The following is a 139,142-nucleotide window of genomic DNA, read 5'->3' on the forward strand; positions in this document are numbered from 1 at the left end:
TGCAGCGTTTACAAAGGCTGTGCTGTGGAAAAGCTTATTAACGATGAAGTGCACTGTGGTAAGAAAGCGTTCTTGTTTGCTTCCCAATACTCCTGCTGCTATTCACCACTATTTGATTTAGCACAGTGTTTTAAAGCGTAGGCGTGCCCATATCGAGCACAAAATTTGGACAGCACAGCTATACTAATAATCGATTAGCATTCGCCCTGTTTTGAGTGCGGAACAAAATTGTTTTGCAATCTAAATTATTTTCTTATGGAAACAATTTCATTTCGCTAATGGCCACGTGATCGTAGTTGCCGTAGTAAATGACTAGTTTAAAGCCGAGTTAGCTGCTCGCTGCGCTAATATACTCATGGCAATAGCTGCTCCCAGCTTAAGCAGCTTTTTTTATATTTACGTTACAGCTTTGTGACCAGCACTTCCGTGAAAGCGACCTCGTATTCCCGACAAGTTACACCGAGTGTCTTCAAGGTCACCGTTCTGAGTAATATCTCTGCCCACCGATCTCATCTTTATCTATCCATCTAACAATAAATGTGCTCTCAGATTAATTTTGTGCTTGTTTTAATGTTTATTCAAGTAACTCTGAATGAAGGTGAAAATTTCATCGCAACTTCATTTCTGCCATTGAAACAAATGCGAGGTGGATTAGTGTCAAACTTCTCATATACTTCAAAAGACTGGCAATATTAGATAACACAGGTAACACAAGTATAATCCTCTTCATCGCTAGCACTAAACATTTCAAGAAGTAGCTCCAGAGAAGCGTTGAATAAATAAAAAAAAAAACGCACCCGTGTAGGGTGAAGCAGACTTTTAGTATGATCTCACTACGATGACGTCACATAAGCTTGCACAGGCCTTGTAGTAGTCTAGGTGGCGTTGCTTTAACGCGGCGGCCCCAGTCTTCAAGGCCTACGTGTGGGGCCGGGAGTTATCGCCTTCTCTTGGTGGAAAATCAAATCCCCTGCACTGCAAAAAAATTCAGACTGCGAGGGTTACTGTGTGCACATTCTGGGTGCGAGAAATATTATCGGGCGCGGAAGATGAAAAGTAGATAGATATCGAAGGTCTCGAACATTATCGCAGCAGGTAATTACGTGTGTGTCAGTTCTAGATTGCTTTTCTTGTTGGAAAAAGAATGCAAGTTCCTCGGTATCTGATAGCAGGTTTTGTAGCACTTTCATACAGTTTTGCGGCACTTGCGGTAGCATTGTAAATGGCTAATGAAAATTGCACCACTGTGTTTTATTGTTGTAACAGAAGATGGGTTCATTGCGGATAACTCACAAAACTTTGGGCCCGAGAATTGTTTCGAAACTTGAACTCTAACAAGAGCAGCAAAAAAATAAAAAAGAACGTTGTTTACAAACAAGGCGGCGGTTGCTGGTTTGAAAACTTTGCTTCTTAATCAAACTACGTCAATAAAGATACGGTTTGGAACGACAAGAAATACTTTAAAATGGGGTTCCTTTATTTTAACGAATTATGAAAAAAATCTTCAATGGTGAACGGGAGTTCATCTATCTCCGAAACGTTACTGTGCGTCCTGGTCACCGGAACGGAATGTTGCGTTGAGTTTTCCGAGACATATCTGTTGTCCTTTGGATTCACCGGTGTCTTGAATTCAAACACGTCTTCTGGTCTTATGTCAATAGTAACGCTGTCGCTGTCAAGCGTGCTGTTCCCACTTGAGATGTGAATGGCAGAGCTGTTAGCCAGTACCGTGCCAGGGGACATGACAGTAGTTCTGTTAACGCTCTCGCTTGTGTCTGTGACGTTCCTACTCTGGGTTGCGGTGCTACTGTCCGCTACGCTTGCACTTTGTGTCTCGTGAGGGGTTTCAGTGGCGTTGTCAGTGTAGTTTGCCTGTTCAGCTAGGCTTGCATTACGTGCCTCGTAAGTGGTCTCCGTGGCGTTATCAGTGTAGTTTGCCTGTTCAGCGATTGTAGTGTGGGTGGCGTTGGCTGATATATGAGAGGCGGTTGGATGGCGCTTTGTACGATGCCAGTCTTTCCGCGACTTGGAGGTACTGTGTGTCTTCGTGGGCGCCCGTTTTTTCTTCCTCGATGACGTCTCGGAAAACGGGGGAGGAGGATCCGCTGGAGGAAAAGCACGTTCGCTATCTGAAATCACAACATAGAAAACGTCCACTGGCAGCAATGCAGGGTAGATATGGTCTTCACAACTGTGATACACTGCTACGCCACAGAGATGCTTGTAGTCGAAAGCAATGAAATTTGCTGGAACTATTACTAAAAACGAAACGGGGACAGGGTTGATACGTCATGGCTAACCTCACCACGCGTTGTGACTGCAGCAGCTATCATGCGTACGTTAGCCAGTCTGAAAATTTACTCCGCGGCAAATCTGAGCTAATATGACCGTAATCATCATCAACCGGACTACACCCCCTGCAGGGCAGATGTTTTATTATCCCTCCAAAAAACCCTCTTCTTTACCCGCTATACATCCAACTCATCGCCGCAAACGTTGTGACCCCATAAGCCCAATTACAATTATACCGCCGCCTATTTCTCTTGACTTCTTTTCAAATCCAGTTTTTGTTTGCCAATAACAATCGCTTATCTTGTCTTCGATCGCCTCGCGAGCCCTGTCAACGTCCATTTCTTTATGATTTCGGCTACACTTTACTCTTCTGATTCTGATACACTTTACTTTTGAGGTATACACGCAGTGTGATAATAATGACCTGAGAGTGTACTTTAAAACGTGCCCCCAGCCCATTCTGATTCTTCTCTTATTAATGCGAAAGCCCTTCTCGGCTCATGAATGACGTCACCAGAGCAGGTCGGTAGAGTGTGTGGGCAAAGCCTGCCATCAAAGCATGTCCGCACGAACTGCACCGTAATTGCGTGGGTAATCAATAAGCGCCAGATTCGGTACCCAATCTATTTAGAGTATGACCAACTCGATGCGGCCTCCAAATTTGGCCTTCTGGTCCCCTCAAATTTGACCTTTTTAGAATTTGACCAAAGTTGATGTTGAACCTAGTACGAGCATATGGCCATCTATAGTGGTGACTTCCAAGCTTAAGTGGGTAACTCCACTAATTTGACTTCATCCGAATTTGACCAAATCAAAGTTTCTATAACCTAATTTGAACATGGCTAATTAATTAAGGACTTCCGAATTCGGGTTGGCCACCCCCAAAATTTGGTCCGTTGATTCCCAAAAATTTAACTTTGCATTTGACCACCAAAAAACTGCAACTAAGCAACGGTTCTGAGAAATGCAGAACTCACAACAGAGCTAAGCACGGAACTCGCAATGCTCCCGTATTTCTGCACGCAAACAGGTTTAATTGCGTGCTTGTAAATTTTTTTCACTTTCGTGGCCCGTATGTGCGATAACGAACCGCCCTAAGTAGATGTATTTCTTCTCCGATGTATTAAATGCCTCACTACCTATGCCAAATTGCTTTTCTTTAAAGAGATGAATGAAAGGTAGTTTAATTTTCGGAATGTTAATTTCTAGGCCGATCATCGTGAATTACCTGCCTGTCATTTACTTAGCAAGGTAATGCCATTACCATTAATTCGTGTCCTCGGGTGTTTCCAATCGAGTACTATACGTTCCGTAAATGCTGTGTGACAGCTGATCAGGGTGTCGAACTGAAATTCTTTTGTGTTCGGTTCGGGTTTGGGTCCACGTCTTTCGGGTTCGGGTTCGGCTCCAAAGACACATTCAGTTCCGGTTCGAACCGGTTCGACCCCGCCCGAACCAATTTAAACGGGTGAAGTAAAAAAAAAAAAAAAAAAACTTCGATAACAGAGACAATTTCAGGGACCCTGTGTTTTGTAAGTGGTCTCATTCCACGAGTGGCATTGGAATGAAGATTCCATTTACCCTTTTCCTGTTCTGACTTTTTTTTACATCCTGCATTGCTTCTTCAAGCTCGCCTCTTCCCGCCACCTCACCGGCTTTTCTTTCAGTTTCTCATGCTGCTGTTCACCGAATGCACGATTACTGTCATTTCCTCCTCTGTTTCTTTTCCTCCTGGGGCCTAGTCGCAGGTTCCTTCTGTTCGCTTGACGTCACCCCTCTTCCTGCTTTTCAAAATTGTTTCGACTTCCCTCGTCACCGTGCAACCCATAGACCAGGTTACTCATTAGTTACGTTTTCTCTCAATGGTGGGCTTTTTAGCTTTCAGTGCCACCTTTCTAGACTGTCTTAGGTGTTCGCATCAGTGGTGGAGGATAAAACGATGAAATGCAGGCACCGTAGTTGTACGAGCCGAAAAGATAGCACACCAAATATAGCTTGCAAATTAATACTCCTACCAGTAATTCCAATCAGTTATTTGCTCCACCCAGTCTTCACATTTGGACATCGGAGCTTCACTCGTGACATTGTTTCACTTGACAATTGAACAAAAACAAGCAGACATTGCTAGGAACAAATGGACGAGAATACAAAAGGACAAATCGACTTATGGGAGCACCTCTGTCCTATGGTGCGATAGAACTCAAGAACAGACCGGTGAATTGCTGCTCAAGGTGGCCTTCCCACCATCAGCATGGGCTTATTATGCTGAAATCTCAGTCAACCAATTTGCATCTGCTGGAGTTGCATCGCATACGGCTGCTATACACGTGCCCTGTGACTCATTGCGACGTCGTCGAACGACGGGAAAATGAAGTGATTTGTAATACATTTTTTTAACAGATTCGTCATTTCGTTTTTGAGTTGCACATGGTTATATACTTATTTATCTAAATATGTAACTCAACTTACGAATTATATGAATTATTCCACGAATGGGGCAACTTTTTCCATGAGCAGCGCCACTGCGCAGCGCAGCGGCTACCCGTGTTCGGGGTGAAACCATAGCCTGACATCAGAGATTGGTGCTATGCATGTGGCGATATAGTTTCCTTTGTGCTTCTCATCTTTTTGCAAGGTACGATTTTTCAGTATGGTTGTGATGTTAGCGGTGTGCAGTGGCGTTTTTGTAAACAAGAAGAGCGCTTTACAAGCAGCGGTAAAAGAAAAAAAGTAATGAAGGTATTGCCTGCAAAGTGGGTCAGAACATACCATGAACCGGCTCGGAGCGGTTCCTCCGATTTGTTCCGGTTCGGGTTGAGTTCCGAGATGGCGAAAAAAAAATCGGGTTCAGTTCGGTTCCGGTTCAGGAAAAAAATTTGGTTTGATTCCGTTTTTGATTTGACACCCAGCTGCTGAGGTTTAGAGCGAGTTAACAGTTTTCTTGTAATATATGAAGGCTATACATATGGGTCGGTATAATTTGCTCCTTTCTCTACCACTTTGTTGCTTTGTGTAGCAAGGTCTACGGTTAAGTACTCTTTCCGAAAGCTTTCCTTCTCCTTTAGACGGTTTCAGTCAAATGTTTTCCTGATTCAATTGTCACTTACTTTAGTAAACACTGCGTAGGCAACGGACAGTAAGCTGATCGTTCTGCGTAATTTTCCAAGCCCTGGACGTCCCTTTTGTGCTATTAGTGTTCATCTAAAAACACGATTTTCTGGAGGTCATGAGACCTTGTCAGCTTTTCTAGCATGATACTTTCATCGTCCTTCTACAGATTTACTGTAGGTCTTATGTGGACCAGATCCTCCCCAGCCGGTTTCACCCTTCGCATTTTGTCGAAAGCTTTCATTACTTCCCTTTTCGTTACCTGTTTACCATTTGTCTTTCTAACTATTTTTTATTATTTAGGCTAATCTATACATATCAATGAATACCCTCGGCCACATTAACCCAAATATCCACATAAGAATCTTGCCTCTGCGTACACATCGTATTTTTATGTTGCCTGTGAAGCATTCTATAGCTGCGATGTATACACCCATGCGATGTCCACCGGGAAGTATGGCCAGGAGAATAACTGTCATGAAGACGCCTACTCCATCTGATGTCTATGCGCCTCATTCGAAATGCGAAGAAAAAAAATATCAACTCGCCTCAAGTGGGCGCATGGCGGGATCAGCATTGCCGTGTTGCGTTCTCACCTGCGTATTCATCCTGCTTTCTAAGCGCTGCACCGGTGGTCACCTCCGGAGCCTGGGGTATTAGCGTGAACAGCACTGGAAAGCAAAAACGCGATGAAGAGCAGCGAATTGTCCGAATTCTGTGAAGGCTATCAAAATAATATAAAAATATGGGCCTGCCTCGGATTCGTCTCTCTATTTAGGTCTTGTTTCGCAATCTACCACTATGTTATTAGCATAAATGATGATTTTACTCTTGGTAATGTGAATAAATATCGTTGGCGTGCACATACAATGCTTCTGAATTGTTCTTTTGCTTCGCATATTGATGCCATGCATGACTGGGCGAAGATTGCATGGTTTTGCTAGGGCTACGAACTGTGCTTAATGGTGTGAGAAATGTGTTTCTACCGATACAAGTACCGCTTGCAGCTCACCTCGAGTCATTTGATCGTTGGAAACACCGGAACCAGAAGTGGTAGCCACTTCCGGTTCTGGCGGTTTCATCAGATGGTCCGAGGACAGGGAGATACTGCTCAAAAAACGACGCAAACTCGGAATACGGACTCATTCTATGCTTGGATCGGCGCATGTTGCGTCTCTTGCCTTCCGGATACATGCAGCATTCAGAGCATGACGCCAGCCTCAGCTACGCCCTTCCGCCTCCAACAGCGCAAATCATGTGTCACGTGGTCACGCGTAGGCGCACGCACCCATGATGCCGCGCAATTCTGTCTACCTAGGAAGCTAGCATCGCCATAAAAAAAGGCATCGCGGTGGCTCACTGCTTACAGCCCCTGGCTGCTTAGCACGAAGCCATGACCGTATAGCGGGTGCGGCGGCACGCGTTTTGATCAAAGATAAGCGACAAAGATTCCTGTGTGCTGTGCAATATGCCAGCGTACGTGTAATAACCCAATGTGACCCATATTATAACCGAGCTTGTCTCTACGATGACTCTTTGTTTTTCCTTTTTGGTTCCTTTTCCTTTCCTTATGCCGTAGTTTCAGTATCCACCAATAATTGAGCCAGATTTGAGCCTCTCCTTTGCAGGTAAGAAAATTTTAATACCGGGTGGCGTTTTGGAGTGTTTGGTGTCGTCTCATGCCCTTTGCTGCTTAGCTTTGTCTTGTTAGCGCGCCCCGCTAATAACGATGCAGTCAATGCAAGGCGCATGACCTAACACTGTGCACCAGGTGGTCACGTGATTGAGGACGCTGTTTGCCGACTAATGCGACAAACATTACTACGCGTTTGACAGACAGTAACCTTCGCCTTAGCGTCGGAAGAGAGGGTCATATATATGAATGAATTTATGATTGCAGGAGGGCTTGAAGCTCAGCGTGCTGATAAAGACGGTGGGGGTAGAGAGAAGGATCAGTATAGTGGGCGGCCTACGAAGTATGGCACGTCGCTGCATTTATAAGGCGGAGCTTGTATTCTCGGACGAAGTTCAACTGCTTGCGAGAGTTTCGGTAGGACCTTGTCTCGATCGAATTCACTCATCGTAGCGTTGGGCATTTAAGGCTATGTGACGAGACGAAGGCTGGTCTTTGAGGTGCTCAGCGTCGGGCATCTGTTGAGAGCTACAGGCGCGAAATGAGCTGGGTTGAGGTATTGGGTTTTGTACTGTTCATTGGGATTTCTTTGAGAACGTGATGGTGCCATTCCATTTACTGAGCACTTACTCGGTGATCGCGCTACGCGCGCGCACCATGTTAAGAAAGACCTTGGCCGTACGACCGGGAGATGTCGAGGTGTAGAGCCTGAAGCTTGGGTTTGCCAGTTATATTATGGCCTGCTTTTGAGCTATTTACATATGATGCTCGGCTCCGCATGGTGCATTTTCGCATCACATGCCAGCAAATAGTTAACTCTGCTTTTCGTTTTTGAATAAAAAAGGGTGTAGCTTGTACCTGTCACACTGTACCGTAGTGACGGCCACATACCTTGCATCCATCTCTGATGGTGCAAGGGGGTGTGATATAGATAAGGAAACGCACATTTAAGGGTGCAGTTTTTTGTTCGCAGTGCACCAGGACAGGCCTCCTCTTAGGCGCTGGCCAGGAAGGCGACTTGCAATTGGTGTATTTTGGTCAGCTCGTTGTTAGTTTCTTTTTGTCTGAAGTTTCTTCTGTCACACTGTACCGTAGTGACGGCCACATACCTTGCACCCATCTCTGATGGTGCAAGGGGGTGATATATAGATAAGGAAACGCACATTTAAGGGTGCAGTTTTTTGTTTGCAGTGCACCAGGACAGGCCTCCTCTTAGGCGCTGGCCACGAAGGCGACTTGCAATTGGTGTATTTTGGTCAGCTCGTTGTTAGTTTCTTTTTGTCTGAAGTTTCTTGCTATATATTTTCACTACACAAAGCAATGTTTTCGGAAAACCTATCCAATGTTAAAGACATGGTTTTAACGGGCAGCTTCCAAATAACGGCTGTGTACTGTAAGACCGGACATAATAATTACTCGATCGGTGGACCACGAAAATACGTCGCTGCATTCGTAGCGCTTTTGCGGCCAACCAAATAAACAACGACACTTCACTCAGCAGATTAGCAGGACCTTCTCGTAGTCAGTTAACAGGAAAGGTCTTGTTCTTTTGTTCGTAACTTACTAATCAGAATTCTGCAGGGACTTCTTCGCTACTTACTAATGAGTAGAATTTCGCAAGGAGTTTGCATGTGTACAGTTACGAATAAACTAGTACGGACACATAAAGCCATCAGGTGCAGTACGCAGAATTTAAACCACCTCATGGTGGCCGGCTGTGTATATTCTATCTGTAATGCTGTATATTCTTCCGATTTTTCTCCTCAAAGATGCTCACGAACATTTTAAACTGAAAAGTGTAGCAAGAATGCTGGTATAATTGTATCATATAAACTAATTCTACTCAATATATTACAGGCAATACTTTTTCAAAGCATTGAAGGACTCTGCTTTTACTGTACGACAGCGTCTTTGTAACAAAATGCTCACCGAGTCCAACAAGCACAACTCCCATCGCCAGCAGCGTGAACACTATGGGCAGTGGGTTGCTTTTGCTGGCTTCCCTGCGTTGTAAAAATAAACATAGAGTGAGGAAGTTTTTCCAAGCTAAACTGATGTGCGCTATGCGTTTCGAAAAATTCTAGATAAATTGATTTTTTTTTCGTTTTTTTCATGACGTCGACACAAGAGTAACGCGGAAAGCACTGCGTACAATGCATCAACATGGAAACAGATCTCTTAGGCATCAGCTCAGTTTTCTGTGTGTAGACACGAGAGAGAAAAGACACAACGCTGTGTTTATGTGCAGCTGTATTTATAAGCAGAAAATTATGGATACGTTGCCGTAAGATAACAAATCTGCTCCTCGGCATCATGTACTCGATGATACGCGTAACAAATTTTCTCCAGTTTAAACCTCTGGAAATGTGGGTTATTTTGTACACACAGACTTCGGAGTCCGGACAGGTGTGAAAACAAAGAGCTAAACATATGCGTGCTTATATAAGCTACGGTCTGCTGAAAACTTTACAGCCCACCATCTCATTTATTCGGAAAGCGTGGTTAAATGTAAAGTCCTGCGACAGAATGTACTCAAGAGGCAGAACAATCTAATCTACAGCATAAAATCATCTTAGTACTTCTTTTTCCAACTTGATAGTCAAATACCTATCACACGGTTAGAGAGTAGAGAGTGCAATAAAGCGGCCAAAAGACTTGAATTATAGCATCGAATTTTGGGCGCACTGAAGTGCTGGAGTTACACCATCGACATCATGGACTCGCAGCACATCACACCTAGTGTGTCCTTGCCAGCACATATAAGCGTAGCAAAGAAGGAGCTCTCGATATTCGAAGCTTCAACTTATCCGGAAATATTGCGTTCCCATAAAAGAACGAACGCTGTCCTTATCTGATTAACGCACTGTTGTGGCGGTAGAGGTACCCGTAGACATTCACGGCAGTCTCTTTATTCCACGGAGGCTATCTCTTATGCCTCAGGTAACAATCTCACACGATGTATATGTTATAGCTGATATGACAAATTTATTGCAACAAGGGATCTAGCAGTCCCATGATGTCAACGGGTAACGTAATGTGTTATATACACGGTTAGGTAGTGTGTTTTATGAACAATAAATGAACGATCACTGTAATTTGAATATGCAATGTTTAATAAACGGCACATGCAATGGATGTGTTTAGTTCGGCGCGGGAGGTTGGAGAACGGCACCAAATCACGCCTTGACCGCGAGCGCATACATAATGCACTGTGCTGACAGCAAGGTAGCGCTGTTCTCCCGCATTGGACTGAAAACAGCACCATCGTTAGATTATTTAATGTGAAATCGCGCTCCAAGTGGTTAAATGTTCTGTTAATTTGCTTACTTCGACCAGTGCTCTAATATAAGCGATACTATCTGCAGCATTTGAGATAATTTGCAGATTTTCGGTCCGTTGAACCTAACTATTCGCGGTGTACAATTTCCTGAAGACAACAACATTCGGCGAGTTCCTTCGTGTCGGCTTCGACGTTATACTTTAAGCTATTCTTCCTGAAAACCAAAAGCCAGTATATAAACGAGAAATACCACCGATAATAGCATAAAAATGCTTTTTTTCTTATACTAATAAGAATGCGCTTTTGGATTTTTTTTTTTATCAGACAGCGCCACATCGCGGTTATATGTTTATGACTTCGCTTTACTTGAGGGAATGTGCGGCCTGGCGAATGGAAAGCGGTAACGCAGTGAGCCTTGGCTAAAAGTGTCAGAAAAAGAGCGGAAGCACACTAATAGAGTAGAGGCGCCAGGCTGCAGCAACTAGCTGTACAACTACTCCGATCGCAAAATAATGGCAACAGATTCCGTGTAAGATTTCACTGGAACCTAAGAGGGGCCGCTTCTCCGCACTGTTTAGAGCTGTACTGTTCTGTACTGTTTAGTTCGGGTCCTAACCAATCCGCCAACCTGGAGTCATCCTCCCGGCCGCGGAAGGCACGCCACCGGCACCGCGGCCTTGTTCCTACGAGTTCGGATGCCACATCTTAAAAGAGCCGCCGCTTGTGCAGATCTTGTGGGCAAACCCGTGCCAAGCTGCCCTTCGACAATGGGCGACCTCTCTGACTCTCAACCGCAGTTACATCAAGTTGACATCCGATCATGCGTGTAACGTGGGAGACATGGGGAAGATTTGCTTTATCTATACAGATGTCGATCAACATGTGTGAGCTCCATTGCCCCTAATGCAGGGCAAAAAAAAAAAAAGTGTCGACTCAAAACCACTGCGGTGGCTCAGCGGACAGGGCGCTCCAGTGCTGAGCCCGAGGATAAGAGTTCGATCCCGGCCATGGCGTCCGCGTTTCGATGAATGTGGACCGTACGGCGTCCGTGTGCTCTGTGAGGTGAGTGCACGTTAAGGAACACAGTGTTGTGGAAATTACCGTTTTTTTTTTAATATGCATCGGCTTCGCACGGTGCACAGACGCCTGACATTTTGTCAAATGTAAACGCACCCATCGCGGCCGGGATTCAACCCGGGCCTTCCGGTAAGAATTGGTTGTGGCGGTCAGTATAGTTCGTTCCACACATATGTACAGTGCTTCTAGTATCGTGTAAAGGAAATAAAACAAAATTGTTGCGTAGACAGTGAGTTTTACTGGCGATACATACTTACTTTTCGCGCGTAGTCCAGTAACACGCGAAACGCACAGGTGTGAACGCCTTGTTCTTGGAAAAAGTCTGATATTTCATTTGTTCTACAATACACCACTAGTAACTAGTGGGTTCTTTACGAGTGTAATCTGGTCTGTGCATCCCGTACATAAGGTGTCCAACGGTGAGGGAATATGTTGTCTTGCCAAATATCATTGGCATACCTGTTTTACCTGGGTTCATTACCTTTCCGTAAATACTTTGAGTTTTGTTTCCTCAGGCCGGATGACCTGCTGATCACTCTTTTATCCGAGAAACATTCATTCAGTCATATTGAACGTGCGTTTGCTTTCCATGTTTCCATGAGTATGGGGCCTCCTTCCTGGCAGCTCCTCCATGCGTGATGCGTGCCGGAACTAGAAGAAGTCGCGTGTGTTTAGTGTGTGTATCATGTATCTCGAGCGAAGCGAAATAAACAAGGGAGTCTCCTTTCTACGCTCGTCTGGCCGTTCCGCTGAGCGTCGGATGGATGGTGCAGTGTTGCGTCGTCGGACCGGCTCCTGAGGTATATCTAGATACTTTTAGACTCACCTAGCTACCAAAAAGAAGGTCTTAGCTCCGGCTAGAAGTTACAGCTTTTCCACTAAAGTGTCTATGAGACCTTGTAACAAAGAAATCTAAAATCGTAAGGGCAGTACTATGTCTAAGATCATACTTGGTCTAAATGGAGGACGGCGTCATAATCCGGCTATTATTGGAATCAGAAATTATTGAAATAAGAAATCTGAATTACGTACGAAGGGAGGACCCCAACCTTGGGCTCTTCATTTTGACCATCAACGAAAGAAAATATGATCAGGCCGAATCGGTTTATTGTAATGAGAGCTCCTCCGCAGAGACTACAAGAGGGAACGAAGCAACGGTGATGCCTCTGTGTCAAACTGTATGACAAGGTCCCGGCGAATAACGACGAAACTGGTGAGGTTTGACATGGATGAGGAAATGTGAGTTTTTCTGTTATTTTGTGGTCGACAGTGTTGTTCTAGTAGCCCCTCCATGCGTGCTGTGCGCCGGAGCCAGGATGAGTTGCGTGCGTTTATTTTGCGTATCATATATTCTGAGCGAAGCGATAAAAACAAGGGAGTCTTCTTCCTACGCTCACCGAGAGCAGTCTGGCCGCTCCCCTGAGCAACGGATGCACGGTGTTGAGTACCGTCGTGGGACCGGCTCCTGAACAGCGCCGCGAATACGACACAACGGTAGGTGTATGCACTACATCCCGTAAAACTCCACTGTACTATTTTCACCTGCAGTCCTAAGAAGATCGCGTCCTGGGTTATTAAAAGTGGTTCATACTTTGAGAAATGCGATCACCCGTCTTTAGAACAGTTTCTACACCAAGATAATGTTAACTGGCAGTCAGTTGCATTCAAACCTTCAAACTTCTGAGTCAGTGTCAAGATTCAGTAATATTTTCGGCCCAGGGAGAAGCTTCAGTGTGTGCTCCAGCACACCTAGCAGTGTCATGCGCAGGAGCATTACATGCCAGTGACAGCGGGGCCAGGTGAAGGTTTTTGAAGTTTCGCGAGAACCTCGTGTAAGCAATATTAACCTCAACACGAATACCTCCTGCGCAAATAATTTCAGAATAACACGATTACTTAGCAGAGCCAGCGACTGCTCCCGTTCTGTCAAATGCAGCCACGACTGGTCGCCCAAGCCAGCATGCCTATAGTGGCCACACCAGGCGTTAGATGGCAACACTCCTCGAATATGGCAGCTCCCATGAGACAGTAGTCTAGTAGCAGAATCGCGTCTGAAGCGTTAATTTATACTTACTCAAATACAGGCTCTAAAAAAGAACAATGTAAAGAGAGCAAAAGTCATAACCTGAAGTGCTCTGACCTCTGCATGAAAGAGAGCGTTCACGTAAGGGAAGTTAAGGAACAACATAAGGTGGGAAACTGAGATCTGCGTTGTTGCAGCAAAGATAGTACACTCAGTTTAAGTGTATTTTGCCGTTGATAACTGAAAAAGAAATACAGAAGCGCACTTGATCACTTACCCCTTCTCGGAGCCAACGCCATGATTGAGACTGCTCTCTTGGCTGAAAGCAAGAACTGCATTAGTCAGAGTTCTATTGTGACAAAAGTATAATAATATTCGTTATCACTGAGGGGACGGTCCTGTATTAAAAGCAGAAAGCGAAAAAAGTATGTTTCAAAGTAGGAGTAAGCACACCTCCACTATGATAACGACTACGCTTTTCAAAAGTCGTACTTTGCAGTAACGTTTGGCGCCGCGGCAGATTGTGTTGCCTTCCTTGTAACAGGTAATGCGCTATCGATCTGGCCTTTTCTCTGACTGCTCAGTAAAATATATATAGTAACACCTTCGCTTTACATATTGGAACAAATGGGGCACTGTTGAGCACACGCTTGACTCAGTCTGTGGGCAGGAAGTTGCGGGAAATGTTGCAATCAAGTGTATGCGCTTGGACGGCCACCTGAATTAGCATTTCAGCACCTCAATTAAGAAAAGGGCATATCAATGCACTAGCCTCACCATGTGCGCACCGTCTAGCAGGCGCGGCCAATTAAGAGCCACTTCTCACACACCTGACGTGAAATAGATAACAGAGACCAAATAGAACCTGTCACATCATAGACTTGTGCCATTAGTCGCTGCTCAATCATTCCTTTCTGTATCGGTGTAGCTCTGTCGTCGATTGCTTGACATAAACGATCGTTCATTAGTATTGCGTGTACGGATGCATTGCTGGGTGCACAGAAACGTGTCAAGCTTCTTCAGCAGGGAAATTATTTTAGCTGTACATATTAATAAGCGTAAACAAATGGCGCACTTACCTGCCATCTTTTTCGCAGAGGTGGGCAATAATCAGCAAAGATAGACGGCCGCTAGCATTCGAGAACACCTTCTTCTTTCTCATGCGTGCTAACAAAGAGCGCTGAGAAAGAAAAATAAATATAAAGTGATGTCCTTGGACATCAAAAATGCGAGGAAGTAAAATAGTGTTTTATCTTATTGCCTATGGCCTGCAAAAAGTGCATAATTAACCTTCATGCATGTTCGCAGAAGCAGGGAAACATACTGTGCACAGGTATTATCGCTGCTTTTCACTGGATTTACCAATCAGTTCTAATACTTTCTTCACTCTGCAAATACTTTCCTTATTGTTGCGATGTCAATATAAAGTTTAAAAATAAGGGGGACACTTAAGCTCCACTGTTAAGAGTATGCATGACGCGATAGCGCCTCATACAGAAAAACGATGTTTTGTCACTTTTTATTTTTTAATGGTTTTGTTTTTCACTCATCATAGTTTTTTAAATTCTTATTTTCTTTAATATTGTTTCGCTTTTTGAATTTTATTTATTTGTGTTCATTTTTATTTTATTTTTAACATTTAGATTTTTTGTTTTCTTACTTTTTGTACACCAATTGTTAGCATCAGCAAACATTGGCTTTCATTCTGAGCAGTTTGGCACCCTTGAATTCATTTTCCCGAATTTAGATATTTTCAATTAAAGAATTGATCAATGATACACTCTAAATTTTCTTTTCAGACGTTGAATCCTCCCTTTTCCAAAATTTTCATTTTTAATTCATCAGTTATCAATTAATTACAATGATTTTATTAACTCGTCATGGCCTATCATACATCAATTTATCATCGATCACTAGAGCCACAAACTATCATAATACGCTTTTCTTTTACGCAGCCCCGCTTATTTCCGATACGCGGTGCCAACTACTGCTATTACTACTATGACGAAGACTACAGATTTTCGGCCGAACCAGCTCTACAAGCTATCACTTAATAAATCTTAATCGTGAAAGCGATGATAACTGACATTACGTACGCGAGCGTGAGGCAAGGATTCATCCTTTCTGAGCGCTGAAGCTTAGCGTTCTTCCGATAGCGTTCTTACCACATAGCGTTCTTACCACATAATGACATAATGCCCTTGGGGAATAATTCGCTCGGTATTGAGTGCCAAGGCCTGCGCTGATCACGCTTTTTAAGCGATAGCACTTAATAATGGCAGCTAAAAAACTACTTTGTGGAAGTTAAATTTTTTTTCACACTTTCGAAGTAAGCACTATCTATAAATGCGCCCAATTCGCTCGAGCTTTGTCGATTCGACCGGAATATGCTGCCTAATTTTTGCAGAGCGCTGGCGTCAAATAAGTATAGACTGGACCCAAAATTCTGTCGGAATTTACCACCGTTAGCAATTGGTGTAAACGCCGCAGGATCAGCCCTCATTTTTGTACACTAGCTTCTTCTTAAAAAGAAAAAGAACTTATCGCAGGCAGGAAAGTCCAACAGATCTGCCTTCTTTGCCGCATCGTACTTTTCTGAAACACTTGTCACTTAAATTAATATTAACGTTGAATGCCACCATAATGCCACTGAATAATAACTGCATGCATATTTAAAAAGAAACAAAATTGATTTTCTAGCACAATTAGTGAAAATACCGCAGCTATTCCACAATCATACTCAGAAACGGTGGGAGAATGCTAGTGGCGCGGGTGCGTGGCTATTATTGGGAATTCCTTAGAACGTGTCCCGGCAGAACATCTCATCCCAGCCACGTCTTTAAAAGTTTTGCAACCAAAGGCGATGAAAAACAACGTATTTTGAATTGTAGACGCACAGGTGAAAAAAAACTGTGTGCGTGCTCTGATGATGGTGCTTTGCTGAGTGACTGCGGTGTTCCAGAAGTCTGCTTTGCAAAAATGAACATCGTCTCACAGCTGCTGCCATTTGCGGCCGCTAGTTCTGCGAGTTATAAATTTTAAAATTTTTTTGTGCAACTTGAAGTGGGCATTAATAGGTAGTGTGCGTGATTCCTAAAAATAGAGCAAAACTTGCGTGCTTCAACTTTCAAACAATGAGAGCATGAAAGCTTCGGCCAAACTGGCATGGATTCATTCAAGGAAACTTCCACAGTAGTAACGCTTTAGAAAAACGGAATAAAAATAAGAGGTGTACTTGTATTCCTACGAGCAGGAATGCGAAAGTATCGCGATTACACCGCCTAGTTCATTATGAGTTGTGCGTTTGGTTGCTCAGTACTGTTGCTTAGTTGCCGTTTATGATGGTCTGATTAGAAAGAAGTCAAATTGTTGTGGTCAAGGAACCAAATCTTGGCAGTTGCCCACTGAAATTTGGAAGTCACAATTGAGTTGGTTATATTCAAATGAGGTTACCCCCCCACGCACACACTCACACACACGCTCACACAAAACAGCAGCAGTTCAAAACCGTTGGCCCGAGAGGCCATTAGCATCGGATCGTAAAAATCAGGAAGGAGGCAAAACCGTAGTGCCGGCTATTCTTTTTTTTTTTTTTTTTGCTTTGGCGTCGACGGGATGGGCTGCGCGTGGCTACTTTTTGTTTCTAACGATGTCCCACCAACTGGCCTACTACCACGCTCTATCATGCTTTTATTAGCCGTTTCCTGTCGGAACATGCCCACAAGAGCGAAGACAATAATTTATTTACTATTTCTTTTTTTGTTTTCAAGCCATTCGTTTGCTGGCTCCTCTTGCTCCTCGCTTCTGTATTAGGACGAGTCTCACGGGGTCGCCAGCGTCACGTGACCTTTTTGTTTGGGGTGCAAGATAACTTCTTGCCTATTCATTCGACGATCATTGGTACTTTTAGAGCACACATGCATTCATTTAGCCTTTAGCCGATATGCGTGCGCTATAGGATGCTGCTTCTCACCTGGTCGCGCATATTATCTTTAGAATTTTTGTCCTATTCTAATTAGTTACCGGAGGCCTGTGCACTGCTCCACTTCTATATTTAGAGGTGAACTGCTCTCCTTGTTTGCCGGGCCCTTCGGGTAATTATCTTAACTTTGCTGCATTCTAATGGCTGAATAATGTGGCACAGGATGCCATAATTGTTTGTGCCCAGTTCTTCATCGATACCATAACTCTAACTCACGCCTGCTGCGGTGCTTTGGTGTGGTGGCGGTGTGGTGCTGATGGGGCGTCCACAGTTTTCTAGACGTAGAGCAGCGGTTATTTTGTTATTTTTGAAGCTTGAAATTCTTTCACGAGGGTAAAGGCCACTGCAGACTTGAGCTTTGCTACTAATATCTATATGAGACACGTGCGCGCTACGCCTGCACGGGAATGCGTGGCGTGCTTCTGTCTACACTCAATGACGAGACAGACTGTCACTGTTTTATAAGCAAGTCTTCTACTTTCCGAGGGGTTAATCTTCGTTTCCAGAATTGGTGGACAGGAAAGGCATGCTGACCTTAAGGTGACAGCGAGGTCAGCATCCGCCGCTTTATGCCACTTACAGACACGAGCCTTGAAGGCTCCTTTCCCGGGTGACTTTCCGTTTATTGAGTCCCTGACAGTCATTCGTCGCTAATTTAACGCCAGCAGATTTCTTTAGGACTTAGTAGAATCGGAAGTGGAAGGTTCTAATGCGTGCACTGGCAGTGGCATTAGTTACGGACAAAAGTTGGTCAAGGTTCTAGCTTCCACGAACCAGTGAAACGTTCCGTTGTTTCCAAATACCTATCGGTACATGTATTAGATGCTACCACATTTTCAGCCCGTGGATGAAAAACGAAATGTTTAAACATGTTCATATTCTGTTCATATAATTCGAGATAAGTTAAAACGCTAGATTTCTGTGCTATTGGTGGGATCCGAAGCGATGGTTGAGTGTTTATGGCATCCGACTTCTTAGCCGAAGGGATCGTGTTCTGTCCTAGCAGCAGCGGGTGTGTCTGAATAGGGCCGAAGCACAAAGATGGTCCGAGCGCTTTGCGATGCCGGTGCAAGTTAATGATTACTGGGTGCTTTGTATTAATCTGAAGTCACCCACTACGGCCTCCGTCGAAGCCGGCATGTGGCCTTGGGACATTAAACCCTCCATTCGGCATTGGACGATCGCACTTGTGGGTGGGTGTCAACTCGCCGATCGTGCAAGAGAAATGCTACGGCGGCAGCATCACATCATCGCAGTGTTATATACCTGGTCTTATTAAGAAAAAGATTTTTATTTAAATATAGGCTGCAGCATCAAGTCCCAACTGCATAGGGATGAGAGGCCTCGTCATACACTAACTGCCTTTAGCTTTTGTTCCTACATCAGGCATTGTATTTGTCTGCAGTCAAAAAGTGAAATAAATAGATAAATAAATAAATAAATAAATAAATAAATAAATAAATAAATAAATAAATAAATAAATAAATAAATAAATAAATAAATATAATGAACGCTAGCCGTCAATAGAGCCCCGTCTAAGTTCGTGCGACATTAAAAAGTGTAAATAGCAGACCAAGCAGCACAATATAAACACAAAGCGTCGGTTCTCAGTCACATTGGGTCAGAATATACATCGGGAGACTGGTAGTGCTTGGTTGTTGCTTTGTCTTTTTCATTGCCGCCACATCGATCCCCCGCAGGTCGAAGTGGCAGTCATAATAGGTTGGCATCGTCGCAGCGACAGGCACTCGCGGTTGCACGAGGCTGTCAGCACGAGCTGCGCGCGACGCTGCATGGCCGGATGACGACGAGGACGAATACCGAGAAGATTCGCTCTGCCTTGGAGTTCGTGTCGCTGATTCGCCTCAAGCCTTAGCCACGCTGCGAAATCACATTGCTGCGACTCGGGTTCATCTTCTTCGAGGCCTGGAACGGATATCGAGTGGGCTGACTTCTTCCCCGAGGGCCAGCGGACTGCAGCTATCCGCGTCACTTGCGCGGCTGCCGGTGGAGAGGAGACGCCATGGAGGACGATCAGCTGGCTTGCGACGCCAAGTCGGAAACCGAGGTACGGGCGCAGACCTTGTTTTAATGCGATAGCGGTAAATGCCTCGTTCACCGAAAATCGGTCGTTGGCAGCCGGCGTCGGCGACCTTACACCGGCCTTGGTGTTGTGATCGAAAATTACGAGCATGGCGCTGGCAGGCGGTGGATGGCAGGTGACATGGCCTAACATCAATTCCTTATTATCTTAGCCAAAAGGCCGAATTTATTTTCGGGAAACCGTGGACAGGTTTCTGGCAATTCAGAAATCTGCCTCGGAACCTCCCAAGTTGCTCTCAAGACTAGAGCCTTTGTTGTGTATGCGTGAATTTTAGTGCGACGAAGCCCGTCCCATGCTGCCTGGTCACGAGGTGTCATGTGTAAATAGCGTTTTGTGTGATTTTTGTTGATTTTGGTTGGGTGAAATGTGATGTGTCAAAGCCAGACAGTAAAGAAAAAAAAAGGCCTAACATTAAACGGACCTAGGCTTGCCTGACATTACGTTTGACAGGAGCTGCCAACTCGGACCTATCCTTTCATATTGGAGGGTGATGTCAGAATCAGCTTGCCAAGATCCTTGCATTAACGTTACTCCTACGCCACGTATGTACGTTGATACTGCTTGTTTACGGTGGGGCTTCTATATGTGAGCTAGTGGCCTGGGCTATTGCGTCATACTCTTCAAGGCGGAGCTTAAGTGTTCCCTATACTTTTTTTTTTTATTTAAGCACAGTCTATGGCAGTTTTGATTTCCCTGATAGAGAGACGTAATGACGAGTCCAGGACTTACATGTCGATGAGGAAAGTTTTACTGCTTATCGAAGAAAACATTTCATTTATTTTAGTAGGCAAGCGTGCTGTGCTAAGATTGATTGTAGCAGCGTGCCGACGAAAAGGAAATAACATTTGGGATGTGCAAAAGAGGAACTGAACCAAGGTGCAATGTGGAAATAATGTTGGAAGGATTTTCAGGTATGCTTGTAAGCTGCTGACTGGATAGCAGCCAAGTATCACGCACTAGAACATTGAGGCCGCAATAGTGTTTTCGTTGTTTGTAACACGCGAATACCGTGAACCACTGAGGAGCTTTTCAACACGAATAAGACATCTGCTGGCCAACTGGGCTGGGCTAATGTACGTGCAATGCGTGAAGCAGTTATCAGAAATATTCGAGGTGGGCTGCGGAAGCTGCTGCGACAACCGACTGTAAACCGAGCTGTAAGCTGCAAGATATATGTCGGCCGTATCGCTTTGCGCGAGACCTAGATGGGTGTTATATGCCATACCGGGTTTCCCGTCCGCATAAGCACGGCTGTTCGGCTAATGCTTGGATCCAAGCTTGGAGAAGAAGGCAAGTAAGGTGGAGGTCTCCGTGGCTGCATAGCTGCCCAACTGGAAACATTTAGTTGACATTCGATTCAAGCCCATTCATTATAACACGACATTAACGGAAAGTGATACGTCACTGGATGCTCGTTTAAGCATTTACGAACTACGCATTTTGTCACCCGTTTCGTTTGTTTTTGTCACATATGTCTTAGCTGTTCAGCATTCATGCCTCTTTGAAAAATGAAGCTTCTCTTTGTAACATCTTAGTAGCCCACTCAAATTTACCAGGCCCATTTATTCTGTTTCGGCCGTGGATTGTCTGAAAATGCACACGCCAGGAATTCACCAGCTGTCTTTTTCACAAAGAACTGCGCGGTAACCTTGACGATAACTGACAGCTACAACCTGCATCTAGACCCGGTATATTCGCATAGTCCGAGAGGTTCTGATCCTCCTTACATTGGCGATGCCAGAGCTACTTCTCAGAATACGCTTTTTTATCAGTGTTTGCAGTATATGTTTTAGAAAGGAAAGGGCGCGGGCAGGTATAACAAATTACAGTCGCTTAGCTTTGTAGGGTAGGACGAGGGATCAGAGCTAGCTTATTTACCGAATGATAAACACAAAGATGACGCCACGCCTGACTTCTACCGTCCCCGAACTACCATCGAACAAACATATTAATCGCACTCGCCTGCTGACGATTAGGTGCATAACAGGTTGAGGATTTAGCGTATTTTATCTTTACGTAATGGTCTCGGTTGTCGTCATGTTAGGATTGAGCTGGCGAAGTTGGATTTCTCCGGAGAACAAAGTCCTGAGTGTGGTTCTAAATGGCGATGTGTTGAGCCAGCAACTCAACGCATGTACAGCCTTGGTCAAAAGTCCTGAAGGCAAAGAATTTTTATCTCAGCTGGGAAATGGTGCCGTCACGCCATCATCAAGGGCCAAATGGCATTTAAAATGCTATGAAATGGTGTTTTATTACAGCAAGAAACTACCTCATAGCATTTCACGGCTCTTTAATTTTTTATGGCTCAACGACGGCTTCATTTTTCTGCTGAGACAAAAATCCTTTGACTTCAGGACTTTTGACCAAGACTGTACATTTACAGTGGTCTATTTTTTGTTGCGGAATGGAAGAAGCGAACGGAATGACAACTACAACGACTATTACGACCTCACAACGCGAAATTGAGAGAAGTAGGCTGACTAGGCTGCTGCAATATAATGGGCACGCGCGGTATTATTCTGGGCGGACACCTGACCCGCGGTGTCAGTGAAGGACTCACTCACATTAATGGAACGTACAGTCCACGCTACAGTGCATGCATGCCCTGTTCCAGCACAGCTGTACTAGATACCTCGGCGTTATAGCATACTCCACTATACTGAACGTTTCTCGCAGAATAGTTGAGTTAATATTGTGTAGTTCTAATCAATATACGTTTTAGTCGTATGGCAGCGACACACTGTGGAATCCAGAAGTTTTGAGAGCCTGCTAGATTACCTGCTCTCGCTTCCGTTCATGCAGCATGGGGAGGAAGTGACTTCTGGGATGCCAGACCACGTACTCGCCGACGTTCTGTCTGCGGGACCCGAGCGCATCGATTGGCAGCTTGGCATGACCAAGGTGAGTGTCTGCTGTATAATGAAGTAACTGCGACCAGCCCTTGTTTGAAGCAGCGCCCTTCGGACGGTGCAGGTTCTAATAAGCACTATTTGCATAAAGAACAGCCTAATCTTACTATGCGTTTACCCACTCTTACTCAACCATTAAAAATGTTTGGTTTGGTTTTGGGGTTTAACATCCCAAAGCGACTGAGGCTATGAGATACGCCGTAGTGGAGGGCTTCGGTAATTTCGACCACCTGGGGTTCTATAACGTGCCCTGACTCGCACAGCACACTGGCGCGTAGCTGTGCGATGTCAGTGCACGTTAAAGAACCCCAGGTGGTCGAAATTTCCGGAGTCCTCCACTACGGCGTCTCTCATAGCCTGAGTCGCTTTGGGACGTTAAACCCCACAAACCAAACCAAACCTTTCCGCCTCCACCGAAAACGGGACGCCGAGGATGGGATTCGATCCCACATCCTTGGGCACATTAGTCGAGCGCCCTAACCACTGCGCCAACCCAGCAGGGTCCACTGAAAAGGCTGACGACCAAAGCAGTAACCGCATGAAGTGGTGTTATCTAAACGCGATGTACGATGGTGGCAACGATCGGCTGCCGCTACTCCTTATACACCGGCAAGAAGCGACGGGACTTGGTGAAAAAGAGCTCGTTAGAAAACCCTTCGTTACCAGATGAGTAGACTTGCACTTGCACGTACCTTCGAAGACTCTAAATAGCATTAGGCACAATAAGCTTAAGGCTGATAACACCCTTTTCTGTGTCAAAGCTCCTACTAGGCCTTCAGAGAACTGTTTAGGTTCTTGGTTAAATCGAAGTTCGTGCGCTGGAAGAATGTTTCATAACAGTACTAGAAACCAACTAGCCCAGCTTTCCACGCTTCGGATGCTTCTTTGCCAAAACTCGCCTGAAAAACAACTTCGCTTGATCGGAAGCCACATATGTACTCGCAACTTGTTTTCGATTATCTGATGTAGCGTTTTATATCAAGAGAAATTAATGACACGTAACCTGAGCGACATGATGAGCACATCCGTTCAGTGGAACTCCGTTCATCGTGCGGAGGCGACAAGCGGCGCGACGCCATGAATTATCGCCGCGCGGGAGTAGCCTTCATCAATAACATTCGAATAGATAAAAAATTGTGAGAATTCCAATGCAAGGCTATAGCAGTCGTTTTGCAGTAAAGCATTTATTCCCGAAGCTTTAGATATGTTGGACCGCTCTGCTCGAACGAGGCGCCTACAATTTTTACCTGCTCTGCGGCAGTCAAATTGGTTGGCATACATCGAAATCATTGCTAGGAATATAGTTACTGTCGAGAACTAATTAAGGTACATATATAGGTCGCAACGAGTAAAATATAAATTAAACATGTAAGTGGATGTAGCGCTATAGAATACTTATGAGAACATTTTTGTTTTATAACAGGAAACATGGCTGCATGAGTTTACTGTTGGCGTTGTAAATCGAAAAAAAAAAAATGTTATCGAGTGGGTCACTTTTCCAGTGGAAATAGTTCCGGCTATTATTAATCTGAGTTCGTTCAGGCCGGTGGTTTATCTTCATGAAGTCGAAACGACTGGCGCTTTATAATCTTCATGAAGTCGAAACGACTGGCGCTTTATAATAAAACCCGAGGATGCGCCTCACTCTATTTCTTTAACTTTAGCTCGAAAACTTTTGTGACCAGCCAAAAGGTTGAGAAGCGCAGTGTGCACGTGTGGACGTCGTAAAGAGATACATGGACGCAGAGCTATCACGGAGGCCTGCCTGATGTGCCGAGTGCTCAGTGACCTGATACATTTGCGGATGGGCCCCAACCAAACTACTGTATATTGTTCTCTAGTCTCTTTGTATTTTTACCTACCCTTTTCTTTCTCCCTATCGATCACCTCTTTGATTTCCTCTACCCCTTCCTCGCTATCCCTTTACTTGCACAGCCGCAGTTCAGGCTATCCCTTTACTTGCGCCGCCGCAGTTCAGGTGCTTCAGATATCAGGTAGCAGATACTAGGGCTGGCAAACATCTTTTCCTTCCTTTTGTATATATAATAAAATGACCACTACAACAACAACCAGCTGGTGCAATTAGTCAGATGAAAATAGGTAATACAGTACGTGTTACTCTGAAACCGTTGTTACGAATCAAACCTTATTGAAAGCGACGAGTAGTAAGAGTGAAAAACTGATGTGGAGGGGTAGCGTGATTGCCAGGGCCCCTTTCTTGCTGCCGCGAAGGGTAGTTGCATCGAAATAACCTCATTGACAAAATATACATATTGCACATTTGTGTCCACGGCAAGCTCATAGAGATAGGTAGCGCCCTGTCAAGAAGAATGTGCATGATTGCTGATTTCGTCCCTTAGCCACAGCTGAGCTAGGAGGATCGCAGTGTCAGTACACCTTGGCGCGGGCTTGTTTGCATGATTGAGGTCACATCCGAATCCTTACTAGCAAACCGCAGCGCAAGCAGCATTCGTTGCTTGATTTGCTGAAAGGATGACCTTCTCTTGTTTCTTGAGTTTTCGACGTGCGGCAAATAGGTAGACGAGAATGGCCCGAATGCACGGCTCAAGTAAAGGTCATCAGTGATCTTCGTCCACTCCCGGTACCTTGTAAACATCGCGCAGGTGCCCACAAAAGAAAAAAAGAGATGCCGTCGGGAGTACGCTTGAGTATAAAATGCATTGCACTAAAAGTGCCACTACTTAGGACGGCGCATACATCGTGGGGGCCGCATTCTGGCGTTATAATTAACCTTCAGTACCACACGTGCGCCGTAGGGGCCTCCTTCGTTTTGACATGAAGAGGGCACATGGTTTCATGCCTACTTTAGTGGCTTGTCGTCATCAAGCGCTCCTCTTCTTGCTTTTTTTTTTTTTGCTTTACGGTTGGCGCGCTAGCAGCCGCTATTATATTTGGTGGTGTGCTCTGCGCTCGCGTACTTTTCTGCTTTATGCGCTATAAAATCTATCCTGCTGTTCAACGGTCGTAGCGACGCTCTAGTCCTCTGAGACAGCTTTTTCGCCTTCTTGTGCAGTTGCATAGGACTGTACTGGGAGACAGTCGATCGAGTATTTCTACCCTTTAACTTGCCTGGCTCTATTGCACAGCGACAAATCTATTGTCGCCGAGTGTTTAAAAGCGGAATTGTCGGATGAAAAATGAATAATTCGTCTTTGAGCCGTAGTCTAGGCTCAAACGGGTGCAAAATATAATTGATTCTCGTTAAACTTCGCGGAAAATTATTTAGGGATTTAGAAACTTCTGCGCAGCGCATTGCACAATTACTGGCGCGCTGTGGAATGCTTCTCCCAGCTAAACTGCGTAATCGTCGCAAGGTCAAGTTTCGCGCAGAAATTGCATTTTGTTGTTAGTGTTTTTTATCACCAAACTTGTTTGGGGACCCCGCTGGGGTGGCGCAGTGGTAAGACGCCCGACCACTGTGCCGGAGTTCCCGGGTTCGAACCCGACCTCGGCGGCTGCGTTTCGATGGAGGCGAAACGAAGTGGCGTCCGTGTGCTGTGCGATGTCAGCGCACGTTAAAGATCCCCAGGTGGTCGAAATTACCCCGTAGCCCTCCACTACGGCTCCCCTTTCTCTCTTTCCACTTTCACTCCCACCCTCATCCCTTCCTTTACGGCGCGGTTCAGGTGTCCACAGAGCAAGTGTGACAGATACTGCGCCTTTCCCTTCCTGTGAGCCAACCAACCAACCAACCAACCAAACCAAACCGAACCGAACCGAACCGAACCGAACCGAACCGAACCGAACCGAACCGAACCGAACCCAACCAAACCAAACCAAACCAAACCAAACCAAACCAAACCAAACCAAACCAAACCAAACCAAACCAAACCAAACCAAACCAAAAACCAAACCAAAAACCAAACCAAACTTGTTCGGGGTACTTGTCTGATTTCATCAGCAGAAGCCTACAGGATTTACACTGCGCTTTCCTTTACCTTAGTGCGATGGGAATGATTTCTTTTTAGCTACATGGGGGAGGGGGGGTAATGTGAAGGATGCTGGTTTGTGGGGTTTAGCGTCCCAGTGCGACTCGGGCTATGAGAGACGCAAAATATAAAGGATGTGAAAGGCTGCAGACTGCGTATTTTCGCATGTTCGCTGCCAATGGTGACTCCTGACAATCGTTACGTTTGAAAGGCCGCGAACCTTAGTGTGCGTAAACGATGAAAATGGCGAACTAGAATTTCTTGCCCAATTACTCTCGATAAGTAGCTCTTCACGCTGTAGATTTTTTTCAAGCAACTAGCTCAGCCCCACTTCCTCAAGGAGTGTTCCAATGAACGCACTGGAAAAGTTTGAAATATTTAATTATTCTGACTGGGAGACCTCACTATTCGATTCTTTCCTTTCAGTGATCAGCCTTTTTAAAATTTGGAACCGGTGGGGGGGGGGGGGGGGTTTGCTTGGAGCCCATGCCATATGGATCGCAGTGTATCCTAAGTGCCAGTGTTCCAGATGTTATAATAACAATAATATTGTTTAACAGGAGAGGTGCAGTATCTGTCACACTTTTACTGTGGACACCTGAACCGCGCGGTAAGAGAAGCAAGGAAGATAGGAGAGAAAGCGGAGAGAGAGATATTGCCTTTTTTCCTGCCACCTCCTGGGAAAACTATTTGAGCACATTATCCTTACTAGGCTCCAGAACTACGTTGAGGACAACGGTCTCCTCCCGGACACAATGATTGGTTTCAGGGCAAACTTATCTACCTAGGATGTTACGATTCGTCTCAAAAGGGATATAATCGACAGGGACAGAAACAAACATACCAGAGCCGTCCTGGGCCTTGACTTAAACAAGGCCTTTTACAACGTCTCACACAGAATCATCCTTGATAATCTAAGTAGTATTAATCCAGGCATCAGAACATACAATTATATCAAATCATTTTTGTTTAAACGTACAGCCATCATAACACTAGGAAACATAACATCCGCCCCAATAACGTTAGGAACACAAGGCACACCGCAAGGCTCGGTCCTTTCCCCATTTCTCTTCAATTTGGCACTCATCCGCCTCCCAAGTATGCTAGCCGAAATTCCAAATTTGCACCACACCTTCTATGCTGATGATATCACCCTCTGGACCAATAAAGGTAACGAGGGCGAAATCGAGGAAACTCTTCAATTGGCAGTTGACCAGGTAGAAAATTACGCCGCACAAGCAGGACTCACTTGCTCACAGCCTAAATCTGAACTCCTCGTCATTCGAGGTAAGGGGAGAGGTAGGCGAGCACATCAAGATTATATTCCCATTACTGTTAAGGTTAACGGACAACCCATACCAGAAGTCCAGACACTGAGGGTGTTGGGCCTCTTCATCCAGAGTAATGGCAACAATGCGGAGACGATTAACAGGCTTTCTGCCACTACCCATCAGACAATCCGTCTGATTAAACGAATCGCCAACAGGAGAAGGGGCATGAAAGAGAAACACCTGCGCAGATTAGTGCAGGCATTTGTTATCAGTCGCTTCACCTACTCAGTGCCCTACCTACAGCTTTATGCCGCAGAGAAGACCAAGCTGGAGTGCCTCATCAGACAAGCATTCAAAGCGGCACTAGGGCTTCCTCATTACACATCTACAGAAAAATTTCTTCAATTCGGCATTCACAACACACTCGAGGAACTTTGCGCGGCCCACATCACCACACAGATGGCGCGGCTGACAAAAACTAAAACAGGCAGGAGCATCTTCGGCGCACTGGACGGAAATTCAGAGCCAGAAATAGATGAACCGAGAGATCTACCCACACCAATCAGGAAGCGGCTCACCATTAAGCCTCTGCCCCAAAACATGCATCCTATACACCACGAGGGTAGGAGGATGGCCAGGGCCCTGGCTCTTCATAAGACTCATAAGCACCAACCGGGTGTTATCTACGTTGATGCGGCTGAGTATGCAGTTCCAAGAAGAGCATTTGCAGTGGCAGGGGTTACGGGAACACACGCTACATTCTCGGCCTCCCTGCGTGCACGCTCATCCGCAATGGCTGAGGAGGCAGCCATCGCTTTAGCCATTACAAATTCAGAGGCAGATGTTATCATCAGCGACTCCAAGACTGCCATACACAATTTCGCCCGAGGTAGAATTGCACAATCTACTCTAAATATTCTTAATAAGATTCCCTTCCCAGATAGGGACATTGAATTGATTTGGATACCGGCACATTCTGGCAACCCTGGAAGCGAGGCGGCTCACCAGACAGCCCGAGGTTTAGTCGGCCGGGCGGTGACCACCTCCGCTCTTGGGACAGCCAAGGATAATCTTATATCATTTCACGATTTAACAAACCACTTCCGCCTTGAACGAAGGAAGTTTCCGCCCCCGCACAAGCGTCTAAGCAAAAAACACGAAATTACCTGGATGAGACTCCAAACAAACTCCTTTCCAAACCCGGTAGTTCTCTCACATATTTTCCCCAGCCAATTTTCTCCCGACTGCACACTCTGCGATGAAAGAGCTACCCTCAACCATATACTCTGGGGATGCAAGGAGGACCCCCACCTCCAGAATTAGGAGAAATCCTGCATCCAGATGACTGGGAGACCCTGCTGCGCAGCTCAGACCCGTGTATACAAGACCGGATCCTCAAGTGCGCCTACGAGGTCGCTAACAGGCTTGACCTGCTGGCCATCTAGTAGGGCAATATAACTCGGCCCGGCCCTATATAACTATCCGGCTAAATAAAGGTTTCTTCTCTCTCTCTCTCTGCCACCTCCAATGGATATGACTTGCAGATTAATTACACAAAGGAGGGATGATTTTTATTGCATACTGGTATTATGCCACTGTCACTAAAAAGGAAACGTGCCTCGTCGCAGTGGCTCAGTGGCTACGGCGCTTGACTTCGACGCCAGATCGAATCCCAGTCGCGGCGACCGCTTTTCAGTGGAGACGGAAAGCAAGACACCCGTGCGTTGTTTCAGTGCAAGTTAGCCAATGTGGTCTAAATTTCCGGAGAACTTCACTACGGCGTCCCTCATAGCTTGAGTGACTTTGTGACGCTAAACCCACAAAACTAAGCTAAAATTAAAGGGTCTCTGAAGGTGTCTTAAGAAAAGAATGGCAAAAGCCTACCCTTCCTTTCCTATCATTTGCTTCTCATCGTTTTCCTCTTATCGGTGTTCGTTGCTGTGCTACATATAATTATAATTGGTTTACAGGAAAAGAAAAGCGCAGTATTTGTTACACTTTCTCTGGCAAGTGGGAGTTTGGACGGAACGCCATCGCTCCTTTCGCGTGGCGTTTCTTGGCGTGCGTTCAAGTGTGTGACTGCAGATGGCAGGAACGCTAGACAAGAACACATCCCGCGGAATCTCGCGGAATACGACAGATCTCGCGCACAGATCTCGCGCGCAACTCTCGCGCACGGGATTTCTTTCCATAAGCCTAGAAGGGCTTTCGCCTTTAAAAGACATTTTGCTTGACCTTCCTGAGCTTGCACTATAGGTATATTCCGACCTTTTTCTTTCAGTCGACATTGTCCAGTTCGCCGGACAGCAAGCGGTCTGACTCGGTAAAAGAGGTGCGTACAGCCGTAAACCAAGCGTCACCTTTACAATGAGATACGAGTAGCCTTATGCTTCCGTTGAATGTAGCTACGAATTCCCATAGCGCATGCTCAGTGGCTCGTATTTTTCAAGGCAGAGGTCTGATCTTTAAGTCAACCAAGCTGTAATAAAACCTGATTGAGAAGTCTACAAATGACCTTTTTTGCTCCAACTCGTACACCCTGAAGCTGCTATGAAAACCACGAGTGAACCAAAAGGTTAAAATAAAATTGTTAACTTGAAAGGAGCTTTTTTTTTTTTGCGAAGTTTATAGCCTCAGGGCATAAAAGGAATGTTATGAGGGATGAAGGGTGTGGTCAAATAAATGAAAAAAGGTTGGCTGATGCAAGAAATCGAGGAGTGAATGATGATGCGGTCCCAGTGCCCAAACAGCATATGACTGCGGGTTATGGGGGGAGAGGCCAGCTGCCACCAGGTGCCTGATCCGCGTTGGCTTCAACGCTGGACAATACCACAGTAGGTGATGGATGTCAGCTTCTATATTTCTAGACTTGCAGATGGGGCACCCAGGGTGTGGATATAGATACCGAAATTGTGGCTGCTGGTGTTAGGGCCACCCAACTCTAATCCTCCGAAGCGCCACCTCCTCTGCACGGGTTAGACCGCGGGGGAGGCTTATCGTACACGGAGGTATAAGAGCACGTGTACGGCGCCGGAGGTGCTCCTTTCTTGTTAAAAGCAGGGTGGCATTGTCCAATTTTATGAGGTTTGGCGATGTCGAGGTTGAGTTTGAAAGGCGGGTCGCAGAATCCACTTGGCTTTGAGCACTTAAAAGGTCACGCGGGGTCCATTCAATACGAATTGGATTTGGTATGCGAGCCGCTAGACTGTGTATGTTCTGGCAGATTTCCGGGCTACTACTAACGCGTCTAAGTAGCTTTGTCACCTGGAGGGCATCTGTACGTATGATAATACGGGCCGTGGGAAGCATGGGAATGGCGGTCCCAGAGCGAAGCGCCTCTTGCACTGCAAGCAGTTCCGCACAAAAAGAAGATGAAGGTTCCGGTAATTGAAATGTTGACGTCTTGTTCAATAAAGATTTGCTAGGACAGTAAACTGCTGTTATCACTTCACAGGCTTTGATGCTTGCGTCGACGTAAATTATAATGGAACCATGTGGCAAGCGGGCGTCTTGTTCCATAATTCGGTCGCGAAGTGACAACGCCGTTTCCTGTGTTCTTGGTCGGCGTAAATTAGTTGGCTTGTTATCGCTCAGCTGTACAAAACGCCAAGGAGGAAGAACTGGCAGTGGCGGTGGTAGTAGTGAATGTGTCGAAGCCTAAGCCTTCAGAGCGCACGTTGCGTGAGAGAGTGTGGCCTTAAGCTTGCGTGCATCACGTCGTTGCTGCACCAGTTCATCTATTGTGTTTAGTTGTGCGTTTTCTTGGAGCGCCACGATTGGTGTAATGCGAGGGAGGCAGAGGACCCTCATTGCTTCTCGATTTATAGCCTCAAGTCGATCCCATTGTGCCCTTGTCAAATGCTGAAATTGGGCTTGATAAACAAGGCGCGGTTGCACAACTGCCCTCACCAACTGTCTCGCAACATCTGAGCGAGCGCCGCCTATTTTTGGAGCAATGCGTCTAATCAGACCCAGTGTAGTTCCAGTTCCTGACTCATGAATTGTTAAGCCCAATATTTTTACTGTTGAACTTTCCTGAAAGGGGGTTCCGGATAGATGTAGACGAATAGGTGTTGCCGATAGTTTACGGCGGCCCCAGGGGTTGGCAACTGATATGAACGTAGTTTTACTGGCGGAAAGTTCAAGGCCAATGGAATATGCATATGTGCACGTAATATCTAAAGCTGATTGCAGGGCCGATGATTGAGTCAGTAGGTCGTTGTGTGTGCTCCACACCGTGATGTCATCAGCGTATATTAGGAATTTAACATAAGAAATTTCATGTAACCGCCATGCAAGTGAGATAAACGCAATATTAAATAATGTTGGTGACAACACAGATCCCTGGGGTACGCCGCGAAGAGGGACAAATGATCCTATGGCCTCGCTACTGAGGCGTATTGCAAATTGTCTACTTTCAAGGAAAGATTTTACAAAATTGCGTACTCTAAGTGGTAAATGGAGCATGTCAATTGAATCCAGAATGGCAGCATGACTGATATTATCGTAAGCCTTTTCTACATCCATGGCGAGGACGGTGCGTACATTGTGGCTGCGTGTTGATGATACTGAGGACGCCAAGACAGCCAATCCGTCTTCTGTGCCTATAGATGGTCGAAAGCCAATCTGGGCCGGGTGGTAGAAACCGTGATGTTCAAGCCATCACGAGATTCGTGTGGCGAGCATTTTCTCAGCAAGCTTGCAAATTGTTGCCGTTAAGGAAATAGGTCGAAAGTTGCTTATGTCTGTTGGTGCTTTCCCCGGCTTTGGAATAGGGATCACAATAGCCGATTTCCAGCTGTCTGGTACATCGCCGTCTAGCCATACCTTGTTAACGGTGTCAAGAAGTTGAGGAAGTGCATCACCACTGAGGTTCTTGTAAACCTCGTACGTGGGCGCTGTCTTTCGGTTGGCTTCATCTATAGCTGCAAGCGATTCGGGCATGGAGAATGGGTTCGCGATTCCCTCGGTGTCGGCAGCTGATGGCAGCTTATCGACATGGGCTGGCATGCCCCACAAGTAAGTTCTTGTAACTGGTGCAGGCAACACGTCGTACTTGGGGAAAAACTTGCGTGCTGCTTGTCTTGCGAAATCATTCGGAGACAAGTTTGCTGCAAAACATGCTGTGGCCGCTGCATCAGGACGACGACAACCGTGCTCCATGGCATGGAAAGTTCGCCAAAGATGAGCATTCGATGACTGTGTGGAGAACTGCTCGCACCACAGGTGCCATTGTTGTCGTGAGAGATCACGCTCATACCTTCGAGCCTTAGCAGTAATGTAATTTAGTTTTGTACGTGCATGCGCAGAAGTTGGGTCTCTGGTTGCAGTCGATTCCGCTTGTCGACGAGCAGCCCACAAGTTGAGCAGAGGCACATCCGGTGTTGGTCGACCAACCTCCACCCAGGTAATGGTTGTAGCCTCATTTAGTGCGCTTTTTATGCGGTCTAGAAGCGGTGGTGCCGACTCCACAGAGTGATTTTGAAGAATGGCGCGGAAATTGTCCCAATGGACAACTGTACACTTGCGGCGTAATCGTCGGACATGTGATGGATAGAGACCGATGACAATAGGATGATGGTCACTGCCCCAGGAGTCCGGCTCTAAGTGCCACGAGGGGGTGCCAGTTCCTGACCACCACGTAAGATCTGGAGCGTATGTTCCACTCCTAGTATGAAGCACAGTCCTTGTTGGTGTATCTGGATGGTTCAGGAGAATAAACAGCGCATCCGTAAAGGCGTCTCGCACTCGCCTGCCGCGAGGACTTAAGGTGGGGTATCCCCAGTCCGGGCGAGGCGCATTGAAGTCACCACCAACTAAAACTGGACATCCCGGGTATTGTTGCCTAACATTCAGTAACCATCCCCGGTTTATGCGGGAGGGAGAGCCACCACCAGGTCTTACATAGACTGACACAACTACAACAATTGCCTTACCAAATTTGACTGCCACTGCAACAACCTCCTGATATGAAGTACACCAATTTTCCAGAGCAAGGCGTACCTGAGGAAACCGTGTGTCAACATACACAGCCACCTTTCTCGGAGAAGTATCCGCGTGCACACGTCGGTTGCCCATGGAAGGAGACACGTATCCACTGAAACCAGGAATGGGTGGCAATGCGTTGGTCTCCTGCAGTAGCATGGCCCATACATGAAGCTTGTTCATGCGAAGACGGGATTTGAGCTCTCCAAGCTTTGTGGAGAGCCCTCTACAGTTCCACTGAAGCACACCGCGATATCTTGTAGTCGCCATCTTGATTATGAGTCCAGATGTCGCAAAAGCACAAATGTCAGGTTAGATAACTGAATGAACATAAACCTCAGTAACGATTTCGAAGAGTTATCAGGCAGGGCAGCAGAAGACTTTTGGGAATTAGTGAATGGCATGGTAGTATGGGACATAATCGTTGGCGAGGCAGCTTTGATATTCGCGGTCTGGGATTCCGTTGCACGCCTACGACGAGCAAGCAGTTCACGATGTTTGCGGAGCTTATAGACCTCCGCTAAAAAGTCTTTCAATTTGGTCGTCAACTGCTGTCACATCATCCTGCGGAGGTTCCGGCATGTCCTTCACGTTTGTACTCTGTTTGTGACGACGTTGTGCACTCACATTAGCGCTGTAAGCATGTGGTGTACAGATTGCCGATGGCTCTGTCTCAGATAGCTGTGGCCATTCATCGTCGTCCAACTGGAGAGCCTCGAATCTGTTGAATGTCTGAATCGGTGGTGAAGTAACATGTTGAGACCATTGCCTTTGTATCCCACGACGCAACTTTTAAGTTGCTTTCTGCTTTGTTGGGCAAGTTGGAGAGGTGATATCATGCTCATTAGCTTTGCAAGTCCGCATCGGTAAGATACTGTTTCTTCTGGCATAGCGTCATCTGGTGTTGTAAAAGGACAGGACCTATGCATATGTCCAGGTCAGAAACAGGTATAACAGAAGACGGCACTTGGTTTATATGGTCGAGGGCGTAGAATGCAGCCATAATAGTATAGGCGAGTTGGAGGAGTCATGGGGCCTTGCAAGGTGACGATGCAAGAGTGCCCCTTTCCCATGCGACGAGCTTGAATCACACGATGAGTAGGGCAGTAGAGCTCACGCTGAAGTGTAGCCTGGTCCTCGTCAACGTCTACGTTGTAGACAATGCAGCGTTGTAGATCGGAACCATCAACAAGATAAACCTGGACTGGAACCGAGACTTCGCTTGTTACTGAAATACACTTAAGTGTTTGAAGACACTCAACAGCAGCCAAACTCGGGAGCCACACAGCAATGGTATTCGACTTCTTCCTGGCCGTGAAACCACGGAAACCCTTGGTTCCAAGACATGCGTCCAGATTCGCCTGAATAACTCTGTTCGGTATCTCAGTAAGGCACTTTGTTGTCAGAGCCTTAATGATCACTTTATAGGATGGTGATCCGGGTGTTGAAAATACCGGGTGATCAGTCGTTGTACAGGAACGCTTGCCTTGTGAACTGTTGTTTGCGGAAGATTATCCCGGTGCAATATCTTCTGAAGGACGCTTCTGAGCACCGCGCTGTGCCGCCCGTCCAGATGGTAGCGCTGAAGACACGTCCATTGGCGTGCTCGGCTGCTCACTCACATTGGTGGAAACTCCATCACCAAGTGGAAGCTGGTTAGCCATTCCCGACCTCCGCCCTGGGGACAGATCACTCACGGACTGATGTGCATTTTGAGACGGCAGGATATGTGCTGCAGCCGATGGACCATGAGCAGGAACCAGGAGTTGGGACCCAGGCTCGGATGTCAATTGTGCGGTTGGTAATGCCGTCGAGACAGGCGGCGCCGACGAAGGTACCTCCGCCAGCGTTCCACGGAAGGCACTAGGCCTAGTCCCAGAGCGCAGTTCAGCTGCAGGAATTATGTGATGAATGCCACACTACCAGAGGATACATGAGCGGTCGGAACTTCCTCGGACTCTGAGAAGTCAATTCTCTTGATGTAAGGATCGTATTTACGCGAAAGGTAAGGTTTTCACTCAAGCGATGAGCAGCCACCTCAGCAGGGACACTTCTTCTTCCTTCGTCACCACGTTGAATGAGGTTTTAGTCGAAGCTGTCATAAGATGATTATTGTACAGAATATTTCTCACCTGAGACAAAAGTTCCGTATTGAAATAATTATAAGGAGGTTAGCAGGGTTTAGCATCTACATTTCGTACCAATCCCTTTATGCGAAAGTTTTTCAAATATATTATTTCGTTCATTCTTTAAAAGTATAGTTCCCAGGAAAATTAGTCGGCTAAGCTGTCTTGTGAACGTAGCTTCTGTAACAAGACAAAAGGAATATGTTAGTTTAAACCATATATATGCCACTTAAAACTCAAGATGACATGCAACTGGCGGGTCATCAATTAAATACGAATTTATGATGACGGGAATAGATAAAAAAGACTGCCAAAACTACAAGCGTTTTCCTGGTTAGAAATGATCATGAAAGAGTCGTGTTCTTTTACGATAATTATAGTTTTCGCCGCAGCTTAAAGCAATGTAGGATGAAAGTTAGCATCATACATGAGAATTTATGCTGCTACTGATTGAACTCAGGCCGCTGTGAAAAACATTGAAAATATAGACATTTTTTTAGTTCCTTATCTATCCGGACCACCGCATCATGTCGGTAGCATAGTTTTCGCTGTTCTTGCACATGTGTTTTCTAAATGAGCTGGAAATAAATAAAATAATAATTACACGCCCAACTTTTCCGTTCGCGCATACATTGGGGTGACTTTGAAGGTTTTTTTTCTTAACTTTTAGTTTTTTATCTGATCAAGAAAGCTGTATTTATGTGCACCCTACAATAGGCCAAGGGAGATGTGCGCATTAGTCCGGCATTAGTCAGACACCGTTAAATGTTGGCAGTATTGACGTAGAATCACACACATTTTATATACATTTCCCTAGCTATTCTTATTGGCTGACAGAGAAAAAAAAAGAGAATAAGTAACGGCGCAAAAAGTTGGCAACAGAATCTTGACGTTAAGCGATGACCATTGCGTTTGCAGGGACGACGCCGTGAAGAGGAGGACCACGGTGCCAGCAGCTCTGGGGCAAAGATATGCGTATGATGTGAATGCGCTCTTTTTTTAATGCACTAGCATTACTGGCCTTGGCGAGCCATTTCAGCGACGCGCCTTTGGACTTCGTGCAGCATAAACAAGCAAAAAGACATCACAGAAGAAAAAATTTAGTCTGAGTATATTAGGATAGAGAAATTATTCGAGAGAAGGTGGTATGGAACTTCATAGTCACGATAGTGCCATGTTACATGGAGCATGGAGGTGAATATAGTTTGTGTGTTAATAAAGATTTGCATATACTAAATAGATTACGTTACAAGGGGTTAAAGCTTAACTGGCTCGTTCTTCACAAGCTTGTCGTGGCTGCCACGCAAAATGTAGTAATTCATCAGTTGTTACTGAAACATTTGATGATAGCAGTTATGTTTTCCTGCTTTCATATTCTGCTTCATGTGCACAAATGCACGCTTTAAAAGCCGAATGTAAATGGTGTAGAACAATTCAGCAAGCTCTAAACGGTACTAAAAGGAACGCGTAGGAGTGAAACAAGATGTACAGTCTTTGTCAAAAGTGTAGAGCCCAGGGGGTCTGCTTCTGAGCCACTTCGTGCGACTTGCAATGCATTGCCAGGGTTCCGAATCCCTTGACGGAAAGATTTTTTGCCCTACCTTCTCCAATAGGAAGGACTTCCACTAACGCCAATTCAGCGCCACTACATGACTCAGAAGCAGACCCCCCGGGCTCTACACGTTTGACAAAGGCTGTACATACACAAATTGGTTCGGTTTATGGGGTTTAACGTCCCAAAGCGACTCTGGCTGGGAGACGTCATGGTTGAATGCTCCGGAAATTTTGACCACCTGGGGTTCTTTAGCGTGCACTGACGTCGCACTGCACATGGGCGCCCAGCTTTTCGCCTCCATCGAACAGCTGGACGCCGTGGCCGGTATTCGATCCCGCATCCTTGGGCACAGAAGTCGAGCGCCCTACATCATCGCGGCGGGGTTCAGATAGATTGCTGATTACTTCCAACTTAACCTTCTGAAAATTAGGCATGACCACTTTATGCAAGTAGGAATACATTTAATAACGTAAGAGTCGGACCAGCGCACGCATTCGCACCAAATCGTCAATCCAACCTTACCAAACCTAAAGACCAATACGAACCGTTTCCATGTGTATCGAATTTAAGACGGTTGGCGCTAGCAGACATGTATGCACGCGTATATATATATATATATATATATATATATATATATATATATATATATATATATATATATATATATATATATATATATATATATATATATATATATATATATATATATATATATACACACATATATATACACATATATAAATGCATATATATATAGAATACGTCGTGCACAATGCAAAGCTAGAGCTGGTGGCTAGACTAACTTCGGGCGCAAAACATATTTGATATACGATAAAAAATTCCGAAGCCTTACAACGCAATGTGTGTGTATATATATAGTCCTCGATAGTATATGCAATTTTTCTAGGGCATGTGGTTTGCTTGGTTATTTGTCTTAACTGTTAATAAATTATGTAATAGGTATATACTTTTAAGTTCGCTTAAGGAAGTAAGTTTTATCTCCGTATAATGTCATATATACATGTGTGACATTAGGCCACATTATATATATATATATATATATATATATATATATATATATATATATATATATATATATATATATATATATATATATATTATGAAGGAAAGAAGCCAACAGTCGGCGAGGCCAAGGAAAGCGTAGGGGATGTTCCTTTATGTTCTTTTTTTTTTAATGTTTACTTGGATAATCAAAGAAATTAGTAGTGTAGTCTTGTTTAGTGGAAGATAATTAAACACAAAGTAGCAGAAAAAACAACGTGCCGATGGTGGGAACCGAACCCACGACCTCCGAACATCGCGTCCGTTGCTCTTCCAACTGAGCTACATCGGCCGCTGTCCCCCCTGCTACTTGCTTAGGTATTTATGTTGTCTGTATACGAACCTTGAGAGTATATATATATATATATATATATGACATTATACGGAGATAAAACTTACTTCCTTAAGCAAACTTAAAAGTATATACCTATTACATAATTTATTAACAATTAAGACAAATAACCAAGGAAACCACATGCCCTAGAAAAATTGCATATACTATCGAGGACTGTGAATGCTTGAATGGAGGTTCACTATGTAGTTAGGAGTTTAATGGAGCTGGTTTTTCAAACGTTGGGAGTAATTTGATGCAACTAGGAAACAAAGAGGTAATTTCAGAAACCTTGAGGGGCGTTGACAATTCAGACCTGGAAACGATGTGCGCCACAACTTCCAAGCATTCTAAGTGCCGAAAGGTTGTACGGTGAATTGACTTCTTTAGCACTAGTGGTACTCTTCGTTTAGTGCAGCCGTTTAGAAGTGCATTCGGAGTAACCTGTTGCCGTTTTCTTTGAATTGGTTTATTGCGAACTGTGCAAGTGTCTGCCGTTCTTTTCTTGTAGACTTTGTAGCTACATCACGTCATCTCTGGTAACTTGCAGTGCCCCCACAGCTGCCGAAAATGCTACAACGACTGCCTTAACAGGCTAATGACTCTTTGCGACAGTGAGGACGTTCTGGATTTCAATCGAGCCTTAAAGTCATCGTGAGTCTCTTTGGCTCGGCCTTTTTATCTTTTGTTTTGTGTCATATACTTATCCTCTCTTCCCAAAACTTTGTCGCGGAGCAGGGGCAGCGCCCGGTGCCATGCAATGCATTAATTCGAATGCTGCTTCCCGGCAAGAACGCTTCACTATCGGTTGGTCGCTTTAAAGGGGACGCATACACAATAGAAAGGATAATAAGTAAATTAGGAGTAACTTGAGGTCCGCCTTTGTGGCTGCGGCGGGTTCCTTTGCGAGTTCTTGTTCTTGCACATGCATTTTGAACATGCTTAATCGCTAATCATACAATTTGTACTAATGTCTCACGCATAATATTTGGCATACATTTGTAAGTTATCGCAATTTGCCAAACACTATCTGACATGAATATAAAGTGTCGCTTGCACCAAGCGATACAAATGTGCATGCGTGGGTATACCAATAGCTCTGGAGCGTTCTATTCGCATTTATCCTTCCTATCTCCAGGAGTAGGCTTAATTGGGTCTGCGTTTTTCTGACGTGCGTGGCACAGTGCATTAACTAACTAGGCCACTCACCTTTCAACTACCACTTGCCAGAACCATGCGTGGGATTTTTCGCTCACAACGTCGGCGCCAAATACCCAACCCGATGTCGAAATTTGGATTAGAACAAAGACTTTAATGCTATCGCATTGAAAATAGGGGTAATATAAAGTGGCGCCTAATAATTAGGCCCTTTCAGAGGCGCAGATAGCCCTCTTCGCGTGTAGGTTCGCAGATACGAACAAAACGTGGAATGTTCTTCTCACACGATAACGTTAAAGACAACGTTTCTCAAAAATATGATGTCGGCGTTATCGGTGTTTTCGACGTTGTGAGCGAAAATTAGCTGTTGTGTAGTTCTGGCAGGTAGTGGCTGCTAGGCGACTTGGCCGGGCGCTATACTTTGTCGAATGTCTGTGGGACTTCGCGAGAACCTATCACATGGCTGAATTGGCGAGAGCGGCCAACTCGGCTATCTCCTTCGGGATAGGAGAGGTATAAATTTAACCCTTCGAAAGCCTTGGATGCTTAGTCAGGCCACACAGGCATGTCCGTGTGGCATGCTTAAAGAGCGTCTTTATGTCTATGCCAGGTAGGCCTCCACATAACCTGCTCGCGTAAGACTGCATGCTAATGAGCACGTGTCACAAATTAGAAACACAACATAAGGTCCAAAGTATAAGCGAGAAGCAAAATACACATACGCGAACGAGAATCCGCAAGGTTACCTGTTAACGGCAGCCATTCTGTCGTGCCATATCCCTAAAGGGAAATTTTCTTACCACAAAAAATATATGACTACCCCGTTAAACAAACAAAATGAACTTGCCTCGATAACCTAGTGGTAGCGTGTCTATCTGGAGACCCAACATATTCGACTGCCATCTTTATTTATTTTCTGTCCAACTTTCTTTTTAGGCGCAGTTAGCTTAGTTTACATTCTAGAGCGCGGTAAGGACGCTTTGCTGGAATCAAGATGCGACCTAGGATTCACAGTTTACAAGAAGTTCTAATAAATTTCGATTTCCTTGGACGTCACGGCCTTCTCGACAAATTCAGATTTTCTCCGCACAACGCCAACGTTTATGCACAGCCTTCCGTTAAACGGGGCTATAACTTCGTTGCTTTAAGATGCTTTTACTTGAGTGGTGTTACTTCAGCATCTGAACTCTTCTCTCAGAGAACAAAATCCGCTTTTCTCTGCTAAGGGTTTGCATGTGCACTGGGCGCATGATGTGTGGCAACCGCTGGTCATATGATAGTTTTCTTCATGGCCAGTAAATGCAGATGAGTAAATGCTAGCTTGGTGCGACCATTTCTGTCAACTGTTTTGCAAGGCGGTCTACAACTTTCGACCCGTCACATTCTCCTTCAGACCATAGATTAAAATCAGACCATTAGTTTTTACTAAACTGTTAATTTCATAAGCGAAAAATGTAAAGCGAAATACGCTACGCGACTTTCAACAGTCTTTTGTTGGCTTCACGGGGATAAGGTATTCCGGAATTTTTACAACTTGTATTTTGCTGGCACACATGATCTTTATTCACGCTAAAATATGTGGACAGCTGGTAGATGCTTGTAACCAACGAATGTTTTGTAAAATTCGTAATGATGGAAATGAAGCAAATAACACGCGATCATCTAAGTAAACTGAAAGCTACGAAACAAATTCACATTATCTTAGCGCAGTGCTCTATTCTTAGTCACTTTCTAACGCACTTGTTTATATCGTCCGTTAAGAAAACATTGGACAAATGTTCGACTTGTAAGGTGCACTTTATTTCAGTTACGGTGTTTCTGAGAAAGCTCTATAGCTTTCCCTCTGTGCCCGGATGGCCACGTTTCTCCGGATGCTGATAATTGCTTTTTTATTGCAAATACACTTAATACTGGGGGAATGCGCTGAAAACTGCTCTTCTTCTCTCTCCCTGTACCACATCGAGTTGATCATTTCCTTCCTGCCCAACCATCTGATCTGCTAGCAGTCCTGGTAGCGACTGTGTGCAATATAGCATATCAACAGAGACACAGCACCTTATCTGATGACTAACGTTATCGCTTCTGGAACGAGGTTGCAGCTGCCAAGCTAATTCTATCATTTAATGGGGGTGATACAGGGCTTTTTAAACGTCGGCTGAAGTTCCCTATTAGCAGATATAATATGTCTATGTTTTCGTGTACAGGTTCAAAGGCACCAAGCTGAAGAAAATTGCAGAAACCATCGACTCGGAGACATACGTCGTGTCGTCGGGCAGCAAGCCCCAGACGGCCTTGGACACAGCTGTTCAGCTGTACCCCATTGACACGCACACCGCCTCCAAGGTCTACTGCAACCTCTTCACCTGCAAGTACGGATACTGCTGATGCAATTATTTCCTGTAATTATTTCCAAAAAGGAGTGATCACGTTGCCCGCTTTGAGGGGTCCGTATGGGTTACTTTGACTCAATTCATATCTGTGCTGTTAGTGTATGCGTAGAGCATTTATTTATTCATGCCTTTCTGTTGCGTGTCGCAGGAAACTCAGCGATCTTCACATGGGCATCAACAATAAGTGCTTCGGGTTTAGGATATTACGGAGGTAAAAATGACATCTACTTGAAAGGTTAATTATGGTGTGTGTACCCATACCACTGCTTTTGCTTCGTTGATCAGGATCGTTTTCATTGACGACGCCCTTCCGGAAAACTTTGCTGAAGCCTATCAAGAGTTCGCCAAACCCCGCTCACGCCCCTATCATCCGCCACCTGGTAAGTGATCCCTGTAATCTTTTTTTTTTTTTCAGGGACCACGTGTGCACAGCGAATACGCCATACTTCGTTAAAGGAGAATAGAGTCCGGTCAACTAAGAGAAACCATGATTTTAATGATGATGTAAGGGCCCTTCGACCAATATCCCGCTTGTGTGGCAACCCTCTTTGCTAAAGGGCTCATTCTCGAATAATTTTCTTTCGTTTAACTATCACTATTCTATAACTAATTCCTTTCAATAAAGGATGCATCCTCTGTGGTAACTTCTCGTGATGTCTTTAGCACAAAATTAGCACAACGCCATCTCAGATTGGTGGTAGCTCGAATAAGGCCCATCTTCTATTTGAATGGATCGACGAAAATGGACACTTGATGGGAACAGGCAAAAGAAACGTATTTATTCCTCAATAATGAGCGGCAGTGCGTTTATATTTACTAGTTTCACCTCGCGTAGGTTTGCTGTGCGCAGTTGTATGAATAAAGGGCACCAGGCGCCTTCAGAAACGCAGTTGTAGCAAAACAATCTGAACCATGTATTTCGCGGCGGTGCGGTTTTGATGACGACCTGTTTACACGCTTAGTGCACCTGAATGTGTAATGTTAAAATTGCACATGCCCACATTCATCATCATCATTACAGCTGTCGTCGTGATTATACCCACTGCGGGTCATATCCCATACATCTCTCGAATCAACCCGGTTCTGTTCGTGTTGGGGTCGGTACACTCTGGAAGCTAACAGCAAATGTCATCCTGTGCAGAGTAATTAACCGCAGGTAGCTGGTCACCTTCACTCCCGTCCAGTGGCTTAGCCATAATTATTTTTTTTTTTGGAGAGTGCTATACGCCATTGGTCAAAAAACAATGGAAAAAAATGCCGAAAGGAGGGTTGGATGCAGCACTCAGAAAATATTGGGAAGTGTTCAGACAATGCAGAAAAAGGCAGCAGAAGCAACAGCAGCACCAAAAAGAGCAGCCTTCTTCTTAGGTTAGGTTCCTGGCGCTTCAGGCGTCTACATATTTCATCATCTAAAGAAAGGACGCAACAGGAAGGCCTCAATACACCCCTCCACAACGGCACCAGCTTCCACGAAATATTTTTTGTTTGATGCTTGATGACGCACAGGTGTCTCGAGATAGATTCTCAAGGTCGAGACATGCGTGCTATTATTTTAGTGCACACTGCATTGCGTGTAAGTTATTATGCGCTCGAGACGTGTACACTGAGCCTGGTTCTCTAGCATCATTACGGTAACCTGTCGCTGCACCGTTTTGTGAAAATTGTGAAAGCGCTTGTGTTTGGCAGCTCTGGCCATATTACATTAAAATACCGGAATAAAAAATTAGCTGTGGTTTAGCTTGTGGTTAAACCTGGAATTACGCGAAAACAATCTGCATGACTATGCTTAGGCTCGGCTTGAAAATAGAGACATGGCATTTGCACATAGTAGTTTACTCTATGGTTTCAGCTTCATTTATGCCATAGGGGGCACTTCTGACCACTAAAGTGTGATGAGGGGAAAGCCTCTATCGCGCAATGGTGAAGCCCTCCACTACGGCACCTCTTTCTCTCTGTTTTCTTTCCACCCTCGCGATAATGCGATAGCTTAACCTTCCAGCCAACATATAAAGTCCCGCTTAATCGAGCTGTATGAACGTTACTGCGTGGCCTAGGCATAATGTGAATGCAAGTGTTTGGTAGGCTGATTGTGATATCCGATATGAAAGGGGAGGCCTGAGTTGGCAGCTCCTGCCAAACGGATTGTCAGGAAGACCTACGTCCAGTTAGTGCCCGCGGCCATCTCAGCTGCCAGCTACCACCTCCCATGACTTCGTCGTCTTCTGCGTCTTCCACGGTGCCATGGTAACACGGTGTCACGGTGCTACGCTGAAGGCTTGAAAACAGTAGGCTTGCTTTCGCTACAAAACGGCTCAAAACTGAACCGCTGAGAACTCTTGGATGACCCACGTTTTTAAAGCGAGAGGGTTGATAACCCCTGCTCGGACAAATATGTGTAATGCTGTTGAACGGCATCGGAAGTCGACCGTTTGAATCCTCACGCCCTTGAAAAATCATGGTCAAGGCTCCGACAGGCGGTCGTTAACAGGTGACATGGCCGGATTCTGAATGGCTGGAGTTGCATTGGTTTGAGGTGCTCAGTTCGTTTTCGATCATGAACGTCACTGGACTACCATTCATGATTCAAAGAGGAACATTACTGTGCTTCTTTACACAGGCGATAACATACTCATGGAGCATGCTATAGAGAACTTATTACTCCCGTAATGAAAACATAACGGGCAAATTTAGCTGATCATCTGTGAATTTTTTCTGCAGATCTGCGTCCCAGGGAGCAGCGGTACATACTGGTGGAAAGCGACTTCAGCGGCATGAGTATCCTGCAATCCAAAGTAAGTTAAGAGCTTTTTAATATTGTCACGACTGAAGTCCGAGGGAGCCGTGAAAGTACCACGTAGCCAAGGACCCGAGAATGAGGTCGGCTTGTCGTTTCGAACACAGAGTCACAGCGTCCAGCCCCAGCGCGCCGCTCGTGCCAACCACCGCTTCGTTGTCGTCGGCCCCAAACACGGCTGTCGCGCGGCGCTAGGCACGTGGCATTATTCCCCCCCGTGAAAGAAAACATCGTCCCGATGACAAGGTGATAGGAGAAAAAAAATTAGGTGTGAGGTGAACTGTACAATAACGCAAGGTTTCACTTGCAGGGAACGCTCAGTCACGCGAAAAATACGGCTTTAAGCGCACCACATGCACATTTCAGGCCGCTGGCGTCGAACACCGACGGTCACAGTTCCATCTGGAACGACTTCATAATTAACGTTGTTTAAGCGGCGCAAGACTTTATAGGGTCCTAAATAGCGGTGGAGTAGTTTCTCGCTCAAGCCTTTGTGACGCACGGGGGTCCACACCCATACTTGGTCCCCTGGTTCGTAGTGGGCCTCCCTGTGCCGAAGGTTATAGTGTCGCGCGTCGGTGGCATGCTGCTCCTTGATGTGTAAGCGGGCCAGCTGACGGGCTTGCTCGGCCTGTTCCGCGAAATGGGCGGCGTCGGGTTCGACCGCTTCTTCCAAGCACGGGAGCATCGCGTCCAACATCGTGCGGGCCTCTCTGCCATATACGAGACGGAACGGCGTAAACTTCGTGGTTTCCTGCGGCGCGGTATTGTAGGCGAAGGTGACATACGGCAGGATCTCGTCCCACATTTTATGCTCAACGTCGATGTACATTGAGATCATGTCCGCCAAAGTTTTGTTTAGTCGTTCCGTTAATCCATTTGTCTGAGGGTGATACGCTGTTGTTGTGCGATGCTCGGTATGGCTGAGAGTTAAGGTGTCCCGCAGTAGCCGAGCTGTAAACGCCTTTCCTCGGTCAGTAATGATGGTCGACGGTGCACCGTGTCTGAGCACAATGTCGTTCATAAAGAATCGAGCAACTTCGCCGGCAGTACCTCGGGCAAGGGCCTTCGTTTCAGCGTAGCGTGTTAAGTAGTCTGTGGCGACTACAATCCACTTGTGTCCGTTCGAGGATAAAGGAAATGGGCCTAAAAGGTCCATGCCCACTTGTTCGAAGGGTGTGAGGGGCGGTTCTATAGATTGTAACATACCGGATGGCTTGAGCGTGGGTTTTTTTCGTCGCTGGCATTGTCGACAGGTCTGTACGTAACGTCTAACGCTCGGAGAAAGATGTGGCCAGTAGTAGTTCTGCCGGACTCGGTTTAGGGTGCGTGTAAAGCCAAGATGCCCTGAAGTTGGTTCGTCGTGGCAGGCCAGGAGGATTTCGTGCCTTAGATCAGCTGGTATGACTAGCAGGTATGTTTTCGCACTCGACGTAGAATTCTTCTTATAAAGCACCCCATTGCGGAGGCAATACGACGACAACCCCCGAGCAAGGTACCGGGGTATTGTAGGATGCCCACCTTCAAGATGGTCAATAATCAGTCGCAGCTCGCCGTCGGCACGCTGTCTGGAGGCGAGATCGGACGTAGTGACTGCTCCGAGGAAGCTATCGTCGTCGGTGGCATCTGACGAAGGAGGGCCGACGGGCGCGCGGGACAGGCTATTGGCATCGGTGTGCTTCCGGCCAGACTTATAAATAACATCGAAATCGAACTCCTGTAGGCGCAATGCCCAACGTGCTAAGCGGCCACAAGGATCCTTTAAGTTTTTCAGCCAACACAACGAGTGATGGTCAGTGATGACACGAAACGGTCGGCCATAAAGGTACGGGCGGAACTTGGCAGCGGCCCATACTACCGCCAAACATTCTTTTTCAGTGGTGGAATAGTTACACTCAGCACGGGAAAGTGCACGGCTGGCGTAGGCAATTACTTTCTCGACCCCGTCTTGGTGCTGAACTAGAACGGCACCAAGGCCGACGTTGCTCGCATCCGTGTGTAATTCTGTGTCGGCATCATCGTCGAAATGTGCCAGGATCGGGGGTGACTGGAGCCGGCGTCGTAACTCGTCGAAAGCCATCTGCTGCTCGGCGCCCCAGGAAAATGATGCGTCATCTCGAGTCAGGAGAGTCAGAGGGCTGGCCATCTGTGCAAAGTTTTTGATAAAGCGACGATAATAGGAGCACAGCCCCAAAAACCGTCGGACTGCTTTTTTATGGGCGGGGACGGGAAAGGCAGCAACGGCAGCAAGTTTCTCAGGGTCAGCTCGGATGCCATCAGCACTCACGATGTGCCCAAGAAACTTCAATTCGGTGAACCCGAAGTGGCATTTTTGAGGCTTGAGAGAAAGGTTGGCAGATCGGACAGCTTCGAGAACAGTTCTCAGGCGGCGTAGGTGTTCCGTGAACGTCGGTGAAAAAATTATTACGTCGTCGAGATAAACAAGGCATGTCTGCCACTTAAGACCTGTGAGCACAGTGTCCATCATCCGCTGGAAGGTGGCAGGAGCACAGCAGAGCCCGAATGGGAGGACGCGGAATTCATAGAGCCCATCTGGTGTTACGAAGGCAGTTTTTTCACGGTCCCTCTCATCAACTTCAATTTGCCAATAACCACTCCTGAGGTCAATGGAGGAGAAGTACTTGGCTCGGCGAAGTCGGTCGAGAGAGTCATCAATCCGTGGTAGCGGATAGACGTCCTTCTTTGTCATACTGTTCAGTTTCCGATAGTCAACGCAGAAACGAAGTGTTCCGTCTTTCTTTTTAACGAGGACTACAGGCGAGGACCATGGGCTGCTTGAAGGTTGAATGACGCCATCGGCGAGCATCTCCTTGACTTGCTGTTGGATAGCTTCTCTCTCCCGAGGAGACACACGATAGGGCTGCTGATGGATGGGTCGAGTGCCTTCATGCGTGATAATCCGGTGTTTAATGACCGACGTTTGCTGCACCTTAGATGAAGACGTGAAGCACACACGAAACTCCAGCAATAGATCTTGAAGTTGCCTCATTTCAACGGAGGAAAGGCTAGAATTGATGTCGACAGCGTGTACGGCATCATCCGGTTCAGTGCTAGGCGTAGCTTCCTCTGAAGCAAAACATTCGGCGACTTCGTGCAGATGGTCGACGTAAGCAATGACAGTGCCACGGAACAGGTGTCGATGTTCATTGGAGAAATTGGTGACAAGTACCTCCGTCTCTCTTCCACGAAGGAAACAAAGACCTCTTGCCACAGAAACTCCCAAGGCGAGTGAGAGGGAGACATTAGGCTCAACAACCCGGAGGCCGTGATGTGGCTCGTCACAAGTAACTCTGGCGAGGATGCTGGCGCGTGGTGGCACTGTGAGGCTATCATCGGCGACTCGCAGCGTGGAGTGGGACCCGCGGTACTCATGCTTTTCAGTGGCCAGTTTGGCGGAAAACGTCACCAAGCGGTTCGGTAGATCTATAGTGGCACCGTGCTCACGAAGGAAGTCGATGCCAAGAATAACATCACGAGAGCATTCGCGTAGAACGAGAAAAGTCGCAACAAAGGTGCAGCCTCTCACCGTAACCCGGGCTGTACACATACCCAGTGGTGCAACCACATGTCCGCCTGCCGTACGTATGTCTGGTCCGTTCCATGGCGTCATCACCTTTTTCAGTGTCCTTGTAAGCCGCCCACTAAGGATAGAATAATCGGCTCCCGTATCAACTAAAGCGCTGACCTCCTTCGTGTCGACGATAATAGGGATGTCCAGGGAGACCCGGCCAAGACCAGGGCCTGTCGACGTCGGTTCGGAGTGAAGTGAACGGTGTGGTGGCGGAAGCTGGACGGCGGTTGGGTGGTCGGCGTCGGGACAATTCAATGTCGACGGCAGGTCGGAGTGAAGGAAGCGGTGCGGCGACGGAAGCTGGGCGGCAGTTGTGTGGTCTGCGTCGGGGCGATTTAAGCGACACGGCGGTGATAACTGGTCGGCGATGCGGACGACGTCACGGCGATCTGGTCTGTGCGGTGAAAACTGGACAGGAATTCGGCGTTCGACGTCGGGGCGAATCGAGCGGTGCGGCGGTGGAAGCTTTACGGCGAATCGGTGTGCGGCGGCCTCGCCCCCAAAGGTCGCCGGAGCTAGTTTTCCCGATGAGGACTCGAGGAACCATGGCGTCCAGCGGTATACTGTGACCCAGAGGGTGAAGAGCGACGAGGCGAAGGCGAGCGCGACTCGCGACGAGGAGAATGTGGCAGACTGGCGGGTGACGTACGCTGGCGGGTTACGTACTCGGCGATGTCCTGAGGCCGCTGACCAGGCCGTGGACGAGGGCTGTCGGGGGAAAATCCCCTAAGGCCCATCTGACGATAAGGGCACTGCCGGTACAGGTGACCTGCCTCGCCACAGTGGTAGCAGAGAGGGCGGTTATCTGGAGCGCGCCAGAGATCAGTTTTCCGGGGCGCCTGGCGCCGATCTTCCCAAAGGGGCAGCGGTGCCGCAGCGTGCACAGCGACCTGAGGTTGCATGTAAGGCGAAGGGGTGGGTAGCAGGGCTGGGCGGCGTGTGACATCAGCATAAGTCATCCGCTCGGTGGGGCCCGGGGGTGGTGGTGGAACGACTGTACTTGTTGGTGGCGTGAGTGCATTCTGGACCTCTTCACGGATGATGCTGGCCAGGGAAGCTGCGCCAGGAGCTCCATGAACTTTCTGGAGCTCCTCGCGAACCACGGTGCGAATGAGGTCGCGAAGGGAGCTCATATCTGCCCCGGGATTGTAGTCGGTTCGGTCAGACGGCGGTAGTGTGGATATGGAATTTAGCGGCCGACCGTACTGGCTGCATCGCTGCTGTAACAGTTTCTCCATGGTCACAGCTTCAGCCAGAAACGCCGCGACGGTGGTGGGCGGGTTCCGCACGAGGCCGGAAAAAAGCTGTTCTTTGACGCCGTGCATCAGGTGCCGAACCTTCTTCTCCTCACTCATGGACGGGTCGGCGCGATGGCAAAGGCGCATGACGTCTTCAACGTACATTGCGACCCCCTCGTTCTGACGCTGAACTCGAGAGGTCAGGGCACGCTCGGCATTCTCTCGGCGGTCACTGTTGGCGTACGTACCGAGGAGCTGACTTCGGAAGGCCGGCCACGTAGAGAATGTGGCCTCGCGGTTCTCGAACCATGTCCGAGCAGCGTCTTCAAGGCTGAAGTAGACGTTCCGCATTTTCGCAGCGTCGTCCCAGCCGTTAAACGTCGCGACCCTTTCATAGTGAGCTAGCCAGTCCTCGGCGTCTTCAAACTGCTCACCGTGAAATGGTTTAGGGGTACGTGGGGTCTGAAGGATGAGACAGGACGAAGGGGTGGAAGGGACAGTCATGGTACGGGCGGGCGGTGTCGTTGCCACAGCCAGAGTCTCTTCGTCAAGAGGGAAGGCCTCGGGGGACAAGCCTCGGAGCCGTCGGCTGGTACGATGAACCGGAGTGGTCACGAGAGGCGGCCGCGTAGGGTCGTCCGCAGGAGAAGGGATCATCGATCGCACCTCCACCAGTGTCACGACTGAAGTCCGAGGGAGCCGTGAAAGTACCACGTAGCCAAGGACCCGAGAATGAGGTCGGCTTGTCGTTTCGAACACAGAGTCACAGCGTCCAGCCCCAGCGCGCCGCTCGTGCCAACCACCGCTTCGTTGTCGTCGGCCCCAAACACGGCTGTCGCGCGGCGCTAGGCACGTGGCAATATAATCGTGACACTTTATTTTACCACTCCATTGGAAGAAAATTTAAGGTACTTATGATGACTATTTTTCTTTCTATAACAGAGAAATTGTCAGATCCCTATCTCTGCAGGAATTCCTATTTTACGCATTGCGTTGTAAACACAAGGAAAGTATGTAACTGTCTTAGGCAATACTTATCACATTACAATAGCGTCTAAATTGGGGAATGACTACAGATATATTGGCGGATGAGTAGCGCTCGGTATCATAGAGCTTCCACATTTTTATGCTCATGATTTAAGTAATTTCGTCCCACTAGTGCTTATACAAATAATGGATATGTTCACGCACATGAAGATGGATGTGTAGTGAATGGACGCATAAATCTTCTATTCCTGCTTTTCTTCTGTGGAGCGGCCCATCGTGGCTCGAATAAAATGGAAGACATACTGCGTTTTCAGGTATAGGTAAATTTATTTATTTATTTATTTATTTATTTATTTATTTATTTATTTATTTATTTATTTATTTATTTATTTATTTATTTATTTATTTATTTATTTATTTATTTATTGTACACCTCAAATGCCCCAGTATGGGGTATTACATAAGGAGAATACATGGCAACACAGAACAAAGATTAAATAAAAAGATCTTCGACAGCTTTTTTAAAATTCGCGGTGCTGGTGTGCAGTGCGGCATCGGCAGGCAGGCCATTCCAGTCGACTGCAGTCTGTACAAAGAAGGAATGCAGATGTGCAGAGGTACGTGGGCGAGGCGGATAAACGGCTTTTGCGTGACTCGTTCGAACGGAGGTGCGATGAGCTGGTTCTAGATCAGCAAGTGACAAGTGATAGAATTTGTGAAAGAGGCTAAGTCTGTTGATTTTGCGTCGTGTCTAGAGGTTAGGCAGGTTAGCTTCAGATTTCATAGTGGTCACACTGGAACGATAAGAGTAATCGGAAAAGATGAATCTAATTGCGCGAATTTGGACGGATTCGAGGGTTTTAGTCAAATAAGAAATATGAGGGTCCCATACTGCGCATGCATACTCAAGCTTTGGACGAACTAGTGTTACCTAGGCCAGAGACTTGACAGAAGGAGCTAATGGTAAAGTACGTCGTAAATAAGACAGGACACGATTAGCTTCGTTAGCAATTGTTGTAATATGGGCGGACCAAGACAGATCATGAGATATGTGAATACCTAAGTACTTACATGCTGATGTGGAAGAAAGAACGGAGCCGCAGAGTACATAGGCGTTATGTATGAGTGTCGTCGATGGAAAGAAATTAACGAAGTTCTACTAACATTTAATGACATTAGGCACGTTTTGCACCAAGATTCAATTCGTGAAAGGTCAATTTGGAGGGCACATACATCGTTGGTATTGTTAATAGGGCGATAGATAACACAATCGTCCGCGAATAGGCGAATGGTAGATGAAATATTTGTTGTGATGTCATTAATGTATATTAAGAAGAGTAGTGGACCGAGGACTGTTCCTTGAGGCACACCTGAGAGTACGGGAGACCTGGAAGAAGCGGTATTATTAGCATACACAAATTGCTGTCGATTAGTTAAAAAGCCACAAATACAGTCATATACGTGCGGATGGAGATTAAGGGATGAAAGTTTTAAAAATAACCGCTTGCGAGGAACTTTGTCATAAGCTTTTTCGAAGTCTAAAAATAGGGCATCAAGAGGGACGTTATTATCTAAGCTACAACTAAGGTCATTGATGAATAATGCTAACTGTGCCTCACACGAGCGGCGTTTGCGAAACCCATGTTGGTTGGGATGAAAATTGTTTTGGAACATGAAAAATTCAGCAAAGGTAAGAAATAGCGACAATAAACTATATGTACACTCTCTTCCCCTCGCGTTAGAGGAAAGATTTAGGCATGAAAATATACTGGCGTAGCATTTTCTGGGGACTGAATTGCTAAGCAGGGTCCTGTATATGTCGCACAACCGTTCCTACGCATCTTTTCTCGCTCGTCAGAATTCAACGTCGAACAGGAGCGTTACTTTTCAATTGATTTATTGCCTCGAGCAGGTTCCACGCTGCACCGAAAGATGGCGCCATGTATCCGCAATAATTGATCCAATGCTCGCTGGCGCGCGCGTTATGTATTTCACGCTCTACGTAAGTTCCACATAAGGACATGAGCTTCTTCAGGTCGCTCAGTGTACTCACTCACCACGTTCAGAAGGTGTTTGCAGGCAGTGGTAACCCTGAATGACTGGGATTGCACTTATGAGTACATAACTATGCTCCTTTGTGCCTGTCGTCTCCATACCGAGCCAGTCAGGACAGCGCATATTACATAATCGTGTTCCTCCTTTGCTCCTGCCGAGCGTGGGTGTTTTTCTTCTGCATATAATGCGTTGTCTTGCAGCCTCAAATTACACGAATAACTTCACATCAATACCACAAGTCCCTGTGTGCGTTTCCTGGGGTCACTGACTGTTGGCTTCCTTCACATGTATTTCGTAACGAGCCCCTCGTTTCCTTACAATTGTTTGATCCGTATTAAATGATAGTGAGTATAATACATGTGCTTCACTGTTTCCGTTCTGGTGGTTTCTATAGTAGTTGTCTTAATATTTTTTTTTCTTTCCTCGCTGCGCCTTCCAGAATGAAGCAAGTGTAGTTGCAGTGTATTAGGTATACGCTGAAAAAAAAAAAAAAAGACACCTGTAGGTAAACACTTGTAAACACCGATAGAAAAGACGGACTCTGGTCCAAGTATTTGCTTCCAGCGCCATATTTTTCCGAGCACTTGCCACTAACTTGCCAAAACCTTTATAATTGGGTTTAGTATAATCTTTTTCCCAATTTCCGTGAGGTGCTGTAAGGAGCATGCGATTGGCTTAGAGGCGCAACTTAGCAAGCGGAGTATAAAGGCTTTTCGTCGTGACGCAGCTCAAGCCGTCACAGGCGATAAGTATCATCGGCCAAGTGGCTTGCACTCTGGCCGTCGCCGAGCGAGAGCTGCAGTTCGAGCACCGGAACCTGCACGAGGACAACATCAAAGTGCTTCCATCGACGAGTAAGAACCAGCACTTCCTCATAGACGGCCGCACCTGCTGTGTCAAAGGATCGGGCATCAAGGTCACCCTCTTTGACGACAACTTCAGCAGGATCACATACAGTAAGGCAAATTATTCCCCAACCAGCTGCGCCGACTTTGACTATCTCCCCTCCTGCTAATATAGCGTTGCTTAGTCACATAACTTTTTGCTCCGGACGTCATTTGTTCGATCCCTTTCAATTATAATCCCCATATCATATTCCTCTTAACCACTCCCAACGCTTCCCATTGTCCCCATCTTCGTGGTAGCCACCATCCTAATTTGGAGATGACTGCACGCTAATGGTGATATTCAGATTACATTGAGAAGGAAGGGATCATGAGATAATGTCGCCATGTCGCACGTGCAGTGCACTCTGTTGCATGTTTTCGATTTTGCGAGTTTTCGGCCTATGAGTCGCGTCCTCGCCAGCCTGCAGAGAGCCTTGGTTCGAACCCCAGTGACAAGTTTATTTTAACGAATTACTTTTATTTTCGGACATACACTCATAAGAGGAACCTCCTATCCAAATTGTGCTTAATTTATGACCTTTACACATCGTTATATTTATTTGAATGTCGGGTGTTTCCGGCATGAGGTCGTGGTTTTGATGTCACGACCATGTCGACGAATCAAGATTTTCCCCGACTTACGGCCACTGAGGCTTTTCGGCGGAGAGTTGTATACGCTGCTACGTAAAATTTCCGCAATAGAGCAATGCATTTGACGTTAACGGTGCGCGCCAAAAAGTAGAGCCCTACACTGCCGCAATATTGCGGGAAGCCAGAGAGCGTGCCAAAACTGCGTTCTGCTCTATTTACCGGCGCCCTTTTGCTCTATCTGTTATTGCAGCATGCCTACTATACACGCGCCGTATTAGAACAGAGCCGGCGGCAGGTGCAGCTTCGAAATCCGGCTAGCACGCGCCCCAGCTACTGTTGTGGGTAGAACAGATTGCGTGCTGCCTTTCGCTGCGTCGCGACTTTGCGTGGTTGGAAGGTGGCCTGCAATTCTATATTTGTTACTTTTTTATGTTTCGCTGGTGTTGTCTGGCATTTTCAATGCATTCATTCCGATTGAACATTTGCACAAGATTGAATACTAGGATGGCTAAGTGCCACGGGCCTATACTAATTTTTGAAATATTAATATTTGTAAGAAGTGTTAGTAATAATGGGCGCTCAATAATTAATGCCAGAAATATATTGTTTGTTTGCTCATGTCGAGAACAATTGCACAGCACTAATTATCTTTAATTGTTTACTAATAAATAGTTATTGTAATTAAACATTTTTCTTAACACTATACAGCATCATGTCATATAAATGTACAGCTTATATTGAATATGATTGCGCTACACTAATTGCAAGTCGTCATTAATAATTACCGCAAAGTTGTTATCTGTGTTAGAAAATTGAGCTTTACTCGACAACTTTCAGTAGACCTCGCTAAATTGAAATTGTTCTTCAGGTTTTTGGCTTTGTATCCTCTCTGTAATCTACAGGGTCATCCACTTCTAGCTATAACACGGTCACTGCTTTCAAAGCAACATTGCGCCCGACACAGGCACATATCTTTGCAATGCGATGCAAGCACAGAAGGACCCGGGCGTGTTGCTTCACATGGCCTGCCACTAACTCTATTGCGTGGCAAGGTCGGATGCAATGACGCTTTGAAAGCAGTGACTGTGTTATAACTAGAAGTGGACGAGGCTGTACGTCTGTACCCTGAGGTTATTTCAAACAAACAAACAAACAAACAAACAAACAAACAAACAAACAAACAAACAAACAAACAAACAAACAAACAAACAAACAAACAAACAAACAAGCAAGCAAGCAAGCAAGCAAGCAAGCAAGCAAGCAAACAAACAAACAAGCAAGCAAGCAAGCAAGCAAGCAAGGAAACAAACAAACAAACAAACAAACAAACAAACAAACAAACAAACAAACAAACAAACAAACAAACAAGCAAACAAGCAAACAAGCAAACAAGCAAACAAGCAAACAAACAAACAAACAAACAAATAAACAAACAAACAAGCAAGCAAGCAAGCAAGCAAGCAAGCAAGCAAGCAAGCAAGCAAGCAAGCAAGCAAGCAAGCAAGCAAGCAAATAAGCAAATAAGCAAACAAGCAAACTAAAAACAAACAAATACATCGTTGAAAAGGTTTCGACGAGTAGAATTCGAAGGGGAGTGTAGCAGTATCTAGACAAGGAGGTTGGGTGGTGCTTTGGAGCGTGATTCCGTTCTCTACACGGTAGGATCATCTGAGCAGCGTCACCTGACAACAAATAGCCAAAATATTGTCAAAATGATTAAGAGCGCATTTAAAGCTCGCCATTTCCGTCGCTTCTGGCAAAACATCTGTTCGAATCCTCTGAGTGTAATATTTTATAACGTTTTTTTTTTTTACAATTCACAACATTCAGAAAAATTAATAAAATCTTTCTTGGGGTGTGTTCCCCTTTAGGTTGCATTATGTGATGTTTTTTATTCTTAATAGCCGGAAAAGCAGCCTGGAACAGAGCCAAGAAGTGACGGTATGTCAACGGCTAGATTATGTAATTACCTTCAACGTAATCATTTCCTGCTTTCAGTGAGTGTATGTTACCTTTAGGTTGCGTTCAGAGACTCCTCTCAGCAACAATCGCCGTTTAAATAGCTGAGAGACAACCAGTGAGGAGAAAGAGGTTGCGGACCCTCCCACCTTTGAGAGAATGGATTTACGCCGCTTTAGAAGGTGTTTGACGGATATATAGCAGTAGGTAGAAGGGGACAGCGCCATATGTATTCGGCCCCCGCATGTGGGTAGCAGGAAACTACACCATATATAGTGGAATGATAAGGAGGGGTACTGACCCTTTTGAAAGTCGAATGCTTCATTCACCGAGACCCACACGCCGGGCGGTGGAAGCTTAAACGCTGCCTTTTTGGGAGAATGTCCAAGACAAAGAAAAACCTTCCCTGCACCCTCAATTTCGTATAGCCCCTGTGATGGCGGCACGCGATACGCTTTACCTATTGCAGAAGCATACGCTAGCCGGACATCGAAACGGCAACTGGCGTTGTTTCCGATCCGGTGGTGGGCGGGAACTGGGAGTGATGATACAGAGTTGGCTGCGATATGCAGTAGAACGGGCAGCTGCCGTTAGGTGATGCGGAAAGGAGGTTTTCCACGCTCTCCGACATCCCTCAATATTGCAGTCGCGACAGTATTTAGCTGTATACTTAGTGTCCTCACTCAGAGGTATAGCCTACCGAAAGCGTGAATGTTCATGTCGCACATTCTGACTGGGGATATTTTGTCAACCAGAGGAAGAGAGTGGGGTAGCAAGCTTACCTCAGCCAGAAAACTCCCGAAGCCGAACCGTAGCGCCGTTGCCCGGCCGCAAGCTTGTTTGAACCGTTGTCACGCCTACGTGGTTACGTTTGCCAAAGACTGCGCATAAAGAAAAGAGTGGCAAGGCGTTTTTCTTATCTTTGTGGATTCATGCTGCGACCTCTTCTCGATAGGGAAGCTAAAAGAAAAATTTTTCATAAATAATTGTTCTACGCGGTACAAGATGTCGTAATTTCGATTTTGCAATGCCGACATGAGCCTCGGTTGCTGAGAAGCGAACTACTAGATTCCCCTTCCTGCCTCCTATGTCTGAAAAAAAAAAAAAATCATCTTTCTCCCAATACCGCGCGCACACCCTAGATTCATGCTAGCCACCCGTGCTTAGCAACAATGACCTCAGTTGGGTGCTTGGATAGTATTTTCTATCCTGTATTGTATTTCCGACCCTTGATTTTATTGCCCACTTAGTGTATGAACTCCCAAAAACGCTGTCTGTTACATGCCTCTCGTACAAAATCTGTACACCGCCATTTATTTATTTATTTATTTATTTATTTATTTATTTATTTATTTATTTATTTATTTATTTATTTATTTATTTATTTATTTATTTATTTATTTATTTATTTATTTATTCAAATACCTCACGGGCTCCGATTGGAGTATTATGTGAGGGTGGTTACATAACTGGGGTGCGAAACAGAAGCAGGTAGAAGATGGTTATTTTAACATCGTTTAACATTGTATTCACCGCCGCTGTCATGATACCTGCTGCCTTTGGTGTGCGTCTCGTTATTAGGTGCACGTCTTTATCTTATAAAGACGTTCTTTCTCTTACTACAGATAACGAAATTATCATGCGGATGAGCAACTACAGCCGCATGTACAAGGACAAGACTGCCATTTATCTCACAATGGAAAGGATTATCAAGTAAGCAAATATTTTAGATAAAACGCATGTTACAATGGGGCCTAGGGTTGCGTTGGACTAGCTGTAAACCGACCTTGTAAAAATAACAGCTACTTAACCTCTCGCATGCAAACCGCTACTTGCTTCGTTTTTCGGGTTGTTGAAGCTTACAGAATAAGATCCAAGGAGAATAGACTTCTTGAAATCATGGCCTGATGACTTTCGATCCTGCGGCAGGGACCGGTGGGACGTGTTTCACCCGGAGACCAACGCCCTATGGCTCGCCTATCTGTGTAGCCACCTGAGCGACTACCTGACCGTGCCGAACCCGACCGGCGACTGGCAGAGAAAGCTCGAGCTGCTTTCCTGCATGCAGCGGGATCTGCACCGATTTCGGTCGGCCGACGAGTTTGTCTGGAACTACATCAACAAGCTCGGACACAGTGAGCATGGAGCTTCACCATACACCGCCTTCCACCTTGTATGGCTAAACGAAACGTCTGTGGTGAAATAATCGTGTTTGCACTGGAAAGGATTGCGGCGGAGAATGCATGGCCGTAGCCGTTACTACGGGCTCTTCGATACTATACTTCTTATAAGAAAACAAAACAACATGAGGGCGCTGGATAACGATATGTATTGCCCACATGCAATATTTTGTGCTATGAATAAGCTGGAAAGGGCTGACTGGAAGTTTTAGTAGGTTTAAGAAGGAGGACATTTCTCGTTAGACAGATGATGAGCCGGAAGAAAATACGAGACACCGAACTGGGAACAAACCGTTTGCCTTCTCTCATGCTATATGACTACACAGTTGTCTGCATTGAAGCCAACCCAACGAATTGATCAACCGGGCGTTCCTGAAGTCTGTCGGCTAAAACGTCGTTAATTGCAACTATTTTCTCATGCCTCTATTACCACGAAGGATTCCCGTGAACATGGGAACACAGTAGCTTCCGTTGTAGAAATATTAGACCGACTTCATCTGTGTCCTATATTTGCTAACTCAATTCTTTGTGACGTTTTCTCCACGTTTCAATGGAGGTGATGTGAAAGACACCCTTGTATGATTGGATGTAGATGCATGGTAAAGAACCCCTGATGGCCGAAATGAACGTAGGAGGCACTGCATTGTCTCATGATTAAGTAAGTAATCTGATTTTTGAATTCACCTCTGTGTTTCCTACAGCCCGGCATTTAAACCGCGTGAACTAAACCAAACCAGTGTCAACCGCTGCAAATGAGCCAAACCAAACCAAATAAAATTAAACCGAATCAAGCCAAACCAACCGATTCCTTCGGATTCAATCTCGCCGTTGACGATTACATAATTGTGGTCAAAGCTCTCGTGCGCTTGGTGAAATGTGACTACTTTTTGGTTGTCTTGGTTTCGTTTATAGGATTTAATGTCTCGATGCAACTCAGGCTACGATGGACACCGTAAAGAAGTGCTCTGGAAATTTCGACCACAGGAGGTTCTTCATCCACTGACATCTCGCAGTACATGAGCGCCTTGCTTTTCACTTCCACCGAAAAGCGGCCGCCGGGGCCAGGATTCGATCCCGTGTGCTTGGGTTGAGCAGCCGAGCGCAGTAACCACTTAGCCACTGCGGCGAATAGCGACTACCTGTTGTAAAAATTGTCTTTTATGTGTGGTAATATTGCAACGAAAACAGTGTTAATTGCAATTAATGCGACGTCGGAAGCAACTCTCCTTCACTTATACAGTGCCATTATAAACCACTGTATACAAGAGGATGCCCTGCTACCTCTACCTAAAAGCGACAAAGTTGTATGTAATTTTTAGCTCCTTCCATGTAGATTGCATTCGGAATGTCCCATTGCACATTCCGTGAAGTACTTGTGGTTGTCGCTTCCATTTTTCAGTGCTCTCGAAGCGTTCTCGCCGCTATCCCACTTGAAGAAGGGACAGTTCTCTAATGGCACATAATTAAGCCTCTTCCCATACTCTTAAATGCAACAGGTGCTTCTAAGCAAACCTTTACCAACTCGCCCCCCAGGCATAATTATTCTGAAGTACCTTTACTAGGAGTGTTTTGAGCGGGAGTGTAAACAGACGCATTGGCTGGAAAGCTTCCTTAGTCCAGAAAAAAAAAAAAAAAAAACTTGTTGGAGGCGCTTAATCTTTGTGAAGTGCGATAAGGTGAAAGCCTTTCCTGCTACTCTTTGGACACATTTGCGGCTTTTTTACTAATTTGCTTCTGTGTTCTATTTTTTCATATTTGCTCCTTTTTCTCTGCTTCCCGCGGTTTTTGCACAAAATTGACTTATTTAGCAGAATTTCGACTTCGACGGTTATTTTGACGTCTGCGTACTATACCGATGTCCTCGGCTATTTTGACGTCTGATTGACTTTGCGGCGATAGTTAATTACTCCACATCAAATAAATTTTACACACAGACAATCTTTCCAGCCTCTACCTCACACAACCGTTCGTTTACTCATCAATCAATTTATTTCTCGACAACGATGGCATGACACCATCCGCGGACGCACAAATCTTGTCCATATCATGCATGAGTAATATGACTTGGCCCGCCCCTCCCATCCCCGTTCCCTGTAGGCAACGAACAACAGCTGCCCAGTCGTGGCCGCGTTTGTCAGCTTCTCTTTTCGTATCAGAGCAACATCAACGCTGCTTATGGTGGTTTCGTTGACTAGTCGTATTTAAAGTACAAGAGCGCAGAAGCACAACACACATAGTGCAGAAGGAGGAAGTGCCATTATTATTCATCGTCGCCCTATATGTTGCGCCAGTTTCTCTTACGCCGAGACTGTGCAAGAAGAACGTTATAGACACGTGCATTGTTTCCTATATAGTTTAAAATCCTTCCCATACCTTACCCCGAGCTTGTTCAAAAAGAATTTGAAAGCCACGCGTATGCTTGCCTGTATAGTCTATAATCCTTCCCCGACTAGTGCCCCGTGCAGGTCGGAGCTCAGAGTCAACATGACCTATTATCTTGTGTCATTCGCAGTACACGTTGGCCACGACTACCAGCCGCACACATGGTTAAGCCCTCAGTCAGGCTCGTCCAAGACCTCCTCGGGCTTCTTCAGCTTCCTACGCTGGAAGGGTCGGAAGAAAAAGGACCCTGATTCCGGAGCAGCTCCCAGCGGTGGCGCGCCCATAAGGGGCAAATCCGCCGAGCAGAATCGACGCCGGAGTCAGCAATAGGGCCGCATCCACTGCTCCACCACTCTGTCTTTCAAAGACCCAACTGTATTGCGCGCTTAAGGCCCTGGGGCCACCAGGTGTCCCCGAAGGTCTTTCCCAAAAATACGCCACATGCATGAGGACGGCGGTTTGTGCATGTTCGTAAAGAAGGAAAAACAATGACTTTTCTTCGTGTGCACGTTTTACTTCTGCAGATCTGCATAGAGTAATCTGAGCGCCTTTTGGTTGATGTAAAAAAAAAAAAAAAAGGAAATATGTCGCCAGAGCAGTTCATCGCATATTCGGAAGATTAAAATAATCTATGCTTTGAGAAAGTGCACGCTAATGCCCGGCTAGAAAGGAAGTAGCCTCCTGCCTTAGGGCAAGCTCTCGAGATTATCATTTTAATAAATCTAGAAATTTGTACGTGTGCAAACCTGCAGCTTAATTTAAGAGTTAAGGCGAAAAGAAAAGTAATGCGGTTTACAGAATGTTTGCAGGTGCGTAGTAATCACTTTTTATTTTGCGTATATACAATATACGCATTCTACGCACTGATCACTTTCTCCATTCTGCTCAAGAATACGCTACATTCATCTTGGAGAAACAAAATGTTTATGTCCGAAGAAAACTCTCCTTATTCTAATATTGCAGTTTCCCACTGCCTCTACGAAGCGGATTTAATATTTCATGACGACTTGATTTTGTGTGCCGTATTGTATTGTCTACATGTCGATAGAGAATTTGACATTTCAATAGCAAATGTATATTGCATCAAATAGATTTTGCAATCCTGCCTTGATTTTCACGCGACCTTGATTCTACAAGTTCTCGCCTGGCTTCCTGGCTGAATAGTATATTCCTGCAACAGTAGGTATATTTTTCACATACCTTTGTTGGGAAATAACGGGATGCATTGATCATATTGTCAAAGCAGTTGCTGAGATTCTGTAGAGTATGCAAAGCGCCAGAGCACCGACTATGTAATAAAAATAATATTAGGTAAACATATTGTTTATAATGTGCTAAAGAACGAATGCCGACATCTTCTCTTTACACGTGACGAACCATTGGACTGAATTTCTTCAGGGCAGTAACAGGAGCGTGATGGCACAGAGCTTAAAGCTAGTGTTTTGCAGAAAGGGAAAATGACTGCCTGCTGATGCATAGCAATATTTAGAATGTTTTCTACACATTGGCGAATGAAAGCATGTTACGTAAACCTTAATTGCTCCATGGAGTTCCCTTTCGAGCATCATAGCGTTTCTCTGTTTCTTCAATGGTACTCATTAATTTCTAAGAGCCACGAGTCGACAAAACGCCTTCTCTGCGTGACCTTGTCTCAAAAGATTTCAGTTTATGTTACGCTCATCGGATAAAGGTCTCGCTCATGTTGCGAAATTTTCGTTTTGGAACCTAGCTAGACGCTGACAGTGGCTCTTATAGCACGGGATGAGTACCTGCCTGCGCCGTGTTACTGAAGACTGAGAGAGGAACTAAACTTTGCCACAAGGCTTGCTGCGCTGGGGTTATTTATAGTAATTTCTGTCTGACCGATAGGTGGTACTCCGCTCTAATTCGAGGGTTGGGGTTAAGCGTCCCAACTTAGGCATCCTGCAGGGTTCTCCGTAGTCGCCGCTGTTGTTGAATGTCATAGTGCGTAGCCTGCTCGATTAGCAAATGCCAGAGAGTGGTGCAGGCCTACGCGGATGACGTCATCCTTGTGCCTGCGCCCGGTAGAAAGGCGCTGCAGAATTTTGTAGAGAATGCTTTCGACCGAGTGGTGACGGGGGCGACAATGGCTTACCACTCTCGGGCAGAAGACTGTGTTCTGATTTCTCCCTCCTTGGGGGAAGGGGGGGGATGGAACGTATACGCCTCTCACCGTTCGCCTGGGCGGTGTGCGCCTGAAATTCAGGCCTTCCGTTAAGGTGCTCGATTCGACCTTCGACCGCACTCTCTTCTTCATCCCCCACTGCGACCTGCTCAAGGAGCGCGTCGAGATGCTTTCTGCGGGCCTCAGCACTTTCATGCTGCTAAGCGGCCCACCAGGGCCTGCAAAGCGCAGAACATTGTACAGACAGGTTGTTCTCCCAGCACTCCTATGCGTCACTCGTATGGTGGACATGCCCCTACTTGGGACTCAGTGCTCGGTTGCATTCATATTTCCATGATAACGCCATTGCCATTACCATCACCAAGCATCAATCCTCATGAGTCAGGAAACATCCATCAAGCATCAAACACTACAATTACAACAAAATATCTACCCTGACCTCCATCCTGTCCTCCAGTCCTTCAACCCAAACCAAAACTCCTCCTCCCCAGCCATGCTCTTTGGCTCATTACTTAATTCGTTTTTTATCTCAACCTTTTACATATTCTTTGCTTTTTTCTTATGGACCTCCATTGATTTTCATTAGAGAGAATACATCACCATTCCACCAGCTCTGCGAGGCATCATCACCCATCTGTGCTCGTTGAGCCCTCAGGACACCGATTGTTACCATGCCCACTTTTAAGATTGATGGTTTGGTTGGTTGGTTTGTGGGGTTTATCGTCCCAAGGCGACTCAGGCTATGAGAGACGCCGTAGTGGAGGACTCCGGAAATTTTGACCACCTGGGGTTCTTTAACGTGCACTGACATCGCACAGCACACGGGCGCCTTACTTTTCGCCTCCATCGAAAAGTGGCCGCCGGGGCTGGGATTCGATCCCGCACCCTTGGGAACAGTAGTCGAGCGCCCCAACCACTGCGCCATCCCGGCGGGGTACTTTTAAGATTGACTTTTTTTACTAAATTTAAAGCTTTAGCCGATTGGTCTCTAGTCTCTCATTTTTGATTGCTTTAAACCTGTTATTGCTCAGCAGGTGCAGGTTATTGTTCATTCTACTTTGTTTGCCTTTAATTTCTTGACTTAGCTCGAAATGAGACTTTCAATGGGGCGCTGCAAGGTGCCTATGAATGAATTCAGGGAGAAAATTACAGGACTGCGCTTAAGCCTGCATAAGTGCGTAATGGCGAAAGCTACTTTACAGGACTCTTTTCACTAACTATGTTGTCATTGTCATACCTATCAACATCATATCACTATTGTACTATCAACTCTATGAACTAAATTCACCGTCATTGTTATCGCTACTACCATCATTATCATTACCACCAACTGCAGCGTCAATATAATCGATGCTATAATAAATCATCATCGCTAACTGCATCGTCGTTTTCATTTTTGCTATCCTCGCAGTAGAGAAGGAGAACAACGATCGGTTTCTTTACCACACTGTAATTTTGATTGTGAACAAAAAATAACAAAAAAAAAAAATCTCCGGCTTGGTGTAGTAGTTTGCGTGATGGGCTTGGGATCGAAGGAATGATTCGATTCCCGGTGGAGGCAATTTTTTCCTTAAGTGCCGACCTATGCGGACATTTCAGTCGAACATTCCGCAGCCGACGAACCAAGAAAAGCTTTCGCCTTAATGTGCGTGCAAGCTGCATGCCTTTGTAATATACCTATAGTGGACAGGAGGCCTTGGAGTGTGATTGTGTCTTTACCTACGATGAGACGGTTCTATTTGTCATCGTAGGTAATGACACAACTGAAAAAATCTCTGAACAAATCTCTTCCCTGCAAAAACTTCTTCACTAATAACGTTCCGGTACCTAATTTAAAGAAAAAAGTCTTAGCTACTGGCGGCACCTGCATTTTCTTAGCTAGCTTTAAGGCATCTCTGCCTGAGCGTCCACAGTATTAAAATAAATAGCAGGGGTCTGGGCACAAAGATTCCGGGTAACAAAGATTCTGGGCAAAATAATGTTGCGTAGATCGCGCTACAGTTTTATCCCCTTTACACCGATTTAATATTTTATAGAGAAACACGCTGAAAGAAATCCAACACTTGGGACAAGCTCCTTGTAATAACCAAAAATTCCACACGCTACTTCTTCGGTGGAGACACTCAAGAGACAGGTGCCGCAGCCTAACTTTGCAGACGTTGCTCAAGAAAGGATCGGATACATCGCGAAAAAACAAATTGGTTGACCACCTCGTAATAAAAGATGCCCGAGCCCGAGACCTCTATCTCTAACCATAGGGAACAAGTTCGCTCTGCTGCAGTGCTCCTATTCTGAAGCCCGAACAGACGGCAAACACCACGTGGAGGTTTTGTTGTTTACACGCGAACAATGCAGTACTTTCATAATGTACCAAAGCTTGCTGATGAAAAAACGGTTACAGACAGTAGCTCTGGCAAAAATTGATAAGTTGCCGGCTTTTCATTTCTCTGTTCTTTTCCGTATCTCGTCAGTCTGCTCTTTCCAATATTGCTCATTCTGGTGGTAATGATCCAGTTCGACGCCTGAATTCTCGGTGGAGGTGTTCGCCCACGTCACATTGGCAAAACCATCAGGCTTCGACGGCCACCGTTCATATCAGAGCCCAAGGCACTTGGCTCAGTTCACTCACTGCTGGTAACACGCAAGAAGTTAAGGACACAATTGACAGACCTAATAAACAGTAAACTGTCGAACCCGGGATCTTGAGAAGCACATTGTAAATCTCCTTCTCTACCGAGAGGATAACAGTAGCGATGACAATGACGCTGCAATGACTGATATTGATAATGAAGGCGCATTTAGTTGATAATGATAATGAGACTAAATATGATGCACCGTGTGCTGCAGCGAAGCTCAGGATTCCACATTTATGCTGTGTAGAATCTACAGCACTCTGGTGATCTTCGAAGTTACAGACTTGGAAAGGGGTGATGAAAAGGACACCAAAGTTGCTCACTTGCCTGGAAGCGTACTCCTTAGCTAAATGATATCCGTAGCGAGGAGTAGACTAGGACGAGGGTGCACCGAGAAAAAAAAAAAAGTCCTCAAATGTTACGTTAACTGGAAACAATGTGAGATGAATTCATTTTTATTTGCAGACTGCAGCCTATTCTTTTGAGAAGTTATTAGAGTTCATGTTCAGACACAGAGACTTATCGAAACGATGGTGCAGCCTACAGGCCTCGTACACTAAATAATGAAATGAAGTTGGGAAGATGCGATGAGCAAAGAATTGCGCTAATTTCACAGTTTGGCAGGTGTAGGGACACGAAACTGGCCTGTGGTACTGTGACGGCGGATTGGGTAATAAAAAAGAACCCCGGAGAACTGCAGAGTAGTGGTGCTGGATAGTGGTGGTCTGCTGTGGTGTTGGTTTTTAGGGTCCTTTATTTGTTGCCGTTTTTTTCTTACTATTACCATGCCCACGGGGAAGGATACGCCGGGTTTAATGAGAAATTCTCGGAACTACGACACGTTTAGGGGGGAGTAAATGCATTTGAACGAGCGGTAAATGAGCAAAGAAGTGAAGAAATTTTAATAGTAATAACTTTGATTATGAACAAAAAAGAAGTACATTGAAAACTGAGAACAATTTATAGCCCACTTGACAACGGGGTCTATTGGTTGCAGTAACAAACTTTTGGAGAAAGTGAAAATATGGCAACGCAGAAAACGTGGCCCACGCAACATAGAGAAGAATGAGAACTGACAGAGAGGGAGTTTCAGATATGTCCTAATCAGAAGTACCAACCGCCGGTACCTGGAATGTAAACTTAAGCCATTATAAATATGTAAACAGAAATGAGTTGGTCTGTGCGGCGTGCCAGACGGTCGTCAACCCTTTTGGTTTGAGTCAAGTATAGGCGAATTCGATGGGAGCATCCTCGGGAGCATCCACCATGCAGCAAAATGTAATACGATGCTTGGAGCGTCTAAAGGAAGATGACACGCATCGCACCTTAAAACAAGCGAGGAACACGCAAAGGCATTCCTGAGGTTATGTCGGCCAAAGGCACGGCTGCCTGGTTACACCCCTCGTCACGGGCGGTGGGCACGAGCAGGCGGAAATGCGTATGGGGCGAATATAGCCGTGGGCGGGTTACCGATTTCAATTCGTGGGACCATCGAAGCTATTCATACCCTGCTTCAAAGCCTTCGAGCAGTGGAGCATCGTGAAGTAAGGCATTGCGTTCGCTGCTTATTTCTGTTTTGATCACATTGAAAGTGATCAGCAGCTCCCCTGCTCCGAGTGTTTGGCAATTATTTTTTTCTTTGGTTTGGTTGGTGATGTCCCATCCTTGTAACAGTACGAACAACAGGGAACAGGTTAGCGTACAGTAGATAAAAGGTCACAGTTATCAAATCACGGCGGCTTATGATACGAAATCAAAACCATTTTTGATGTGAATGGGCAGAAATGACTCGTTCAATATAAAAGCAAGAAAAGGACGGCGTAGCATAGGTATTGTTTGGGGGAAGTAGCAATGCTCAAACGTTTTGATTTTCAGCGCGACACACGGGACAAGAACGAGGAAAGCAGGGAAAGTGCCGTCTACTAGCACAATTTCGAATTAGCGCTGGTTTTGTTGTTCTCTATTGTCGTCGCCTTGCACGGCGTGCTCAAATTCATCGTGGCACCTGGCTTAGCGAGAAATGAGCTGCGACAGAATTGTGTTGATTGAGGTTTGCCAATAAAAAAAGAAAAATGCTGAACGTGATATTTAGTGCTATTTTGTTGTATGTGAACTTAAATCTGGTTGTTGAACTACTGCACGGGACCATAAAAAAATTACGTTCGTCGAGTGTGATTTCGTCTTGGCTCTCCCTCTGAGCCTCGGCATCAGCAAGAACGACAATATCACATATCTGACACATCACACGCAGGCCAGATTTTATTGAATAGCGATTGCTATGTTGTAATCTATTCCTCTTCTCAGATGTTCTCGTTCGGTTCAGCGGTCTGGAAGCGCTGAACAAAAGAAGAGAAATGAGCGCTGCAAACATATAACGACAACCCAATCCCAGCTACACGACTAGTGCGAAAAATCATATTTTATTTTATACTGCGTCCACTCAGGGCCAAGGCAGCGATCCTCGTGTTCCAGTAGGATTGCAGATACGACACCGTATACGCGCTTCCAAGGTCACTGTGCTCGCGACGTCGAGGCTACTGACAGGAGTGAATCTGAAACGTCGGAAAGATAAGGAAGATTGACGCATAAGTGTTGGGGAAAGCACCTCCCTGAAAGAACTATGCAGGAAGAAATAGTTCCCTGCAAAGCTAAAAAGCACAGCAGAGGCGTGTAATCATACACAAAGGATCCAAGAAAGGGCAGCTCACAGAGGGGAACGAAGTGGTTAACCGAATTACCCGGCGACGTCGGCAGAGCTACACAGCACACGAAGCAGCTCAGCGGTTGGCTCCACTTCGGCGAAACAGGCGGAGGCGGCGTCGGCCTCAAGGACATTTCCTGGTTTTTCATGCACCTCATGAGACGCCACAGATGTGGCGTGTATAGTAAAAAGAGTCATCAGCCGCCTTCATAATATCGCTGCTGTTTACCTCAGCGACTCTATGGAACATGGTCAAAACCGCTAGAGGCATCGTTTTGCTATGTCCAGCGCAAATGCCACGTGCACTTAGAAAGGGAAAACAATATGTTTGTTACTAATTACACCGACATCCACGTCTTCGAAGGATGCTCAACTTTGGTTACTCACTTTTACTCCTGCGTTTCTGTTAGCAGTCTTCTATATGTAGCGCGTGAACACCTACGCCGTTCAATGTGAGCGAAATTATCAGAATCGCCCACCTGAAACTATAGGGTAGAATGATGTGTAGAAGATGGATCCACAAAGTCAAAGGAATGCGAACGAGGGTTGAGGAGAACCTTCAGTGTTCTAGCCAGCGTTCCGCCAAGTGGACTTGGGTTCTTCTGAAGAAGCTATGCCTAGTTTTTGAATTTTTTTTATCGGCAATGCAGTTCAAAATATTTAACGTAAAAATATGTTAAGTTGGCTTCCCACAATGCATATTTTAAAATGCTGTCACTCGCATGTTTAATACAGCAAATACAAAAGCTGTCTATTTTACGCTGTAGAAGCAGTTATCGTGATTTCCGGGAGAATACTACAAGAGACACCATTTTAAAAATGTTTTGTGTACGAAGCCAGCTTTGCGAGATAAAAAGTGCGTATTTTTAACACTAATACCTCTAAATGCATGGACATTAAAAAAAAAATTAAAAGTGTGCACTCGACTTCTACTTGGGCAGCCTAGAATTTCTTAACATAAGGTTTGCCCTTGATATCAAAAGTAAAAAAAAAGTTGATTACTCATTTTAAATAAATTAATCGTTTCATCACTGAGATCTATCACGTACATAACGCCCGCCTAGCGGTTGTTGTGCCTCGCCAAAGCCGCCCAGAAATTCAGCCGGACGCCAAACTTCTTCGGCTAACGCCTCCTTCACAAAATACGGATACTTCTCTGCAATGTACTAATGCACTGGAGGCGAGCCGTGCCAAAGGGAGAGAAGCGACGTGTTTCAACATGAGCTGAGCATCCAGACAGCACGGCGCCGTGGCCCTGACGGTGAACCCCTTCTCGCCCCGCGGCATGTTTGAAGCGAGAGCGCAGCAAGCTCTCCCATTGGCCCTGCGAAAGTGCTGCCGTCGGATTGGACCATTGTGAGCGTCAACGGTTCTCGGCGACGGAGTCTCAAGTGCTTCCGTTCGAGACTCCGAGTGTGAGGTCGTCACTAGCGTCCATCGGGAGCAGTTCGCCCCCTGACAGTGCGGACGCGGCGGAATCTCCCCGGCCGTCGCTGCGCGAGAACAGTCGCGTATGGCTATGTTAGCTTTCGGCCCCAGAGCCGAACTCGTTGTTTAAATGCCTGTAAATAGTGTATAAAGCTTTTTCTTCATCCACCGACGCCGACTCGGGTTCATCGCTACCGCCCAGGGAGCTGACAGCCCTCGTTCACGAAACGGGTGACGAGCGCTGCGTTACCAACTCCTTGGCACAACCCTGTTGACGGTGGGCTACTGTGTGATAACCCCACCGGCACAACACGGTACAATCCACCTGCCCAAACCACACCAACGTATCCATAGCAGTGTTTAAAATAATAATCTACAAACAGCTAAAGAAAAAAAGCATTAGGAATAGTCCCGGGAGAAGCCGCAGAAACCTATGTTCGGACTACAAAATGGATGGTGCAGAAATAAAGTATACCAAATAGGTGAAGATAAACTATCATTTTACCACTCGCTGCTAAACACAATCATGTACCTGTGCCAGATACAGCTGGTCTTGATTTTAGCAGCCCCCCGCTAGCCGCGGGTCAGCAGCACGACCCATTTTACTTTATATATCTGCCAACGTCGCGCTCTGACCACATTATTAATCTTGAAGATAATACACGGGACATTAGCCGAGCGTAAGCTCTTGCACTGAGCCAACTAACTTCTGTTAAAATAATGCTCCCCTACGTAGACGTAAGAGGGATCTCTTCAGTATACTCACATTCGTCTGCAACAGATTGTCGATTTACCATGCTGTATGCGAATTCGCGTAATCTTCGGGCGATTCGTAAGCATATGCTACCTTTCGTATAGGTGCGTTGATTTTTATATATTGATATAACAAGATGGTAAGTGCAGCTGATATTTAGAAAACGATTATTGGACGACTTAAGCTGCGCCTTATGAGAACGGCACGATAGCCGCCTGCGGTTTTCTTAATAACGCACGTTGTCATTAGCAATGAGCCGCAAATAACCTACGATATGTATACAAGCCCCCGCTTGTTCCGAGAGCACAAACGTGCCTCTCGTAGCCTAGTCAATATACCATGCGTGGCCCGCAAGAAAAATGTGGAGGTCTAGAACCTAAAGTTTGTAAGTTTCCTTAAAGCGAAATCATTTATCTTTATTAGCGAAATTATTTACACACGTGGCCAGCTTTATTTCGCATTGCTGAAGCGTTTTATTCCCTTCTATTCCACACTTGACGTCAGGTTTTCTTGAGTGTTTTCAGATTATTGAAATTTGCGTCGAGGATATGTACTTGTGACGCGATGTGACGTCACAAGTACGTGTGACGTCAGTACTCCGATATGAACCCTTACGCTATCGCGCGAAAATTACACACAGCTGCACTAGGTGCAAAAAATGCGAAAGCACCGCGAGTTTCTTGCCTTGTTGCGTTATAAGCTCGTCTTAAGTTTTCTTGCTTTGCTGAAGTGTACGAATTTACGTTTTCTTCACTTACCTAACGTTTTTTTCAGTTTTCAATTGTTTGCCTATTCATTGCATCTATTTATGTACTGTTCTGGTTTTGTTTCAATTTTACTGTTTACTTGTCTTTCACTTCATTTTATTTTTTTGCCCTTTTTTTATTTACACTTTGTTTTGTGCTTTTTCCTTCGTTAATTCTTCACTTACTCATCTACTTTGCTAATATTGCTATTATTATTATTATTATTATTATTATTATTATTATTATTATTACTAATTTATTAGTCTTATAATTATTAATCGTTCCTTCAACGCCCTCCGGAATCATTAACGCAAAACAAGGGGAATTATGAATGTGTTCGCAGGGAGAGCGTTAGAGCGCTCGGATGGGACGCGGAGGGATGGTAGCTCGAGTCCTGGCGTGGTAGCGATATTTTTGTTATAATTAATTGACAGCTCGTGGTGACAAATTATGTCCACAGCCCGTGGTCACACCCCTCCTGAGGCAAGAAACGCGTTCGAATTATAATTTAGCGAAGCCTGATGTCACTGCGCGGCATTCAACGTTTTTATTACAGCAAATGGTGATCTGCAAACAAGCACTTTCGAGAAAGCTGACGCCGTTGTTGGTTGGTGCTATCTTGAAGCTTAGCGTGGCTGTGCATAGTTACTCGGAGTGAAAAAAAAAAATGTATTGAAAGCAGTTATTCGCTCATTCATTGATCAAACAACAATTTATGCCTCAGGCAGATGAATAACTACCCGGGCCAACCAGAATTGCTTCGCATCCTTGGATACATGCACTGGTTTTAATAAAGAGAACATCGCTGGCAGTGAAAGGAAGTGAACATTCTTCGAGAGGAAAGGACTACGTCTACACAGATCAAAAGCTACATTTCTTTAAGTAAACAGATACTTACACAAGAAAAACTTTGGCGAATGCTCACTCAATCAGGGTTTGAATAAGACGCTAAAAATGTGACTAGCAAAACACTTTCTGTCGTCCTAAGCTACACGGTGGAAACAGACAAGACGGCGTGCCGAGTAGCCGGTGGTCGGAAGCTCCGAATCCCGCAAAGAGGGCCGCCCGTCTAGACGCTAATTCGCATCTCGTGTACGCGGCTTCCAACGAGCTCACTTTACACTGGTGTGACGCGAACTTCGTGGAATTTGCCGTAATTACATTTTCCTCGTGGCGGCTTTTACACGAGCGGGCGCATTATACCTTGTTGTGCGGTGGTAGGGTAGATTTCCTCTTTGCGGACAGAATGCAATCCTGTAAGGCAGGTGTAGAGTTAAAGTACAAGGCTCGCATTAGTGTCTAGTGCACGTTCTCCTCGCGCTTTGTGCTCGGAGTGGCCACCAAATCAAGAAGGGTATTACAGTGATGCGGAGACGTCGTTACGAAAGTGGTAATCTTGCCTAATGCGTCCTTGCTTTTTCGGTTTCTTTCCTGGAGATCTGCTCATTGCCTTGTTAAATGGGAGAAAAGTTTTGTGTGGCATAAATTAATGGAGAGAAAGGAATAGCTTTATACCAGCCGAGCACAATATAAAAAAAGGAATTGTGGTTATGTAAGCGCGTTTAATACGAGACAGTCTACATCATTAGTTGCTATGAGCGCGCGGCGATGTTTGCAGATTTAAATACATTTGTAAAGCGCAAACCGACGGGATAGATGCTCTTGCATACCTCTAGTTAGGCGCTTAGATCTTTCATGTTTATGCGTAGGAAGCAAAATGGTACGAATGTAGCTGACATGAAACAATGTAAGACAATATGGTTGCTTTATACTAGCGCTTATGTACGCTGCATGCAAGTGTGGCTGAGTCCATACTTGTCTGGGTCATGTAGATATCAGCTGCAGCTCAACTCTTCCATTATAACGCTGACAAAGTTTTTTATAGAACTAGGGCTACATAAGCTCACAATTTCATTGGGAAAAACTTTGAAGGCCGGAAGATTATCACGCCAGCTTCGGAATTAATAGAATCTCTTCACCGCTGCCAAATGTAAAAAAAACTAACGCGGGAATAAAAGATATTCATCTATTTTAGCTCTATTTGATCATAGTTATTCTATGGAGCGTGATGATGGAGTTGATGATCCGCGCTTGGTGAATGCATGGTTTTCTTTTTTTTGTGTGACCTGCTTGGCGGTTGGAGATCTGTCTTAAGTAATGCATGACTCATTTTCTTCCGGAGGAGTTCCGCAATATTGGCTGCAGGATGTTTTCCTACAGATGAAGGTCAATTACTGTTAGTCATCAACTTCCTGCATTGGCATCCATTTCAGGCTTAGGCAAGGCTAGGGCTCCGATTCTGCCTTCTGGTGCCTTGTATTTTTTAAACCAACAGTTGGAACTTCTAGGCCGCCCAGCTAAACGCGCCGGAAGTTGCATAACTTTGAACCATGTCGAGTGGTTCTTCAACCACACACTGCATGTTCCTGTCTGATCCTTGCGTGACCATGTTGCCACACTGGCAACGTATAAAGCGTGCCAGGTCAAGTGTATGCGCCAGAGGACTGGGGTCAGCTTCGCTCTATCCAGAATAAACGGTTAAGAGAGATGAACTACCCGTGTGATGTGCAGTGGTCCGCTAGACTCACGACGTCCGAGCGGAGCCCCCCGAGGTCTGCAGTGACCAAATGATTTAACGGGAAAGCGCATATCTAGTTGTACGTGCACTGTCAGGAGTGGGACGATGCTAGATTGTTGAGAAGAAGGTCGCGTGCCATGTCTTGAAATGCTCCCATGAGATTAAATCTCAGGATTTCACTTGCTGAGGCCATGCTAAGTCTCTTTCTTTTATTGTAGCATAGCAACTAGCAAGGACAAGTTAGACCTTAATCAAAACATGGTTTCGACAAAAAATGTTCTGCGCATCGAGGTGCGGGTCGAACCGCTCGAGCGCGACGTGCAAATAGGTTATTGTTCTCGTCTAGTTGCTGGTAATCCGAATACTGCAGGTGGAGTCCCGTGCTGATTTAGCATCGTTCCAGTTGCGGGAAGAAGGGGAACTTAGTCCTGTTCTTCCTTGCGTAGGATTGTTCAAAATACTTAGCCCGTTTCGGACTTGCACTGTTCGGGGGCGAGCATGACCCTATGAAGGGACCAAGTCTTCACCACCTAGAGCGTCCCCGGCTGCTGATCGCAGAAGCTCCGTTTCCTAGGCCTCTGAATCTATTGTGGGTTGAGTAATACGTGCTTCCATCTTGAGTTCTGTCTTTTGTCTTCCATCTCAAGAAAAACAAAACACTTCTACAAGCCTCCCAGAGTTGAAATAGATAGTCGTTTACGTCTGATGCACAAGCCGTGGCTTGAACCTGGACAATGGTTTGACATAGGTCTCCCCGGATTTCCTGCACACATGCCAGAAGAGTGCACGTCTATGCATTTTATTCCTTAGGAGTGGACGGTATCTTATTTCCAGAATGTGCGCACGCTTTCGGAAGGTGTTCATGTCCATAAACATGATTTTGCACAAAGAAGTTTTGGATCCTACGCCTTCAATATGTGTCTTTAGATTGCAGTGTTAGTGCGCAGTGTTAGTGCGCAGTGTTCCTCTTGGTTTGGCCCACTTGCATGGGCTGGTGGCGTTCAGCAATGTGAGGTCTCGTCCTGTGTTCCTCATTACTCTGTTACCCTTACGGTTGGCATGACAGTTACCTTGAACTGTTATTTGCCGTCAGAAGCTTTGGATGACCACAAGGCTGTTATCCTGCTGCAATACGGTTGCCCACATCTAGGAAGGAAGCGAACAAGGCTGCTTTGCAGTCTCTATCCCGCTCTTTCTTACATGAGCGATGCAGCGCTTACCATAAAGCCTTAAGCGCCCACAACCATGGCACGGCTGCCAAAGCGACTCCGGTTACGGGTTCGGCCGACGGATTCCAAGTACCTGGTGAGACTTACTGCCTCCCCTACGGGACCCGCAAGGCAGGTGTTGCGTTCTCGCTCTTCGGCTGCTGCTCCGGTGGCCACAGGCCAGAAGTGAAGGCGCACTTCGCAACGCTGCAGAATGGTTGATGAGGGCGTGTTTGCATCTGGGTTTTAAGACGACAGCCATTCTTGGCTCATGAGTGGCGTGTAGCATTTCCGTGACCAGACAGTGTCCGCATGTAATAGTTAGCCACTAACTAAACGTAATTACTAATTAACATATAATAGGTTTAAAGGCGCTGAATGCCAATTAGGCGCCATTGCGCCTCAGTGGAGGGTATAAGAGGCGAGCGTTGCCATCGCAAAGAACGGTTCACCACTGCGGCTCGGCGGAGGAGATAAGAGAGGTGTGCTGGCTCTTCAGTCAGTCTCTCCTCGCACGGCTTACCAAGCGGATGCGACACGTACTTTCGCCGTATCGCACGTAAGGAGACAAGTGATTGCAGAATTTCTTTTCGAAAAAAGGAAAACCGGCGTGCCCCTCGTGGCATTTGCACAGAATACATATGCGTGTCGTCGTATAGCTATGCTTTGAAGGGTGTATTTTGCTTGGTCAGTTGCTTTCTGTCAGTAATGTATAATTATGGCGCTCTCTAGACGAAAACACAGAACGAGGACAGTAGTGCTCGGCGCAGATGTGTGTGTCCTCGTCCTGTGCCTTCGTCTACACAAGCTGCATGCGGTTCCTTCTGCCATAGTGTTTGAACGCTAGCCACAATGTAAATGTTGACTGAATGCTAGCGGCGGCCACGCAGCAGCTGCCACCATATACATCATAATGAATGCAGCCCACAATAAATACTCATCCAGAGTAAATAGTGACAGAAAAGCGATGACTCAATGTCCACATTGACAGGCCGTTCACCCCGAACGCTGGCGTGCTTTTGTGACGGGCTTTTTGAAACACTGCAAGGTACCGCGTTTACAACGGATGGATGATCCTGCTTGTATTGAGAGCAAAGAGACTTTCTCAAAAGAAGAGAAAGAAGAGCCACGAGTTCTGGGCTGCTCACTCGTGGCAATACGTTTTCTTCATCTGAGAAATTCTATTTGACCCGCGAGAAAGAAGAAACAGAGCTTTGTAACTGTGCGTACATGTATATGAACATGAGGGGCTGTATTCGCCTGAAAACAAGCAACCGTCGGAGGGCCTGCAGATTACCAATTCCGAACAGTGGGAGGCCGCATTGCTGAGCTCTGATCCAGGCCGGCAACACGCCATCACGGCCTGGGCCAAGGAGGTCGTTGAGCGCCATCGAGCGACGACCACCCTTGGGGCGGCTTGAGGAGAATCGTCCTCTCACGAAGAAAGAACACCTCAATTTCTCCCCAATAAAGTTTTCTCCTTCTCCTCCTGCATGCATATGAGCACCTCTCAAATTCTCTACCTCAATATATCGTGGCTTCCCGGCTTGCTTAACTCATGAGATGCAGCTTCACGCTGCAAAATGAGATGGCGCCACCGGTAGCTTTCTTGTCGCTGTGTCAAGTGGTGAGAGTATTAGAGCTTGTTACTGTATACCGATGGATGTGGTCACGAGACCTGCGATATAATATTGGCCCTCGTGGGAATTCTGTAATGGCAGCAAAAGACGGGACGTTCTCGCCTGGCTTATGAAATTCCGCCAAGAATGGGCACACGCTTCTCGAGCTGCAAGAAAGAGCATGATCTCCTTCACGGCGAGTTTTGGATTTGCCCAGCACTGAAGAAGGAGACAATTGGTGACTAACGCACAGCTTCAGGGACAGCGCAGCATGGAGGCACCAGGAAGGTCACCCACAACACTTTGTTAGGGTTTACGCCTTCTCCTTTCGGTTCTCCTTCGGGCTCTCCTTCGGTTCGACCTTGAGTCCTCCTTCCTCAGCGTCGAAAACGTGGCTGAAAGCATTTTGTGTCTAAAATCCCCCATTAGTAACCATTTTAAGCAAATATCTGCGAAGAGAGCAGTGTCCTTCGTGTTTGCCTGTGTAAATGGCATTATGAACTACCTAGTTTGAGAGAAGCTATAATATTCAGGTCTTCTGTGGTTTCTGCCTACCGGAAATTTATATGGCCACCTGCATGTGTATATATGCAGCAGTAAGCACGGCTTAGTTTAGAGAAAGTCAAGTTTGTATGCGTATATTACCTTGCAGGCAATTGTTTTTATTTTATTTTGTTAAATTCCTTGAGCTGCTGGCTGAGCTCTGTGATATGTGTAAAAAAGGAACAAGACTTTTTACTTTTGAGTTCTTTAACTACGCTTCCTTATTTGAGAAATTTTTTTGTAGTTCATTACTGCAATACCATTACTATTACTGCGTCCATGCACTCTTATTAGTGATGTTTGACACGAAGTACCAGCAACAGTGCTTGTAAAAGGTTTGGAGCGAGTAGCTTTTGTTTTCTGCACGATAATCAGAGCACTGCACTCCCCAGTCCCCGTTGACACACAGAAAAAAGGTTTCACTTACCTTTTAAGCTATTTCACATTAAATTTGATATATTCTACAGGATTATAACATTGCTGATGCGAGTTTCTAAGCTAAGATTAAGCTGGAAGAGTTAGGCGAACTTTTTTCGCTTATCCTACTATTCAGAAAGAAGTCCCAGTCATAAGACAGTGATCAATACCACAAAAACATCTCAATATCACAGCGTATACAGCCATAGCAGTGATTCGGAATGAATAGATCTTTTTTTGTACAGCAATACGTCGAGAATAAATTCGAGGAGAAAGTTAATGCGGGCAGACCAAAAGGCATGCCTGGCAAGAAAGGGGGCAGTCGTCACCTATCTAAATAAAGACATTTGCTTTGAATCCTAACAGCTGAGGTTCAAGCTGGACTGATATTATAGGCTTGCTGTGTCATCAACTCTGCCTAACGTGTAGTAGCGATATTTTTCCTCTTGTGAGAATGACCTAAGATAGTCACATTAAGAGGAATGCATTATTGGATATGCTGAAAAAAAATTTAGGTTTGTCATTTTTGTTCCAAGTAATCGGTACTTCTGAATATGGACACCTCGCTGGTATTTCCCTCTGTACGTTCCTCCGCGTTATGCTCTAGTGCGGATGAAACATCAGCATTTACGGATGATCTGAGAATGGAGCGAGTGATCGCCCTCATGCTTAAAACACGGAACAATAAGGGCTGCATTTAATATACAGTGCAAATAGGCCAGAGTTTTGTGTTCGGTGAACAGACGATGCGTCTTAGGCTGCGCATCATTCATGCGGGAAGTCAAGCAAAATGCCAAATAGGTCGGCGCCATGATTATCGCTGCAACGCTGATCAGGACTTCCAGCTGAAGCAAAACAGGTGATGCAGTCAAGATTGCGACCTACTTAGATTCTCCTAGATTATATTTACGCACAGGAGAGTTAAATGAATCTACAACGGAACAAGCACTGTTGGTTGCTACTCGTTATGCAGTTAAGGACGCCCCACTTGAGAACGAAACTCAGTGGCCGACGTTATGCGGCTCAGCGAAGCGTTAGGGACGGGCGTCTTTTGGAAAACGTATGATAATACGATGCAACTAAGAAAAGCTTCTGTCGAGAGAGCAACTGAAGTTTGGGACCTCAAGGAAAATTCATGCATGAATCGTCTCTAGCAGTTCTCAACGCAAAACCTCGGAGATGCTCAAGAATCACCACGAGAGATTCATCCATCCGAACGAAGATCTTCTTGGAGACCCCCAGGGAGACATGCACGAGCTGTGTTCGAAAAAACTGAGCACGAAGTCTGAGCACAAAGGATAATTATCGCAGGTTATACTAAGCGAATGCTAAAGTTACGAATGGAGAGATTTCTTGAAGAAGTACCGGCGGCAGCAGTAAGTGCAGATGCCGGTTACTTGAACAAATTACTAAACAAATATTAAAAATAATCATAGCATGCAGTAGTTACAGGGGAAGAAGCAGATAAAAAGAACGAATGTTGGCGATGCTTATGTCATTTGCCTGTATGTGCGTGCTGTATGCCGTCAGCACGCTTAATCTCTAACGTTTAACATCGTTGCCTCTACTAACGCCGGCGGCGCGAAGCTTTGGCCATCATAGGCGAGACAATTGTAGCTGACGATAGCTGGGGAGCAGTTTGATATAACTTGTCTGTCGCCGTTGTGTTAACCGCGAGCACACGTTTTGCTGTTGCAGCCGCCGATGACTTCTGTTTCAAGACGCCCAGTTTACCCCATAAACTATCTTAGCACTGCGTCATTCTTTGCTCTTTTGCAGTAAACAGATTAATAAGTATTTCAACCACAGGAGCAAAACTATACGTGAAATTAGAGTCTGCTGCTTCACCCATTATCAATCAGTTGCTTATCCAGACTTGCCCGTTACATCCAAATAAGCGCATCCAACACGACAGGATTGCTGGAAGCCGAATTTCGCTCTACAAAAGGCAGAATGATGGTAAACTAGCTTTAATGGGTTTGACCGTGCAAAGTTACGAAGCCCCGCGCAGTGGTTGCTCTTTTTGTGTTAACTGAAAGACGCGGTGAATCTCTGCAGACAGGAAGATTGTGTGGATCAAAATGAAGGTGTCCTTGATTAGCGTAGAGATTTTTCGCGTTGGGTTATTTCAGGGAAAAGAACTTAGCAACTAAAAAAATTCCTAGAGGCATTTAGGACTGCTTAGATGTGGTGATGTGAAATCGTGAGAACGACCGCCGAGGTCAGCCTCCTCACACTGCATCCTTCAGCGCCGGCACGGCCGCCACTCCGGTGCTTTAGCAAGCACACGATGGAATCCACTCGCAAAGCTCATTCGTCAGAGTGTAATACTCTGGTCACGTGTCGAGACAGGCTTCCAACCGGATTTCAGCGGTTGCAGTCGCATTTTTGACGGAATTGAGCTTAACTCTAACAAGGCCCCCCAAGTTTCTTCAAAACATCACATACATCAACCCTGCATTGCGGCGATAGGCGACGCGCCGCTGTGCGCGCAAAAACCGCCGCGGCCTACACAGAACGTGGGGAAGACACCAACCCGCAGAACTAGCCGATGGGAATTGTCCGCTTTCCACGCGTCTAGTGACGCTTGAATGCAGAGACGAACACAGAAGCAGGCGCGTAGATGGTGGTGAGATGGTGAGCAATGGACGAAGGCCTTACACCATATCACCACTACCTACACCGTAAGCATGCATGCTTCAAAGGGCCCAATCTCCCCTTTTCCACGTGCGCCAGCTACCTTGGTACTGCTGCTGACATTACCGTGAAAGTGGCAACGCCGCCGAAAGCTGTTTCCGTTAATGGGGCTGGTGAGAACAGCCCTCTTCCTTTATGCCTTAGCGTCTGTTATTGAAACACTGCTTCTCGCTAAGTGTTGAAGCATATATTATGGGTCTGGTAGCAACCCTTAAGCCATCTAAATAATACCACCTCATGACTGTTATCAGGGCGTAAATTTGTGGGCTTATTTTTCGCTCAGAGGTGATCATTTGTGACTAGTTTGTAGACATTGTGATCATTCTCAGCGTCCAGGAAGCTCAGCGGTGTCACCTAGCGGCTAGCTGGAACTCATCCGTATACATCTCTTTTCTAGTGCAACATATTCAAATTCTAGGCTGTACACCTAGTAGTAAGTAATTCGACTCAGGTGTTCCCCAGGGCACCATTTTGGGCCCTCTTTTGCTTTTATTTTCGGTAATGATCTGCCCGAGGTTTTAAGCGTTTAGTTGGACGACACAGAGATAAATTTACATTTGAAAAAAAAAAAAAATATTGTTTACCAACAGAGATGAGCCCAATCTAAATCTTAACCCCCCAAAAAATGGACAAATGGTGCAAGACTTGACAGACGGTGCTGAAATCGGCTAAATAAGTTTTTTGTTCTACAATCACAAGAAAAAAACATCGCTGATTACAATTTTAAAATCAGGGCATACCAGTAATCAGTGAGTAGTCACAAATATCTCGTTTTAGCTTCTGAATTTGATTGCAATTCGCAATTAAATAACAAACGCATTAAAGCCTCTAAATTCCCCTGGAACCACAGATGCAGTATGCACACCGCGGAAACAAAAACTCTGGTTTATAAAATCCTAGTAAGACCAATCCTCGAATAAGGGGAACTTATGTCCGACCCACGTGTTGCTTGCAATTCTTCTAAGTTGGAGTAAAATCAATGCCTCAGAGCACGCTCTATATTCATTAGGTACAGTATTCATCCACTACTTTAAGTAAACGTGCTGAATGGCAAACGATTGATTTCAGAGCAAAGCGTCACAGGCTGAAGTTTCTTTTTTTTTTTTTCGGAGTGGTAACGACAAACTGAAAATCATTCAATCGATATATTTTAAAATTAGGCGAAACGTCACGTCATCGTCACGGCTTGTCCGTTCTATTGTCCACTGCCTGTATTGATTGGCTTAAACGTAGTTTTCCTCCTAGAGCCATTAGAAACGAAACATGCTACAAAACTGCACTACCACTTAGCAATTAATAAATTTTTAGATAAGCTCTAGGTCATTGCTTTCATGTTTGTGCATAAGCAGCGAACACGGGATGGAATTTAGCATTGGTATCAATGTTTGTGATATTTAGCTCACGTTGCTCTGTTTGGTACCCCACGTCCAGTAAAAGCACTTGGTTGAGGCTGATAGCATGATTAAAAGAATAAATAAACAAAAAAGGGGCAACAAGTGCCTGTAAGGAAAAAAAGGCAGGACGAAAAACCAAAGATAGAGAGCACGCACTCCCGCATAATGTTTATTGCCTGATCTTGCTTGTGTAGTTTCAAGTCGGGTGCAGAAGTAAAGCAAGCATTCTTTTCGCCGCTTTCTAAACTCTGGGCTGCACTTCTACGCTTGCTTCCGCTTTATGCTTTGTAGTTACCTCTCTACAGCTTATTCAGTCTGCCTGACTCGTCAGCCCCCTGTCAGCCTCGTGCCTGGTCTTCTTCGTCACGAAAGTTTTGAGCCGCAGTCTTTCTCACTGAGATGAAAATTGGGGCGCACACCAAGCTTAAGATTCGGTTTCAGTTTCGTATGAGGCTCGGAAAGGTGATACTTTCGTTCGTCCCACTTTTGTCGGTCATGGCTCGCAAAAAAAAAACAAAAAACAAATATTCTTCACATTTAAGGCATATTTGCAAACAAGAAAGAAGCGAACCTTTCTCTACACCTTATTGTTTCGTATTACCATTCAGCTGCGCTTGAAACAACAGACGAAGAGAATCCTTGCCTTAAGGGTTGAATTTCAGACGCCCCATGCATGACCCAGAGCGTCAAATAGCCACTTGTGAAAATTTTGGTAGGAACCAAGAAAAACATTTGTGGAATGAGCGCGAAAACTAAAAAAAAAGCTAGCGCTGCTACGGATCCTGTTTTTCAGTAATTCTGCTGGCGCAATGCGGAGAGTGTGTTTCTTATCTGGGACGTGTTTGTGTTTGCCCGTCGTGCCGAATACGAATATGGGGCAGTGATAATACTCTTCCTGGCCCCTGCCCGGCAAGCAATACGGTAAGCGAATGTCTCGCTCTACTTTCTTAGCTGGCCGCATTGGAAGGACAAATATTTTGTATTCTATTGATAGCAAAAAAGATAACACGATGTTATTTCTGCACTGCTGGTCCTTATATTAAATTCTCGGCGTAGAAAAATCAGTCCTATGGCGTATTTTCTGAAAATTGCTTCACACTCAGTTTGCCTCATGTAGTTGTAACTAAGGGTTTAAGAAAAAGTGACGCACAGGCGAATATTTTCTGAACACTTCAAAATTCGCTATGATATACCAGTAATTCTTTAGCTGCTAGGACAATAACAAAATATTCCCCGCTAATTTATTTCTTTGGTGTTTTATACATTGTTGTACATCGCCTGTACTTTGGAATGTCTTGTAAGAATGCGCATTAGTTTGATCACGGGCCTGACTGGAAGCTACCATTGACCGCTGACACGGCGCACAGTCGCGATCACTATCTTATTTCCCGCCATGCTGTCATTACAGGCCTGACATTACAAGCCTGATATTGCTGTCATTACAGGCACGACAAGTGGTATATAAATGTCATGTCATCTGAGCCATTGTTTAGTAATGAGGCACTTGTCATTAGTCAGTCAGACCTGAGCCTTATTGCGCATGACTATGGAGCTCATGACTTTTCTCCAATTGAGATCCCTGTCATTCTAAGTTTTTCTATGTCGTCACTATTAGGAAGTAGTAGTTTTGGAAAGAAAGATCTCACGGGTGGTCACGGGTTTATTTGGCTCATGTGTTAGCTGTGGTGGCGCGAAAGCTGAATTTGGACTTTCCTGGGACTGTAGGGATATTAGTGAATTGCTTTTTGAACATCGATTATAGTGGCAGCTACCTGTACGTCTGTTGAGAGGCGCTGTTTAGAAAAATGAGAATTGAACTTACACTTCTGTGCAACACGCTAAGACTAACCGTCTATACAGGCTGGGTGTAAATATGCTGGGTGTTCGGAACTTGGTTACACCCTATAGGGTCTTGCTTACCGAGCACAACAGCAAAGCAACACAAACTAGCGCGCGACACCCAAGATGCAGAGTCAACTGGCCCGTGCGCCCTAGCACTGGCTTTAATGGTTCAACGGGAATTGTGAAGCCAATCGAGGCGCCAAACTCTGAGACAGCGTGGGGCCGAGCAGGGAATGCTTTTAGCCTCACTTCATTATCCGTCGGCGTGTTTAGAATCAACCATCTTCTACTACCAAGCCGGACGCCGAGGCTGCCAAACCACGCGTCATCTATAACTCTCCGTCCAATTTTCCTTTCCGACTTCGCTGTTTTATCCCACTTTAAGATTTGAAAGGGGCATTTTCCTTTGTCCAGATGCCCACCTGTCAACCTAAGCCAAGCGAATCAGTTAGGCTGCAGGCGTCAATGGCGCGAATCCGCGGAATTATCCAAGGGCTAGAAAGGACATGTCTGCTATTCTATTTGCTCGTATTTATGAATTTCTAGGTTTTCACTGAAACTACTGTGACCATTTAATCCAGAGAAAAGGTAAGAACTTTAATTAAGAGCGCAACAGCTCCTATAGCCATGACATATGTCAGTAGATGAGTTTTCGCGAACATCCAGATCACCTTCTCGCAATGCATGCCTACATCCGCGTTTAGGATAGTGAAGAAATAGCGTGGAAAGAGGAACGAGTCTCAGTTCGGCCGCCAAGAACGTGCGGTGCAGATGTTTGAAGTAACACCCAGTAAAATCAGCCCAGTTAGTTTTGGATTTTACTTGCTTTTTGGGGTCACCTTCCATATATATCTATATCTTGAAGTCGAGCTCTTTAAGGAATCGTTTAACCGTGAGGCAAGTGTGGAGGGTAAAATTCTAAAGTTAAAGCTCAGCTACTTTGGTCATCTGATCAGAAGAGAAGAGTCGCTGGAGAAAGATTTGATGTTGGGAAAGGTTGAAGGTTACCGGAGAAGGGGTATAGGCAGCGAACGTGATGGTTAGATGGCATCCTCGAGGCGCTGCAGATGAAGTTATGTGATGTTAGGAAGATAGTGAGAGACCGGAAAGCGTGGCGTGATATGGTCCATAGGGTCACGAAGAGTCGGACACGACTGAACGACTGAACTGAACAGAACTGAAGTGTGGAAGAACCTAAGATACTTTTATGGCGGGGGCTTAGCCAGAAATAATTTTCAGTGGGAGTTTCACGCCGCTGGTAAAAAAGTATCAATAAATACATCCTGTGCTTAAGTAATATCTTAATAACTTTATGGCTGTAATAATGCTTTAATAGAATTTTGTGAGAGTTCTGACACCAAAATATGCTCCTTGAATAGGCTCCTGTCTTCAAAACATGTTAAAAAAATTAACATCCCGACGTGTAGCAATACATTGCTTTAAAATTTTTTTCCTTGTGCATGCGCCTAGTAGTTACAATTGCTAGAGAAATGAACTGAAAACACCACAATTTCTTTCGGACAAAGAGTGCGGCTATAGTGATTGCTAATGTGTAATCTTACAATATATAAAAAATGTGTTCAATAATATCTCGCATTGGAAAAAGCCCACTTTAGGACAATTTCGAGGTATGTGTACCCCTTGGCAACACATTTTGTTTTGTTCCCTACTGCATGAGCCTGATGAATTCTTCTTTGAATTTGTCCGAGTTTAAGAAGTCACTACTCAGTATTTATGAAGTAAAAAGCTTTTATACCTTTTCGGTGCTATTAAAAAATCCTTGTTCTTTGCGATCCCCGCAATCTTCGTCCAAGCACTCCACGTCTCAAGACGGTTTTTGGTAAATGTCCAGATATAAGTATGTCGGGAGAACTTTCTGAATTTCACGAAATTTCACGAAATTTCCAAACTTCCAAGCTCCGCTGGAGAGTCGCTGCGTCAAGAACGCATTGTTTACCGATGTTAATGAGTATGGCGGGCTCTGCAGGCTCCCGCGCTCTTCCAATAGCACGGTCACGCGCACAATGGTTAGCTCTCAAGCCGAGTACTCGAGATCACCGTTCACCTGGCGCAGCCAAGCGGTAATTCCTTTCCGACGTCACTGACCCGTAGAATTAATCTTCGACATGCTTGAATGGTCGTTAACTGGAATGCGTTCGGTTTACACAATGTCTTATCCCGTTCCCAAACTCAGCAGCGATCTTGAAGCTGGACGTGTAATTTTTGTGCCTTGTTTTATACTGCGCAAAAGGAGTATTTCTTCAGCCGGTCCGGTCGGCATTCGTTGTCAGCGGCTGTGACTACGCAGCGTTTTGAATTTAAACGTGGTACTTGTTTCTTTTTTTTAAAGGCACCATGTGAGACGTACCTCTTTTTAGCTTACCCTTATAGCATGAAATATTATTACCTTTGTTTTTTCTTTGTTTACCGTCAAATAATTCAAGCACATTCATTCCTTCAGATAAGTGAGCACTTTGTTCGCAGGTCCCGTTCGTTGATTAATATCAGTAGAGGAGCAGAATAAGCTGGTGTCGTCAACGTAAATAATAATTTTTTTCTCGTTGCTTATATTAACAGTATCATTAATGTATACGTTAAAGAGTATAGTACCCAGAAGACTGTCCTGTGGCACGCCATTCGAAATGGAACGACAATTATTGATAACAACATATTGGGATCGTGAGCACATATATGACTTGAGAAGGTTGAGGGCATCGCCACGTATACCGCAATGTTCGAGTTAGATTTTATGATTTAGTGTATCAAACGCCTTACTGAAATCTGCAATAGTTCCAAGAGTAAGCTTCTGGGATTCTATATTGCCTAACATATATTCTTTTTGGCTAAGTGCATGCTCCGTAGTCCTATGTTTGGTAAACCCATATCGGCAGTCATTTATAATGGAGTGTTTTCGAAGGAAATTATGCGTTAGAGAATTAATTATGCCTTGTAGTCCCTTGTAGAAAAAAGGTAAGACAGATATTGGCCAGTAATTACCTAAACTATTTCTGTCTCCCTTTTTGAAGATTACTGTCACCCTAGCAAGTTTCATATCAGCAGGAAAGTTTGCTGTAATTAGCGCAGCGTTATATATGTGCGTTAAACATGGAACTATTAAAGGCAAGACATATTTATTGGGCAACTTTGGAGATCTCAAGAGTCTAAGCTTGTCGTAATTTTGAGGCTTTTTAAAATACAGTACACCTCATTTTCATCTGTCGGCTCAAAAAAAAAAAAAAAAAGAGAGAGAGAGAGATTGCAAAACTCTTTCGCAGTGCGCAGTCTATCACAGTACGCAATCATGAAAACTAGCAGATGAAGTTTTTAGGATACGTCTTAAATATCAACTGGTAATTTGGAGCAAAAACACTGCGACACTGACTGGTGTGAAAATGTCATTTAGCGTAACTACAAAAATACAAGCACTATAAAATGAGTGTTTGTCCTTCGGGAGAGTGCAGTTCAACACTCGATCGCTGCGGATATGGACGCAGTAACGCTTATTTGGGATTTTCACGTTTCAGAGGCGCTACGTACGATACTCCGAGTTGAACTCGGGACCTGATCAAGCTCTGGTCACGCCTTCAGATGAATGAGCTAATTATATCAAAACATGAAACCCAACCCTCGGCACGCCGTCCAGTGTTATTGGTTATCACCACTTGGGCGTCATTCCATGAACGTCGTAGTACAACCAAGTACAACTCTAGCGATTATACCTTTGGCGCGCTCTTTCACTTATTTGGCATTCTGCTGATTGCATGACTTGTGCAAGTAAATAGTAAAATAAATATATATATCCCACTTTCATTACGCTCAATATGAAATCTTGTAGGCATTTATATAATCTGCAAAATGTGCACTTAGTGCGTCTCTGAATAATGTGTAATATTTTACAATTCACTTTTTGCCGCTAGAGAACGTTACGCTCGAGTGATCAGCTGGGACGGCTTCTATTACACAGATCGGAAAATTTTAAGGGTCTGAGGCCTCTCTTTGCCACGTGGCCTGGCAGACTTCGGCGCGTTTTTTAAATGGAGCGATGGCTCTGAAGGGCAGGTCTTCGCAGTCATACACCAACAGCTCTGCCCCACCGTGTACGGCGCCAGCAGAGAATCGGTGAATGCTTGTCTTCTTCTTCACGTCCAGATGAAAGCTAGGAATGTTGGCTGCCTTAAACCAAGCATTGTTCAATGTGTGCCTACAGTCACATTCAGCGCTGAAAAGCTGTTTGTGTTTATAATGAGCTATCAGAGACCTTGTTAAGCGTTAACAGTGTATGTTTTCAATTTGAGTCTTTTATTAGCTATAATTGGAATACTCACAGCAGTTTTGTATTAGCGTCCTTAAAACAAAATTAATGCACCGATACCGAGGTTTTATACAATAGTATGTTCGGAGTAACAACAGCAAAGTATTTGTTGGGTACGCTAGAATATTCATCGCTAATGTGTGCCTTTCTCGTTGTAGGGTTGCATGCATAACAGTTAATGAGAAACGGGGGTTGTTTAGCACTACAACAGTGTAACAGATGACTTTACCCTCAGTGTTAGGAACTGTTGACCTGCCCGCTCCCTCACAGTCTTTCCTCCATTTCTTCGGTAGTCGACGCTTGCATGGTATTATTAAATTTCGCGAAGGCTGTACATGCTACTGTATAGAAAAACGATTTTGCAATTTCGTTTTTATTAGAGGTGTTGATTGCCTCAGGGCGTAAAGAAGGTACATGATGATGTGTAAAAGAAAACGATGGTTCCTTAAATAAAAATACTGGGAGACGCTTAGGCGCTACCGACGTGCGTGTTTTTTCCGACAAGTTTGGCGGCTGTCAGTTTGCTAATGAGAGGCACATGTTTTGGCGAACGTCTTTTGAAGCTTTGGCTTATATGAAAAGGAAGACGTGGCATGTCGCTCATTTTTCGATGAGCACTTACACTTATGGTACAGCTGGAGCAAGATATAATGTCTGTTCGAATCCCTATGTTAAAATAAAGGCCGACAGGAGTCAGAAATTGACAATAATTGGGAAACAAAATTGTATGACATAATTTTGATGTGAAATCACCTGCGTGATTTTCCTATCACGCTTGGAAGGCTAACAAGTTTTGCAGGTTAAGCCGACCCCTTTTTGACGCATTGAGCTGTATGCACGGTCTTGTATTTTGTTTTAAGTCAAAGAATAATGCTACATTTGGTTAGCAGTACTCGCTGCAAGAACCAAGCAAACGGTCGTATTCCTCTACCACGCTCCGCTGCCATTACGAACAGAACCCTTCACTTCTGTGCAAGTCACTTTCTTGCTAAGTTCGGTTTTGTAATAGCTTACGATTGACGCCTTCCTATACATTCTATGATGAACGTCTTCCAAAAATAGCGATATTAGCCGAAAGAACCTGGTACGCCAGACTTCGGCTGTTCGTGAAGCGCCGCGAAGTGGGAAGACCTCCCAGCCTCTTAGGAGCTCTCTCAGTGTATCGAGGAAAAACTTGTAGCCAGTACAGTTTTCTTTTACGTAGAATCCTAGCGAGGACAATCGTAAAATGTGAAATTACTCGCGATGATCAAGCCATCTAAAATGAAAATAGCGCAGACGAACAAATACACCTTTGTGCTGTGTTCACGAGAAAGCAACCCTCAAGGGAGCTCTACGTCGTGCCGTAAGGGTGTCTCGTGAAAGCTGTGCAGAATTTTATTGGTGGCTGACAGCAGTAAAACCTTTCGGCTCCAAAACGCATTGCTGTTACACCGAGCCATACACAGGGCTTTACAGCGTAAAAACTAGTCATCGCCTCGCTCGATGGAAAGCCACATTATGTCATAAATGTTGTTCCGCCTCGGCACTTTGCAGAGATAAAAATTCCTTTTATTCTTTTAACTACAACACAAGAAAACGCGCATCAACATGGCGAAAGAAAACAAACAGGTAAGAATGGTTACCACTGTTTAAACGTTTACGGCTTTACATCGTTTCAATCCGATCAAAAATTTATGCTGAACGCGAGCTAACCAGCCCGCCTGAATATTTCTGGAGTGTTGGTGGTTTTCTAGCTTAGGTGGTAGGCACTGGTGCCAATAAAAATGTGTAGCTGGTGCCAGGTAGAATAATAGAGCAGTTAGCACGAATATTCGTCCACCTGCGTTTTCGTTTGTCCACTATGATTACGCTGTATGGGGCCACGTGGTTGTCGGCCTGCCGGGCTATCTGAGGATATTTTAGGCTCGATAAATATTTTCGTGACTGCTACGAAAGGGCACTTTTGCTTTCGTGAAAGCCTCCTCAAGCAGTACAAGATGTAAGTAGAAGTCGACCGCCTTGTGTACAGTGGGACTACTTTGGCAGATTCGACTGTTGACGTAAAAACTGCTGTTTGAATCCATTACTATTCATTATAATTTTATTAGTAAATTAGGGGTTCTGTGCTGAAGGGTGATACATATTACTCGGCCCGGTAAGTGTCTACATGAACTCGCTTTCTAGTGAGTAAGTATCGCAGCGGAGCGTAGCGGCGAGATTCGAAGCTATTGTGCAAGTTTCTTACTCGTATTTGATACCATTATCTTTAACTATCAAGATATTCGATTAATATTTTTTATCGTTGATGAGCGCTAAAAAGCATTCAATTTCACTGACGCTCCTCGCCGCTCCGGAGGCTTTTTGATATCCGAGAGTTCCCCATAACTCGACTCCCTGACTCGGCAGCGTCTACATGCTTTTAGATAAGCAGGTCAAGCAAGTTAACCTATACCCCCCTGCGAGTTCATTTTCGATGTCTAATATTTTAATTAATGAATTGATGCGACACTAATGAATTGTTAACGAATACTTATGTTGCTAATAAAGATTGTGCTCATAACAATAAATAATTTTCATCCTGCTCTTGCAACTGCAACTTGTTTTATCGAAGCTGTTTCAGCTGCTGCCGAGCAAGAAATAAGGTTAAAAACAGCGCCAAGAAATACACAAGCGCGCAAGCAGGTATACGAAATTAAAGCTGAATTCACACTCGAGCTTTTTACGCTCCACGAATAATTACAGACTGTTTTTTCTTTTCAATTAGAGTGTTTAAGTATGCTCTATAAAGTTCACCCCTGATGTGAATAAATTATCAATCGGATTATCATAACCAGAGTTCTCTATGGTAACAACGATGGCTCCTCTTTCTTTCTTTCCACTTTAACTACCACCTTCCTTTCGTCCCTTACGGCGCGGTTCAGGTGTCCACAGACATAATTGTGACAGATACTGCGCCTTTCCCTTCCTGTGAATCAATTATTATTATTATTCCCGTCGAATGACCCGAGTGGTGAACAGCCAGGGGTGAAGTGCCTTCATTTCGATGTCTGAACCGCCGGTTTGTATTACGGCCGAAAACAATTCAAACTAAATAAAAAAAAAAAAAGTCCCCCACCTTTTCTCCTCGCTTTTTGTCTGCTTACTAACTCTGCAGCCGCCCCAAGGGCGCACAGCTCAAAACCGTAATTTCTGCACCACTTTGCCTCCGGTAGGCAATTATGTGAGAATCATTAGTAGGCATCGCGCTTAGTCGTGTTTTTATTTATTTATTTGATTAAGTACAAATCACCCACATGGGAATTGCAGTACGGAGTGTGAACAACTGAGAAATTCAAGAGCACTGCGCACAAACTGTGAATATAACCGAACAGTATTTATGAGTCATGCACAGTACATATCGAAAGAGGGGAATATGCCTACTTCTTTAACTCTGGGTAAAAAGGCAATGAAAACTAGCAAACATAGGGATAACGGTACAACGTATAATTGTTGGTCAATTAGTCCTCTTAGATGCGTTGTAGAGCAGCCGAGAAACTATTGTAATCCAGTGTAACTATTTTGTTTGGGAGGCTGTTCCATTCGGATACCGTGCGTGGGAAATAGGCTGATTTGAATATAGTTCTCCGAGAGGGAATTTCTCTTATTTTGCAGCTATGGTATCTTCTTTCGGAACCATATGTGGGAGGTGCTAGATAAGTTTCATGGTTGATGCCTGCATTTTTTTTTATTTAGTATGCTATTTAGGAAAACCACTCTGAAGAAGGTGCCAATGAGCTGTAGAGCATCCCAGCCTACTAGGTGCTTTTGTAATGGGATAACACTTCTGTGACGATCACATGAGTTTAAAATAAAACATGCTGAATTAATCTGTTTAGCACCAAGTTAAGGATTTTAGTAGCCGGACCCCACACTGACATTTCATGTTCTGGGCTTGAATGTACGTTGGAGGTATATAGTACTTATTTCACTCCCCTAAATAGGTTGTTGAAATTTCTTCCAAGAAAGTTTAATACACGGCCAGCTTTTAGAGGCTACAAAATCAACATGTTTGTTCCAAGTGAAATCGCGTGAGAAATAAACACCTAAATGTTTAACATCCATATATATGGCTATTTAGTGATTATTTAAAAAGTTCCTATTGCAAACCGAAACATTTCTTTTAGTAAAACGAATGGGGTAGTATTGTTTGGGATTTAATTATGCGCCACTTACTTCACCATGTTATGATCCGTTTGGGGTCTGTTTGCAATGAAGATGCATCATCCGCATTTTCTACATCTCTGTAAAGTACGCAATCGTCTGCATAAAGTCGAATTTTTATAGTCACACCCAAACAAATATTTATGAAAATGAAATAAATAACCAGCTCTAGCCCAGATTCCTGTGGCACACCGGACGTGATTGATACGCAGCGTGATTTTGCTCCGTTGATGATGACGGGTTGAATACGGCGATGAAGGTAGTCTTTAATCCAGTTCAGTAGGTTATTCAGCAAACCGAGGCAAGAAACCAACAGCAGTCAGAGGGATACTGCGACGAATGCTTTCTGGAAGTACAGCGCGATACAATCAAGCTGTTTACCGCAGTCGTAAGATAAAAAGATATCACGGTAAAGTTTAACAAATTGGGTCAGTTCGTCTGCTAGGTCAGAGTACTGTCAATTTTATTCTAACAGATAATCTGAAATAGCCATGCCATACACATTCACAGGCATACTTAAGCATACGCTGTCGGTAATGTGCTCAATCACTGTTCGTAATTTAGGTACGGGTAAGGTAATAAGTTTCATGCAGCGGCTGGAGCGCTAGCAGTAAGAAATGCGGTGAGTGATAGGCTATACTGAACACCAGTTTTCAGTTCAGGTAAAATAATTCGTTCGTTATTTATTGCGAGCAGTCGCTACCGGTCGTACACGTCTCATGATTCAAGCAGCTCCCTCAATGTGGCCGCAACAAGAATGTGCAATTGAGCCAAGTTGAACCTCCCAGCTCTAGTGATCAGACTCTCTTCTTCCCTCGGTGTCCCGTAGCTCTGAAAACCACGAACAAGAACGAAACATCTAGCGATGTCAGCAGTGGCCCCCAATATAGTACAAAATGAATCCTCAATTTTTTACCATTCAGAAATCTTCTCAGTTATTTTTTTCGGCTGAATCTTCGGCCAGTCATCAGTTCCCTTTTCTAGCCTCATGTGTTTTGACACTTCTAGAGAATAATTGGGTAGTTTGATCCAGTTAAGCGATCAATAGACTGCGTCCTCTAGCTGCATGTCGACATAGCTCTGCCTCCGGAGTAATGTTTTTGTTTCAGTTGTTCATTCCCATCTTGTTTCAAAAACAGGCGCGCCGACAGTCATGACGGAGATAAATGGCGGTGGAGGTCAGGCCGGTCGCGGGTACTGTAGCAATACAAGGTACGATGGCTTAAAGCCCTCAGTGGATTTCATTCTATGAGTTACTGACGTTATTTCGTTTTGTTCCGGTCGCAGACGATTAATGGGCAGGCGTTGGGTCCCTTTCGATGACATGAGGCTTCAAAATGTATCATCCTTGACGTTTGTTTGCGATAAGCTGCAGCATTTAGTTTTGTCTTGCTACAGGGCAACATCCCCTAGACTAGGAGAAGGCCAGCGCAAGTTTCCCTTTCCACTAGTCCTACGTCACGACAGTGAGATCTTGGGATAGATCGGCGGCGCCGAGCGCAAGCGTACACAAGCAAGGCGATCCGGAACGACTCGCCCTGAGTGTGCGTGTTTTCAGCCTGCGTTTGCTGCATGTATTCCTAGTCTGTGCTGCATAGGTTCTTGCGAGCAAGGTATTTACAATGTCTGGGTGTTGTTGTGCGCTAAACTGTCGCCCTAACTATGCCAACTGATTCAAAGCGCAAGTGTAGAAGTTTCCGTCGGACTCGGCTCAAAATGCAGCGTGGGTAAAGGCTGTGCCATGGAAAAACTTATTACCGATGAAGTGCACTGTGGTAAGAAAGGGTTCTTGTTTGCTTCCTAATACTCCTGCTGCTATTCGCCACTATTTGATTTAGCACAGTGTATTAAAGCGTAGGCGTGCCCATATCGAGCACACAATTTGGACAGCATAGCTACTAATAATCGAGTAGCATTCGCCTTGTTTTGAGTGCGGGACAAAATTGTTTTGCAATCTAAATTATTTTCTTATGGAAACAATTTCATTTCGCTAGTGGCCACGTGATCGTAGTTGCCGTAGTAAATGACTGGTTTAAAGCCGAGTTAGCTGCTCGCTGCGTTAATATACTCATAGCAATCGCTGCTCCCAGCTTAAGCAGCTTTTTTGTATATTTACGTTACAGCTTTATGACCAGCACTTCCGTGAAAGCGACCGTGTATTCACGACAAGCTACACCGAGTGTCGTCAAGGTCATCGTAATCAATTCTTGCCTTCAGTGAGTGTATGTTACCTATAGGTTGCGTCCAGAGACACCTCTCGGCAACAAACGCGTTTAACTCACTGAGAGATAACCAGTGAGGAGGAAGGAGTTGCAGTTCCCTACAGTCGAGAAAACGGAATTGGGCCACGCCGATGTGGAAAGGCAAAAATAGCAAGGGTGGGGATTTAAGTGGGGGACAACAAAACGCGGTGCCAAATGAGCCATTAACCAAATTTTTTGTAGAGGTTAAGTACAGAGCTGTGCAGTGTTTGTGATAGAAACCCAGCTGAGGGATCGCAAAGTGGCTGGTTTTCCGTCAGTACTTGCCGTCACGTCCTAAGCAGCCTCATTACGACCGGAAACTTAACGTAAAAACACTAAAATCACCAACATTTCGCCGCGGCGATGAACTCTGCGACGTAACTCAGGAACAACCCGAGTGATAAGTATTGCTCTCGCATTTACACTTCATAATAATCGCTTAATTGCATCCATAATTAAGCATTATTATGTACCTTTCTCTTTATTTCAATTGCTCACTAATGTCTTTGAGGCTGATGCAGAGACGGTCTGAAAATTAGAAAAACGATGAAATATGTTCCGTCTTGTAACTGTTGATAGTGATCCATAAAATGAAAAGTTCATGTCTTAAACAAATAGCTTCCTTTCAAACTCAAACAACTTACTGGAGCCCCAAGCATATATCTAAAATATCTCATTCTTCGAGCTTATGATTGATTCAACGACACCTAACCGAATTCTAACGCTCTAGGTACATGTCTTAGCATCGTATGGTTTCCTTTTATTCTGATGAGAGAAAACGCGGTGCTGGGACTGCTCATTCACTGTGAAGAGGCGCAGGAATTGCAGTAAGACGTGACTTCGTACTTCGCTTGGGCATTTTCGGGCCCAAAATGTAAATTCGGCGATAAGGTTAGGGCGTCTGTCACTGCAAACATCGAAGCAATACTTTGTCAATCTGTATTAAAATGAAACTATCAGATACATTAACACTTTTTAAAGAAAGTAATTAATGAATAAGAGTATCAAACAATTTAACCTGTTCGTGGAGGAGACCATCGAGGCGAGCTACCAATAATGAGGCAGAATTCCGCGAGATACCAGAACTGATTGTACAATTTCGGCGGCGAAAGAAGTCACTCTAGGAAGCTCGTATTGACGGTGACGCCAGTTTTCGCTCGGGGTATTACTGAGAAATTAAATGGACTGGTATAGTCCGACAGTTTGGGTGAAGCGACTCTTTCCAGAAGTGTTTCTGCCTTTTTTACTCGCGCTGCTGTGCTGCAGGTAAAATACTCACAATCATCAGCTAAACCATCGCTTACCTTTCCTCCACTTCAGTTCTACTCGTTCAATTTGTTTTTATGGAGCAATCGGTTGACAAGCTTTTGGATTATGACATTCACCATTGGGCTTAATACGGGAACACTCATTATAATATCTATACTACATGGATTTGAGCTGTTAAACAGAAGACGTGACCTTCAGCTGAGGGTGATCTTACAACAGCCATGCCTCAACGTATCAGGGCAGGCTTTGTTGCTAGTAGGGAGAAGGAAACAATGCCCTACCAGTGATGCAGGCATCTGAAGAGTACATGTTGCATTCCAGTTGCAATGTGCAATAATAACCGCATAATCAAAATTGGAATAAAGATTTACTGAGCCAACCGGTACTACCGAAAAACAAAGGAACTTCGCTGTTGTATATTCAGCAATGCATCGAGAGCACTTGGGAAAATAAAGTGTGCGATAACCGCATCTACAAACTGAGGTATAGATGTCCTGAACCAATCGATACTATTGAAAGAGAAAGGAACACCGCCATTGTATACTCGGCAGTGCGCCGAGAGCACTAGGGTGGACAACGTTTGCGCAGATCGACACCGTCCAATTTGCTGAAGAAGGCATAGCGAGCGCCCGCCTTTCAGAACAGAATGCCACATTGCGAATCGGCTCTTATTTTCTCATCGTATGCTTACCTTCGTCATCTGCTTCCCGTTTTCTTCGATTCTTGTTGATCACACTGGCACTTGAGACTAGATTCCGGGGCATAAACAAAATAAGTACAGTAAACAGGACACAGTGTGCAAACAGCTGAATGTCCAGAACCCACTCAACAGCTAGTCTGCAATATTGCTCTCGTAGGAAAGTGGGTATCGAGGATCACTAGCATTTTGTTTGAAGACGTGTAAATGCTTTGTGTTTTTTCGCGGGCTCTTCTGTGTTCTGATTGCATTTCTTTCCTTGATGCTTCCTTCATTAGTTGCTTAGTAACGATAAGCATGACATTCCCTGCAGCCCGCCGTATAGCTGATATTCCTGGCGACAACACCTTTTCTATTGGGCTATACTGCTGCTGACCGCGCATTGTGCTAACTTGTTAAACTGAAATGGGTGGAGGCGGAAAGGGTGAGACAAGGGGGGAGGAGGGGATAGCACGCACACTATTGTAAGAAAAGAGGAACGTTTCTAAAAAAGTTTTATCCAGCACTTGCTTCATGGCGACTACAGATAAGCCTACTGCTTTCAAATTGAGCTTTTCCGTGTTTGTTCAGTACGAAGAAATATTTGTCTTCTTTCGTCCTGCTTTCAGCAGCAATACAACAATAACTCACGGAAATCTTTCTAAATTTCAAATAGAAGACTTGTTCGAGGAACCATGACGCTCACGCTATCCTATTCATAAGTTTTTGTTTTTTGTGTCGCTAAAATACAAACATTTCAATATTACTGTTCTTGTCCACAGTTTGTATGGCCTATCTCATCAACGCGCCCCCTGATAACAATACCTTGGAATTCAATTTGTAGCTTATATTATCGAAGATTCACTTATCGAACAGGTAAAAGAGCCACAACTTGAACTACCTTAAACAATTTACACAGCCAAAAGAGTGCATTATCTGAATAAAATGCAGGAAATGTGTCCGACTGGTGCAGTGAGTTTACCATGGTTTTTAACTTTGAAAAACAGCTTCGCTGCAAATAACACACAAAAAGAATTCGATAAACAAAATGTATATTCTTGAACTGCCAGTAAAACAGGATGAAAAAAATCTAAGTGCCACAGCAAAAAACAATAATTGCTGGAATTCGCACATACAGAACATATGTCAGTCCGCGTTTAGAAAGCTATGCTTCTGAGGTGCGAACTAGCATATTTTCCTCCTATCGTAAACCTATTGACATATAACGCATGCATCAAGCCAAAGCTGGAATATGAATTCATAGTTTCGGATCCATTTACTAATCTCAACCTTAAAAAAACAAAAAGGTTCAGAGGAAAGCTTTTCGGTTTATTATTAAAAACCTATGAATATTACATATTTTCCTGCTAAATTCATTGCGGCTAATACTATTGAATCATTTTAAATGCAAAAAAAAAATTCTAGTTAACTTTATTTATTGTTTGCTTAGCCGTAAGTTAGATTGGTAGTTTTCTCAGTACCTATCCCCTTTGTCCACTCGACAACCACCACATTCTTTCACTAACGGCGTTTTTTGATAAAGCTGACTGTTCTAAGTTTCTGTTTTATTTTACAGACAATATCCATGTTGTAATCAGGTTACCGCATTGTTTTTGTTGGTTGTCATTTTTTGTGATTTTGTTTGGTACGTTTTCCTTGATTGCGGTCTATATTATTCAGGATTACAGTTCCATGCCCATTCCTGCCCTTCCGGAGCCATGACAAGGGTGTGCAGCATGTAGCAAATAAATATATAAAATATCGGCAAACCAAAAACCTAGCATCCCTTTGATATAGTTCACTTTCCAGTGTGTTTCTGCTGCCTTCAGCCAAACAAGCGAGCAATGCACCTGATGCTTAAATTTTCTCTTTAGAGGACGCAGACTTCAATATCGACATATGATCGCTCCAAACAGCTACGACTACACAACTGACAGCCTTTCATCTTGTCTTGACATACACGTGTGAGGTTATCAACATAAAATTGACATTTTGCTAACACAAGTACTTTTCTCTCCAGCAAAAAAGGAATAGATATTGAATAGTTCTGCTTTATACTTTAAAATTCTCTTTCCTTTTGCGTTTCCCACGCCATACAAAGTTTGGCGTTGTTATTCAGGTCCCCTGACTCACGTTTGAGCATGTATGGGCTGAAGATCGGTCGATGAGCTGTCAGTATAAGGAATTCGGCTCAAACTACCAGGTGAAAGACGACAAAAGTGACAATGTTTAACGTGGCAATGCTGTCAATCCATCGAATAACCTATCTTCTGTGTGTGCAAGCTTTGACAAAAGTGGCATTGGTTTCCATCGAAAAGGGTTCCTCTCCCATAGCGCTTCCACACGTAGAATAAACTTTTCGAAAGTCCCTTTGACCTTCATGGAAAGAAATTGTGTGCCTTAAAGCATTCTTGTTATCGATTTTAGCGCAAATGCAGAAAGTGATGTAATGCACCTTCTAATTTTTAACAAGTGGTAATGAAAAATATATGTACACGTCATCGTATGTATTATAGCTTTTCAGGACAATTGGATTCCTAATTGGACATGCTGCCTCTGAGCCATGCAGGCATGCTCGTACGTCTTGATTTAAGTGGAACTTTATATAAATGTCACACCTGGTAATTTTGGAAGCTTACATCACAGTCCTCCTCACGAGAGACTTTGTCCGTAACAACAAAGAAAGCAGTAAAGATAGATCGTGCATAACACAAGCTCTCGTCACCTCCTTAACAGCATCAACAGTGTAAATGGATAGTTCATCCAAGAAAACATATGCTTTCAATTAAAAAATATCCGGTTTAATCGTGGTTCCACCCCTACCAATCTTTTTTTCTCGAGTGCGGTGAACAGACCCTCTTAAAGCGTGTAATCTCATTTCTAAAGCCATTAGCTTAATATCAAGTTTCGCCTCACGGTCTTCATTCATTTATCTTCATGTGCAGCGGGAAAGAGAAGGGGGAGGGGGGTTGTTGCGGGCTATGGCGTGAGTATGGGTATTTAGACAAAGGAAGTAGGCGAAGATCAGGTGGACACGGAGTGTGAGATCTAAATGAGGGAGAAGAGGCTGCTTATCTTTTCCGACAAGACACTAAGCTTCTTCCCACATACGTCCTCTTAGAGAGGGGAGTCGTTGGACATTGCTCAGAGGTGGATCCATCCGCTAGGTGGGCTAGTCAGTTTCTAGGGGGGGGGGGGGGGGGGGGGCAGGGGGGGGGGTCTCTGTATTTCTCATCTGCTACGCGAGGTCGAGCGGCTGCTTAAGGCGATGATGTGAGATATGGCGCTTGGAACAATATCGTAGGCAGTTTTAGGTTGTCAAGAAATAATACCAATTCTGGTAAATATAGAACGACCTACCGGTCTTGATGTCATTTTGTAGACCTCGTGACAGCAACACATCGCGCGTAATTGAAACAAAGGGCATAGCTGGCCACATCCAATTTTAGTGAAACTGAACTTAGCCTGTAGAAAAAAATAATTCACGCGCATATCAGACAGTGCATTTATTTTAACCACAGTGAGATTATAGAAGTAGAAAAAATAAAACAAAATATTCAGTGAATTTATGCCTACCTTGTTACGATAGCAAAGAGCCAGGAAATGTATTTACCGCAGCACTTTTCACAGCAAAACGATGCCCCTCGCGGAGAAGCAATGAAACAAGCATGCAGCATCGATGTCTTCTCGAAAGCCCAGAACATGGCCTGAATGAAGTTTGGAAGCTCAATAAGCCCACTCATTCTACAATATACGAATGCCAAGTTAATAATGCGAAAGCATTCTTTGGCTGAGTGGTGTAGATATGATTTGTGAACAGAGCGCGTCCTCACGAACTGCCGATATAGAGCGAAAATAAACGCTTGCTGTCACTGGGAACTCGCGCCAGAACAAACAGATAGCTCCGCTGGCACAGACGCGAGAGCACTAGTGCACTTCTGCACTTCTGTTCATGCCTGCGTAGTGCACTCCTGTTCATTGCCTGCTTAGACAACACCACACAAATACAGACCACTATGTGCAATGCATTAGCGCCGTGAAGTGTACACGGTTATATTAGAATTTGCTCGGGCATGTCAGATCATCAAAAATACTCACCAATTCAGGGGTTTTGTTTAGGGCTCGATACACCTCGCTAATGAAAAAAAAAATCACTTTCAATCAAGTTTTCACGTGCCGGACGCACATTAACATTTGCTGACGAACAGTCATCCTCGTCTTCTACAAACTGTGAAGGCACAGGACCATAAACATATCGAACGGTATACATCTACCACTTTTAAACGGGAGGTACGGCATTCCATACGGGGTTATGGGAAGTTATTTTTTAAGAGTATGTAGCAGAATATTGCAATGAAACATGGCCCCCCAACAATCAACGGATGCATGTTTCTGTTTCGGGGTTTCTATATAACACGAATTTAGTCGTCCACGATCCGAGAAGATTCTTTTCTGCTGAAGCTATGTCCTAGTAGGAAGGGTGTTAGAACACAGCTGAGAAGAAAACGTTTTAGCAGTAGATGTTACAGGCATTTTTTTTACTCGTTGCAGTACATTTTTTCCTGGGCCTCTTCAGTGCACCATATTTCCTGTTGTCGACTAAGGCCGTTCAAATTTTTCTCTTTAACACAGAGTAGAGAGAGAAAGGGCGAAAATGACATACTTGCACACAGCATTATGAAGGAGAAAACAAGGTGTGGAGACAACAAGGTAAGTAAATAGGCCATATACGTAAGCCACCTAGCCAAATTCAGCAGATGTATCCTCGTTTCTAGCGTAGTGTCGGGCGAATCCACCAGGCGGCGCGACGGAACTTGCAATGCTTACACATTACTGCATCTAAGAAAAATTGTACTGCCTGAATGTCTTGAGTCCTAATTATGGATTCGCTGAAATGTGCATGCACGTTAAAAGCGGTGATGGAGCTCTTGAGACGCTTCCGCCTGCAAACCATTCAGGGGGAAAGATGTGGTGTACAGTACTGAGGGCTTAATGCCCCGAAGCTAAAAGCGAGCTATGAGAGGCAGTGCACTCAGACCTCCAGACTTCGATCACCTCGACTTCTTTTACATGAAATAGGTACAAGAGCATTACAGATGAAAGGTGGTTTGGTTTGGTTTGGGGGTTTAACGTCCCAAAGCGACTCAGGCTATGGCCGTAGTGGAGGACTCCGGAAATGTTGACTACCTGGGGTTCTTTAACGTGCACTGACATCACACAGCACACGGGTGCCTTGCTTTTCGCCTCCATCGAAAAGCAGCCGCCGAATAGAAGAAAATAATTTAATGCCTGTTCCTTTCGTCCGTCATTTTTTGCTCTCTGTACATATGGTACGCACCAGTCCACTCACTCAAAGTTTTTTATTTTTTGAAAATGTCACACATTCCACTGGCAGGCACGACAATACTGCTAATTGAAGGCAGCTTTTGAAATACAATGCTTATTTGTTTACCTAATTATTTATAGCTGTTTCAATGGAGTCAGAAGAAAAAAATACAGCGCACGAACGCGTAATTTGCATATTAAAAGCCTAAGAACCAGAAGCTGCAAGTACGCACGAAAAAAAAAAACCAACAAAAAACGCCGTTTAATTAGTCGATCAGTAACCTTTGCTTTTCTTTTTACAATCTAAAGCAATTGTCCTAATTTAAAATGATCACTGCCTTTCCACCAGCGAGTAACCTTGTGCTAGGTCTAATAAAGTAGAACTATAAAAAACGAGATAAAACTTGAAGGTACCGCTGCTGTAAGTTTAATTTAAGTTCATGCTTTGTTGAAAGGTTGGTTGCTTTAGACTATACCGTGTTAGTTGAATTTTTTGGGATATTTATTCTTTGTCATGTATTCTAAATTTATTGCGGTCCTATTTCTCTCCAAGACCACGAGCACTTTTCCTTAAGTTTTGCTTTTAATGCCTTGAGTGTGCAGCAACCTAGTAGAATGGTCGGGTCCCATTAGTTCGATCGTCGAAACAGAGATGTGCTGTATCAAATTACGCATTTATAGGTTTGTACGCCTATGGCCTCGGGAACACATAATAAATAAGAAGAGCTGGAAGCCCATTCGCTTTTGTGTGTGGAGCTGGCAGTCGGGGAATTGCCCAAAAAGATTCTGTGCCTACTCACGTCCTTTATTATCGTTGCAGACTCACTTTCCGAAATTGATCGCTGCTAATTGAATTTGGGACAGAAAAAGCAAAGATGAAGTGCCTTCTATGTCTCCAGGAAGTTTGCATTGTTTTTCTGCGAGAGATGCGTGTTTGTATGTGAACATATCGCCAATGGTCTTAGGATATATGAACATTGCTTTAAAGACTATATGGAACAAAAGAAAACTTGGCAACTACTGGCAAAAAGTCAAAATGAAGTCATTTTTGCGTGCTTGGTTATCCCTAATATATGCGCACGCAATCACACTTTCTGTTTTTAATCAACCTTCCAAGAGGTGGGAAAGTTCAATGAATACGTGTGCGCGGACTGGATTGAATTTTCAGTTATTCCTTTTTAGTAGCCAATGTGACTTTGGTTTAATTTTCGCCGATCTTCTGACATTCAACAAAGAGTATGAAGCTTTATAATGCTCTTTTCAAAATAGGAACTAAAAGATGTTTCTTCCAATACATTCCTTTCTTTCAAGCCAATTGCTCGAGTTTAAATATCGCCATCAGCTTTTTTATCACTGGGGTTCTCTTTAGTTTTATTATGGCTCTATCAATAGCATCTGTGAAATCAATACTGACAACATGTGCTGACAGACTTGTAATGAATGCTGCAACGACGAACAAAATTCGCAATTTCGTGGTGAAAAGGGGACAACGAAAGAGGAACCGGGCAAACGAACAACTTTCTCTGGTCACCAAATGTGTGGCCCATCATTCGCGTCTGTAAACTCTGTAGCACCACTGAAATTAGGCTACGGGCCGACCATGGCTCTCCGAAAACAAGGCAGGGTTCATTTCCCCGCACTCACTACCCATGCACGAGCTCAGTGTGCCACACGAAACACTGACGCCAACCGTCCGGAATGGCTTGAAATGCTCGCGAAAACGCGGCTCTGAAAATGGGTAATAATGTCCGTAATGAGTGCAGCGACGTCTCCGCGTTGAGGCGTACACTCGTTTTCTATAGAGTTACTCTCTATTTTTCTGGGCAGAGGGCCGTTCTGCCTATTGCCTAAGCGCTGCGTGAACACAACAGGAGACACACTGAAGCGCATGGTCACTGTTTTGGTCTACATATACCATCTTTGTTTCCGTGGATGACGCATAATTAAGTGCGAAATGTCTCTACGGCACGATGAGAATCCTGTGCTAAATTTCTGAACTCGTTTCCCCTCTGCAAAGGGGATATGTTGAAGCGTGGTACATTAGAGAAGCCACAACTAAAAAACCGAAATAAAAAAATCATGTGCAACGCTTATGGATAATGGTTCCGGCTGAAACCGAAATTTTGTATATCGAAGTTCTGTGCGTATTTCGGCTCACGCGGCCATGAAAATAAGCGGTTTAATTTGCAGACGATACAATTGCCGGGCTGAAATGAAAGTGGCAATCCTAGCTGGAAACTGCCTCCTCTTTCTCCCACCTCACTCCATTCTATAACAGCTTGATTCTGATGCCCACAAAAAAAAAAAAAAAAAAAAAAAAAAAAACGAAAGTGACAGGTACTGCGCATTCAATTTCCTGTAAACCAACATACTTATTTACTGAATCGTAGTACCCGGGTTTGAACTCGACCACTCGGGCTGCGTTTTGATGAAAGCGAAACAAAGAGGCGTTCGTGTTCCTTGCAGTGTTGGTGCACATTGAACGCCAACTGAAACATTTTGGCTGCAATGGTGATCGGTGAGTCTAAAACTAATCCAGATGAAGTTTTATACTCTACAGGAAGCTATTTCTATTTCTGTGGTTACAAGCGTTTCAATACTGTGTCGCAGACGAAGCGTGCACCTGGCGGCATGTCGTGCAGTTGGACAATTTACAGGATACGACATAGAAACGGGCAGCCGAGAAGTTTTCGGGGCGAGCGAGGGGATGGCTGCTCCTGGCTCTACGGGGCTAGGAATGGTAGGCCCCACCGTTTGCGGTGGTGGCTCGCCTACCATCATTGTTGTTGCGAATGTAGGATTTATTGATTGAGCGTTCTTTATTGAATAGGAAGGCTCATGGCCATGGATGGTGGTAAAGGGGAGTAGGCAGAATTTTCATTGTTTGCACAGGCCGTCCCTCAAATCATATTGCTCTGCCCAGGCCACTAAGGGAGTCATACTCGGCAAATATTATCTGTGTTAGCATCAGTTTCTAGAAGGGAACGGTGGTTCAGGCGGTAGGGTTTGATCTCGGAGCGTCCAGTAGAAAAAGCAGGGCAATCCCAGAGTAGGTGAGATATGCCGCCGCGCGTTAGAGTCGTACAGTGCGGGCACGTGATCATTTCCTCTGTATACTGACGCCAGCGGGCCATAATACGTGGCGTGTAAGTCGCATGGGCGATGAGCTTATTCAAGAAGACTTCTCGACTTCGGGTGAAGTGGGTTTTTCGCGTAAAAGGTGGGTCTGGTGTGGCCACCTGCATGCGATGCTGACTGAGGCTAGGTAGAAGGAAACGAAAATGCACGGGCCTGCTACTGGCTCTGTAGCTGAGCCATCTCTGCTGCCTCATGCGGACAGCAGAGGAAATAGAAAAGAAAGAAAAAGAAAAGGGAGAGGCAGACAGAAATGAAAACGGGGAAGAAAGAAAGAAAAAGAAGCGAGAGAAAAAGACGCGCGTCGCAGCGCTGTCGTCCACCAACGAAGCGGTGGCGGGTGCAATGACAGCCTACAACAGATACAAATCCGGTGGCAGGATAGCCGCCACCGCAATTAAGTGGCGGTGACATACCAGTCCCAGCCCCGTAGGGCAAGTAGCAGCCACCCCCAAAAGCGCGGTTCAGCGGTTGTGTTGTTAGGTGCCCACGGAGAAAAAGCGTGATAGATAATGCACCTTTCCTTTCCTGCAAACACACTATTATTTTTGTTAATACTATTAAGAGTATTAGAGAGTTCTAAATATCCCCCTCATTTCTATATTGGAGCGCTGGCATTACCACTGCGATGCCGCTTTTGCTGATTTCGAGAAAACAAAGACCAAGAAGTCAAAAACAATCTGATGCAGGTAGATGAACGCCATGAGGGATGCTTGCTCTGTAATCAACGCAGGGGTTTGCACTATTTTAGCGCAGGAGTTTAGTTTGAGCGTGGCGTTTATTGTGTCGTGTTTTACCCAAGTGCATGGTGTTGCCATTTATGCAACTAGACGGTTTCGTTCGCATTCGGCGGGGTTAGTAATATTTTTCTTGTGTGCAATGTTTGTTTTGTGGAAACGGCGCTGCCTCGCCGAAGCACGAAGACAGCCCATGAGTGCAATGTACCCAGCGCTGCAGAACCTGCGCCTCCTGCTTTAGATTTACTTGTCTAGTCAGTTAGACGCAGACGGAGAGGCGCGGTTTCTGCGGCGCTGGCACACAAGGTATTTCGTTGTAAGAGGGGGCAGGCTGCGGATGCCAGTGGTTCGATATTAGGCCCCACCCCCCGGCCGCGTATTTGGGTTTGCTCGGTACGGTGGCTCCGCAAGGGACAAAACGACAGAAGAGACGAAGAAAGCGGGCTATTCCGACTGGGATCTACCGCTCCCAGGAGCCGAGCAGCCTAGCGATTAACGGCGCATGCTTTTTCAATGGCCGTCATGTTGGACGCAGCACTAGCTTGAGAGAGATTATAATACTATTACTACTACTACTACTACTACTACTACTGTTACTACTACTATTACTACTACTACTACTACTAAATAATGGTAATAGTAATAATAATAATAATACACACAGTAATGTTTCTGTGCTAAATTATAACTGTGAAGATAATATTTAACCAGACAATTCAGTGCCAACTTCGTGAAACGACTCTTCCTCCTTACTATTACTACTATTACTACTAATAATAATAATAATAGTGCCGCGTCCAACATGCATTTCTTTTGTTGTATCTTGGTTTGATGCAAAGCACAGATGCGCAGGCGAAACCTGCTGCTGGTTTAGAATGCAAATACAGTGTATTTTGCACCATGTGTATGTTGTATGTGAATGGAAGTCAATAAACTTCTCTTTATGTGTATATTTGTTGATTTCTGCGATACTAGCGCGTCGTATACCTACCAACATTTCTACCGGAATTAATCAGTAATGCTCAAAAATGCTAGGGGCTAGACTGCACATGTGAATGGGAGTCAATAAACTTCTCTTTATGTGTATATTTGCTGATTTCTGCGATACTAGCGCGTCGTATACCAACATTTCTACCGGAAGTAATCAGTAATGCTCAAACATGCTGGGTGCTAGACCGCACAATCTTTTCTTCTCTGGCTCTAACCCGTGACCTGTTTTCTACACGTACGCAGATTTCAGGCACTTTTGCCTACCTAGACCATGAGAAGACGTTTGATCGTGTATAAATAAAATATCTATTTGCTGTTCCTAAATGCTTCGGACCCCCGCCGGGGTGGTGCAGTGGTTACGGCACTCGACTACTGTTCCCAAGGATGCGGGATCGAATCCCGGCCTCGGCGGCCGCTTTTCGAAGGAGGCGAAAAGCAAGACGCCCGTGTGCTGTGCGATGTCAGTGCACGTTAAAGAACCCCTGGTGATCGAAATTTCCGGAGACCTCCACTACGGCATTATTACTATAAACAGCGCAAACACGAAAACAAGGGACAAGAAACAAGAAAGCCACAGTACATGCGCTGACTCACAACTAAGCCTAAGCCGTTTACTCCAAGGCCCAGAAAAACAAACATGAAGAAAACGAAACAGTCACGTGAAAAAACCCCATGGTTCACCTGCTGCATAAAAATTACTTTAAAAAATCACTTAAAAAAGACACTTCTTTGCTTGAAAGAGCCAGAGACGTCTTGCTGACACACTTACTGTCCGTTGAAATAAAATACGCTTCCACTATCTCTCTCGTTATCTTCTCTTTGTGGCGATATAAAATCTTAACACTGTCAAACTTAGGAGTGCACTTCTTCTTCTCCTTCTTCATTATTTCACATGACTGGCAATGGGATACCAGAAACGTTTTGTCCTTTCCAATTTCCAAGTTGTTACAGTGTTCCTGTAGTCTCTTATTTATACACCGTCCGGTTTGTCCTATATAACTGGCTCCACAAGAGAGTGGAAGCCTATATACAACACCTGTTTTGCATCCAACATAGGGGTTTCTATGTTTCACCCCACATTCTTGCTTCTTCTCTTCTCTTTCCCTTTGAACAGCCGGGCAGATCCTCTTCATCTTGAGCGGGGCGGTCAGTGCGACGTCCACATTATACCTCTTGCCTACATTTTTGAGGCCATGCGAAATCCTGTGCACATACGGTACCACGGCAACCTTCCTCTTCCTCTCACCCATGCTGGGCAGGGATTTCAGTCTGTGCGTTCTTTTAAGGTTCTTCAGTATCCGGCAACTGGCCTCAATAATAATTGACTCCCGATAACCGGCCTTTGCAATTCTCTTCACTTGTCTTTCAAAACTCTTGCCCATGCCATGGTAACAAGATTTCGTCAACGCATTTAATAAGCAAGTGTTTATCATCCCATTCTTTACTAATTTGGAATGTCCTGAATTGAAGCCTAGCAACGGCTTCATCGATCTCGGGTTGTATTCCCAACAAACATGATCATCACCGAATTGAATCAAAATATCTAAATACTGTAACTGATCGTCCACTGCATTATTCCACCTTCAGGTATGTGGACGACTTTTTAGTATTAACAGACCGTGAGGGATTCAATCAACGAATGAAGGACATTATGGATGTTTTTACTGAGTGTGGATCCGGCCTGGAATTTACTGTTGAGAAACCAGTGGACGATCAGTTACAGTATTTAGATATTTTGATTCAATTCGGTGATGATCATGTTTGTTGGGAATACAACCCGAGATCGATGAAGCCGTTGCTAGGCTCCAATTCAGGACATTCCAAATTAGTAAAGAATGGGATGATAAACACTTGCTTATTAAATGCGTTGACGAAATCTTGTTACCATGGCATGGGCAAGAGTTTTGAAAGACAAGTGAAGAGAATTGCAAAGGCCGGTTATTGGGAGTCAATTATTATTGAGGCCAGTTGCCGGATACTGAAGAACCTTAAAAGAACGCACAGACTGAAATCCCTGCCCAGCATGGGTGAGAGGAAGAGGAATGTTGCCGTGGTACCGTATGTGCACAGGATTTCGCATGGCCTCAAAAATGTAGGCAAGAGGTATAATGTGGACGTCGCACTGACCGCCCCGCTCAAGATGAAGAGGATCTGCCCGGCTGTTCAAAGGGAAAGAGAAGAGAAGAAGCAAGAATGTGGGGTGAAACATAGAAACCCCTATGTTGGATGCAAAACAGGTGTTGTATATAGGCTTCCACTCTCTTGTGGAGCCAGTTATATAGGACAAACCGGACGGTGTATAAATAAGAGACTACAGGAACACTGAAACAACTTGGAAATTGGAAAGGACAAAACGTTTCTGGTATCCCATTGCCAGTCATGTGAAATAATGAAGAAGGAGAAGAAGAAGTGCACTCCTAAGTTTGACAGTGTTAAGATTTTATATCGCCACAAAGAGAAGGTAACGAGAGAGATAGTGGAAGCGTATTTTATTTCAACGGACAGTAAGTGTGTCAGCAAGACGTCTCTGGCTCTTTCAAGCAAAGAGGTGTCTTTTTTTTAAGTGATTTTTTAAAGTAATTTTTATGCAGCAGGTGAACCAAGGGGTTTTTTCACGTGACTGTTTCGTTTTCTTCATGTTTGTTTTTCTGGGCCTTGGAGTAAACGGCTTAGGCTTAGTTGTGAGTTAGCGCATGTACTGTGGCTTTCTTGTTTCTTGTCCCTTGTTTTCGTGTTTGCGCTGTTTATAGTAATAATGAATAAGTACCAACTCGCCCAACAAAGTATCTTGGTACTCCACTACGGCGTCTTTCATAGCCTGAGTCGCTTTGGGACGTTGAATGCCACGAACCGAACCGAAATGCTTTGAATTTCCGGCGCGTTTGATAGAGGTTCTTCGGGTGCTATACACTGATTTGGAAGCCTACTTGGTAGTCAACGGCCAGTCCACTGATCCGAGAGCTATCATTCGCGGAATACGGCAAGGATGCGCACTCTCGTCTATCTTCTTCGTGCTTTGCATAAAGCCTTTAGTGCTGCAGATAAAAACTGCAGATTTATACGTGGTTTTGCCTCTCCCAGGTCAGGGCGAGGTGACAGTTTCAGCATATGTATATAATTGGTTCACAGGAAGGGAAAGGCGCAGTATCTGTCACACTTACTCTGTGGACACCGGAACCGCGCCGTAAGGGAAGGGATGGAGGTGGGAGTGAAAGTGGAAAGAGAGAAAGGGCCGGGAGCCGTAGTGGAGGGCTTCGGAGTAATTTCGACCACCTGGGGATCGTGCGCTGACATCGCACAGCACACGGACGCCACTTCGTTTCGCCTCCATCGAAACGCAGCCGCCGAGGTCGGGTTCGAACCCGGGAACTCCGGACAGTAGTCGGGCGTCTTACCACTGCACCACCCCGGCGGGGCTTTCAGCATATGCTGATGACATTTCTCTGTTCTTAAGGAACATTGACAGTTATAGAGCATTTTTGCGTCTTTTTCACATAATAGCTCCTTGTCATGTGCAGGACGCAATCCAGCAAAGAGCAAAGCACTGCGTTTCGGAAGTCTCGATGAAGGTTTTCCTGATTGTGTGTCGTCTGGGTAGATGGTGTGAAAGTACTGTGTGCTACATTCCTGGCGTCCGGTGAAGTAGCTCGCACCGCTTGGAACGAAATACAAATCTGAGAAACGTATCGAGGTAGCCAAAACATTCCACCTACCTTTTTCTGAACGGGCACGCCTAATCAAGACCAGTATTGTTGCACTCCTTTTTTATGTCGCGAAAGTGGCCTATCCTCCGAGTTCTGCAGCGGTTAGCTACTAATAGCTATTGGTAATAGGTCCTTCCTTGGAACGAGAAGACTGATAGTGTTTCGAGGGCTTTTGTCCGCTTACCAACAAAGATGGGTGGTTTCAGTATCCCAGACTTTTGGCCTTAAAAGCCACTTTTGACGTGATCGCGGATGTAGCTTACCGTGCCAAAACACCTATTGAGTATCTGATGTGGACCTCTCGCCGTCTGTTAGGAATGGCGGCAAGCACGGGCACGGCGGCTGAGAGACCACGAACGTTTTACATCTACATTGTGAAATCGCTGAACGTACCGCAAAACACATGACCAAAATTTGACCTTAAAGAAATGACCCCCTCAGACATAGGTGAATACGTAGCAATTAAATGTTTGGGCAACGATCAGCGCAGGAAGGCTTATAGAAGAAAACGGGGAAGCCGATGATGTCAGTGCACGTTAAAGAATCCCAGGTGGTCGAAATTTCCGGAGTCCTCCACTACGGCGTCTCTCATAGCCTGAATCGCTTTGGGACGTTAAACCCAACAACCCAACCCAACCCCTTACTGCCTCTCTCTCCGCTGATGTCCGCGATTTCATTTGGATAAAGAATGTCAGGTTCTAATTACAGCCGCCCGTCCTGAGTCGTGGGGCGTAGCACCCTCCGCCGCATGCCCGCAATGCGGTCAAAAGGAAACTGAATCATGGTCTACATGACTGTTGTGACGTTCTGGCGCCTAGTGACGCGCGTGTTTCATGACAGAATGCTGTTGCAAGGTCGCCACAGGGACAGTTTCACAGAGCTCGTCATGTGCATAGACATGTATATACTTTGGAAGAGGAGGGGCCTGGCTGTTTTGCGGGGACGCCCACAAAGAGCCATGTTTCCAATGCTGTATAAGATAAGAACAATGCTCCACACACATTCAAATGAACTGGCAATACTGGGGGAGGCGGAATTCTTCCGACGATTTTCTGTAAGATTTATTCTTGTAAACGGCAGAGTGACCGCGCCTATCATTCTGTACTAGGAAGGTAGGGTAGTGTTTTTGAGTGGCATGCTGGTCCGAATCCGTAGAGTAAGGAGGCTACACAATTGTTATTGTTGCAAAGAACCTGTACGAGATATATATTCAGTGTATGTACTAAATGAATGAGTGCTTATCAGACCAAAAAGCGGCCCAGAAAAATTGTACTTTAGTTTTGTAGAATAAAATGGAAAATAAAATTTTCTTACAAGTGTTAAATATATGATACCGAGGTTGCTTTGGGCATGATCTGCAACCCAGGCATCTAACGTAAATACCCATATTAGAGCGCAATCTCTATTATTCGGCTGCAACTATGTAGTAAGATAATCGACAACATGAGAAACTTCCACTGAAGCCCAGTTCAGGAGACTTAAGCTGAATTTCGCTCTGAGCGCAATGTGAAGGTTTCCGGAGAGCGGACGAAAGGCTCCTCAAAATTTTTACAAACACGATGCTGTGCCCAGTAGTCGAAGCATTTCAATACAGATTTTGATGGGGGCTGCAGCCTGTATGGAGCGACCTTCTCGGACGTTTACCACGTGGTCGGAGCCTGGCCATCCAATCCCCACCGTTCCCAATCATTACCCGCCCTTCTAGGGACGCCTGGGAGGCGGCGCTGCTCAGCTGCCATGACCTACAGTCCCAGCGGACCTTGGTCGCCAGGGCGCGAGCGGCCTTAGACGCCATTGGGGCTCCGGAATAGGAGCTCCGCCCAGATTTATGAGGGCCTGGGCCAGTAGCGTCTCGGTCCAAACACCTCCTTATACAAATGACTAAATAAATGTCACCACCACCACCTAGCAAAATCGGTGAACCCTAGGCCACATTGTGTGACCTAGACTGCTAGCATTCTTCAAGGCCGCGTTATTCCGCGATTTGACCTTGAGTAATAACATCGCATAACAATGGCGCGTAACACACGTGGACATCTGACTCATGCCGTATAATAATAATAATAATAATAATAATAATAATAATAATAATAATAATAATAATAATAATAATAATAATAATAATAATAATAATAATAATAATAATAATAATAATAATGATTGATTCACAGGAAAGGAAAGGCGCAGTATCTGTCACACTTGTTTCTGTGGATATCATAACCGCACCGTAGGGGAAGGGATGAATGTGATAGAGAAAGTTAAAAGAGAGAAAGAGGAGCCTTAGTGGAGAGCTGCGGAGTGATTTCAACCAACTGGGGATCTTAACCGTGCGCTGACATCGCACAGCACACGATGCCGTAAGAGAATGGAGGAATTAGTTTACGGAAAAAGGTAACGCGCTGTATCTATAATACTTTTCTGGGGACGCCTGAGCCTGGTCATAAAGGAAGGGAGGAATGTGGAATTGAAAGCAGAAAGAGAGAAACAGGAGCCTTAGTGGAGGGCGTCGGAGCAATTTGACCACCTGGGGACCTTTAGCGCGCACTGACATGGGGGGCGGGGTGAAGGGTGGCTGTTCCTGGCCCGACGGGGTTGGGACTGGTAGGTCGACGCCGCTTGCGGCGGGGGCTAGCCAGCCACTGAATTTTCATCTGTTGTAGGCCGTCATTGCGCCCGCCACCGCTTAGGTGGTGGACGACGGCTGTTGTGGCGCGCATCTTTCTCTCCCTCCTCTTTTTCTTTCTTCTGCATTTTCTCTCTTCTGTCCGCACGAGGCAGCAGAGGCGCCTCTCCCACCTTCCTCCCTTCCTTTACGGCGCGGTTGTGGTGTCCACAGAAAACAAGTGACAGTTACCGCGCCTTCCCCTTCCTATAAATCAATCAGGTCGCTCAGCGCCCCGCCGGGGTGGTTCAGTGGTAAGACGCCCGACTACTGTGCCGGAGTACCCGGGTTCGAACCCGACATCGGCGGCTGCGTTTCGATGGAGGCGAAACGAAGGGGCGTCCGTGTGCTGTGCGATGTCAGCGCACGTTAAAAATCCCCAGGTGGTCGAAATTACTCCGTAGCCCTCCACTAGGGCTCCTCTTTCTCTCTTTCCACTTTCACCCCCACCTTCCTCTCTTTCTTTACGGCGTGGTTGAAGTGTCCACAGAAAACAAGTGAGACAGTTACCGCGCCTTTTCCTTCTTATAAATCAATCGATCAGGTGGCTCAGCTACAGAGCCAGTAGCAGGCCCGTGCATTTTGGTTTCCTTCTTCCTACAGCCACAACAACAACGCAATAACATCGCACAGACACGAATGCCTCTCCGTTTCGCCCCCAGAGAAACGAAGACGGCGAAGGTCGGGCTTGAACCAGGGTACTCCGGCACAGTAGTCAGACACAGAACCATTGCAACAGGTGGGTGTACACACTCCCGTCTAGTCGAGCGAAATTAATTGGTTCACAGGAAAGAAAAGGCTCAGTATCTGTCACACTTGTTTCTGTGGACACCTGAACCGCGCCGTAAGGGATGGGAGGAAGGTGGGAGTTAAAATGGAAAGATCAGCCGTAGTGGAGGATTACGGAGTAATTTCGACCACATGGGGATCTTTAACGTGCACTGACATTGCACAGCACACGGACGCCTCTTCGTTTCGCCTCCATCGAAACGCAGCCGCCGCGGTAAGGTTCGAGCCCGGGTACTCCGGCACAGTAGTCGGGCGTCTTACTACTGCACCACCCGGCGAGGCATAGTCGAGTTAAAAGAAACCTTTATCAAGACGCAGAACAGCATGGAAAAGCATTGCACGATATTTGCTTTACCATGCGAATTAAAATCATAAGCTTTCCAGGACACACTTCCCGTGTTTGCAGACTATTGTGCGGGACATGGAAGCTGCTTTCGTCTATGTTGACTATGTCTGCACAGAAGTAGTGAGGCATGCGAATCACCCACGTCTGCATGTCGTAATGCCGGCCTGAGAGAGAATCGGATGACCGTTATCCGCTGAAAACATTGCAGGGTTTTAACGTAGTTAAACTAAGTAGGATGAACGAAATCTTTTAGCGCGTAGATGGGAGTTGCTGGAGAGAACGATGTACAATACACTGCACGAGGGTGCGTCGTAGCATGCAAGGGAGACAATCAGATGCGGTTAAAGCTACGAGGTTCTCTACTTTCTCTCATAAGATATTATTTATTCGAATTCTCTCCGCTCTGATAATTGTCTTTTGTATTTTATCCAAGGTGAGCAGATGCAAGTCAAGGGCGCCAGTAAGAGATTGTTGCTATGGCAACGAGGCTGAGCCATATGATCACTGACAAGCTTCTCGCTCGGGATAGGAAGGCTGCATGAGTGTATTCGCACCAATACTCGCCCGCAGGTAGTCGTCAAGGCTTGATTTCAGTATAATACATATTCCGTCTTCATGTTTCAACTAAACATTTTGTACACTCTTTGGCTTTGTCTCGGGCAGCAGCCATTCGGTTAGTGAGAGAAGCTAGCGACCCGCACGTTTGCGCCAGAAGGATTATCGCCCTAGCTTGGAAAGATTGATTAAAACCACTTTCTTTGCGTGTGCGTGCGTGCGTGCGCGTGTGTGTGTGTGTGTGTGTGTGTGTGTGCGTGCGTGCGTGCGCACGACCGTATGCGTGCGGGTGAGTGTACGTGCGTGAGTGCGTCTTAGCGTTTATCTGAGCATGTCTGTGGGGATGTGCGCGCGGTCGCGCGTGAACAGGTGTCGTTGTGAGCTGCAGGCTGTCGATTGCATTACTTGATACCTTCTTTTATCCTGGGAGCATTATGAAACAGTTGTATTCGTAATCTAAGGGGACACCTCCTGCTCGTTTCGTTGATGATAACCGCCTGAATAACCTGTTTCTAGCGCCTTCCCCCCCCCCCCCCCCCTTTTTTTTTTTTTTATGAAGCTGACAGGCAACAATGCCTCAAATGCGAAAACGACGGAAACAAGTCCTGATAGATTTTGTTTTTAAACAGAGGCTCCTTAATTGAATACTACGGCTGGCGGGAGTGCTTAGTCAATATTTCAGCAGCCGTCCCATGACCGGCTGAGTGGATAGCGCTTGGTAGACTCGGAAAGTACTTATCTAGTCAAAAACTACAGCCTCTGTTTACAAGTATCTTATGCCTTGGCTAGAGCCGCCATAGCCTGTCAGTACTTTTCTAAAGCTGGGAGCGGGCTGGTTGCTTCTAGAGAGGCTCGCGAAAAACCGCAGGGTAGGAATGCGCTAAACTTGTGATGCACATGGTATGACATTTCAAGTGGGCACGTGTTATAGCTTGTTCAGCCCCCTCGCTTTGTATTCGAGTAGTGTATACTCATCGCTTTAATGTGCACACTTTAGACGGCGGTACAACTTCACAAGAAAAATGGAAGGAATGTCCGCATCACCTAAAGTTGCCGCCTTTACCGGTCGCGCTTCCTCCCACTCCCCTAATCAAAACAAAAAGAAAACAATTACGTAACGAATTGAAATTGAAGTACGTTTTCCCTTATACGGCAGGTAGACCGCCAATCTCCGCTTTGCAGGGAGAGTTGAAAGGCCGTTCGAGCGAGTCGGCTTTCGTGAATCCGTATTGACTTTCGCGAACCAGAACAGCCATATTTATGCCTCGTCGAACATCTGAAGATTTAGCTTGGGCGTCGTTGCTAGCTTTCTTACCTGCTGACCTTAAGGCTCCAAAGGTGGCCACCGAAGTTTCGTATTTTGTTGCCGCGGTTGTCTGTTTTTCGCCTCGCAAAGACGGCTGGGAGCTTCTACACGAGGTAGGAGCCTCTCGGGAATGCGGATCACTTTTCCGCTATTACAAATTCTACCGCTTCACTTATCTTTTTATACTATATTTCTCCGCTAGACTGTTTGTCTATAGTTAACGTCTTTTTTCACTTTACATTTTGCTGGAGCTTTCTAACCATGCGGAGAGACGAAAATGCGGGCTTCCTTTGCTTTCGCTTGCTGTGTCTTTGATCCGTCGAGACATGGTAAAAGTTTATGTAGGATCGCCGTAAGTAAAATAGCAAAATAGCAAATTTTGATAAGGATAGTTCGCGGAAATGCTTTTAGGGAGTCTCGTAGGGTCGATTTTTATGATGCCTCAGCTTTGCGTCTTTGATGTTAATTGAGCGAAGAGAGGGAGTTTGGGTGCAATGGGACCACAGGCTGCGTGTCATTTACAAGTCCAAAGATTAGAAACCACATGAAGCTCTAGTGTACCTAGAATCCATGAAATTTCACAGGGCTGAATGAAAAAATATTTGCACTATCAAGTACGGCTATGTTTTGTCGTGAATAAATCTTAGTTGTGCGTTAGTATGAGCCAGGCTGCGGAGAGCACTCTCCTGTTGAAAGAGGGCGCCATTAGATGGCTACATCTTTTTTTTTTTTTTAACGTTAAGAAATTGAATATGAATGCACTGCCATAACCCACGCTGTACAATCTTTTCAATTTATGCGAAAGCTTAATGGACAAATTCTTACTTCAGCTTTCGCGGACGGGATAAACAGACACGTAAGCCAAGGGCGTCAATAAGTCCAAAAGAGAGGTGCCTACCTGCACTTTGGATTAGCTTAACACTCTTAGTTGTCGAGAAGTTTCATTGGAAAAGCTAAAAAAATTCCGTTGTGAAGATACGTAGTTTAACACATAGATTTTGAGTTTCATTGATGAAGAGAGGCAGCAGGCAGATTCGATTCGCTAATGCTAAAGGCCGATCAAACATTCTTTTTTCCTTTTCAAGTACCTAAAGGCTCTGTAAAACGCCGCGAACTGTTAGTTGAGTGTCTTCGGAGTAGAGGAAATTTATTGTCTTCCACACACATAGGTACTTGTAATAGACACACACGCACTGTAGTACATACATGGGAGGACAACGAAAGATGCGATACTAGCAACAATCACATATTAATAGTTATTCCGTGTTCATCAACACCTACAGAATACAAGCTCAAAATGAATTACAATGAGAAACTAATGATAGGTGATTAAATCTTATATGGCAATACACTTATTCATGATTTGAGGTGCGTAACAAAGGGGGGGGGGGGGGGGGGGGAGCGTTAGTATGGCAAAGCTGGCATAACAAGCCTGCCGTCCCCAACGACGAAGAAACGGGTTTGCATTGTGACACAGATAATCTTGAGTAGATTTAAATTAAGTGTAGAAGAAGTATGTAATGCTAAGCTTACGAAAAGGTCAAATACTTTAAATTCCAAGATAGAAAGTTGCAGATGATATCTACTGTCTATCGTTCAGCATCAAAAATGTGACATTCCCTTTGTACTGCCCCAAGACATATACATATGGCCCTTCTTGCCTAGAAATATGGAGTTAAGCCACGCGGCCGAATTACTCTGTTATTCCTTCGAAAATGTTTCTAATGTTCTTCGAATGGGCTTGTTCATGTACCAATGATCCCTCATTAAAGTGGGTATGCGGAAGGAGGTATTTTATGTCTTTGCATGAAATAACCGGTAAGAATTATATAAAAAAAAGATCAAAACGTGCGGCAGTGCAAGTAGGCGCTCTGAAACCTGTCCGTATAATTTCATGCATAATAAAAGTACAGGTAGTTGGAAATAATTTCATTACTAATTAGTCGTTTCATTAGTCATTACCACTCCCGAAAAGCAACGACGATCGATATGTGCGGCAGCGCAAGTAGACGCTCTGAAACCTGTCCGTATAAATTCATGGATAATAAAAGTATAGCTAATTAGAAATATTTTATTGCTAATTAGTCTTTTCATTAGTAATTACCATCCCCGAAAAGCAACGACGTTGCTCTTCTGTCTGCACGAGGCAGCAGAGGTGGCTCAGCTACAGAGCTAGTAGCAGGCTCATGGGTTTTCTTTCCCTTCTTCCTACAGCCACAACAACAACGACGTTGCATTGCTATTATTTCCGAAGAGCAATGCCCCTATTCTTCAGTTACAGAACTGAACGGAGTAAAATATGTTTCACGGTATTATTGCAGAATCTTCACTGGAGAAATGTTGTTGTGGCTGTAAGAAGAAAGACAAGAAAATCCACGGGCCTGCTACTGGCTATGTAGCTGAGCCACCTCCGCTGCTTCGTGCGGACAGAAAGGCGTTGCTGTGTTGTCTGCGAGACGTGTAAGCGCGATTCAGCGAGTGATAGATACTGCGCCTTTCCTTTCCTTTAAACCAATTACAGAACGCCAGTGAACTTTGATGCGTACAGCGGTACGCTGGTTGTGGTCGACAAGGGGCGCGCAGTTTACCGTGTGCAGCAGCGGCGCTCAGGCTTTCGCTTTTCTGCAATGCAGATTCTGCAGTGCTCTCAGAATTTTTCACACTGCCGTTAGTTGTTTACCCCTGTATACACATTTTCCAACAATTCCCCTCCCCCTTCCCCCCCCTCCCCGATTTGTGCACGCAAATCACACACACCCTTTCCCGCTCGTTCACGTTCAATCATTTCAAATTTTCCGCCACCGTAAGGCATACGTCCCAGAAGTCGAGTGCCACGTGACCCGAACTGGACGTCGACTTTACCCCTCCCGGATATTTCGGCGTCTGATTGGCTCTAATTATTGAACTGATTAACACACATCGACCATTTTGTCACTTGCACGTGCACCTTTCCTTGACGCTACCTACTAGATCCTCTTTTGCAGGTTCGACAATTTCATGCCCATGCAAAATCCGCCTTCATGGCCATACAAAGGTTACGCGTTAAAAAACAACCTCCCCGGATGCAACACGCACATTTGTTCATCTTCCTTCCAAAATATCTTTGCGCCGATTACTCCCTCCTCTTTTCCTACTGCAAGCGATATTACGAAGATGAGATAACCGCGGCAAAAAAGCCGAAATACAAAGATAGTCGCACGCCTATCCGTTTCATTGCGCTTAAGACAAAAATGACCGGACAAAAAAACTCGTTGCAGCATTCAGCTGCCTCTGCCGTTTGAAGCACTCGGGGTAGGTTGTTTACTATTGATTGCGCTCGTTCACGTTCGCACCACGGGTATTTGAGCCCATTCCACTCTCTACCCTCGCCTTCTGGCAACTAGTGTAATCAGGCACTACGGTGCCCTATGCACCCTAGGTACTTCCGTTTCCCTAATCAATCGTAACAAAAGAACGATTTAAGAAGCACGTGCTCGCCCAATATAGATATATTCGTCACACAAAACAATTCGTGTGCATTATTTACGAGTGCTTACAGGACACCACCACCCATTGGTGAAGATTCTGGATAAGTGGCCGGACAGCAGTTGACCAAGCGTACTCAACAACCCCTAGACTAAGAGAAGGCCAGCGCAAGTCGCCATTTTCACTAGTCCTAGGTCACAACAGTGAGATCTAGGGATAGATCGGCGGCGCTGAGCGCAAACGTACGTAAGCAAGGCGATCTGGAACGACTCGGCCTGAGTGTGCGTGATTTCAGCCTGTGTTTGCTCTGTTCCTAATATGTGCTGTATAGGCGCTTGCGAGCAAGGTATCTACAATGTTTGGGTGTTGTTGTGTGCTAAACTGTCGCTCTAATTATGCAGTTTATTCCCTTTCTTATATAAATCAGGAAGCTAGCTATAATTATTGTGTTAAGTGGAGAAATTTATGAACTTTTCCATGGTGATTCTAAGCAAGGGCACCTCTACACCTCTGTATGATCACTTGCTGCCGGCGCATTTTTTAGATCGTTTCTTCCACCTCGAAACTTTTTTTTTCTGTTTTGTTTTCAAATTGAAGGGCTGAATGTGCGTAAGTCTGCTGTCTGGAAGAACTAGATTTGCCCTATGGCACAAGAAGACATATGTTTCAAATAATACACTTATGTCTTATTGTCTTATTGCTATGTCGACTTTGTGTGGCTAGCACTAGCCACAATTTAGGCTCGTCAGTAGGTAGGGTGCAGTCGATCATAAATTTTATAGACCCTTTACGGACTCAGATTAGTTACGTTTGAGTTCGCATTTAGCCTCCTTTCAGAGCGCGGACTGTAGTGCAGCTAGATGGTATAGACGTTTCGTTATATGCTTTCTCTGCTAATCGGGCATTTCATATACTCACTTACCCGAAAAATTGCATAAACGGAGGCCCGAGCGAAAGACGCATTCTTCGGCAGCAAACAACCTAAAGGAAGCTATTTTTGGCCTGGCCATTATTTTAAGTTCCTTCCATATCCACAAAAATCCTGCCTCGCTCCTTTTGTCCGCAACCTTTAGCTACTGCAGCGCTCATTTTGGGGATCTAGATAATATATTTGCCAATTGGGCGTCCAAAGAGAATCTTGTTATTGTGCCTTGTTTGTTCTTGCACTTGCAGACCATTATGCGCACAATTATGATATTTCACCTCCATTCAGCGAGCAGTCGTATGCTGAGGGCAATTTTCAGGTAAAGTCCCCGGCGAATATTAAATATCAGTGCATAAAGAGACTGCATCATCAGAGGCGCCAGTGAGCTCCGATTTTGACTTCAATCGCTTTAAGAAACACCCATCGTATTCCTCTTTCATTGTCCTCTAAACTTCGAATACTGTTGACAGCCCGCACAGAAAATACACTTTAGCTATTAAACTCCACAACCATAATTATGGAAACTGGTCTTGCTGAAACGGAAATGGGGCCAAAAGCTGTGCGAGGCGCAAACAGCGCTCTCCACACTGTTCGCTGTTATGTCTAGCACAGGCTATCCCCGAGCCAGAGATGGGAAGTCGTTCGCGAAGGCGCGTAATTTGTCCTCGACGGCGATGCAGCGCTACTGAGAGCAGCGTCTATTCCTCCCCCGTCTCGCCATAACCTCATCCGGAGCTGACAGTCCGCGCACGGCGAAATTGCCCTCTGCCGAGGCCGGTCGCACACGTGTCAGCATCAAACGTGTCCCGTCGATCACGCGCGTTGTCCGCCCAGTAACTGAGTTCCCTACGATGGCAGGATGGGTTTGGCAGCCGGAACCTAGCACCCAGTCATGATGTGGTCCTCTATTAATCGCCGGTAATGTCACTGGAGACCTCACTAAACGGAGGATAAAGAAAATCCTTTTCACAAAGCACAAAGGCATCTAGCAGTCCTGTCATACGCACGGTAAAGGCGTCGAAAAGCACCGAAAAGCCGCCTATCAAAAAGCCATATTTAGCCTTAGCCAATTCAGGCGGCATCCATAAACTGTTGCAGAATTTGTCATATTTTGTCACTGGGTTGCGTGTTTGTTTTTATCTGGCATAAAAAAGCACGGAAGCTGAGCTGAGACGGACCACCGATGACCAGGAGCTTCTCTGTCTTAAAAGGTTGGATGTGGATGATTAGGCAGATGCACTTACCGCAACAATTTCCAATTTTTCTTCATTCCTTCAGCTTCACTGTGTTCGTCGCTCCATGTCGTTGGATATTATGCTATCTGCTAACCGCATGGTCTTTTCAGTACCCACCGAAAATAGTGGTTGTTTTATTTTTCCCGAAGCTCCGCTAAGGCGTCGTTTTATGTTTAACCAGGGAAATGCGCTGCGTGACCCGATATCAGAATTTATGGGCCAGAAAAAGGGCCATTTATGGTGAGTGTTCTATCGCTATATTTCCTACCACGCTGCATGCAACCAAAACAACTTTTCCTTCCATCTCTGTAAATGAACTGCACAGAGTCCTCAGTGCTCTCGTGAAGTATTTTTACTTAGAATACTTCGCGCTTACTGCCTTACGTTATGTGGTCACTGTAGCCACGATATAAAGTTCTTGCAGCCCTATTGGTCGATTCTTATTTCCCTCGAGAGTAAACTGTAACGTTGTGAACATTCCTGGTGCTTACGGGTTTGAACTCTTGGGCGAGTTGGCGGTTATGCTTAAAATCGCATAAAGCAAGCAACTACAGTATTAAGGAGCCAACAGGCGAAGACAACGGTTTTAATGAGGGGCCAGCGGAGGGACGCTGTGCGTAAATATTTTTGACGTTCGTCGACTTACTTGCTCTGCATTAGGTATGTCCACTTATTTACCCCTTATATAATCATTTATACAATATATATCGATTCTTGGTGATCGAAGTGCATTTTCTCGTGTGTAAGTCGCAAACATCTTTGTTAAACATTAACTTATACATTAAGAGCTAATAGTACCTCACCGCAAACTGCACATCAAAACTTTATTTCTTAGTGCATCTTATATCTTGTGCCGTTTATTTAATTCGCCTCACTATTGGTTTGTACTTTTTGTGGCCTGACGAGCCATTTACAGCTAATGACGCTTCGAAAAGCTATCGGAAAATCCAGGAGAATTATATATACTGTATAGCTATGCGAAAAAGTTTCCCGCAATTCTCACAACGCAGCCTTCATTGCTCTGCGAAGCCGACTCGAATGTCTGTCTTTCATCTCGTTCCCGAAGGCTGTCAGCACACTTTCATAAATATTCACTTTCGGGAAGTGCGGGGAAAATTGCGGCAATAAAACGCGCCGGCAGCCCTCAGGCTCAACATTCAGCGTGGAAATTATGGCGTCGCGGACACTGCGAAAAGCGTAAACAGTGTGATATCAATCAGGATTCAAGTGAAATATGTTTAAATGATCTCTATTTTTAACTCTTCCACTGTAGATGTTAATGGTTCCGTGCTGAATCAAGGAAATAATATTTATCAAAGCAGGGTGACACGGACACTTTTGGTTAACCTCATTGTGTTGCTGCTTCTTCCGATTTCAGGAACACAATGACGAAAATTCAAAAGAAGAGGAAAGCAAAAATTATTTAAAAAAAGAATTCTTCAATTCTTGCTTTGACAATGATAGCGGATTCCAATATGTTTATGACCGTTTCTGACAGGAGATATTAACACTCATTGGGCCATTACGGCGTTGAAAGAAGGCGCGCTGGAACAAGAGCGGCCCGATAAAACTCAGCACATTCATCACCTGTAACAACTCATTAAAAAAAAAAGTGACAATGGTTCCCCCCTCCCCTCCCCTTATTTCTTGAGTGCACATGCCATAGAGTCAATGTGGCGGTGCTTTGAGTTTCGCATGAAGCACTTCGTATTTCAACAGCGCACTCGTTACAGCCATTGAAAAGCACTCTATATGGTCCGCTCGAATCGCCACTTTGCTCTCAGAAACGAACCTGTAGCTCGCACAGTAATTATAAATTCCGATTTATTCCATTCCCATTTCTTTTCAAATAGAACTCGGCTGTTCACTTTAGTACCAATGTGTCGTACTACCACCGCTGTTAATTCGCAACGTGGTTAATTATGTTCGCTTCCTCCTTTTATGTGTCCACAGCCATCCAAGCTCTGCTGCCTTTCTACGCTTCTGCGAATATGTTCCCCATCATCGCATGTCAGTGACAAATCTCCAAAATGCTTCAGAGCTTAGGCTCTTGATGCCTGCGCCTCCGGCTTACTAGTCTTTCTCGATCAGCACAACTCAAAGTAAGAAAATATTTGTCGGGACATCTCAGTGTGTAATTAAATCAATAATTTATTATTAATAATTTAATTTAATAATAATTAATAATTACCCAGTAATTATTAATTTTTCTTGTATTCTACAAAAACTCATTTGCCTTCCCTTTTGCCTTCCCATTCTTGACTATTTTTTTCCCGACGTCAGTTTTGTAAGCAAGTTAAATGCATTCAGAAATATATGGGCTCTGAATAGTGTGCCAGCTTGACTTGGTAATTCTCCACTTTTTCCTTGAAAAACTCATTGCAAAGTGGCAGCTGGCAAGCATACTTCCTGCTAGTCTGCTACTACTAGCTGCGTCAGAAGAAATTCTGGGATATTTGTCTTCATTATGAGGTTATCGGATCTGTCGTGTTAGGCTACAAAATTGACTTTTGATATGCATTTTTTATTGTATCTCTATCGACTTTGCTTTTTTGGCTTTGTTGCAGATGTGGCTCCATGAACAGTGCACAAAGGTTTCAATAGGCTTTAAAATGGGCACACCTGAAATTGGTACGCAATCAACAGCAGCACAATATTTTGTTCACATTAGGTAGTAATAGCCAAGTTGTTTGACAACTTTAATCTTGTGTCGTTTCCTTCAGCAGATGGTTTTCTTGTTGCTGAGCGTTTATGCTATATTTACATACCGCTCAGATTCTAAGGCAAAAACCTTACTTGGTTCATGGTGAAAATAGCATGGGCGAGATCTGTCCGCAAAATTCCGCAAGATATCGGAGGGGTTAAGTGGTTTCGATTCCCGTGAATGTTGAGGGTTCCAATCCCGTGGAGGTCATAGGTTCAAGTCAAGTCCTCCAATCACCAGCCGAGCGCGTTAACCGACTCCGCCAAGCCGCTCACGTGAGAAACATATCTTGTATTTGCCCATAGTTCCTGTGTCGTAGTCTCGGTCCTGAAGTGAGCATGATGCATGCCACCTGCCGGCAGCTGTGAAGACCATTAACCGGAACGAGCGGGCGCCACCGCCGCCCAGTGGGGCTACTCACCTCGAATCCGGCGTGGAGCGGTGTCTTCTATCACATGGAGTAGGCCTGCCCCTCCAACCCGGCTATTCCCCCCCATCCGCAACCCAACCCAAGAGGACTGGGAGGCAGTCCTGCTCGGCTGCCACGACTTACAGGCCCAACAAGCCTTAGTCGGGCGCCCGCCATTGCAGTCGCAAACTAGGGACCTCCACCTTGTGCTTGTAAGGACCGGTCCCTTATGGGCTGATCCAAACATACTTCCTGGCCCTTGTATAATTAATAATGTTCTCACTACCACCATGGAAGAAACTGATGTCCTGATCGGCAGGGTTCTGGCAAATAAACACTACAGTAGAATGAGCCCCAAAGTCTTTCGCCTTATCCCTTTTAAGGGGTTTTAAGTGCCTAAAGAAGTTTTATCGATATATGTCGTAAAATACTCCTAACATGGAATACTCACGAGAAGTGCAAACCAAGCTTGGAGCGAATTTGACAAATATGTTTCCACCACGCTATCAAATATCTGCACAAAAATAATAGAAGCGTAGATTGGCATGGTAAGTGCTCGATGCCAATGTTCTTCGCTGCAGAGACACCGTGCCGAGAAGTAAAAACTTCAAGCTAAGTCCAAGCGAGCTATTCCTTGTAGCCATACAAAATAAGACCGATAATATAAGATATAACCAATCTCTACGTGGTTCGGATTAATAGACGTGTTTATTGAAAAGAAAGGCAGAGAGGTTGGCCTGAATGCTTAAAATCTGGCCTGCTACTCTGCACTGGGAAGGGGAAAGGGAGAAGAAAGAAGATCATGATGGGTAATGATGTGGGAGAAGGTATAGGAAATATATATACAGGCAAGGTACCTTGCTTTACAAGCGCGAATCAAGTCCCGCGGCGCACAAAAAATGGCAAAGCCCACACTGCCTGTACACCCTTCCCCTTTCCCTGCCAAGCGCCCCAGCAACTCCTCCGATACAGGCCTCTTGTACAAACGCCTCAAGGAAGCGGCTAGCACTTTTCGTTCACGCTATAGTGGGCACACCAATAATATATGGCCCACAGTCCCTGTGATGCCACAAGTTGAACATTCCGGGAAGTTCACCTGTCCAATTAAATTCAAGCACCTGCGCGCGAAAGCTACGTTTAACGAATTTCATGTAGCAAGCATGCATGATGGCGCGAAATGTCACGCAGAACATAAAATGACAACTTGGTTCAATTTGCACCAAAAAGAAGTAGAAAAAAAGAAGCAAACGACATGAGCCCATAAAACGTTTTATGTCAGAAAGCTTCATTATACCTGATTAGAACCGCTATTTCATTAATTTTTCGGTTTCAGTAATTCTACTTATATAAGGACAAATATGGAGTCCAAAAGCAAGGCGCTCGTGTGCCGTGCGATGTGAGTGCACCGTGAAGAACCCCATGTGGTCGAAATTTCCGCAGTCCTCCACTACGGCGTCTCTTATAGACTGAGTCGCTTAGGGACGTCAAACCGCACAAACCAAACGAAACCAAACCATATAAGGACGAATATACGCCTCAAGATTTTGGTCAAGCCTTGTTATACGAGCATATAACGAAGTAGTTTACTCGTTTTATTTGAAATGTAGCGTGCATAACCAATTTCTCAAGACGCGTCCTTATTACCGAAATCTGAGCTTGTTGGTAGATAAGGTAGATAATATTTGAAAAGAAAAAAAAAAGAGATAAAGGCTACAAAAGCAGAAAGAATGTCTATGTAGCAGGCCTTCAATGTTTTGTATTTTTCTTAACGTTGCTAGCGCTTTTGTATGAACGGTCATCGTATATATTTCTGTTTTTTTTTCTGTCTTTCCGGTGCTTTTTTTTTTTTTTATCCTTACAATGTACATACGTGGAAATTTTCTTTGCTGATCCTCCTCACGCCTTTCGCGCTCGGGGACAGCACCCCACCTAATTATTCGTTTTACAGAGCAAGGCTCCATCGTTATGACATTCTGTATTTGTTTTAGGAGTCTATCTCCTCGTGCCCTTTTTTTTTTTTTCTATATGAATCAGCTGGTCTCGTCTTTCCCCCGTGTCTGCGTGCAGTGGTTCAGACTCCAATTGAATAACCCTGTGCACAGGTATTTTCCGCGGGCTTCAACGACATCGACCGCTGTCTCAACCATGCTAAGAAGCTGCTCCATGCTCTTCTAGTGAAGGATTGCGTGTTCTGCTTTCGAAATCAGTGCTCCACGAATATTTAATGCCACGTCGGCCTCCAGCTCGATAACGAAACTCGGAAGTGCTGCAGTTCATCTCCCAAAGCCGACTTGCGCAGCGTGAATATTTCAGAAGCGGGTTCCATCCTTGCGCTAATGAGAGTCATGGTGGACGAACGCGATAGCTGGTTTTCGCTACGCGCAAGCGAACTTGACTGCTAAGCTTCGTGCAGAAGTGCGTTTACGTTTGCTCATCGCTCGTATCAAATAAGGATGATGACATGTTGAGTTGCAATATGGCTTCATTCTTGGTCTCCCGACTGGAATAACATATATCTCGAGGTATGCCCACTTTAGTGTTTATGCAATATGGCTTCATTCTTGGTCTCCCGACTGGAATAACATATATCTCGAGGTATGCCCACTTTAGTGTTTATGTCGTTCGTATTCACTTGCGGTTGAGCAAGCATTAACCTAGTGAAATAATATACCGTATTAGCGCCGCAGATAATTAATCCATAATTATCGTACCTAGCGAACGGGCAGGGACCATACTGCAGAAAAGAGGAAATGTATTTCTAAATATCCGTGTTTATACACAAAAAGTTATCTTATCTGGGCCCCAGTTAAGAAGTGTGACCACATGCTTTTTTAATAACGTAGCTCATTGACTGCCGTCGGGTCGTCATACAGAATAACTTATGACTACAGGAAGACGGCTCCAATTTCATCTTCAGACTGTCAAATGTAACGGAGCAAGGAGGATGATATATTTTTCCAGCCAGCGGTTTGTGCTGGCTTTTTAAGCACGCTTCAAGTGTCATGCACGGTGCTGAATAAAGGAATTCGAATATGTGATGCATACAGTGAAGTCCTTACCGTCCCTCTTTTTAGGTGGCTACGTTCTCTACTGTCTTCAAATGCTCACAGAAAAGTGGCCACGCACTTCAACTTGGACTCAGGACTTAAAATATGGCGGCGTGCTGTAGCTATAGATTTACTGCAACGCAGATGAATGTTACTAACTACGACGATAATCAAAGCACAGGGTAAGAGGATAGAGCTAAGACATTAGTGATGTTAAGGGGAATAAAAATGTCTTTTTAAATTGTTTCACAAGCACCGTTGCAAGTAAGCAGGGCACAGAAAGCTTTTAGATGTGATCATCTGCCGCAGACAACGATGTCCGTGCTCTCCTGTATATTTTACTGTTTGCATAGAGCCATTTTGTCTTAACCAGATTAAAGATGAAAGCATTCAAAGCTGTAGGTGCATGGAAAGCGAAGAGAAGACATGGTCTTAAGCCGACAACAAATCCATTTTCTGTCTTGGTAAATGAAGTGTTTTAGAGATCGCAGGAAATGCTATTCAGTATTTTAAACAGGTCCCGAGCGAAGCAAGCTGGGGAAATGCTTGGGAATTTAAAAAACACACCTTCATTTAAAAAAAAAATTGTGGTATGGTACACTTGTGACGGACCTCTGAGTACCGCTTGAGCACTGTAAGGGCACGAATCATTACTGGGACAATGAATGCGATCGTATGCAGCCAAAACAACGAAGTGGTGCGGCCTTGATTAATGAATATTTGCGCGTTCAACTGTGTGTAATTCTTTCAATTTTGCAAAAAGGTGTTATGTAATGCAAGCGGTGTCCGCATCAAAAGATAGCACACAGGAACCACTCAGACTGTTTGAAGGTTTCGTCTGGAGTTCGGCTGGGAAAGGAACAAGTCGAACGAGTTTGTATTGCTCAATAAGAAGTAGAGGACTTCGTTTTGCTGATTTATTTTTACGACAAATAGTGTACAGGTTTGAAGTTTTAAAAGATCGAAGTGTTTCTTCACTGCGAGTAGGTTTTAATGGCCGAGTGCGTGAAGACGTACACGAAATTTCATTGTTCTTTCGGAACAAACACAGAAAGCTGAGTGGGTTCCTGCGACGCTTTGCGACTCCTATAATATACTAAAAGCTAGGTTCTCATTGGAATACCCATGTACTGTGATCCAAAAGCACATTTACAAAGACAAGATTTACCTGTTTATCATTCCTCATAGTGTGACGGGGAACGCAAGAATGCAATCGAAAAGCTAATATGGCGGTACTACCGCAAGCCGAAAACTTCCTCTTTCTTTTAGATAGCAATTCTTTTTACACCCTGGTTGTGGGAAGACTTCTTCCCTGTCCTATGGTAAGTGGAATGCTTGATTTGCCATAACCCGGCAACCATACACACTATTTTTCTTGCCTGCTGGACGCACTACTCCTCTGGGGTATTTGGAGCGGGTTTTTGAAAAGGATCTTCCTCTAGGTCGTCGCAGCATAGGTAATGCTATATGCATACGACGCCGAACAGGTTCTCTACTCTTGTTAGGGGGCAATGATTGGTGGCAATTCCCAATGCGTTCCCAAAGCGCTTTAAACTACCGGCAGGCCATCTTGCTGCTATTTCAAAAGGATGCCTTCATTTCTAGTTAACCTCCTTCGTGATATTGCAAGAACTGATATTGATATTGATATTGATTACCCCTTAGAATAAATTGTTTGAAAGCCCTAAAGCTGAACTATTGCACATATTGCATAAATGTGCAGATGACAAACTCTAATTCTGAACAGTGGGAGGCCACATTTCTCAGCTCCATGCTTGAGGACAAACACCGGCGGGTACAAGAGCCACGGAAGTTGCCAAGAACCAAGGACTCAAAACCATCTAGCTGGGCTAGACGCCCAATCATTGGTGCCCTTTTTGATTGCAGAAATAAAAGTGCTCCTTTCCCTTCTACTCTTCTGAGACCACATGCACCGTCGGTTCATCCGCTGAGCACGCCGTTTACGAACAATGGTGGCTGTATGTCTCTTGTCGATAAGCTGCGGGAGAAAGAGTGCAGGTGCTCCTATGACGGGCAAGTGATTTTTTTATCACTCAATTCTTTTGACCAAACCACGTGTCTTCAGCCCTTCCTGCAAGAGCCTGTTGTGACGAATTCATCTTATAGTCAGAAAAGGGGAAAATATTGATGCAAATATTTTGTCATTCAGCATTTCTAAATAACGAAGCAGCGGCATCTCGCGCGGCTGCATTTCACGCACTCACATATCGTTTCAACTATAGTTCACCGATATAGATGCGAGGATGGAAATTTTCTGCCTTTGTTTTTCTGCGTCTCTTGTCGCTTTGGTTTCGTCAGAGCACTGAATGCAACAATGACTAACTAGGCCGAACAAAACCGTTGACCTCAAATTTGATGGCGCTGTTTTTTATTCAACATACAATCCCTTAGCATCCCTTCAAAAAACTTTTTACAGGCCTTACTTATCCGAAAAATGTAGCCGGCTATATTTGAATATATTTGTGTGGTTATCTTGAAAAGGCCAAATGATGATGCAATTTCAAAGTTTGATTAATAAAATTTATTTAGGATTGTGTCGTTATGCTTCCAGTAACGTTGTTCAATACCGGAAAGTGCAAATTAATCGATACAAATGATCTTATTGTGTAGGTAAGTCTGAAGAGCCGGTTGTGGTACATATTGTGACATGAATGCATTGTTGCGCAAATATTTAAGTGCTCGCTTAGCTCAAATAAAATCAATGTTATGTCCCAGGAATTTCCTTATGATTTCAGAACTGGCAAGTATGACAGAGCTCATTTCAATATGCAATGAATACGAACCAATCCGGATTTGTACTTTTTTTAATGCGCTTTTCTGGTGTCAATAGCTACGTTTTCCTGAATGCTCTTTGACACAGTATTCGTTGGCTTCCAACTGTCCACTTCGTCGGTGCATGTGTCACAATAGAAAATTGAGCGATAGATATTTTCCACCAAAATTGTAAAAAAAAACCAGCAAAACCTGGAAAGCAAAACTAGGCTAGCTGGTAGTTCTGGCATTGTTTTTTTTTTTGTTTCTTATTTCAGGCTCACAGCTACGGCTCCTAAATGTTGACAATCGTCTTTTTAGGCTGTGGCCTCAGATGCTATTCCTTGATGCGCTCATGCAAAATGTCAACTTCGCGAGCTCAAAACTCTGGGACGCCAGCGAAAGATATAGCCATGAACCGATCCTCGCCCCACGCCAAGCGAAATTGAAGCAGAAACAGTGTACTTGCGCTCTGCTTGCTCGGCTGATTCCGTCTGAGCGAGCATGACGACGTGCGTATTGTGACAAAAATCAGCAACACCAGTCTGGGAACAGCGAGAATGTCCAGCTGCAATACGAATCTATCCATGCATTCTAAACTTTGTGATTTCTATAAGATGAATGCATTCTCAGAATATTTATATGGTCTAGCGCGCAGGTTTCAGGATATGCCCAGGCGAGCTTACCTTCGATGTGTGGGCACAGTTGGCGAACGTATATCTCTTCGTCTTCTATCCGCCCCTGGAATTTTTCTGAAGTACTGTGTTGCCAGAAATGGATCATAGTTACATATTTTAGCGTTGCACGTCGTGTCATGTTCTTCTACGATATATTCACTAGAAAAACAAAGAATAACTGAGAAGTATGTTGATATATATATATATATATATATATATATATATATATATATATATATATTAAAAGCATCTACAAAGGCCGTAGTTTCACCTCCTAAAGAACACCAATTCGGACATGCCGCCTTCATTCATCCCCGAATCGACCTCACAGTAGGTGGAAACATAAGAGGGACACTGCTCAATATATTAGCATTCTTAGCTTTCTCAAAAAGGACCATTATGATTAAAAGGGATTGGAAATGGAATTGGCTGGCAATATTACACTTACGCTTGGAGGTACACATTTCACTATACTTCCACTGCGAAGCAACTGAAGGCTCATCTTTTGCGGCAGCGTGTCGCTGAAGTATTGGCACCAAGAAACAAAAATCAGGGCCGCATTTCTTTGCCGGGTAAAATACATTGAACTCGGTATGTCGAATTCTTCTAATTTGGTAGCGTACCTTAGGCATTTAATAAAAATACTGCTTGAACAACATTTTTCTAAAATGGCAAGCATAAACCTGCCAGGTTTTCAGAAGATTGATAGGATTAAACTGATATGCTACTGCTTTAATTTTTCTACTGTTATTCGCAGTAAAATTTGTACCCGAGCTCTCAGTATAATTGGTGTGATTCGCATTTATGGACATTATTCGAGAGAACATCTCAATATCTCGTTCTCACTGCATTCGTGAAATTGTTGGCATGAAAGGTTGCTCGACAAGCAAGATAAAAACAGAAAGGAGTCTTTACCAGAATAGAAAGAGTAGAAACACTTTTGTGGAAACGCCAAGCCGATGTTGGCTCAGCTAGCGCCAGCCGACTTGCCTGTGTACTCGCGTCGCTATGCTTTCTTCACTCGCGACTAAAAACAACAAGGCACTATGCAACTAACTAGGTGGAAATTAAATAGTTAGGGAAACCAGTCCACACAACACTAACAGGCCCTAAATCGCAGGAATCAAGCAATGGCATTCGTGGTTCCGTGGTGCACAGCCACTAATAAATGAGGGCTATTCGGCAATAATATTTAGCTCTTTATGTACTACAGAAAAATAAAACGAAGGAAAGAACATCTTTAACCTTTTCTGAAAAGTAAGGCAGTAGACGACTTCTTGAGTATTGCCTGCTAAAGGTCGGTGCAGGTTACAGAAATATAACAGCTTGAATATAGTGCCAGCGTTTGTGCACTACAGCGTGCCCTAGATCTTATAGTCAATAGGGGCACGACTTGTAAATTAGATATTATAGTCGAACAAAGATATGTGGTAAAGAGAGATATGAAATCCTGCTTAATTTATAGAAGATATCAATTGCCAAGCAGATATGTAATCCGTAACCAATTAGAAACTGAGAAAGTTTGAAATAATTTATTTACTAGCTTGGATTGTGGAAAGTGCGTTTAACCCCTACTTTTGAACATAGCATTTGCTATTAACCACGTGTATTTCCAACAGCAGACACTAGAACGATATGCAAAGTCGAAGTTGTTATATAGCTATTGTTTATAAGCATGTCTCTTATAATAAAGCATCCGAATAGCAATTATATCGGTTCAAAAGTAATGAGCGCTGTGACTGAGAACCGAAATTATACAGTAGATGCGAAGTCAGCAGGAAAATATAATGACATCTTGAGCTCCTCGTGGTTTAGATCTAGGCGACTCCCTCGTTTATCACGTATCCAATCGTAAGTCTAAAATACATACACTTATACCCCTAGCTCACACTGGGGCTGCAGCTTAGCGTTCTACAATATTTTCCTGCCACACATATAATTTTTATAACCATTGTTTTATCTTCACGTTGATACCATAAAAGCAGTCAGCAAGAGGTTACAATCCTCACAAAGAAACGCCTCTTAAAAATACAACCGACATGTTGCTTTTTTCGAAAGTATCCCGCTCTGTATAAATCGCAGAAGATACATCTGTGCGGAGCTGGCGGCAGCATAGAGACAGGTTTTGCAGCGCACACATTTTCACCGCGCTAATACCACGGCCGCATAGAAGAAAAGAACAGAGCAGACTCAGCGCGAAAACCTGTTATTGCACTGCAAAGTCAGGGGCGCTTTTCATTGTTTTCGTTGACGCCATTAATATGTGCTTGTGTGACACATTGCAGGCAATACTCCCCGTCAGGTTGCCTCCGACTCTTTTATATCGAGGTTCACTTCTCCTTCGTTTTCCTCTTTCTGACCGCAAAATAATCCAAGGCTACTGCTCGTTTTTTCCAAAATGGGCCTCATCTTGAATTTGCGCTATCTTGTTTGTTAGAACAGTTTTTTCTGTCCGATTAAAGTAGCTTTGATTCGCCCATTCGTGGTAAGCGTTCTGTGTATGTGGGTGGGGAGAATGAGGAACAATAAGCATTGTGAACAAAACTATGTCGAAGTAATTCTTTCCTAGGAAAGGAAACAGGGGTTCAAGAACAGATACGTTTCTGAGCTTGCGCTCCCTATACACAGTGGGTCACCCGGGTTAGTAACGCGTTGTGCCTTAGCTCGAGCCCAGCGAATGGTTGGGGACGTCAGTTTCATCGCGGCTGGCACCTGATAGTCTTTCTCTTCCTTCCTTTCTAATTATCCAGAAGGTCATTTGTCTCCGACCAGCTGTCGGCGCATCTTGCCATGATTAATGAGATAATGTGTGAGCCGGCAAGCATAGTTGCCCCTACCATTTGGGTGCCGTTCAGCCAGCTTGCCTTGCAATTTAAGTGTGCGCAGTAATGTCATTGAATAGTGAGCGCAAGGTCGACGTGCTTCTTAATTAGTATTTGCCGAGTGTAAAAATTGTAGCATCAGAAGCTTGCTGGAGCATTAACGCAAACTCCTCGCTAGTAGTTAATACCTTCATTAATCCGCGAAGGCAGGATGATGATGGCGCCGTGCGGCCATAGCAAAACATTTTCGGTGATTATGTGTTTTTGCAGTAAAACTTTCACGTGAACGATTTTCGCGGTGAAATGCACCCTGCAAGGGCTTATTCTCCTCGTCATTGAGCTATGTCCACTAGCTGAGATTACTGTAAATGAGTTCTTTGCTCCAACGTAGCTAGCTATGCTCAGCGCAGTGTAACAAGCTGCGCTGCGTCTTCATGGTAATGACAGTCTGCCGCTCGAAAGTTAATCACTCCACGAAGCCTAACATTTACACGAGGTCTTAGAGGACTACTCCTTCTACACAGTAATGAGCAGACATGGAGACACGAACAAGGTCCACTGAGCACAGGTGCACTCAACTTTCGTAGTTTTCGCGAACGGCGCTGGCTGCATGCAAATGTTTGCTTTAACGCAGTTTTGTTTTTATTTCGTATTTTCGGTGTTTTTCGAGGATTATTATTTCTCATTACCGGATTAGCGGACTTATTTGACTTGGGGTACTATTATGCGCCCAGTATCAAGGTCTAGTTTATCTTTCCTTGTTTGTTAGGATAAGGGGTTTGTGTGCATTTAAAGCGGAAATTGCCGCATTTGACCAGAGGTTGCACCATGTTATTACTGGCGGGGTAACGGAAAAATAGCAGCACGGAGAGTAAGATGTTACCCTTGTTGACAACGCCTCTCCTCCCTCCAAAAAGAAATAAAGAGAACATGTGAGCTAGCACACATATCCTCTTTCACCACTTCGGTAACTACAACTGGAAACTTTCTGTTTAGTCGTTATCATGTGGAAGAAGCCTAATCTGTAGTAACACGAAAAGAAGTCGAGCTACTTGGAAGGGCACAATTTTTGGAATTAGGGCTAAGCACAGCGGACAAGCGAGAGAAAGAGATGAGCGCCGACTATCACTGGAAACGAACTTATTCGGGGGAGAATAAGTTCGTGGGGTTGATAACTTGCGCTCATTCTTTCTGCTTGCTTGTCCACCGCTGTATTTAGCGCTGGTAACACGAATACAAACTTCTCACTCTATTAGTCATAAAATACACTATGAAAGGAGCGAAAAATTCACAAGGAATAGGTTTGAGACTGACGGGTAAAACAAGGCCGGGGCGATTTCTAAGAGCAACCATAAGCCCTTCGATCCCACAGTATGGAATATGATCAGTGATTAAAGTGCCACTGCCATTCAGTGCTGGTTATCGCACGCATTGTTACTCAAGCTTCGCCCTTAATAATATGAGGCAACAACGTCATAGGCTCTCGTTTGAATTTTGCTTCTACCATATCACTAATCACTTCATTTTTGTCTCTACTAACACATACTAATTGGAAAACAGTTGTGAGGGAATGAGTAAGTAATCTTTAAGAATAAATAGAGCTGGCACGAAGGCCTAATCAAGGGAGAGGCTTAGTAGGGTCAGGGAGGTCATATTTTGACTTCATTGCCTGCCACCCGTGCAAACTCCCATATTGATAGCAGCGTGGGTCGAGCCCTGTTTTAAGCAAGCCGTACGTCTTAGCCTTCGTGTATTAGGGGCAGGTCGGTATTCGAGCATCTTGGAAGGCTGTAATTGTGAAGTCGCCCTCCCATTTCCAAGGCAAAGCCTGAGTTGGCAGCAGCATTCCAAATCGTCCTTGTTACGTGATCTCGGGACGTCACACGATCCGACGGCCAGCCAACTGCCCGGCCATGTCACTTCCCAAACGCCACCTGTGAGAGGCATACCGTAATCCTTCGCTCACATTGGCGATGCTGACGCCGACACGGCCGATACTATATTTTCCGGGGTAAGGGTCCTTTAACGATGCTGCGATAAAACTTGGAACCGCCCTGCTTAATCCACAATGCGTCGTGTCGCAGTGATCCCGGCTTAAAGCCGCATTGAATTTTCTGGTATCACCGATTTTAACTGTTACTTAATATTGATTCAGACAGTTGAGGCACGCATCTGAATTGCACTGACCTTTTTTATTAAAAACTTCAGAAAAAACGAATGTAGCATGATTATATATATATTTTTTTTGTAATAAACCGAAGACGCACAGCTTGAACTGGGTGCGAAGCAAGCCCCGCTATTCACTGCCTATTCACTGCCGTCTTGTAGGGCCTAACTTCATTGAAAGCGATACGCTTATGATATGCCGCTCGTTTGACTTCATCCTGCAGACCACAATTTAATTCTTAATAAGCTCACAAGCGCACCCCATAGTGTCGGGGTCAAAGCTTTTGGCACCGTGCCATGCAGAGGCGAGCGTGCAATTTGAGAACATTCTGTTTGCATCGTTGCCAGCTAAAAGGTTATCGATTGTTTAGAGAACAGTTTGTAAATGCTTTAAAGCGCTTGTCGTTTTTGCATTTGGGAACTTTTGCGAAGATCATGACTGCCCAACAGCTAACTAATTTTGTTCTCTACTTCAATAGGCTTGCCATAGTGACTCAATGCCGGCAAATAAACGCAGCTTTTATAAAGCCTGTCAACACCACAACTGAAAACGGGTATCCTGGGTAAGGCGATTGAAACTATCAGCCAAACTGCAGTGAAATCGTAGCCGCTACTTTATGCGGTGCATTTCCTGCTACGGAGGCCTTTAAAACAATGTATTGCGACTTGTGCGTCGGCTCATGTGCAGTATTAGTCATATAGTGTTCTGGTCACTCGGCAAATGACTGACACTTAGGCTTTCTCTGAACTTCTGCTCGTAAATCAGTGTTTGCTTTACAGGAACGTAGGTATGTAAAATATTACACCATTATTTGCTCTATATGTTGCTATATAGAAGGTAATAATGGACGGGAGTGGCGTCTGCGCGTCGACGAGCAGCGTCACTGACGTCTTTGAGGGCGACGTACGTTGAGGGCGACGTACAATCCACCAAATGTCACCAACAAACGTAGAAAACAGCAAAACAACCAAGCTGGCTCTTTTAGTGAATCGAAGCTCGAGAGACGAAGACGACGCTCAGTCGTGTGCCAATACGTGGTTCGGCCACTTGGTGGCGTCAGAAAATGGTTAGCGGTGTGGCATTTTGGATTGGAAAACATTTATTTCGTCAAAATGCAGATGCACACGGTCCGCTCTAGATGGCCTCCAGTCCATGGCTGGCGGCGACCTTAGGGGCCCACTCGGTGGCCAAGGCTTGAATGCCCGGGTCCGAGCTGACCAGAACGGCCTTTCATCGCTCAAGAGAAGGAATTTGTACTAGATCTTCCGGTGGAGGTTCTTCTTTACATTGCCATAGTATGTGATCATACGAGGCTGTTTCGCCACAGAACATGCAAGCGGGGTTAAAGTCATCCGGGTACATTTTTGCAAATAGGTAAGGGCTAAGAAAGGATCTCGTCTGGAGTCTTCTCCAAGTGGTCTCCTGTGCCTTATCCAACGTTTTGTCAGGTGGTGGAAATTTGTGCCGTTTCAATCTGTAATGACTTATGATATCGTGAAAAGATATTGTCAGGGGGAGCAGTCGCACTTTGGCATCTAGGTGACCCGTGATCTGCACAGTTCCAACAACCATGAAACGTTACAGTACTAGTTGGGTTCGTTTCTACTTTTAAATGTTCAAAACAGAAATCAGCAGTTTTTTTTTTTTTCGTACACCGCTGTAATTCACGAGCCCGTTGTTCCCGCAAGATGAGTGCAAGTCTACCCATCGTACAATGATAAAAGGTTTGTTTCCGCAGTCAGTAATTCCTTAACACGCTCACGAAGTCGTCAGGGATATTATATGAATGTTATGTATCTCCGGCGTACTTCCGTATGATCTACTCGAATAGAATCGGTCATGTGATACTGTTGCTGAATATTTGGGTCCCTTATTAATGAAAACATACCGAAAATCAGAACAGAACAGAAGCGAAGTTTTGTTCACGCAGTCCGTCGCCTGAGAAGCTTGTTTTTATCCGCAGAATTGAATAAGCAAATATTATATCGAATGCTGTCGGTCATTCGCTGCGTTCTTATTTCGGTTCAGCTACTCACGAGAGCTTAAGCAAGCAGCCCTAAATGATAGTGCTGAGAAAGTAATTACCGAGTGTGCGACTCTGTGCTGATCACGCTCCTCATAATACCAAACAGCCTTTCCCATACAATACAAAGAATGCCTCCCACACTTGTGGGGCTTCGCAGCCTGTCATTAGTGCACTCGTTTTGTTATGAAAGGTCGAAGTTTTGGCCTTTGCAAGGAGAAAAACCGGTCAAAATGCATGATGAAAAATAATGCAAAGACTACACGAAGGACGGATGGATGACACGGACAAGCGCTAACTCGCAACTAGGGTTTATTGCTGAAGCACGAAATTGATACTGGTCACTTGGAAAAAACAACAACAACAACAAAAAGAAGCAACCTCCTTTTTTGGGAAGCTAGGTGATGACATAGGAAGTAACAAAGGAAGCAACGCGTGCCACTCACTAAGTGAGTGGAACGTGTTACTTCTTTCATCTGATTCGCCCTTCCGCCTTCAAATCTACAGAATGAACAAGGAGGTACAGGAGCAAGTAGCACAACATATATTTTGTAATAGAGACATATGACAACGTTTAATATGGATTCTCGTGCGCAGTGAGAACTTTGTGACAAGTGATGCGTAAAAACGCTGCCTTTTATTTATATACAACCGCTCAAATCACCTAACGAATCTAGATGTAAATATATTTTATTTTTCATCTCTTGATGAGGCCTGGCAGAGAATGTTTGAATAGCAGATTTTGGCACGCTTTAGCTAAGGCAAAGACGTCCGTTACCGTTCCCATATACGCGCGACGTGTGCGCCTAGACCTATATTTCCTGGGATGCTTACAGTAGGAACGATACCGAAAGGGAGGATGCGCTGTTTAGAACGCACAGAGAAAGAGAGAGAGAGAGAAAAAAGCAGACTTTGTACGGAACTTTGCCGGGCCAATGTAGAAAAGAAACCAATCACATTTCACAACAACGTAGAAAAACGATGGAGCGCAATTTCCACGGACGTGGTCGCTTTTGAAAAGGGCTGAATAGATGAATTCTTTTCCTAAGGTACTTTAA

At 44.9% G+C, this 139,142-nt stretch overlaps 2 protein-coding genes across 2 annotated transcripts; one reads left to right on the plus strand and one right to left on the minus strand.

Annotated features, from left to right (window-relative positions):
• Positions 1-1,471: 1,471 nt before the first annotated feature.
• Positions 1,472-6,634, minus strand: LOC146190559 (uncharacterized). Its single transcript, XM_084599806.1, has 3 exons — positions 6,413-6,634; positions 5,997-6,071; positions 1,472-2,129 (listed from the first exon to the last, which is right to left on the minus strand). The coding sequence occupies exons 1-3, from the start codon at positions 6,480-6,482 to the stop codon at positions 1,477-1,479; spliced, it is 798 nt and encodes a 265-aa protein (XP_084455932.1). The 5' UTR covers positions 6,483-6,634; the 3' UTR covers positions 1,472-1,476.
• Positions 6,635-22,310: 15,676 nt separating this feature from the next.
• LOC146190560 (serine/threonine-protein kinase haspin-like) lies at positions 22,311-61,243 on the plus strand. The gene is made up of 12 exons (XM_084599807.1): positions 22,311-22,400; positions 29,911-29,961; positions 36,659-36,715; positions 39,239-39,342; positions 42,051-42,215; positions 42,385-42,447; positions 42,522-42,616; positions 44,955-45,028; positions 53,630-53,858; positions 57,965-58,052; positions 58,269-58,474; positions 61,032-61,243. The coding sequence occupies exons 1-12, from the start codon at positions 22,326-22,328 to the stop codon at positions 61,229-61,231; spliced, it is 1,407 nt and encodes a 468-aa protein (XP_084455933.1). The 5' UTR covers positions 22,311-22,325; the 3' UTR covers positions 61,232-61,243.
• The last annotated feature ends 77,899 nt before the right edge of the window (positions 61,244-139,142 follow it).

Source organism: Amblyomma maculatum, chromosome 4 (assembly GCF_055883805.1).
Source record: "Amblyomma maculatum isolate TAMU_Amacu chromosome 4, ASM5588380v1, whole genome shotgun sequence".
Lineage (NCBI taxonomy): Eukaryota > Metazoa > Arthropoda > Arachnida > Ixodida > Ixodidae > Amblyomma > Amblyomma maculatum.

Excerpts from the sequence above, each read along its gene's own strand:
- LOC146190559 (XM_084599806.1), bottom strand. The coding sequence starts at position 6,482 with ATGAAACCGCCAGAACCGGAAGTGGCTACCACTTCTGGTTCCGGTGTT. Across the intron at positions 6,072-6,412 it reads CAACGATCAAATGACTCGAG|TGCTGTTCACGCTAATACCC; the intron begins GTGAGCTGCAAG and ends TTTGCTTTCCAG. Across the intron at positions 2,130-5,996 it reads AAAGCAGGATGAATACGCAG|ATAGCGAACGTGCTTTTCCT; the intron begins GTGAGAACGCAA and ends TTGTGATTTCAG.
- LOC146190560 (XM_084599807.1), top strand. The coding sequence starts at position 22,326 with ATGCCAGACCACGTACTCGCCGACGTTCTGTCTGCGGGACCCGAGCGC. Across the intron at positions 42,448-42,521 it reads GGGTTTAGGATATTACGGAG|GATCGTTTTCATTGACGACG; the intron begins GTAAAAATGACA and ends TTCGTTGATCAG. Across the intron at positions 45,029-53,629 it reads TGAGTATCCTGCAATCCAAA|CTCAAGCCGTCACAGGCGAT; the intron begins GTAAGTTAAGAG and ends GTCGTGACGCAG.